Raw genomic sequence first — 144,179 nt, 5'->3', positions numbered from 1 at the left:
TGCGACTATCAGTATTTATACCCATGCCTGCATCTGCAACTGTGTCTGTCTGCATCTGTATGTCTATCTGGAATAAGCTTATTCCCATGTATGCAAACCTGCTATTTTCTATCAGAGGAGTGTCCATCCTGTGTAATGTGTGCTCTGACTGCGGTCTCTTTGTATTCAGGCAGCTTTATACTGTACTTGTAACTACTTGTTAGGACACCACAGTGCCTGGGACCCATCTGCTGATTCAGATGTTGGGATCCACAAAAAGATAGGCTGTGGTTTTGGGAGTGTGGAGCTAGACTGTTATTTATTGAGCCAGAACTCATTCCCATAAAACCTGTTGCTTCTGCTTGCTTAACATTTCATAACCTCCCATGTCAGAACAGCCAGGTTGTTTCTATCTCTGCTTTATAGCCACAGCCCTGTGTTGCACAAGGAGAATTAGACCTTATGGACATGCTGCTCTGTCACTGCTATTTATCTTTGACACACTCCATGCTCCACAATGCCACTCAAGTGTTAATGTCAAATGGAAGAGTGGCCTGCCTCTCTCAGCTAATTAGACACTGCTCCTGTGGGAATTATGGTCACAGTGGGCTAATGGCATGGCCCAGGCTGTCTTAACCACAGGGCTCCGCCTGCTTTAGCCTCTTGGTAGACCCAGTGCAATATGACCTTTTCCAGATATGAGTCTTTTCCAAACCCCTGCACTGGCTTTTTTACAAAGTTGGTTTTGGTGTCTTTTTCGAGAATGACTTCCCTGATCATGTGTCATAAGCACCTGTGTGGACTGCTTGTGATCTTCCAGTAGTGTGAGTATTTGTGCTAGAGCTGCAGCATATGACGAGACTGACAGATTGTCATGTATCGCAGAACCTGATTATTTGCCCTGTTACCCAGCTGGTTTGAAGATGTCAAAGTCATGAGAACTGTAGAGGAGTGTTTTGGAACTAGGGAATCTGGTGGAGAATGGCTGTCAATTTCTAGGTGTGCTAAGCCTCGTCATGCGTAATTCAGAACCTATATATTAGTCTCATTCCAATTCTTTGATGCAATTTGAACTCCCAGGCAGTCCTGGTTTTTGGGGTGTAATACCCACTGTGGCTTAGATGATGTCAACATAAAGCTGGAGTGCATTTGGTAGCAAAGGAGCTTGTTCCTTATGTTGCTTTAATTATCAGGGAAGATCATAGATGTTTGTGGATTCAGTGACTCAGTATGGAGTCCCTCTGATGTCAGACTGGCTCCAATCATTCCTTTCTTTGAATGGCTTATGTTAGTTATAGTCATGTTACCTCTTTTTCCTTACTGCCAATTAGACATGATGTCAACCCTTTAGCATGGCTCATATGGCAGTATATTCCCTCCATAGTAAACTGCACATAATTTTAAATGCAGTATTCTGATTCTTCTGAGACAGATTACTTGGAGGAATGACCCCTAGCTTTAGGTATGATGAGTTGGGGGTGATACGTGTTGTATGCTCTAGCTACAAATGTTGTAATCTCTGTTTGTGACTTGTAGCCTTTGTTTTTTAATGATACAAGTAAAACACGTACTTCTTTATAGACTTCTCATTGGCGAGGACAGGCAATATTCTTGAACCACAGGGCCATTATTGCCGCTGATATTGTTGTTGTGAATTGCAGATGTTACTTTCCGGAGAAGCAAAACGAGTGTTATGTTTGAGAAGCTACAGATAAGCATAGCAACCACAAAGGATTTCTTTAGAAATATTGTTGTAAAGCTATTACGGGAGGAAGAATTAATTATATTTCTTTTTTATTTCTTCATAGCAAACAGGCACTGCAAATTCAAATCAAGTTGTTTTTTTTTCCAGTTAAAGCTGCTTGACCAAACGGCCATTTATCCTTCCATCCATTTTCTAAACCGCTTCCTCCAATTCACAGTCACAAGGGATCCAGAGCCTAGCCTGGCAAGCTACAGACATGGGGCAGGATACACACACTCACACCGAGGTCCTCTTTCCCAGAAGCCAATTAACCTACCAGTATGTTTCTGGACTGTGGGAGGAGACCAGAGCACCTAGAGGAAACCCACGTCAACACAGGGAGAACACATGAACTCCATGCAGATAGCACCCCAGCAGTTGAACCCAGGGCCCCAGCGCTGCACCAGTGCTGCCCCACAGCCATTCATCCTGCAATACAGTACTTACAGTTCTAGGAGTTAACAGGGAACTACAGTATTGCACTGCAACAGATTAGATGTTTTACATCTAACAGACTAAGTATAATGTAGCATTACAGCACGTGTATAAACTTTTATATTTATAGAGACATATAAATCAAGAATCAGAAGTAATTGGCCTTGTACTTGTGCTTTTTTATTTTTGAGTGTTCTTGGAAACAGACTGAATTGCAATTTCTATTTCCAATAAAACACCCCCTGTATATACAGTACAAGAAAGGTAGTTATTAAAGAAGTGAATACTATTTCTAATTAAAAGAATTATAGCTTTATGGGAGTATTTGCCTGAATGCATGAGAGTGTGTGTATTATGACAGCATTTATACAATTTTAAGAATTCCTTTCTTTTTGTGGATTGTTTTAACTGTAAAATTCTCCCACCTATGTTGAAACCACTTTAGATTGATCTGACGTATTAAGTTGGGCTTCAAAATTCACTCCTTGTATTCAAGGGCTGTATTCACCTTTTTCCAATTTTCGTTCTTTGGAAACACTACAGTGGTACTGAAAAAAAAGACAAGCATGCATGAAAAAAACACGTTTTATGCAACTATCGTATTGACACGTTTTTTAAAATAACTTCAGATCTACAACCATTTGGCAGATTGTACATTTTATTACACTATGTTCATGTCTATAAATGTACAGTATGTATATTTGTACTTATTTGAAAAAGTCTGCTTTTTCTCCCTGCAATGCCGAACAAATAAAAACCAACAGCCTAGATGTAAGGGATGCTGAGGAAAAAGCTTTTAAAAGTTCCCTAAGATCATCCTGCTTTGTTTACATATATTCTATCTCCTTAGCAACCTCTATCCTCCCCTTATCTCTATGTCCAGCCCTCCATAAGGAAACTGCTTACTCTGTCCTGGAAGTCTGGCAGCTAACCAAAGTCTGAGGACACCTTCCATTATTTAACTCACATTTTAAGAGAGGCTTCTCACATGGCTGATGTTAGACAGACTGTTGCAGCGTTACAGAATCTTTCAGTCATGTTAAACGATTAATATACATAGATTCGCTTTCCTGTCGTATTGTTTGGGATAATCAGATTTCCTTTCATTTTCTAACTGTAAACAATAAGATGTAAAGGACATTCTAATTTCAGAAATGCTCTCTGTTCCCCTTACCAATTTGCTGGACCATCTGGATGTTCAGGCATAATATATTAATAGCCCTTACATAACATGCATGCACCTCTGTGTGCATGTACAATTACTCCGGCAGTTTTTGTGATGATACTCTTTTAATATTTTATAAAGATGGTGAGTCCTGCAAAGGAAAAAAAAACACTTAGTCTCTATTTTGTATTCAGCATTATTATTTTATTATTCTATGCATTCAACTTTATTATCTTTATTATACAGCATGCACAGCAGCGCATTTTCTCCCTGTGGAACAGAGCTGAGAACACAATTTAATCTGGAGGGTAAGTCACAGGGAGGCTCCGTTGTATTCGATTTAAAATGATTATAATTGTCCGTTTTCTGATGGCAGCACATGAAACCTTTCATTTACAATTCTAATCACTACAGAGGAATCTGTCTCTTTTTAAATGTTTCTTTTTATACCCAGTTTCATGATTAAATAGCATATTGTATTACTGTATAGCAACAAATACAGTATACCACATTTCAATAAAAGGGGACTGATTAATTATTCTCTTTCTTTTACCGATTCTTCTGTGCAGTCTACATTCACGTCGGCCTGTGTCAATCCAGTGAATGTTTTATTCCATCATTATGAAATGTTTCCATTCCCTGTACAAATGATCTGTGTTTATTACAAGAATGACTTACACTAACCTGCCTTCCAAGTGTGCTGTTTCTGGAAATTTTAAAATCTAATTAATCAGACTGTAGCAGTAATCTACCTCATAGAACTTTAGGCAAATTATATTTCCCCTGGGCCTTCAGCAGGTGTCCATTAATGGGATTTCTGCAGTGTTGTTTATGATGCCCATTCTCCACGTGAAAAGCATAGCTTAACAGAGCCAAGAAATTGGTGCTTTGTGGAAAAGCACATTATCGTCAGCAAGGTCAAAAAGAAGACATAAAAATGTGAAATGCATTCCTGTTTTGTTTCTAAACCATCATCTTATTTGTTGTCAGAGCTCATCAGCTCTAAGTGGAAATACTGTTTGCTTGAAGGCCTTGTGGTGTGGGTGGTTTGGTATCGTGCAATGAGATGAGATAAGGGCATGTCAGGAGAGGAGGGGAAGAATGATGTTCTAGACATACAGTATGTGACTTTAGCGTGGGTGAAGCAAGTATGGAAAGAAATCTGAATGTAAAACCTGAAAGCTGAGAAAGGGTATGGCATTTCGAAAATCATAGAAAAAATCTGTTTCAGAGACGTAGGCGATGAGAAGAGCTGAATAAGTGAAGGGAAAGTGAAGCCATCTTTAATAATACTTTCTTGCGTTTATGTATCACCTTTCAATCCAAAGGATCCCAAAGTGTTTGACATATAGGCGGGGATGCCCTACATCCACCACTCAAGTGCAGCACCCATTTAATCGAGTGATGTGCGGCAGCTATTCTCTACCAACAGTCCCACTGTACATCAGAGCAGATGAAGAAGAGAAGCATTACTTCAACAAATGGTAGTTTTAAACAGAAATTCAGGGGGAGTTTAAATTCTAATTTCAGTCACTTACAGTACACTCTCCTACATATAAGTAGCTCACCTCCTGTTGGAATACTTTTTACTGAATGAAAGCAGGATATTTCTGGCAAATAGCAGCCAGTCATCGGAATGTTTTGTGGGTGTGTCTTAGTTTTGACTTAATAGAAACCTAGTTTTTACAGGCCTTCATATTTTGCTTTACTCTGCTTTTTACTTCACCGTCGAATGGGCAATACACAAAGAACAAAACATGTTGTTGAAGATACACATTGAAAATTCTTCATTCTCCTTCACCTATTTAGGCATACATTTTAAAATGTATGTTAGAAAATAACAGACCTATCTATGAAAGGCACACTTGCACAGTGTGCCTGGAAGAAAATTGGCAGAAACTTTTTTCATTGAAATGGGAGTCGTTAGTCTGGACAGCTGAATAAGAGGAAACGTAAATGAAGAATCATTAAGAACTCACAGAATTTAATAGATCAAATGTTATTAAATCAAATGTACATTGCTTATTTGATTATCAGTTACTGTATCATAGAATACAAAGGGGTAATATAAAAATTGAATTTCATGGGTGTCTTTTTGGCTTTTAGGTCGAATAACTGTTGTTGGAAAACAATGACACAGAGCAATTGTCTCTGTGAATGCTCTCTCAGATTATTTCTCTGGATTGCTTTCCAGCAGAAAAAGCATGCCATGTTTATTGTACATTAGGGAACAAGTACTGTAAGTTCATAGAGGTCTTCTGTGTTTACCAGCTCACTAATGGCTCATAGAGTGTATCTCATGGTCTGTGAGGGATGGGCCTTGTATTGAAGTCGCTCCAGAGAGGCTAAATTACTGCCCACAACTGTAGACACCACTAATGGGAGGTACTAATTAAAATATTTCCATTCTGAAAGGAATTAATTAGTACAATCTCCACAGGTTAAACGGCAGACATTTAATGACTGATACCTTGGTTGCTTTTAAAAATATCCTTTGGTTTTCTCCATCCTCCTATTTGTTCCATTTTTATTTCATGTTTCAGCCCCCAGTTTTATGAAGCCTATCCTCAAACAATAGATCTCTTTCAGTTTCTGGCTTGGGAGTAATTTTCAGAATTTAAGTTTTGAAAAGTTTGCTACTTGCCGTGACTTTATCGATCCGACTCCCATCAGATTCTGTCTCGCCGTGACTATATATCCTTTGAAGCTAACGTTTTTAAAGTTTAATCAAATTATTTCCAGTGAAAATAATTCAGGTTTCCAGAATCTCATAGAAGTGTGTTTTAAATAAATGGTAGTGCAGTTTGCATTATCAACAAAGCACCACCACGTCAAGCCATCGGAATAACATTGAGTGGTTCTTTTGTAAATGAAGTGAAAAATGTCCTCTTGTAAATCATCACTAGAAAGTAAAATGTTGAACACAATGATTCAAAGCTTAACATAAAATCCCAGCTTGACCTGATTAAAGAGGCCCTCCCCACCCCTGGAAGAAAATATGTCTTCATCTTTCCAAATTGGAAATGAAACAGATTCAAATATTAAAACTGCCTGAGAGGGAGATGTACCTAGGAAACTAGGGTTAATTGCAAAGGCTGGTAAGTTTCTATAGCTTGTGTCTACTGAGGCTTTTGAGGCCCAGGGCAGGTGAACAGTCTCAAGGACAGATGGCAGTCAGAAGAGCCAGTTTAGGTCTACAGGTGTGCACAGGTGCGCTGCTTTTGAATGCCCGATGTATCTTTCACCAAGGATTAATGTGAAGGCATTTTATATCAAATTGCATGCATCATTTAAACAACCAACATAAATCAGAAAAACACCTGTAGTGGTAGTAACATTTGAACTAGACAGCAGTACTGATTTTGTTAATCTTAACAGTGCCCACTCTTACCTATGACTTTTATATGCAAAATGAACTGGCAAGGGTACCACCACCTGTGAATTCATTGCAATTTGCTGAATAAACTGAACTGTCTCCCCTTCTGACTAAATAATCAAATAGCCACTCCTGTCCAGTTTCTAAAATAGTCTTAAGTAGAAGTCACCTTGTGAATGAGGAATGAGGAAAGAGGGTTCACTGGTACAGCCACAAATGTGCGTGTTTGATTTTCTGGGTTTAAGCAATTTGTGCATGTTTTGTTGCTGTGACCTAGGTTTGCTGAATCACTGGGAAATGCCCAGGCTCTTTATGCACTAAATACATCTGAGCACCAAATATACGCTGTTCTTTTTTCTTCTAACCACTAATATCGTTGGTTATTCTGCCCCTTAAAGGGATTATGGTGCTTTGAAAGGCAATGATTCACTTTGTTACATCTGCTTTACTACTTGATTTACCTTGAGCTGTAACCAGAGTGACAGGTTGTACATTTTAGCAAATCTCTAGCTACTGTATAGTCATGGAAAATGAGCACAGAGATTAGTGTCTATATGTCAAGGAGATAGCTCTTCTCTCTCACTTCAATTTGCTTGGCTCTGTGCCTTTTTATCAAGACTAAAGTTGCCAAATAGACTGCAAAAAATCTTCCCAATTTGTTAACTAATTCTCTAATTTTAGTGTTTCATTCTAACTATGTCTCATACTGTATTCCCTTCATACTATAATAGGCCTATTTGTTTTAGTAGATTTGTTTTTTTAGCTCTTTAAAAGTTGGACAAGGGTAGAAATTAGCATTAAAACAGTACCATCTGCTGGGTTTCAAAATTATCCTAATTTGGATGTTTTTCCCTTAAAGTACCAGGTGTAACCATGTTATGAATACTTATGGGGGAATATCTTAATATAGTGTAAATCCCACTTGTGTCTCTACATCGGTGGTGATGTAGTAAGTTTTTCCTTCTTGGTAGCTAAGCAGCTACAGGGGAGAAACAATTCATTAAGCACACCGATGAGAGACAGAATAGAATTCCATTCACTAATTCTGCTGGCATCTGTGCACCCAAACTCAGGTATTCAAAAGGTAAGACAATTCAGAAAATAGTTAAATTAAGGGTTCAGTAAACCTAAATAATAAAAAGCTCAAATGGAAGACAAATAAGAAGACTCAGGGGTTCTCAAGGAAATAGTGAAGCGCTGTTCTAATTCAAAAGACAAGGCTCTTTTATCTTAGCTCAACACACTATACTCAGCATTTAGACAAAGATTTTGCTTAGTACTTAAAATGATCTAAGTTTTCCAGAAAATGAGTTTGATTCTCCAGAATTACAGTTTAATCCATTCCCAGTGCATTTATAAAAATGTGAGAAGGGAATGTCCATCGGTGTTGTAAAACTATTTGCTTCCATGTGAATGGGAATTAGACCTGAATTGCTACAAGAATTGACCTTACTTGAAATATTTCAGACATTGGAGGCCTTTGTATTGGTTTAATCCACACATTTCGCATGTTCATCTTGATTGTGAAATAGCTCCTAGAAGTTAATTTCCAGACAGAGAGCAAGAGAGAGAGAAGATTGTTAAATGTTAATATGACTTGAAGAAAGGATCCCAGAATCCCTCATAATTAATACATGCCTTGAACAAATGACAAATTCATAAGGTCAAATTATTACACTGTCATTTCAAGTCAAGGTAACAGTCTTTGCATTGAAACAGTCTCTCAGTTGACATTTATCATCTTGATAGCTGAAATGATTGCTGCAAGTCTCAGAGGGAAGTGTCAAGATGTTTTTTATTAGATAAATTTTAGATTGAAGGAAGTTCTGTATTTGTATATAACCATACACTATACTGTATATACTGTACAGTATTGCAATACTATTTTATTATCAATTTACATACAGTATATTGTTGCTCCAAGACTGTAGAATAATCTCATAATCAAAAAAAATATTAAAGAAAAAACTTCACTAACACATGTTCTACTGAAAAATAACATTTAGCATCCACAACTGAGTTTTGGCCTTCATTCATTTACACAGAATCCTTCTACCGAGGGAACTAAATTAACATTCTCTATACAAAATCTATTCTAATTTAATTTAAACTGCAGATGTATCTATACTGACCTAATTTTTTAGGTTAAATGTAAGATCCCATTCAGGTCAATCCTTCCCATTGTACATGTTATTCTTAACAAGCTTGAGAATTTGTTGGGTCTGTTGCACAAAATAATTTTGTAATTATTTTATAATGTGCTGTACAACAGCAGTGCATTTATTCCACTGCTCTTGTCTCATGTTCAGAAATGTTTATTTTGATTTCTGTAAGCCATAAACTGGTAATGAGCAAATGTTGACCTTGGCCAAATACAGTACTGTCACAATGATCTGTGACCTCTGCTGTCCCTGTATGTCTGGCCCTCTGTCTTCTGATTAAACTTTTGTTCTCAAGTCAGCTTGAATTGCATCACGATGACATCAGACAACCAATTCACCAGGTGTTCTTTGCTTTGCCTTCAGCCCCAGATTCAGACTGTAGTGCAATATTTGCAGCAGAACAATTTGTGATTTACAGTGTTAATCAAAAACCTCATATAAGAGACCAAATTGAGGCAACATAGTGTTACATTTGAGCAGGCAGAGTTTTATAGAATGCATTCAGCATTGCTGGGACAATATAGCTGCACTCTTTCACTAACTCCTCCAAATAAGAGATTTTGAAAACATTTGTCAGAAATGCTCTCTCTCAGTGGTAGCTGAATTAGCTGTTACTGTGCTGTAAATTAAATTTATACTCCCCCATGGCTATGTTCCATCTTTAGTTAAGTCATGTGGAAGCCAAGGTGTCAAAAAAACAGGCACAGCTCTGTTTAGATGTGTTTCAGTAATTTTGTAATGTAAATACTGACCTCTGGTTTGCCTTTTTGTCTTTCTTTCCTTGCAGATCTTTTTCTTCTACAAGAGAACAGACATCCTTGCTCATACACGAGCTGTTTTTGCAATGAATATACTGTATTCGTTACACAGGTATGACTATTAAGAGGAAGCCTTGTGATTGGTTTAGAACTTCTGCAAGGCATTAGAGACTAATTAGTTAACAGCTTGCAAAATACTTGATCTCATCAAACTGAAAAAAATCACAACTCCAGCTGTATGAAATATGGTTCATTGCCTCCATGTGACAGAAAAATGTGATTTAAAAATCAAGTGTAAAAGCTAAAACTCTATTTATGTTAATAGTGATTCTTATCGACTTTATGACAAAATTATTTCACAATTTAAGTACTCCTGTTATTTTAGCAGTGGGCAGTACATTGAAGAATTGAAAATGTACCCCAGACTTTAATAAACACAGGAAACTACTGTCGCATAACCTTGTTCTGTCATAACAAGACCCTTGTTGTGAATTGCTGCTTAGGTCAACATTCCTCAAAATGGTGGGACATTATATGTCTCCCAGAAAAAGATATGTTGTATAAAATAATTAAATATATTATCTGGATACACCTGGTTGACGACTTGATGTCAGAATGCTCAAAGCTGAAGAAAAAAATCTACACATTCTAATCTAAAACAAATCTCTGTCATTACAATCAGAAATTTGGGGTCCCAATTTGGTATTTGGTAGTAAATACAGCTGGTGAGCTATTATTGATGTCTGCTGTATGGTACCTGTGAAAAGTATGTGGCTTTGTCTAATTTTACCATGCTGCACTGGGCAAATCTTGGTTAATGATGCCTTAATGTTGGTTTGTGAAGCCTGGTAATGGGTGATATTAACTCAACTCCTCTCTGACAGTGATCATATCAGGTGGTATACTGAGTTACTGAGAATGAAGGTCTATTGCTCTTTGGGGTAAACTCTGATGCATATAAACTCCAGACATGTATCTAAATTTCCAAGGAAGACACTGCTCAGAAGACTGTAGTCTGCCATAGTATTCATCTAACTGTAGCTCTGTCCTGGTTGTCTGTCCTTATTCACTTGAGATTTTTCCTCATGTCTCTCATGACTGCAAGCTTCTCTCTGTCATGTGCGTGAAGTCCCTGGTGAAAATAAAATGTGGCTCTGCAAGGTTTAAGCTGGGTTCAGTAAATGTGATGAGTAATGGACAGGAGCCAAGGAGGGAAAAGGTCACCCGCTGCCCTTGCTTCATGTTTTTTTAATACAAAAACACAAACACATAGTTTGCAAATGCAGATTATTGTGGAATATGGCAGGCTATTTCAGAGTTCACAGTCCAAATAATATTAAAAAAAAACAAATACAAAATGATTATAATAGAACGGTTCATTGGAATAAATAGCTTGTTGCAATAATACAGAAACCTCACAGCAGCACATAATGCTAATCAGTGTGGTAAAACTGAATCTTGAACAGTGAAACAATCAATTAAGAGCTAACATTCATACCTCTCATAATTCATAGAGAACAGTGTCTCTATCTGAACCATATCAAGCCCACTTCACTCATGAAGAGACAGCTATACCACACCGTGGGCAGTACGGTGGCTTTGTGGCTCAGGATCTGCAACTGTGGCTGGAAAGTTGCCGGTTTGTATCCCTTAGCCAGCAGAGGAATCCTACTCCGTTGGGCTCCTGAGCAAGGCCCTTAACCCCAACTGCTCCATGGGCGCCATTTAAATGGCCGACCCTGAGCTCTGACCCCAAGCTTCTCTCCCTGTCTGTGTCTCATGGAGAGCAAGCTGGGGTATGCGAAAAGACAAATTCCTAATACAAGGAATTGTATATGGCCAACAAAGTGATCTTATCTTATCTAATACGCTCTAATAAAGCTAAAACAACTGTCTGTAGTTGCTTGTCTTGACCAACATAGAAGTCACCTGATTGTTCTACTTCCTATCATTATAAAAGATAGATAGTATACATTCATATGCACAACAGATACATGCCAGAAGACTCGCAAGCATCTCATGCACACAAACATAGCCAATAGTTTACTTTGGAAAGTAAATCCAACTGCTTTGACTTTTGGTCCTGTTTTCCTGACGCCTGCTCAGTGGATGCAGAACGAAAATAATTGCTAGGGTGAAATCTCATCCCTGGGGTCTGCCTCTGATTGGCTTTGGAAAGCTGAACGTAAGCATGTAGCTCACGCAGTGCTCTAATTGGGATGGAGAAAGATGGATGTGTGTGCCTGGGCTTCCCTGCCTGTGGCTGTTCAGCAGGTTCTGATTTACAACTTGTGGAGGATCCTTGAGCTCTGAGGTCCTGGCAGTCAGGCAGCCACACTGTGCACACGAGCTTGTAGGGGATGCAGAAAGCGAACTTAATTACAATAAAGGATGAGAGCATCAAGCTTTTCTATATTTATGTTACTGCTCAAATGAATGTGCTACATCAGGTCAAGTTGATGCAACATTACCTGACCTCATTGCATGTATTTTGCAAGGATTTATTTTTACTTATTTTTATTTTCAGCTTCAGTAAAATGCAGAATACGCTCCACACAAAACGCTGTTGGGAAGTCATACAGGAGAAAAAGGCTTTGTACTTTGTCAATAAAACCTTGTGGCAGTAGGGTGAAACCAATATCCCGTGTACTATTTCCACCCTTTGTCTTGAGTTCAAATCCTTGTCTGTTTCCAAGAGAATGAAGCGGTGTTATCACAATATAATTCTGAAACTCTCATAACAGTTAGTCACCCACCTACAGTATAAAAAAGAGGCACCACAGATATTAGGGCGTCAGGTATCAATGACTTATAAAAAGAAGAAGAAGAAGCAGACCCAAAGATCATAGAGGTGCTGAACAGTAAAAAAAGAACTCTCTACTACATAATAATTTATTTATTAAGACTGTTTCAGTGAACACAAGCCTTCATCAAGACAGACATCTCTGGTTGCACAAAAATCTGATACTTTATATACAAGAGTTTGTTCATCGTTGGCATTCCATGTGAGAGGAATCTAAGTTTAAAAGACAAGCATAGAATAAATAGATCCATCTGACCACAGATTAACAATTATTGTTAGACCAATGTAAAGAACTTCTTAGGCCTTTTGAACGATGGGTCATAGAAAAAGTTGATCTCTCCTAAGATCTGAAAGGCAGAAATGTTGCTGCAGGAGTGCTCCACAAAAAGAAATAGTACTGTCACCCTTTATCTTACCTGCTTTTTCAATATTGAGTCTTGTGCTTGTTATTGGGTAGTACAAGCAGTTATTGATCACAGCTACTTCATTGTTTTCTCTCAGCAACAAAAGGCAGGCAGAGATGTGTGTACAATATCTCTCAGTGGGCAACTCTTGAACAGAAAAAAGGATGAATTTCCTGTAATCACCATCCATCTTCCATAATCAGTGTTATTGGAAATAGGCTCAGACCATAGCCATTTGGATCCCTCTGTTTTTCTATGCCCATAGGAATGAATGATTCATAGTCACTCAAGCGCTAAAATAACAGAGCCCTTGAAAACCGAACGAAGATAAACAGCTTCTTTGGGAGGCATGGTGCGTGGTGTACTTGTCAATAAATTCAGTTAGAGTTCACAGATGTGCAAACCGTGGTTCTGTGAGAGGAACCCTTGGGGCTCATTCATTTACCTCCAAAACACAGCATGCCAATGAACACTGTTGTGATAAAGGGCTGTTTGACAGTGCTAGCAGGATTAGGAGGGAATCCCCACCCTAAAACTGCTGTCAAGCTCTATCAGGATCTTGCAGATAAGGGTCCTCGGTTTTTCTCCGTATTCGCCTGCTCTTTTGTTAAGGTCAAGTACCAAGTTGTGATTCTCAGGGAAGTCATGATATGCAGTTTTTTTTCTTCTTACTGATTCTTACTGATTAATCTTACAAATTTATAAAGTTAATCTGCTTCTCGGAATTTAGCTCTGAAGCACAATCCCTTTCATTTTTTGTAGTTCTTGGAGCAATAAACTATAACTTTTTAAATGTGTCTACCACCATTGTATTTAGAACAGATCTAGAGTGAGGAGCAAGGTGGTACTCAGAAAGCAGTTAAATCACAGAACGGTGGGTTCCATGTTAATCCCGATATAAATTGAGGATATATAAATCCTCAGTGTCACTTGAATAACCTCTCAGAAACTCAATCTCAAAGCTGTAAAGAAATGTTAATTGGTTGTTTTTTTTTAATTAACAAAGAACTTTATAGTTTGGGAGATAAAACTTGCATAAGAAAGCAGAGGGTGTAAGAACAATAAATACATGAATGCAAAGTTTAAATGTAGAAATTTATTATTATATTTTCAGGTGATATTTTACAAAAACACGATAATAAAATATGCCCAAGACTTTGCTTTTTACCAAATTTGTAAATGTGAAGATGAATAAACAACAGACTGAGTCTACTTTCCAGTCCAATATATTCCATTTACCGTGTGCATGTACTGTAGTTTAATGCTTGTAGGAATCAATTAATTTTTACCTGATAGAGCACTTTGGACAGAGCTATGATACAATATAAGCATTGTCAAAATGCAGAAAATATAGAAAAATAAAATAAATAGAAAAATAAGAAAGTGCCATTAAATAAACATCAAGATCCCTGTGTTAGAGTGTTGCACTTTAGAATATGTATTCATCTAGTGTTTTCTGAATAACCATCAGAATATATTAGAATGGACTAGCTTTACTGAAATCCTTTTTAACATTATTATTCTTGTATTTCTTTTACTTTGTCTTTATGGACCATAGTTTTGGTGCAAGATGAATGGTTTAGCATGTGGAAGGCCTCTATCACAAAACATTATGAAAAATAGTTTCGGGAACTGAGATGTTATTTTTTGTGCCAAGAAAAGGAAGTTTAGACATTACAGGACTGAAATTAGAACTGAGACTGCAACAAGAAACAGTTCCTTCACACTAAGAAAGTACTTTGCAGCACAATAATATCACAGCTCATCTGACAAAAAAATGGGAAACAGAGAATTGGACAAACTTTATTATTCTCTTCATTATTTCCAAGAGATGTGGCACAGATGTGACAAATATAAAAAATCTATGTTAAATTCGTGTAAATTATTAAGTGAAACAGCTTAACCATCTGTAACTATTCAGCGCCCTCTTGAGATAAATGGCTTATAAATGGCTTATAAAATGATAATGACATTTGCCAATCTTGGCTACTTATACCAGCTACTTATACTATAATCTTCCATTAAGTTTCAATAATAAAGCCTGAGCCATGAATCACAGCTTCTGCTGCATTTTGCCTGTCACAGAAACCCCTTAGACTCTTCACATCAGCTTTACCTTAATCACATCTCCCCCTTCATTGTACTCTTCCTGTACATAACATTCTAAGCAAACCAAAGCATAGACAAATCGCCTGCAAAAGGATGATATTCATATTCTAAAGCTTCAGACTGGATCAACTCATAAGCCATTTGGAAAATTAAAAACCTGCTGCAGTGTAAGCCTTACAGTATATTGGTTTAGATATGTAATGTAATGACGTTTTCAAAGCAAGCCTCTTTTCTAACACCACTCAATTTCAGAGAACGGTAGGTCATTAACTTTCTTTTTGTAATGACTGTAACATTCACCAGTCAAAGATGATTAATTTATGTGTCTTTGTTTTTTTCTGCTTTGAGCCTTTAGGGAAATTAATAATCCAAATTTATATGTAACAACAATACAAGGAATGCCACACTGTCCACAAACCCTTTACAGTTCCTGTATATTTTTGATATTTTTGACCCTGTGTCCTAGACAATGTGTACTGTCTTCCATTACTGTAGAGTTTCCACTGTAGCTATGGTGTCATTTTCTTCCTAAATCATTGTTCCCAAAACAGCTTTCACTGTCCCACACATGAAAGCAGATAACTCAGAAAGGAAAGTCCTTTCAATCTCTTATAACCCAACAAAGCTAATCAGCACAAACTGTCATGTTTTTGGAGACAAGGAGATCTGAGCAAGGTCTGTAGGGAATGTTGTGACTTAATCAGACCAGTCCGAATGTTCCTTCCTTCCAAACTGTGAGCAGGGAGCTTTTTGATCCCTGGAGGTTCAGTCGGAAGCTAACACATTCATTTACCACCATCTCTGTCTTTGAACATTGTTTTTCGATTCATTGTGGATTTGAAATTTTGATGAGAAAATCAGCAGCATTGTACCAGATGTGGAAACCTGGGAGTAAGAAAGTGTTATTCTTGTGAAGTAAGGCAATGCCCTTGTGAAATGGATATAGGTTATACAATCCTATAACAGCGTGTTTGCTGTGCTCTTTGCTTATCATCTCCTTACCGGTAGACAAAGAGGAATAATTCCTTCTAAAATAGTACAGAAAATAACGTTCTTTTGTCATTATTGGCATGTATTCCGTATCCTCTGAGGTCAATTGCAAACCACCTTCTATATGTTTAAAAAAAGCAAGTTCGATAAAGGCCATCACAGGCTCAGAATTTCATTCCTATTTGAAAGAAGCTCATTTCGAGAGTGGCAGAGTGGCATGTTGGTTGAACGGTTGCCTAATAGCTCTTGGGTCCTGGGTTCCACTGCGGATCAAGGAGGGGACTGGATTCGCTCTGTTCTCCCCATGTGCTTTTTCACCAGGTGCTCCGTGTTCCTCTCACCTTCTGGAGACTTACAGTATGGGCGAAGTTAGTTTAGTGTCTCTAACTTGTCAACGTGTGTGTGGGAGATGCTGTAATCTTGGAGGTTACAAGATTTTCCTCTTGAATTTTGCCCACATGCCTGTGATTCCTGTGAGAGTCACACACAAACATACTCTGATGACACGGCAGACGCAGCAGACTTGGTTCAAACAAGGCTCGAGCCGGTAGCTGTGTCAGCATGTGAGAGGCAAAGGCACAGGTAGCGATCAAGCCCACCTCTGAGAATGAAAGATGAAAATAACAGTACAGTATGTTGGCTATGGACTTGTCTTCTGGTATGACACAAAATTTAATCATATCTTTCTGGCTGTTTAATCGAGTTATAGCCTGACTGCATCCGAGTGCATTACTACCTTGAAAAGCAAGAAAATAAATAAACAAAATGTGCTGATTTCTCACAGGTATTAATGAGGTCAGAAAATAGTTGACCTCCAGTTGCTGCAGGCAGCTATCTATTCTACATAACGTAATATCTGTTTAGAACAAAAGAAGAATTACAAATGAAAGGAGGGCATTCGGCCCATCTGACCTGTTTGGAAGTTACTGTAGGTGAGTGTTTAATAATTGATCTGAGGATCTCAAAAAATGGTGTCGTAAAAAAAGGCCAGGGGTTCAGCATAACTTGTGCGATATCCCTGCAGCCATTAAATCTAATATTTGCCTCCTTTTTGCTGTTCTGAAAGCAGTGCCATTATCTTTCATTGGTCAATAACATTTTAATGTTTTCCCCTGTACTTGTACCATTTTATATTACATATTACCATTTTATTGCTTCAGTACTTCTTAGGTAGTGGCCTGAACAATATTCAGTTCTTCGGGTTTCCTTGGCCTTGTTTTGTCACCCCTTGACTTTTTCAGAAATAATATCACTGCCTTTCCAAAAGGAAACAAGGAAACTCTTTTCAAAATTCTCTGATCAGGGGCCTATTTAATCTCTGCTGGGGTTCATCCAGAAATTAACTTCAGAATGGAGGCAGTGTTTCTCGTGTCTGCTTAGGATTTCCTTTGAGATCCTGTAGAAAGTAACTTTAGATATTGTTAAAATGGAATCATAGGTCACAAGTGTTGTTTAGTCTCTTAGGCTTTTGCAATTACTGGACTCAAATCAAAAGGACTAGCTAAATAATGTTTTTTGACACACCACAGACAAAGCTCGTGTTTGTTTGGAAATGCATTCTTTCAAATAAAAAATAATCTGATTAAGAAATGCACTATTTTAAGGTCATACTAATTTGTGTATTTTCTTTGGAGTCAGTAGCAATTTGTAAGAAATGCCATAGTATCCTTTAAATAAATTAACTTCATTTTTAAATAGTTTTGAAATAGAAATAATTCTAATGCAATCTGATGCAATCTTCAGTTTCTTTAGGCTGCATCTTTATTTTTCTTGTAGATGTTTTAAGATTTCTTTTTTTTGATGTGATCACTGAATATGTATACATTTATACCAATATTCCCTGGCTATTCCCAGAAAACAAAGCTCTAGATGTAACATGACAAATGTTACTTTTACTGTTGCTGCATGTGCATCTATGGTCTCCTTTGGTGAATGTAGCAGAAATATTGCTGTTGGGCATTATCTCAATAGTATTCACATAGGACAGTATCAGAGAAACTTTTAAAACACAATTCTAATATTATTTACTGACATTTTGCAATGCATTTTTTCTTGTGAGATCACCAACATAAGGTGTATTCTATTCCACATCTTCTAAGATTACTGTCTTAGTTTACAGCACGAATCCATATTCCCTTGCTTTATTCCAGCATTGTATGTACATGCCAGTGACTGTGATGGTCTTTATTAGAAGTCTGATCTCCACTCTCCCACCCTCTCAATCTGGTTTGTGTTTACACGTTATGGCAGGGCTATTTTCAGCTGCTGTTAGTGTGACCACTAAAGTACATGGTCTGAGCAGGGAGAAAGAGAGGAATGAGCCACAACAGATACATCCCAGAGAACAATCTCATTTTGTTTCTGAACACTTTTCAAGAAACTCTGTGCTTACAACATTATTATACAGAACAAAAAGCAGAGAAGTACAGTGAACAGACTTAGTAAAACCAAGAATAAATTACACATAAAAAGCCTCAGTTAGTACATCTTTTATTGAAGTAATAATAATTATAATAATTGCTTACACTTATATAGCGCTTTTCTGGACACTCCACTCAAAGTCCTTTACAGGTAATGGGGACTCCCCTCCACCACCACCAATGTGCAGCATCCACCTGGATGATTCGAAGGCAGCCATAGTGCGCCAGAACGCTCACCACATATCAGCGATCAGTGGGGAGGAGAGCAGAGTAATGAAGCCAATTTATAGAGGGGGATTGTTAAAACTTATTTAAAGGCTCCACAGCTGAAACTTTCTTTCTTTCTTCTCTTTTCAGCATGGAATAAACCTATGACTTGTTCCTTTGCAGCCTACACACACATGCTGGCGCAGCTCCCCACCTGAACTTATTTAAAGGTATTTAAGTAAGTTTTGAAAACGCTGGCAGTCACAACGTTTCTTATGGACATGGACAACGAGGTCCACAGCTGTGGTGTTGCACATGAAGAGGCGCTATAACCTATTGTTTGAAACCAGATCTTTGACTGAGTAAAAAAGGCTGAGGCAGCACATCTACACTAAGATTAAGAGCTTGACTGTTCTCCTGGAGTAAATCTTTTAGACAATCAGGAGCTAGACCTTTCAGTGCCTTACACAAGCAAGAGAACTCTCAGTTCCATTTTCAATCTCATAGGCAAGCAGTGCAGTTTACACAGGATGGGGTTATGTGCTGAAGCAGAGAACATTTAGACAGCATACAGGGGAAGAGTTTGAGAAGAGCTGGTCTCTGGGGTCGTTCTCATCAGTTGTTTAAATATAACTTTCAATAAAAGCTTTCTTATTGTTAAGATAATAGACAATCTCATTTACTGACCTTTGGATTAGTGGGTCTGCATTTGATTATTTTTTAGGAGTGAATTTAAAATACCAGTATAGCACTGGCTGACCTTAATAATTTATAGCTATCAAAGAAAGATTTCATAAATATTTTAGAAGGATTTTTGTTCTTACTGTATGTCTTGTACAGAACCATTTATTATTACAGAACAATTTAATTTAGAAAGACATTAGGAGCAATAAAAGGCATGTTTTTCTTCATGGTTTTCAAAATGGTTGCTCTTCCTCAAAAGAGCTGTCACATTTCAAAATTGTGTTACTTGAAAGGCAAAGCAGAAACAATAATTAATTTTCATTCAAATGAAATATTTAAAGAGAATATCTTGAAATGGAGATGGCAAGAGAGCTTTCTCTTTTGGAACTCTTGAACCCATTATTTTTATAAACTATTAAGTAAATCCATTTAATGTAATTACCTGCATAAATTCAAATCTCATTGCTACCTATCCTCCAAGCAGAACTATATTCTCATAAGAGACAAATATTTTTATGTGCAACTGAAGAACTAACAAACATAACATATAGAACATTGAACACATACTGTACAGTAGAAAATCTCTATACCACTGTTCAGATAAGGGTATGAATATCTCAAAGTTGTCATTCTCATGAAGAACAAAGTATTCAGACCATGCAGCACTTTAACATAGTGGAAAATGAAATTAAAGAAAAAGAAACAATGATTACATTAAATAGTACAGTATTTCTTAAACTTTCTTTGAGCTGGCAACTGTCACTAATTTTCTTAATTGAATGAAACGTCTCAATTACAGACAAATCAACACACTTGGAGGATTTATTTCTCTCTTGTGGGCTTCTCTTCTTCTGTTTATCTTCTCTTTCTTTCTCTATAAACTATAAACTATAAACTAAGACAGAGTTACAAATATAGAGTTGATATTTTCCTAGCAAAAATTCTGAGAGTCTAAGAAAACCCTTACTGTGAAGATCTCATCAGTTTGTGGGTAATCAGAGACTTGCATAAAAGATAGAACACTTTCATGTGTAAAAAACACATCCTTCATTTTTTATTATTCTGTCCCAAACTCCTAGCAGTGAAAGGGTTGCCTAGACAGGCTTCAGTCATTTCATCAGAGTCAAAATCAAAAGGCATTCTATTTTAGGCTGTACTCATGTATAATTCAATTGACAGTGTTTTACAACTTTGTACTGGGTTGACCTCGGCAATCCACCATTAACAAACCCTTCCAAGTGAGCTGTGCACTTCCCTGGTGCTAATGGCTACTTCAAAATCTTTTAATCCATTAAAGCCTTCTTTAACATCCTGTTTAAGGAGTCTGAGAATCACTTCCTCAACAAAAACATCACCAGCCGGAATCCTGATCAAATTGTGTTGCTTATCTTTTATTTTTTTCCCTGCTACGTTTTATGTCCTCATTTTCTGGCCTTTGATCTGCATTGAATAGATTTACAAGACTGTGATGGGCAGTTACAAGACACATCTCAAAGTTTTTCTTTTTAATCTGGTTTGCTTATTCCAGCAGAATATTTTAAACAACATAGAAACTTTTAAAAATGTAGTTATGCAGTCATGCAAAAAAATAGAGAGAGAGGATGTGACTCTGTATAGCAAGCATCTCTTTCTCTAGTACTGGACAGCCCCAATCCAGCAGGTTTTGCAGATCACCATTAAATCACTAAGATATGGAATAATTCCATATCTGCTATAATTTGCATATTGCAATTGCATATCTTGCTATGAGGCAGCAGTGCTAACAACAGCACCACCATGCCACCTCACTGGAAACATAAGGAACACTAATTATCTTGAAACTAAGAACTTTGGAACCTATCCTAATGAATGCTATTTTCTGACATCATCATGATATCAGCTTTAGATTTTTTAATCTGCCTTTTCCTCTACACACTAGGTGAAACATTGATTTTGTCTGAGTCTTTTTGTAGCAAAATGTATTTTTATTTATATCGTGCACTGCAATCCAGCCTCCTCTGAAGCCTTTCCTGTTTGTACAGAATCAGTTTTCTAGTTGCCTTTTCTCTATAAGGCACGTATCTTCTTACATCATCTATAATTTTACTGGCATGTAAATGTCAGTACAGTTACTTTTCCTTAAAAGAAGTCCAACCACTATTTGCTTGCCAAAAGCCCATCTGAGATCTAAAGTAAGACAGGCGCATGCAAGTGATGTTTTGTTTTTAAGGGTGAGTGAGCACACTATTAAGTTCAATGCTCGGATGCCTAGAAGCTTTCCAACATGATAATTTTGTTCTAGAGATTCAATCAATCTACAATTATGACTTCAAAGTCAACCAAAAATAGAATTTCTTGAAAACCCTTGATAGAAATATATCTACACCAGCTGTTATGTCTATGTATGCCACTTACAGAACATCTGCCCCTTTATTTTACCACTATTGGTGCCAAACACCAATAAAAATAAATGAGCAGCTCAACTGATATATGATGAAAAAGAGATGCTAGCACCATATAGAACAGAGGGTTTACACAGACGACTAAGTGTGTCATTCTGATCCAGTCCAGCTGTGTGGAACACAGAGTATTGCAAGTACATTGTCCTCTAAAGGAAGCACAGCTTGGTGTCTGTCTGATTCTTCAAAGGGAGTACAACATCCTTTGCTGCTGTTTAAACTAGAAAATTAAAGGCTGACAATATGGAAGTGTTCTGGGATGGGAAACAAATAGGAATACTAATGCTGAAGGCTCTGTGTTTAGTAAGAAGTGACTTACTGTGTGTGACTGATAGCAGAATAAGGAACATACAGTAAGACTGTGATATGTGAAACCTGCCAGTCACCCAGGTGAATCACTGAGGGTTGGTCACTTTCCATAGCTAGTTACATAATGTCCTTTGCAAAACTGGTGCTGTGCATTGCACAACTGAAGATTGGTGTACAAGCACTAACAGCAATCAATACATTGATAAGTAAAATCCTAGGTAATCTAACTACATTGATTAAGTCAGTGTTCCCAACTGCAGGACCAGAGCTCAGATCCAATACCACATCATTGATTGGCATCATTTTAACTCTTTAACAGCATAAGAACATGAAATTTCACAAAGAACATGACCGGTTTTCTTGCTCTCATATGGTTGCTAATAGCTGCTTCAAGGAAATGTTCAAACTTTTTTTATATAACACCTCACCCAAGATGTCTACATGCTTCATTCCACAGGTTTTAAGAAAAAAAAAGGCTTCATATTCTGATTATGAGTTTTGATATTGGAGCTCTACACTTTTGTCTCCTCATTCTTGATTCTTTGTTTGGTCATTAAGATGATCTCTCCTACATATGGTCGTCTCCATCTCATAGTAAAAACGCCTGGTTTTGCATTTGAAGTTTCTCTTCAGGGTTTTAAAATTATTAAAGACAACAAAACAGAACCCCTTACTACCGTATGTCTTAATTTTCTCTGGACATGTCTGGAAATACTTTATTAAAGTTACAGTGCCCTTGATTCTTAGTAGGGTCAGCTCATTTTAAATCTTTTCTTAATGCTGCCTTTGGACAGGACATGACACACTAAAATATGATTAATTAATTAAAGCATTAGACATCAACTTCAATTACTTAACCTTGAACTTATAATAATTAACTGCTGGGAATTATGCCACCTCAGCAGTAGATTCTAAGGTTCAAGGATTTCCTTTGTTATATGAAAGCCCAACTTGGGAGAAAGGTTTTGTCAGAGCCTGATTTGGATCAGGCCTACACAGCCTAAAACCGGCTTGCTTCATTAAACAGTTGTTTCATCCTCATCTTTCCATCTGAAGAATATTGATTCATTTCCCAATGGCCTTAAAAGACAATGGCTTTTCAGCTGCTCTAATAAACTGTGGAGTTAAAAGCAGTTCTGGAATGCAACTGACTAAGAATACATTTTAATTAAATGCAGAGGCCATTGCCTTTTATTTACTTGATAGTTTATTTAAGCAGGTGACTAAGCCAAACATCTCTCAGCTATGTTAAAAGCTTGTCTTTCTAAATGTGGTTAAAGTTAGAATGCAATTTTACCCTTTTTATATATTAATGTTATAATGTTGCTGTGGAGCAAAATGTGTACAGTCCGTTTTCTCCAAAGTATGACCTGTTTTTAATTGATTATTTAGAGGTACATCTCTACACTATGTGAAATAAATCATATGTAATTGCTGTATACAGATGAGATTTGGTGACAGACACACCATGCTGTTCTTTAACACTTGGGTTTGGGTTAACTGTACGATATACTGTACTGTATACATGCAGATATTTATATCAGTATACAGTATATGTACATTATGTTTGTCCATGTAAGCTTAACAACCATAAAAAAACATCATTCCATTATAATACCTGGTGACACAATTGTAGGGTCCTTCACTGAAAATGCAGAATTCTGAGGAGCTGCTCTCTCAAAGCTTACTAAGCTATCTCAAACACTAAACCTTCTACTTGCTTTATAGATCATACTCTTAATTCCATTCTGCAGATGGGTTCATCATTTCTGTCTCCAGGTGTCACTCACAATCTAAAATAATTATTTTATTTCATTCTTGTAGGGTACCTTCTGCTTTTTAAATTGTTAAAAAAGCCCAAATTAGTTCCAAGCTTGCCCTTTCCTTGTAGGCCTGTTTCTCATTCACTACTGTATTTCTTTCCCAAGTTTTACAGCAAGCTGTTGCTAATCAGCTACAAGGTCAATTAGTTCATAAGAACCATTCTGCACCTTTCCAGTCAGTTTTAGATGTATGCACTGCATGGTGACCACACTAACGGCAGCTAATGATTTTCTGATGAATGCTGACATGGTTTTTGTTTCCATCCATGTGTATTTGGTGCTGCCTTTGGTTGCAAAATGGTTGCAGTATTTTGCCAAGTACAGCGGAAAAGCTCTGCAGGCTCTGCTCTCTTGGTTTAAATATTATGTAATTCGAAGGTAGCAGTGTCTAAAAGTGGGATTCTTCCAAAGTACTGTATGTAGTCATGTCGGGTGTTCCACAGGGATCTGTTGTAGTGTTTTTTTCCACTGTGGATTTGATTTTTGAAGACCACATTTACAATGTCGCTAAACTATTTTTTACTTGCAGTATATGTTCTTGGACGTTTTCTTGTCACAACTACCATAAAGTGAAGGAGCTTTTTTAAAAAAATGTTCATGGAGTGCTATAATGCCTTCCTCCCTGGTGTTTCAAAATCCAGTTTTAACAAGTTGCACTATGTTCAGAACTGAGTTCCCAATTCTAACTAAAAATAAATCACGTTATGCAATCACATTATTCCAATCTTAGTAACTTTGTGATAGCACTCAGTAGAGTTCAGAGTGAAATTTAACATTTTCCTCCTGAGCTTTAAGGTTCTGTATGGTTCATGCCCAACCACATCAGACAGCCACTTTCGCCATATTCTTCTAAGCACAGCCTTCAATCTCATAGGTGAAATTTATCATTATCCACAACTGAACAACACTTCTCTAGCCACCAAGCCTTCTTTTCTTCAACACTTGGACATAAAAACGATGTCCCAAATGGTATACGTACTTTAGTATTACTGGTCTACTTGCTGTTTTAATCAATTAACTGCTTCTCATGGGATTAAAGCTTCATTTTCTGCTATACAATCTATTAAATGTGGCTCTGGCCATCAATACACTTAATGATTAAACAGCAGTTAACTTGTAATGAAATAGGGGACAGCTGTTCTGTATTGAATACCTGTTTGGTTCTTTTAAGCACGTCTAGGAAAACAGCTGAGATTCATGACACTGTTCAGCCAGATGTGATGCAGAAAAACACACTGGAGATTTATACTCAAGTTTCAGGAGTATTTAACAGGGCTTAGCTTTATGTCTCTGAGAAGGGTATTATATGATACTGTTTTTTTATTGAGTTCATTTTTTTAGTGTTGCCCTTCTGGCTTTCTGATTCTGTTTTTTACAAATTTGCTGAATTATACAGCTCTTTTTTTGTGGGAAAAAGCTGCTGAAATGTTTGTAATATTTGCAGTATGGTCATGTTCAGTTTTTTCAGATACTTTCTGGGATAAACTGTAGGAATTAAGAAAACATGCAAATATACAGAGAGATAGAAATCCGAAACATATCAGAAATACTCTAAGTAGAACAAGATTTATCTATATTTAAACATGCAATGTACTGTGAAGATAACTATTTAAACTTTAAACCAGAAAGGACAGTAATTTTATTTGCAGTGTTTTTATTTTTTTCACAGAAAAGCCACTGGTAAATTGCTCTAACTATCTTAATAGAATCCATTATCTTCAGGTTACAAAATGCAGTTCTCATACAAATTGCTCTATAACTGCAGCTTGGGGGCTGGGGGTTGTTTTTCAGAACAGGGTTGTAACATCTCACAAAACAGGACTACCACAGATGTGTTGTTCGACACAGTTATTATTGCATGAGATTTGAAAACATGCCATCTGTGCTGAACATTAGGGATTTCAAACAAAAGCAAAAGGAAGGAAATTATGCCTAATTTCCCTCTAAAATATGCTTAGTTTCTCTATCACCAGCAGCTTAGGAAACTACTTGTTATGTATCCACTATACAGTATATTTTCTGTCTGACTTAATCATTTCATAAACTGTAAAACACAATCTGCTGTTTTAATGTTTTGGAAGCACCACAACAAAATCTAAAAGTTATAGGCCTCATTAGCTTTCATTTAGGACTTCAGGTACTTCAGGTCCATGGTGGAGAGACGAGTGGTTTGTAAGAGGAAAAGAAGGGTGTTGTACAGTAAGAATAAAAAAATGCAATGAGATAGTCAACACAGGGACCAAGAAGAAATAGTCAGGGAATGTAGGCAGTTTCTTTAAGTCTTCTCTCAGTGTTGCTGAAACAGAAAGGGTAATTATTCCCTGGATGTTGTTACCTTAAAGACCCTTCTTCTAGCTTATGTTTCAGCTGCCTCATGTTTTAAATACAAAGACATTCTACTAGAGGAATGAAAATTCAACCTGTAGCAATTCTGAAGTTCAATGGACTCCCATCATGTACCGGTATGCTTCTTTTGTGCTTTTGTGTTACTCTCAATATAAACAGCTGCATTCTCACAATGCTATATCTCTAAACATCCACCTGGGAGTAGAAATTCTCCGGGGAGTCGTTGCAAACATATGATTCATTTTATCTTTCACTTAAGCTCTGGCCTGATAGGATTTAAAAGAGAATATATACTGTATCCTGATTTTCCACTGTGGAAAAGTGCCAATGTATTTAATTTACAATGGAATTAGCAGTTTGCCTACTCTGCTCTCAACAGAAGAAAAAAAGGAGTTTTGTGTAAAGTCTTCATTGTGAAACATAAGGCATCAAATGTGAATATTATAAGTCTCCTTTGGTTCAATCAGTAATTATTTACATACTATACAACCTTCTGCTCATTGCTTTAAATAGAGCTAGAGAACCATTTTGCAATAGCACATTAAAAAAAACATTTGTGTATATTTTACTCTGGCTTATTGTGCATCAAAAGTGTAACTTCACTTCTTAGGAGACATGAGTACACAGGAGGCAAACCTTAAGTAGCACAAACCTAATATATAGTGAGGTAGTAATCTGTAAGGTTATTGTAAAGTAACCAAGAAATCTGTTTTGGATTTATTACAAAATCTGTATGAAAGTTAACTTTTTACATGAAAAGGACAGAGAGGCTATTCTAAATCCATGATCCTTTCTAGAAGAAAATTATTTTAAATAATGGGGAAGGGGGTTCTTCTTGCCTGAATGCATTAAGAGGATAACACTTTCAGCTTCCAAAAATCCAAAAGAACCTTCCATTAGACAGCTTGGAGCGATTAGCACTATTGTTCTACAGCTGTCTTAGCCTGTCATCCTGTTAGCTGTGCAGATGGGTGTTAATCATACTATAGCCTGTTTCTGCCCTTTTAAGTCAATTAACTCTAGTATAACATTTTTAGAAACTCAGACCCGTGGTTATGTTCCTATCATTGGCTATTTAAAGAGTCGGTGCAAAACATTATGAGGTTGATCAGCTACTGTATGTAATAAAACTTAATGGGTAAAACTGTACCTTAAGCACAACAATATGCTGTTTGCAGTACGTCACTTTGAGTGGGGCATTACGTGTTAAATATTTATTTCAGTGGTACAATGATGGAAGGCACTTCACCTATGGTCACAGCACCTATGAGATTAGATAGTCATTCGAGTTGTTTTGTCTTGGTATTTAAAAGAACTCGTTGGCCTTTCAATAGTCACTTATTTTATGCGTTAATTGCTAAACAGTATACAGCAGGTAACTCCTAACTTTTAACATCTTTTTTTGGATTCAGATCAACATAACAAATGTGTACTGAAAATGCATAGTAGTTTATTATAACTTTACATTTTTATAATGTTATCTCCCTAAACACCCACACTCGTTGGTTTTCTGTTAACACTGAAAAACTGAAGAAAATTACAGTATTAAGTGTTTAAAAATGAGATTCCTGTTTAATAAACAGTTGGGTTTGAATTTAATTTTGACAATCGAGAGCATCAGATCTCACACCTCTTAATGCTAATTTAATTTTACTTCTACTTAGAATGTGTCTTGGTGTTACTGAAGTGACTCGCTAATCAAGAACAATGATCTGTCTCCAGCTTAAAGTGCTCTTGAGCTCATATCTGATCCTCAATATGTAATTATTAATATTAGAAGGGAACACCTACTGGTATTTTCAGAGCAGCAGCTGAAGAATAATGATATTCTGTTTAGGCTTTCAGACATGCCAGAAATTCTCTGGAAACAGACAATTCCAATTGAAGAAAGCCTTCCATCTCACTCCGAGATTGAGGACTTAACTGCTTTTTCTAGCATAATGTAAATGTTAATACCCATCAAGTGAAGGTCACACAGTTCCCTCTGGTTTGCACTTGAGAAGTCCTTAGAGCTGGTGTCCGGTTGATTGAATAAATGTATAAACAAGCAAGCATAACTTGAGAACATTGGAGTTGAAGTAGACTTTGTTTTCCATTTTTTGAAGCTGTTTGAATGAGTGACTTTCCTTTAATACATTTAAGATGAGTGTGTGCAGGAACTAAATAAGAATAGTTTTACTATTTCATCTTCATATTAGCCACTATGTTCTCTTCTTGTCACTTATTGTATATAGTTGAGCATGGCATACACAGTCTTAGTTACCATTTCATGTGTGCCTTTGTCCTTATTTGAGATAAAAATACACCTTTTAAATACCTTTTTTTTACCTTTCAAATGGTCTAAAGGTGGTTCCTTTGCCTGTTATTCTTTCAAAAAGTGAGGAATAGCTGTTACATACAGTATCACATCCATCCATCCATTTTCTATTGGAATATCCATTTCAGGGTCACAGGAGAGCCATTGCCAGTCCCAAGGCAGAATGCACCATAGACAGGACACCAGTCCACACGGGAGACACACAGACACACTCACACCAGGGCCCCTTTTCCCAGAAGGCAGTTAACCTACCAGCATAGTTTTGGGCTGTAGGAGTAAACCAGAGCATGAAGGGAACTAATCCGAACATGGGGAGAACATATTGAACCCAGGACCCCAGTGCTGTGAGGCAACAATACTAACCACTGCACCACTGTGCTGCTCTTACATATTACACGCTTTGCATAAAACTACAATTCCCAGAAAACAACTTTCTGGTCACACATCTTACAACAATCTGCAAATCAGCCAGCATGAGCATGCTAAAGATTACTGGAATTGCATATCATACACAATTTTTATCAGGTGCTTAAATGCCAGCAATCAACAGTGTTATATTCTCTATTTGTGTTCTTGTCAGCGGTCATTACCACACAGCTTTATAGTGATGAACGCGACTTTATTAATACAGTGCTCTTTAACTCTTACAACACTAACTCGGTAACTGCCTCACCAACTGCCCCTCAATCTACTACTCTCTATATATACACTATTTACATATTCATGTACTGCATCATCTGTGTAGTACAGCAACCCGAAGGGATCACACTCTACCAATACCCTTACAAATGGTAAAGATCCCAGCTTGATTCAATTAAAGCCAGCCAGCTACTGTGACTTGTTGATTACTCTGTTTGGCTTAAATGTAAAGTGCTGTGTTAAACTGTGGAAGAGGCTAACTCAAATTCTCGTTGGGATGAATACAGTATATTATGAATACCTTCCACAGAGAGAAAGATACAGGAATTTTGAAGAAAGAGGAAATTTAAAGGATGTCATATTCAGGAACCGGTTTTAATGCCTTAATATGTAAGCCATCACTTTCTCTTGCATAAAATCTGCAACATGACAAGAGCCAATTTACTGCCATAAAAAGCTTTCATTTTGGTTTGCAAAAAACATAAATTGACTTTCATTTTCCTAATGGAGGCATCACAGTTTGTAAAAAGGTGCCAATGCAAGGATTGCTTTAGTTATTTAACATGTTTATAATGCATGCTAAATATTCAGTAATAGTTCACCTACAGTATTCAACAGTTAACTTTATTCCTGGCATATACTACTGGCAGATATCAGCTATCTGTTTCATTGATCAAATCCCTGAATTTCCATTTAAATGTGGTTCTAGACATTTCTTTATTACAAACAATATGTTTCCAATTTTCTAATGAAACATGTGGTTTTGATTTTTTTACATTTTATTTTCTTATCAATATTGCAATCATACTTCTTTTTCTATTATGTCAAAGTTGTCTGAATAACATTACACAATGTCTTATTTTCTACCATTAATCAGAGCAAATCTATCCTTACTGAATATCTGAATAAAAAACATTTTCACTTACATTTGGAAAAGACAGTAGAAAAGTGAGGAGTGGTTTGGAATACCTGAGTTTTGTACAATTTCAGTGTTTATTGTGTTCACAATAAAACAAATTAAACACAATTTCTCAATTCCAATTACAATTAAGTAATACTTAATGTCTATAACAGTGGGCATTTGTGTGTATGCAAATGTAGAAGAGATTATACTCCCATAATTATTTGATCACTAGTGGTCAGTGTTGCTGTTGGCCCGGTGCTGCAGGGTAAAATATTAGCTTGGACAAAACATTAGACTCCCTCCTTCTCTGAATATACATAAGGCAACTTTATTTGACTGCGCTGGCAGCCAGCACTCCCATTATTTAATTCTCATCTTACTGCTTTGCCACAAGAGATCACCATGTTTGCATCACAAACCGAGGACTGCTCACAACAATGGATATGATATGATCTGCTGCCGTACCTAAAGAACAGTTTCAAGTTTTTACCTTACATATTTTGCATGTTATGCATTTCCCGGTAGGGATGATACCTTACAGGCTTATACAGGCTTGTTCATCTAGAGTATGACTCTCACTGTGTGTGTGAGAGTTCCTTTGTTCGAATCCTGGATGAGCCCAACCTTTTGATTAGATGAGATCTTTGGATCAATAAGCTACTAACTACAAAATGGACTAAATGAGCCAAATGACCCCTCCTCATTTGTAAATATTCTTATTTTATTACTTTTCCCCAGAACAATAACATAATGATGTACAACACCCTAGAACGCTCTCTCTTCCCTACATATTAGATCTCGTTAATATTACGTAATTACAATTACATAATGCGTGCTGTTAATGTGGTCTGTGACGTATTACAGGGCAGGTTTATGATTCTGCTTTAGCAATATGAAAACGGCTGAAAGCCAAACAAGCAGGGGGGTTCTGGATTCTACCTCTTGCTTTCACATATGTTCTAAAAAAAGAATTTTAGCAGCTGTCCCCTCTCCCTCTTTCAAAAAGGAAACCCAGAAATAGGCCCCTCAACTGTATAAAACTCTCTTGAGAAAATATTGCTCAAAACGTTGTGAAATTAGCCCTTCCGCTGAGTGTAACCTTTCTAATGAAATGGAGACTGCTTACATCAAGGGCAACATCTAGATGGACACGATGTGCTTGACCTTTAAGGTGAAGTGTCCCAGCTGTACATAGTATTCTCCTTAAGGCATTGGAAGCATACATTAATGAAATTACTAATAGAATTTATGTTTTTTTTTTTCTGATAAGATATACAGTAATTAAAGAATGCGTAATTTGTTAAATACAGTACCAATTACACCATCTTTAGTCATTTCAGTACAATGTTTTCTTGTGTTATATGTTAAATCTTTTGCAAGTTACAAATGTTTTTTCAAAATCTTATATGTTTTGACTTTACACAACTTGATGTAGCAGCACTAGTTTGTTTTGCCCACTAGCAAATGCAATAGTTTTCACAGAAAGGAATCACTCTCCTGATAAATAGCTGGACACTTAATTTTCACCAAAATACCATTGCTTGGAGTAGAAACTACAGTATTATATTAAGGTAATGTATATGTATTGCATGAAGTCCTTGCATTGCCACATTAATAAAAATGGATTTATATTATACTTGCAAAAGAATAAGTGCACTATAGATCTGTAAATTATTTCTGTAGTAATGCCTTTAATCTTCTTATCAAGGTCCCATGTGTAGAAATTCATCTTAAAGTAATCCTTGATTTACTTACAGCATGAATGAAGAAAACTAAAATCAATCCTAGAGACAATGTACATTGAGACATATACTGTATGTTAAAGCTGCAGGACTAGACAGTTAATGTACTGTATAACTTTAGGCACGCATAGTTCTAAAACCATGTCACAAACAAATACAACTACCTAATCACCAATGTATAATCATTCAAAGGATGTGAGGAGGTGTAATGCATTTAGCATCTGTTGTATCATAGTTACCCATGTGGTACTTTGTACAATGATTAACATCTCATGATAGCAGCTTTCAAATAAAGCAAGATACTATAGACACAACAGTGAAGAGTTTAATCTGACACCAAGTCTGTATGAAACCAGTTCTAGTGAGAGAAGAATTATGACAGAACAGCAACACTGTCAAAACAAAACCAATTAAATCCATTGTTAGCAGTTCCATATTAAGAGACAATTCATTACGTGCCCTAAAGCCTGTCCACATTGCCAGTGTTTATCACAATCCAAACAGACTGGAATGTCACAATGGAGGTCCTGGTTGCTGCCAGTATCTCTATTACCCAGTCTCGTGTGGTTGTGTTTTTTTTTTTAAACAAGCCTCTATAATACATTTATTTAATCAAAGTATTGATTCCCTCATCCTCTTGTTTTCTTGTCTCAATGACTCCATACCAGTTTTGGGGCAATCAATATATTGCACATCCACATATACTTACTTCATATGAATCTAATGTTATGCAAAGGCCTTTCCTGCTTTAATCAACATGCTGAAGTGTGGTTTCTTTACACCTGTAAAAGAAGTCACATTCTCCCAGACTCTCTGTTTCACACCATGCATAATTTAAAAAGAGCAGCTCCGTTTTCTGGGCTAAAAATAAGGCCACTCCAAAAACACACATAAAAATACCCAATGATGTGACTTGTGTGTGTCAGAAATAACCCAGTTCATTCCTTTTAGATTCAATTTATCAGCTTATTTATTTATTTCTCATAATTTTTTTACATTTTCAAGTTCACATAAAATGAGCTAGACATGATTAGTAATGTTAATGAAAAGCTGAGAGTGTTTGGCATAATAGTGAGCCTGTATTAACATTGTTTTACTGCTTTCATATTTTTCTTTTAACACCTGCACAACATAAGTGATATTTCCTACCATTCCTCAATAACTGTAATACATTATTGCTTCAGATAAGTCTGATTGAGAAACACTAGCTCAATGACACATATTTTCTGTGCAGACATATTTATACTGTATATCAACAGGAACAGTGCAATGCTACACACTAATAACTGGGACACCTTATCTGTATTTTTCACTCATTAATTTTTAACACTTGAACATTACATACAGGATAAAATCTTATAGATCATTCTGGGACAGGGTGAATGCACTGAGGAAGTTGTGAATTTGTGAAATTGCTATTGTGAAAGCCTTACACTCGCTTTACGTGTTAGAACACAGGAAAATTAAGTAAGGTTATAATCCAGGGCCATTTAACTCATCATGCTTTTTTAGGTGCTAGTAGATGAATAATTCAAGAACTCCATCAAGCTGTTTCATAAAATATCATAGAGTCACATTCTACAATTTGGCTACGAAGTTGTTTACAGCCTCAGAAAACTCTATTTTCTGCTCCAAAATGTAATTTCTATTTGTGTCTCTGGCTTGTTGTGGTGTTTAGACATCTTTAGAAATGTCCACTGATTTACATTACAGGGTTCTGAATACCTGAATCAGTATGAATAATTACAATTCCACTTATTCTTTATTAAGTGGGAAAAGAAAGAACCGGCTAACTTTGTTGGAATCTGCATGACAGATCAGCAAACCACACCTCCTCCTCTACAGCTCCATCCATTCTTCTTACCAGAGGCTCTGTCCTTTCTGTCTAAAGCAGGATCACGGCATCTTAGCCTTCTTGCATGAATATTTCTCTTTTATCACAAGAAAATGAACAAATCCTCTTTACCATCCTCTGAGGTCTAGCAATGTGCAGCACTTCTCCGGCTTTGGAGGAATGAAGAGGAAAGCGCTGTTTGAATGATAAAACCTTGCCTGGCACATGATATTAAGCCGTTAGGTAGAAAAACACACTTAAACAGTGAAAACAATTCAAAAAGGAATTTACAGAAAGACAGATTTAAATCAGTAAAGTACGCACGGTGAATGTAATGGCTTGGGTATTTTTTGGCCAAATATAGATTTGACTTCGACTGATAACATTAATTCTGCCGGAAAAAGGCATGACAAACTCTCTTTGACCACAACAAGTTAATTCTGCATGTAGGTCATTGGCATGACAGAAAATGTAGGTCATGTTTCACAAGAAAGCCCAGTACACGATAACCTGATGCGAGACACCAGATATTCTTCAAACTAATTGGCTGTCTTTACTGTGTTTGAACCATAAGCCCAGTTTTCCACTGTTCTCTAGCTTTCTGGTCTGGTAGGTAAATCGTTTTCCTCTGTACAGTGTGATCAACTTTTTAGCTTAATAAAAAGAGTGCATAAATGAATCAAGGGAAACCCCAAAACACATCAACTACGGTATCAAAACGTGATTTCGTTACAAAATGTCAGCCACTTACTTAAAAGTAAATCTCTAATTTTCTTTGAGATAAGCAAGTCAAATAATCATTAGTCTTAATGGTGTTTGAAGCAGAAATCCGGAAAGAGGCCAAATTTCTCATCTCGCCCTCTTCCGCTCTCCTACGCGTGAATCTCTCTCCCACTGAGCACCCTCCCTCCACCCCAGCTTCACCCTTGTAGCAGCTCCCTTGCTTATTCCTCGTGCAGGGGCGGATCTTGTCAGTCTCGTCCTCACAGGCAAGCTGCCATTCCCCTCAGCCAGGCGAGTGAAGCCAAATAAACGTTCAATACATTTTGTTGCAATATCGAGTTAGGATTTGGCCAAACTATTGAAATGCTGTTTAAATGTTTTTGTGATGTGCCAAAGAGACCAACCTCTTGCACTTTCATAAAACCCTTGGTCACACACCACTTGGTACCTATTTCCATCGGATTTTAACCTTATAAACCAAATATACTTTTTCATGACAAAACTCTACACAGGTGACATTTGCATCAAACTGACATGAATTCTCTCTAGTACTTAGAAAATGAAGATGAGAAAAAATCATCCTAATGCCAAGTAGGATAAAAAACAGGACAGGAGCTTATCTGTGACTATACTCACCTATGCTTAACACCAAAGTAAAATAAATACAAGTTTTTCTCTGGGAGTAGGAGTGTATCAGGTGAAGTAAATCTTCCTTCCTACCATTACAAAAAATAGAATAATTTTCTACTGCAGCAGCAATGTTTTTAATACAAGTTTTCAGTGGCAGCATTAAACCCAATCTGCCTGTCAGAAACCAGGAGTGTACCAATAGTGATGAGGAGATCCTGAGCTCTGAATTAATAGAGCCAAATATTGCAGAGATCTGCATGGAGTAATAATACACAGAAGACATGATGGATGGATGGAATGATTGTTTCCTTTTTTAAATTATATAATGTTAGCATGCCCAAAGGGGTTGGGCAACCATTTAACCTTGGACCCCTAGAGGTTACGTCTCTCCTTACTAAGGAGTTTTTGGTTCCTCTCCTCCATTGTCTTCTGGTCTTTTCTGTTCTGTATTCACAACATGTGCTGTATCGTCAATTGTATTTTTAAGCGCCTTGGGGCAACCTTGCTGTGAAAGGCGTTATATAAAAATAAATTGAATTGAAATATGTATTCACCATACATGTGCAGTCTTCTGAAGCTAAACCTTCAGCATAGACTGTCATATCTCATATTCAACATCAAGCTTTTGTACAACACACAAAATGCTAAATGCCAGGAAGGATCAGATTTCTGTCTTATTTGGTATTGTCTTAAGATGTCTTTTTTTTAATGCTTCTTGGAATCAGTGTTTGACTTTGAGGAAAAAAAGCTAGCAATTTGTGAATCACGGCATCCAAAGGATCCTGATCATTTTTGTCAGTTTTTTTTAAATTTTTAACTTGCTCTTGAAGGATTGAATTATGTATAAGAAAATGTTGGCATTCTGCATCTTATTTATTTTCAAGTTCTTTCAAGTCAACACTCTGGTGATATGAAGGTAATTCTTAGCTTGCTGAAGTGGATTATATAAGAAATTGAAAAGACCTACCTTTTCTGCATTACTTTGTAATCCCTTTGCAATCCCAGACTCTTTCAATTAGTTTCCACCTTAGAAATCTTCAGATCCTGCTCTGGAGTTCCGCTGTGCAGCTAGACACGTCTCTGTCTAAAGAATCTAGCAGCACTGTTGCACTTGTGATACATTATGTATGTTTCACTGTACATTTGATGATGAAAAGATATCAATATCAAACTAGAAAGAGACACGCCAAGTGCATTTTTCATTTGCCCTGAAAATCTTTGTTTCTACGTTTTAGAAGGTATTACTGAAACATAAAACCAAACCTATTCATACTGTATGTTGTGGGCTGCAACAAACTACAGTAAGAAGCTGTCCTTGCCATGTGCCTCCTTACAATGATGTTCATATCCCAAGTTCCTTCATCTCACTAATTAAATAACTGAACGACTCAGAGACTGATTGTATAATATCAGAAAGCAACGAAATCTTTCATACAATAACGTGAGTATTCTGTTCTCATGCTTTTATGCGGTATTAAAATACACTTTTCTTGGGATACATATTTGATCATTTCAGATGGGTATAAACTTTTCCTCAGTTAAATACATGACAAACATAATGTATTATTCCATGTTCTGACTGTGTGCCATTCTCAGTGCATTAACAAAGTGTTAGTGCAAGAGATCTGAATTAATCTGCCCCAACATTCATTTTTAATGTCCAAGAAAGGCTATGGACTCTTACCACCAACCATTCTTGGCTTAGATGATACACATTAAAACTGAAATGAGTGGATAAAATCAAAGATTGTGTTTTGTAACCAAAGATAAGTTTCATGAACATAAAAAAAAGCCTGAAAGCCTCTAAAGGATCCAAAAAAACTTGATCTTGTCTATGTAAAAGAATAACCGAGAGTTTCAGTTAAGGAATACAGTATGTAAAGTAATATATGGCACTGTAACACACACTGCACCCAAAATTGATTTTTCTCTGCAGAAGCAAACTCACTAACGCTCCTGGACATTACTGGACTAGTATTGAGCCACCAGAACTTTTTCCATTCAGTGTGTCCCTGTGCAGAATCCATTCGATTATACTGATCATCAAGTGCCCTCTCTGTAAAGGGATTCAATGGCACATTTCTGCTGCTTCCAAAAACTGCGGCTCATCATTGTGACAGTACAGTACGTGTGCCCATGTGTAAAGGGCTTAGAAAGATTTCCTTTGCCTTTCACAGCAGCGATTCGTTATTTACAATCTTGGATCTGGCTGCAAAAAGCACATTTTCTCCCTTACCTCTATAATTGGTCAAACAAGCAAACTTGTTTATTTTCGTCAATTTCCCTGCAGGATTAATAAAGTATTATCTATCCATCTAAAATGTCCAGTGTGTTTTATTTATTTCCCACATGGCAAAGCCATGGAAAATGTACTGCAAGAGCATGCTATTTACGCTTAATGAAAACACTAAACAGCACTTAGAACCAATCACCATGGGGTTATTTAGCAGGCAGCAAACACACAAACTACAGTTCAACACAGGATAACCCCTCCTGATGGTCTTTGTCATTATACACCAAACGTTCAGAAAATGTTGTCATTGGCGATGTTTGGCTTCGAAAAGATTAGGAGGAAGGAGCAGTCTTCTATCAGTTAAATTTTTTTTAAATCACTTATCGAAAAGGGTTTTGTAGAAAAACCGCAGAATATAAAAGGTCAGTACAGTATTGTACAATTCTTGTACAAGTCACGTTTGAAATGCCTGTGCAATCTGTAAACATGTTATTGGGTCTCTGTCATTAGCTTAAAGGACAGTGCACATACAGTGGGTTTACAGTATGTAGTGAAAGAAAAAGAGCTTGCTGTATAATACTAAGTCACCTTTAGACCCAAAGTACATATTTGTGCTTTTAAGGGACCAGACAGCTAGGATTTAAGAAGAAATCAAGCCAATCAAATCTATGTAAATATTGTATGGCAGCAGAACTTGCAAGCAATTCCTGACAATCATTCTAATTTCTGCTCATTGATGTGGCTTTATTACCCCTTCATGTGCTTTTAGCTGCAAGGGGGGGGGGGTATTCTTGGTGCAAACAACTCAATAATTCATTAGGACGTGTACATGAAACTGTAACTAGTGTATGAAGTGTTTGTTTTACATTGACAGTACCATTTATTACTTTTGTTTTAAAAACAGCTTAATATATGAACATTGTTAGAATTCATTCCTTCTCTCAAATGCGCATCTGTTTGATTGCACTTTTTCTGAAACTGTATAAATCGTTTACATTTTTTTCCATGAATTTAATGTTTAAAACTATTTTTGGTGTACAAGCTGTGAAAAGTAACACACTCCAGGAAGACAAGGCGACTACTTCAAATAACATTTTGTGCATTTTCACAAGGTGTGTGCCACATCTGTAAGCTTTATTTTTATTTTGGTGAGGTTAACAGAAAACATAACACGTTTTCCTCTTTAAAAAATAACAAATATTTTATACACTATGAATTTACTATGTACAACTTAATACTTTAGGGTATTTTTCCTTTTGCACAGCAAAGATATAACATGTTTATAAGACCATTTATGAGGACAACACAATGTACATATACTAACACTCAAGAATTCCACCAACAGTGCAACAAAAAAAAAAATACAAACGGAATGTCCTGAATGGTGAACGTAGTAGTTAACTTCCCCATTAAAGGATCAGTTGAGAATTATATTTAGTAACTGCGAGTTTTTTTTTTCCAAGACAGTTATTTAAGGAATTTGGCATTTGTTCAAGGGAAACAGGTCTAGGTAAACAGATACAGATCAAATACAATCCATCTTGCAACGAACAGAGACCGGAGTAATGTTTACACAATTACCCAGAACAACATGGGTCCGCGCTTCGTGTCATCTGTAAGGTTTAAGCTTCTAAAGTCTCTTACGAGCCCATACTGTATTTCTTTTAATCGGTCTCACGCATTGCTGTAGTGTTTCGTGCAAATCATTACACATACCTTTCGTTTTCAACTATCCTTTCAAGTCGACTGGATGAAGAGGCACAATGCTACAGGTAAACCCCTGTTTGAAGGACAGCACAGAAGCAAAATAAAATATAATGGTCTGTAGTGGAGACACTTCTGTTAGTTAGGAAAAGGAATAAGAGTCAGTCACCCAATCTCCTGCGCTTTGACTTCCTCGAAGCCGTTGGAAATAGAGTTGGGTTCTTGGTTACTTTCTATCGAAGACTCGCTCCCCGTGCTTTCGCCGGAGAGCAACCTAGTCACCCGCAGGTCGGCTTTCAGGGTCTGAACATCGTTTCCGATGCACATTTCCCCAAGGTCGTTGATAATTTGGGAAAGTTCTTGTTTGCCGCTGGCCAAGCAATCGTCGTCCGTGTCGAGAATGTCCTCGCACTCGAAGTGCATGGCTTTCTCCTCTTCTTCCTCCCCCAACAGGTCCTCCGTGATGGACCCCAGCTTCGGTGCGCTCCGACTGCGCTCCACCGGGGGCTTGTAATAACACTGTCCGTTCAAGAGCTTTCTCAGAGGCACCAAAGGAATCGTTTGCTCACCTATGAGCTGCTGCTGCTGGTGTCGCGCATCGTCCCGTCGCTTCAGCCTTTTGAACTCGGCCAGCGCTGTCGCCGAGGTCTGGTACAGCAAAAGCGCCATCGCTTTCGCCTTTTCGGGCTTGGAGACCAGCACTGCGTGGCACCTGAGCATCACCGCTTTGTGTTTCATTTCGTGCCTATAGATCCAAGCGAAAATCTTGGGTAGCCTAGGGTCGGCCACACAGTAGGTTATCCGGTGCAGCAAATACAAGTGTCCCGGTCTCCTTGCCTTGTCGTCCACATGCACCATTCGGATGCCTTGCGAGCTGATGGTGAGCTTCATCTTGGTACCGTTTTTGCCCATCTCGCTTTTGGTCCAGATCTTGCCGACTGCCACATCTGTGCACCCATCTCCTTTCGACTGTATGGTGGTGGCGTTCCCCAAATAAAGCACAGTGTAAGTGGGGTCCTCGCTAGTAATTTTAACTTTTTTCCTCTTTGATTTGAACATGCTCCCAACTCTGTTCAGTGCACTCTCCGGGCAGGATTTGGCGAAGGACGTAAGAGCAGAATAGTTCAGACTCACGGCATAGCCCTTTTGCTTCGACTGCTTATCTTCCTCAATCAGGTCGAATTTGTTCTTCTTCCAAGGCAGCATTATATGGCTGAATCTCGTAAACCGCTACAAAGACAACTGTAAACTCGTTTATTGCACCTAAGATTTATCGTTATCCTGTCTTGTGTCATTTACTTATGAGTTAGTGCCGTGGCAAAAGCTAATTTTTCATCCGTGTTGTTCAGAAAGATCGCAAATAATTGCTCCTCTCTCACTCTTCTGCCCCTCTCTGAGTTATCTGTGTAAGTTCATGCTAATCAGAATGAGATCAGCTGTAAATATACACTGGATTGAACCATTTTTCTTAAAAGTGCAGGGGAGACGAAGGACGGATAAACTACCCAGAGAACTGAAGCACTTTTTCTTAAAGGGGTAGCTGTCTTTGACTAACAACGGTGTTCTTGTTAACATGGATCATACGGCAGTTTTTCAAACAAAGCATTAATTTTATGTTCTATAGCATTTCGATTTGTTTTCATGTAAGGAAAAACGTAGAGAAATTAGACAATTATGTGCAATAACCTAATTCCTTAAAACGTCAGATAAAAATAGGCATAATAAATCAATTAACGGATTGCGAAATATTTTATATTTCCTAACAGACAGAATTAAAAGTAATAAAACTATAGCACATAATATAGGACAACACATGCCATTCTGCATTATAATATGTTAAAATGTGTGAGATTAAGTGTTTGTATTAAATACAGTTTGGGGGTAATGAGTTGATTAAAAAAAAAAACATCACATAGTCGTAAACTGTTTCTTTTTACCAACGATTGTATTACTTTAAATCCTTTACACACGATATCGAATATTTCTGCAAAATTGTTTAATACCGCCATCTGTTGGAAGACTATTGCAAGAAAAGCTGAATGCAAGTTAGGGTTAGCTTAATGGCTTTAAACCGGTGTCACACAAAAACCCATTGATTTAGGAAAAAATGAATTATATCAGAACATTTATTTAAAACAACAACGCACACTTCGAAAGCTTTTAAAATGCAAACTGTAAACGTCTCGGATTCCTTTAATGTGTTATTTGGCTCACATGGTCAAATTGCACTATGGCCTTCTTTAACCCTGATCTGAGGACCGACATTTCTAATGGATCTGTCTCCATTTCTGATTTTACAAAAAAGATTCACTCACACATTAACTAAAAAAAAATACGGAGATCAAGAATGGGAAACATGTTTTACACCAGAAATCAACTTCCCGTGTAGACGCTGACCAAGAAAGCTTTTAAGTTCTGATGACCACATCAGGGCAGTTAACACATGAGTAAACATGCATAAGCATGCATATTTGTTACATGCTTAACATAATCTAATAATTTAATAAATCTCTGACAAGTACAGTATTTCCTTTCAACTCAAAATAGCATTTTGACTTATGTTTTAGAGGGCCCCAGGTACAAACGAACTACACTGTACCTCTGCATGTTTGGGAGATACCTGCCACTATTGTTCTCTGCTTTAATCTTCAGCAAGCACTAGGGAAAGAGATCAAATTTCTTAACAACTGGTATCGCAAGAACTGCAGTCTGAAAGTAACAGCCCAGATAGGCAGCCGTATCATTTTCATAGGAAACACACGTGTGACATAACAAGGGACCTTGCGATTTCTGCTCGGGGCAACTCAGGGAGCTCACCCGTGGCATAAGAAGATTTAATCTAATTGTAGAAGACTTAAACTAGAGCTTGACCTGGGCTGCAGGCTGTTGTCTTCAACCTTCAAGACACATTGTTTAATTTTATAAATGATTCACTCTAAATATTGACAATAAGTCTTATTACAGATAGGTGCATTCAAAATACATACACCTATTGCAAACATGACATTATGCATTGTACGCTAAATAGGATATTTTTAAATGTTTCACTTGTCGAATCTGAAATTCTGGCATTGCAGTGGAACACAGGTATTTTTTACAGTTCACAGAGAAGCCCCATACAGTAAATGTACCATGATTAATGTGTTTGACAAGTGCTTGTCATGGATTCACTGGCAGACACATTGATTTCTGGAAGAGCATTTATGGATTTGAAAAGGATATGCAGATGACGAACAGTGTACTAGCACTGATGCATATCAGTGGATGGGGAATCACAAAACAGAAGCGGAAATTAGACAAACTGCTACTTGTGATACTCATTTCCTTAAAAAAATACATTGTAATAATAACCAGCAGAGATGTTAGTGATTGGCTTGCCCTCAAGGTCTGATTCCATCCTTACAGCCTAAGCAAATAAAATATTAATCAGGTCCAACCTTATTTGTGACTTAATATTTGTATAATATTTGAACCACCCAACCCTTGCTTATTCAGTGTTAAAATCACACAAATGGTGTGACCTGGCTTAGACAAAAAAATCTGAACCCTTTTATTCTGGTGCTGTTATGGGATTCCTCACCATTTCTCATTAAGTAGGCCACAAACACAGGAAAATGTTTTTTCTTTTCTTTTTTTCCATTAAGGTGCATCCTTCCTCTACCGTGCAGACTTGTTTACTAAAAATTGTTTCCGAGCCGGCCTCTAGAAGTGACTGATATGGAAAGTGGGGGAGGGAGTGTGATATATTTTAAACTGACACACTGACAAATATCGGATGTAGGCATTACCTTTTTGTCTAGATTTTACACAGGACTGGCTGCAAAATAAACTATCTGCATGATCTGTGAAATGTGTGACATTCATCTGCCAATGTCAGTTTCAGAAATGAGTCGTTTTGTTTTGCAGTGCCTTTTCCGGGAGTAGGTTTGTCCTTTCAATAAAAGGTTTATCTTTAGCAGGTGTGTAGGATCACAAGTTTCAAATAAAGTGTCAGGCTCTTACAAATGCACAATGAAATTACCGGGAATCTCACATATTTCTTCGCTGCAGTTATTCTGTAAACTCAAATGATACTAAATAAAATGTCATTTGCAATATGTCCTGTATTGTAAGGGATTGCAAGAGATCTACTTGTAAAACATACACACAAAGTATGTGTGCATCCCAGCTTTTTTCGGTCTTAAAGAAAATGCCACACCAAAAAATGGAGCAAAGAGTAGGTTTTACTATTTTGGATGGTAGAGGATAGTACCATATCTTTGTATTTTTCTTTTAGAACTTTAACTTGGATCTAACATTTTTATAGACAGAGAGTCCACACAACAATTTTGTTTTTTAAAAGCATGATAAGGTTTTGGCTATCAGATGTACTTCATTAAACAGCTGCTGTCCTGTAGGTGGCCAGGGTATCAGAATTGATGGGATAACACAAATCCTTACTGCTTTGAACAACCATTGTCTCTCTAAATCAAGAGCCTTTATTTTCGAACAAGACAATCCCAGGCATTAAACTCTTTATTTACATTTTGAAGCATCTTGAGTATGGTGGCGGTAGCAAAAATGTTCATATAGGGCAGAGTGAAACTAAAGAGATCAGGGAAAGTATCTGAAATTATTTACCCTTGTGTTTGCTATTACCTGTGCTTTACCTTTCACAACTTTGTGACCTAATTTTTAATTCACTTGAGTTATCTTTGTAATCTTGTACAACTGGTATTTTCTTCGGTATTTACACAGAGCTCCCTCAAGAAATGGTGTAGACTGTTATACTGGATTGCACAGTAACGTAAGGCCAACTACCTTTTAATTGTTTGATCCAAGAGGTTGAAAATAGTAACTGTCTATTTATACATCCTTGAATACATTTTCAGTAATCAGTAAATCCTATACAGGATTGTGGTGCGCCAGGAGCCTAATTCAGCAGGCAATGGGCACAGTATGTTAGTCCATCACAGGGTGCAAAACAAACAAACGCACATGGAAAAATTTAGTCATGCCGGTTAACCTAGACATCATGTTTTTGAACTGTGGGATGAAACTAGTGAGAGCAATTTACCAAAATCTACAAAACAACAGGGAGAACTTCAGAACCCAAGAGCCCATGGTGCCAGCCATCATAAATTATGCCACAAAAATTGTTTTGCTTTTTAAATATTAATCACTACAAGCAATGGGTTGAAATTGTGGTCTACCTTTTTTCATCTATAAAGGCTAGGCACAGCAAATTTTAACACTATTGTTGAAATTGGGAACCAACTTATATATATCGTGTTTTATTATTCTGTTGCATTCTTTATTGTACCGTAAATATCTGCTTATGTGAGTCCATATCCGCAAAATTACAGCTGAATAAGGTTTCTATGTTATCCTCATAGCCCATTTTTCTGTGAAGATATAATTTCTGTAAAGTCTGTGAAGATAACATCTCTTGGGGAATTAACACTGAGAAGCCTGGTTTGGGAAGAATATAATTACAATTGTCTGTTTCTTTAAGAAATCTAAATTGAAATTTAAAAAACAAAATTTATAATGAAAAAAAACAATCAAATAAATTGCTAAAATACATTTTATTCATGGCTTAACTGACCCACGACGTATCACAAATTTGAGTTTTCCCCGTTCTGTTTTAAATGTTTATTACTAAAATAGAGAATTGTTCCTTTGAAAACAAGTGCTCTTCTTGAAATAACAGAATCGTTGCTTCGTAGCGTGATGAGCAAAAGATTTTCGCTTTAACGAGAAAGATAACTTACAGCCTGGATAATTGTACGACTAAAATTCCAGTATGTCACAACTACTGTATGAGCATTATAACGTGATTTGGGAACTATCACTCGCTGTCGCTGTTTTACACGAGCGTTTATGTGTAGGCTATCTGGAATGTACCAATACACTCAGAAGGCTACATTTGTTTAAATTTTAAATATATTTTGCATATATTATACGTTCTGATAATCCAAATGGTCTTTAAAAATGCGATTTTTAGGTGATAATTTTTATGTTTTCTTTCATTTGTTTTTTCCCCCATAAAGTTATAAGTGTACATTATTGTTCGAGAAAGTAGATTGTTCCAAGCCGTTTCCTTCCTGATGACAACAGTGCTCACATGGTCATTTTGGAAGGTGCTGTTACTGCTGTGCTTGAAGAACTCCGGACTGGATCGTATTCAGAAAGTTGTTGTTTTTTTAAAAAGTTAATGTGAACTCGCGAAAATGGGAAAGAAGAAAACTGGCGGCGGAGGCGCTGGATTAGGCAGGGCTTTAATAAAGGAGAGGCAACTGGCAGGTCGGGGCAACAGAGCAGATTCCTGGGTACTTCACATTTATTAAATAACTCGAAGTGATTAAAAGTCCTTGACGAGTATAACAGTCAGGAAAAAATACAAGTACTGCTTCTAATGGTTCATATAATTTTAGTTTTGTATGTGTACAATAGCATTTTAGAATAATTTTTGTTAATTGTTTTCTGGAAATGGTGTTGGGTTCTGCATTTAAAGTGATTAGCAGGGTGACACTTGAAAAACAAAAAGACGGAGATGGCGATGGTGGAGATTTTCTTCCCTAAAACAGCTGTGTGAGGTGGTTTAGGAGTCTGCAATTGTAACTGGGAGACTGTGGGTTAAAATCAAAGGGGAGACACTGCAGGTGTGTTCCTGCGCAAAGGTACTTCACACACATCGTAAAGTATCGAGCTGTATGAATGGGATGCTTCGGGTAAAAATGTCTAGAGAAAACAAATCATTTCAATTAGAAGAAACTGAAAGGTATCTTAGGGATTCTTGGAGTCTGGGAATTGCATTTGGTAATGTATGTGCACTAGGTATTTTAAAGTAATTCGATGTTCTTGATGTCAAAAAATGTCAACAAAAGGCCCCACTCTGTGACTCAACTTTGATTTCAACTTCAAGAAAGGAGGATGTACAGTACAGCCTCTGTTGTACATTTTTCCTCCTTTTAATGTGCTTCTTGGTTTAATAAAACAGTCAGATTTGTCTGAGCAGTGCGAGTAGCGAGGATCTGCGGTAACTATGCAGTGCATGATGGAAGAAGTGCTGTTTGTGTTAACGTAACAAGATCATATTGTTTCCTTTACAGCTCCACACCAGTGAACTGAATGATGGGTACGACTGGGGCCGTCTGAACCTGCAGTCAGTCACAGAGCAGAGCTCTCTGGATGAATTCTTAGCTACAGCTGAGCTAGCCGGAACAGAGTTTGTTGCAGGTAAAGAACGGTCAATATTTTCTAGGGGGACACAAAACATGGTTTGATTATTTCAAATCCTAAAATCATAGTGAACTTAGTTGGTTTAAGTAGTTCAGGTGGATAGCTGCGTCAGCATGCGTAGGCTGCAAAGGAACAAGTTATAGGTTTATTCCATGCTGAAAAGAGAAGAAGGAAAACACAACGTTTTGGCCGTGGAGCCTTCTTCAGGTGTGAGCCAAAGAAGGCTCCACAGCCGAAATGTTGTGTTTTCTTTCTGTCACTGTCACTTTGTCTCTCTCAATGGGTACAGGTCTGAAATTGGTCTTGTCAAGTCTGGTGTCCCCCAGGGCTCAATACTGGGCCCCTTGCTCTTCAGCATTTACATGTTCCCATTTGGTCAGCTTTTAAGATCACATGGCCTCAGCTTTCATTTTTACGCTGACGATACTCAAATATACATCCATACCAAACCCGACACTGATGTGGCTGTCTCTATTCTATCTAATTGCATCTCTGACATAAAAATTTGGATGACTCAAAACTGCCTTCATCTTAACTGTGACAAGACCGAAGTCATGCTTATTGGTACCCCCCATCAACTTCGTAAAGCCAGTCCTGTAACCCTGTCTGTAGATGGCTCTGTACTTGAGCTTCAATCAAAATTGAAAAACCTTGGGGTTATATTCGATTCTGGCTTAACATTCGACCCACATGTACAGCATACTGTCAAAACATCTTTTTTTCACCTTAGAAATATCGCAAGACTACGCCCTATGCTATCATTAACTGTGGCTGAAAAGCATACATATTTGTATTCTCTCGAATTGACTACTGCAATGCTCTACTCCCTGGGGTATCTAAATCTACTCTGAACAAGCTGCAGTATGTCCAAAACTCAGCAGCCAGAATCCTGACCAGGTCTAGTGCAAGTGTTCACATTACTCCTATCCTGGAGTCCTTGCACTGGCTTCCGGACAAATTACGCATAGACTTTAAAATCCTCATGCTCACCTATAATGCTTTACATGGCTTGGCACCTCAATACCTGTCTGAACTTTTATCGCCCTACTCCCCACCTCGCAACCTCCGCTCTTCAAATTCTGCCCTCCTTACTGTCCCCCAAGCCCGTCTACATTGTATGGGCGACAGGGCCTTCTCCTGCTATGCCCCCAAGCTCTGGAACTCTTTGCCCAAGGATATCAGAGAGTCACCGTCTCTAAACTCCTTCAAATCCAGACTCAAAACCTTCTTCTTCAGAAAAGCCTTTACTTAACTGGTTCCATTCTTCACCCCTCTGCTCTTCTTAATACCACCTTCCACGGTCTCCTCTATTGTTATTGTTGTATTGTTGTAATTATAATTGTGTCCTATCTTGTGAAATTTTCTTATTTATTGTTGTAGTCTTCTTATTTATTGTTATTGTCATCCTGTAAAGCGCTTTGAGAAGACACCTTTAAAGGTGCTATATAAAATAAAGTTTATTATTATTATTATTATTATTATTATTATTACTTGTTCCCTAGTTGGTTTAAGCTGTTTTTTAACAACTCTTATTAACGTGTCACGTCACTTTTGAAAGTGTGAGCAAGCTGGAGTGTACTCCCAAAATTGTAGCCTATTATAGTTTGGTGAGCTCAGAGTAATGGACAGTGATTTTATTGGCAGACTATAAGAGTGTGTTGTTTGCCTTCTGACATAATTGCTGTATCTTGGCTTTTCAGAAAAGCTCAACATCAAGTTTGTTCCTGCTGAAGCCAGAACAGGTTTACTGACACCAGAAGAGAGCAAGAGGATTAAAAAGCTTCATGAAGAGAACAAGCAGTTTCTCAGAATACCTCGCAGGTAAGTCAGCCACACCAGTTGCCTGACACGAATGACTCTAAAGCATTCATTGTCTTTACAAATATATAGTTTTTATGGACTTTGGGAAGTCCTTTTTTGCACCTCATCTAGTGAATTAATTCATTGTCCTGCATTTAGACCAAAAGTGATACAGGTGTCTGTTGTTTTGCCCACTGTCAGATCTCCGACTCATACATGTGAGCATGGTCAAAGAAAACCTTCATATTGAACTATGTTATTCTCCACTGGTAAACTGGTTATAAGCATGCGTTTCTTGTCATAATGATAGAAATACTAAAAATAACACTGTTTTTATTTAGCTTGATACTGAGATCTTCTAGTACTAACCGGTTGTTTCCTTCCTGTTTCAGACCACACTGGGATGAGAATACGACTGCAGAGGCTCTGCAGCAGGCAGAGAGAAACAACTTTCTAGAGTGGAGGCGACAGCTGGCCCAGTGAGCACCTCCACACATCTGTGAATCTCGTCTAATACTGTTTAATGTTCAGTGGTTCCAGCATTCTTGCTTAGTGCTGTTAACTTTGTCTTTCATAAGGCAATTGCTTCAAGTCTACTGAGTCAATTTTTGGAACATTGTATCTGATGATGATTCATGTCACTGTAACACACATATATCATTTTACCTTTTGTTAAAGGACTCTTCTTTTGTTTCTTTCAAAGGTTTTTTTTTCAAGTTTCACAATTCAAAAAAAGAGTGCATAAGAAATTATGAGTAGAGAATGTGTCTTGCTAGTTTTATTTTTAGGTTTCAGAATTACCACTTTTTGTTGATTAGAGGGAGGAATGGATCACTTCATTGTATTTGCCTGTTGGGCTTTGATGATTAGTTTGAACATGTTGTTTCGTTTCTGTCAATACCATGAAATATCTTTAACCCAGTATTACAGAACGCTGACATTTTCTTTTATTGGCTACCTATTTTAAGGCTAGAAGAGGAGCAGAAATTGATTCTTACTCCTTTTGAGCGGAATCTGGACTTCTGGCGCCAGCTATGGAGAGTGATTGAGAGAAGGTACAGTTAGTCTCACGTGGTGTATGTTTGCCCTTTCATCTGGATGGCTCTGGAGTATTAGTGGACCACCTGAGTCTTACCTGCAAAATAAAAGAAAGTGTACTATGCTTTTCCTATGTTATAAAGCATTGCCAGTTAATGTTTGAGGTATTTATTAATACCTAATTTTCAACAGAAAACTGTTTTTGTTTTCAGTAATGGAGAAACCCCAGAATTGTTCTTGTCTGGAAATAATTAAAAACATGTCTCAGTCTTAAAAATGCTCTACATTATGTGTACTGTATGTGTTACGACCCCAAGTGTCTAGGGGTAAAGGGGTGTAACATTTAGGATAATTCTTTTGGAAGCAGGTGGGTTTGGTGAGGGACTAGGAAACAAGATAACACGATAAGTATGTATTTTGGATCTTGGATTTATTTTGCATATCGATCAACCCTTTTATGTACATTTTTCTTTTTTGAAGATGTGTTTCACAAAGCAAATGTGTTTTTTGTATTTTTTTGTGGTTTTCCGAGCTCTGTGTTTTGATGTTTTTACCGATCGGCACGTGGCTTTGTTTTCCAGTGATGTTGTGGTTCAGATTGTTGATGCCCGAAACCCTTTGCTATTCCGATGCCTTGATCTGGTGAGTTCACAGAAATGTTGAATGATTTCATGTTCCCTACAGATCAAAATCATGAATAGAAATCGTGATAAATTGTAGTATTGTATCTTATGTTTTCATAATGTACAACAATTCGATGATTAGACTCGCATAACCAACTCTTCTCTGAAAAGCTGTGACATTAGAATACAGTGAACTAAATGTACTAGATACAGCTGTTCTTTTTAATATTTATCATTTGTAATCTTTTCATAATATGTTTTACAAGCATCCAACTTTTTTTGAAAGATTGCTGCCAGTCTAACCTTCTTTTTCTTTTGTTGATTGATTGTTGATGTTGCTTAGAGGTGACCTCTTTATGCGCTGTCAAGCACAAAGACCGACACCGATTGCTTTGTAAACACTGTTTGTGTGTAGTCGTTATCTCCTGTTAAAGGCTCCAGCCACTGTGTCCCTGACACGGTGAGCAGGCAGGCGCTTCAATGTCACTCCGCCCTTGCAGGAAAGCTATGTGAAGGAGGTGTCGGGGGAGAAGGAGAACATGCTGCTGATTAACAAGGCGGACCTGCTGACTCGAGAGCAGCGCAGCGCCTGGGCCAGATACTTCGAGAGACAGGGAATCAGGGCTGTATTCTGGTCCGCCCTGGCTGAGGGGGCCCGGCTGGACGCCGAAGAGAAGGTACTAGGCTCACAGCGGCTTGGCGTGTTTCTTAGGCCTTTTACCCACAGAGAAACGGTTGAGAGAGAGGGAACTTTCAATACAAGGAGTCTTCCTCTTTTAGCAAAGATCTTGCTACAATTATAATGAAGCAAGTAACTTGCTAAAATATACCCTTTCTTTAATTTCCGAGACTGCCAACAGCGGCGACTGTTTAGTATTTGTTTTTAAGTCCTGTTGAGATTTATGGCAGGTGATAAAAAAATTGTTTTGGTTACACCATGCCCAAATCCCATTTACAGGGGGAACCGAACCAGGAAATCATTAAAGTACGCTAAGCCACAGTGCTTAATGTTGCTCTAATTAAAATAAGGTTAGAAATTCTTTGCTGTAAGTTTTACTCTGAAAAGCCAAAGCACATCTGAGAGGTTTTTATTTTATATGTTAGAATATTATGCACACCCAGTGAGCTATCAATCTAGATTCATGTGCATTCCAAATCAACTGACAACGGACAGCTCAGGTACGAAGGACTTGTGTACAGCGCGCTTGATATTTCCTGTAGGGTGAGGAGCTTGATGGGCTCAAGGAAGAGCCAAGTGATGGCGAGGGAGGAGAGGTGGGTGAGGATGAAGAGGAGGATGGGGAGACATTTGAGGACTGTGTGGAGGAAGGAGACTGGCAGACCTGCTCCGAAGACTCCGACTCCCCTGAGCAGGACAGTGAGACTGTGTCCTCCCACACCGAAGCTTCTCAAAGGAAAGCAATCCAGAACTCCAGCCGTCTGCTGCGCAGAGACCAGCTGCTGGACATCTGTAAATCAACACACACTGGGACCAGCATCAAGGAGGGACAGATTACTGTGGGTTTGGTAAGTGTTTCTTGGAAAACTGCAGTTACATTTGTACAAAAAAAATATGATGGTTCCAAAAAGCCTTCCTAAATATTCTGATTCCTTCAATAAAACATTTGCCAGACTGTTGCCTGTACTTGCAGTGACAGTCAGTAATAAATAGTCTGAGATGACGCATTGAGCATGCTTATCTATGAAAACAGCCCATAGTCAGTCCTCCTCTGGTTTTGGCAAAAGATTTCTAGGCCTGTTCTCTGTTCTTTTCTGTGAAAAAGGTGGGGTATCCTAATGTTGGGAAGAGTTCAACTATCAACACCATTCTCCGAAATAAGAAAGTTTCTGTTTCGGCCACTCCTGGACATACAAAGCACTTTCAGGTAATTACTGTGTTTCAGTTGTTTAAGGGTTTTATCTGGAAGATTAAACACTTTCATTTTGTGCCATTTTCTTGCGTTATTGATTTCTATTTAGCTTTATTATTAAAAATGTTTATTAATGAAGATTAACTTAGGTTTAATAATACATATGGAAACATATAATGAGGTAAAGGCTACCGCTGATGAGGCAGTGATTGCTCTTCTGTTCCAGACTCTCTTTGTGGAGCCTGGCCTGTGTCTATGTGACTGCCCTGGGCTGGTCATGCCTTCTTTTGTGTCCACCAAAGCTGAGATGATATGTGCTGGGATCCTGCCCATTGACCAGATGAGAGACCATGTGCCACCCATCTCTTTGATATCCTTTCTGAGTGAAGCACTGCAGTACAGTGCAGTAATACTGCCGTGGCGGAGATAATGTTAACTTTGTGACAAAACTCTCGGAACTGAATTTCTTGCAGCGATAGCTTTTCCGGGTACCCCATTTTACTGTGGCATTCGGGCAAACGTAGGATACGCTTTAGAAATAAAACTTTGCGGGTTCGAGCCTGGGTCACGTCTCTTGCCGACTGTGTCTGGGACTCCCCAGGTAGCGGCATGTGGGCTGCTAGGGCTTTCATGGCTGCAGGTGAAAGGGAAACCCCTGCTACTTCCTGGGTGCCTGCGGGCTTGTGGTGATGACATGAAAGAGCAAACATCCCACATGTTGCCTGAAGCATGTCAAAAGTCAGTTAGCTTTCTATGTGTGCTTGGGTTGGGGAGTCTGCCTGCACTTCTTCATTCCTGTATGTAAACACAACATGCAAAAAAAAAGAAACTTGCAGTACTAAATTTTTAAAATATGCATCATAATTGCATTTAATATAGCGCTGCTAGTGTTGTTTTAAAAGATGTTACCAAGTCGGCTTCAGTTTGCCCTCGCACTCCTTGCTACGTGTGCTCTTCCAGGAGGTGTTGTTTCTGTGTTCTCAAAGTCAGGAATCAGTCTGACAGGGGCAGTGTGTGTGCTGAAGGACCTTAACTGTTACAAGTGTGTCAGCATGTACCACGCTACGTCCTGGAGGCCACCTATGGGATCAACATCACCCTCCCTCAAGAGGGGGAAGACCCAGACCGCCCACCCACGGCTGAGGAGCTGCTGGTGGCTTATGGCTGTAAAATCCCGATTCTGTTGTATTTTGTAGGCTGGAAATGCTGTAAACTGAGTGCTTTATCAAGGTTTTTCACTCCAAAATGGCTTTTATCAAGTTGACCTTGTCTTTTATGATTGCTTTGTCTTGATTGAGAAGAAATATTGGTCGATATTTTTCGGTGCATAATGTTTCTATGTAATAAAATGGACACTGTGCCTTAAAATTTGTTACTTTGAAAGACTTAGAGATTACTTTGTGTTTCTTTAGTTTAAATGAGCACAAAGACTAGTATTTAAAATATTTTAAGGAGAAAAGTTACAAATACTAATAGTGTCTCTTACAATTAATATTTATTTTCCCTTTTGTGCCTTGTCAGATATGAGGGGGTTTATGACTGCTCATGGACAGCCAGACCAGCCCCGGTCAGCTCGATACATCCTAAAGGATTACGTCAATGTAAGTTACCCTTGTCTTGTAGGACACAAGTTTTACTCTTTATGCATGTATTTGTGTAGGTTGTATGCATTCTGAGCAGCAGAAATCCTGTTGAAGTGTAATGCTATAAAAGAAGCTTTAGCACCAGAAGGCAATATTTTCTCTTCAGCTGCCACATGAACATGTTTTCTTTGTAATTATCAGGGGAAGCTTTTGTATTGTCATCCTCCACCCCACATTGATGCCAGGGACTTTCAGCCTCAACACAACAAGTTTCAAAAGCAGGAAGCAGACAACAGTCAGAGCTCATCAAGGACAGGAAACAGACGGCAGAAAATCAAGCGAATTGAAAACGTGGTGGATAAAAACTTCTTCCATCAGGTGAGGTCTTGTTGTTTGTTCATCATGTTCCTGTCTTTACGAACATTGGAAACGTTCGCCGGAGGCTCTCAGTGGGTGGTGCTCTCGGCCCAGGTGTCACCTGTTCAAGTCTGGGTCATGCCACTGCCCGACTGTGACCAGTATTGTACAGTTGGCAGTGGGCGATTGGCACAGCACAGCTGGAATAGGGTGGGTAATGTTGGCAGCGTGACATAGCAACTCCAGTAACTTTCAGTCTTACAGTAACATCAGCGTTCCTTTGGCAGTCCTAGCTGTCCTTTGAGTCACTGTGCCAAAAGAAGACTGAGTTAAAGGCTCTGACTTATCAAAGGTCCACTCCTGCAGGTCCTGTTTCTCCCTCTGCAGTGAGCTGAAACTTGAAAACAACAATTGTGGTGATTTCAAATTTGGAGGTATATAATAAAATGAAAACCACAAATATATCTGTTTTAAATGAGAGAAGCCTGTTCTGCAGTTCCTTCTTATTCGATTGGTAGCAGCTCCTGGGTCCAAGAGTTTAATCTTCCAGTCTGCACTGGCAGCGATTGGACTGAAGAAGCATCTTTTATTTTCAATTGCACACTTGCAAACTTTTTGCTTTTCTCTTTGGGTCTTTATTTCACTGAAGAACCACTTAGGGGGGGAAAAAAAAGCTTTGTACTTCTGAAAACATCTTCTGGATATTGCAGTGCATCGACTTGAAATTGAGAGAGGTTTGTGACGTCTTGCAGGAGAACGTGCGTGCACTAACGAAAGGTGTCCAGACGGTGATGGGCTACAAACCTGGGAACATCTCGGCTGTGCCGGGATCTGCTGACAGTACAGTGGGGAAACCCTGGAAGAAACACGGCAATAGAAACAAGAAAGAAAAGATTCGCAGACTCAACAAACATCTGGACGCCTGACCTTTCACTTTATCAGCTGTAGAACTGCTGAGCACTGGGAATAGCAACAGGATTGTTATCCAGGGCTCTTAAGTCTGAAGTAATTTGTACAAAATGTTTATAAACTAACATGAATTATCCACCAAATAAAAGCAATAATATTCATCTTAGACCAAGTGCCATTAAATTGTTCTGGGGTGTTGTCAAGGGAAAGACGACCCACGAGCCATTAATGGTTTTAATCATTAATAGTATTTTAAACGGTATTGTATCAGTATGTGACAGAGCATAATCAAAGAATTGACTTTATACTAAGATATTTTTAAAATTTTCATTATAAAATATAATTATACATATTTGGAAATTTTGGAAAGAATCGACCCACCCTTATTTCAATGCATTTTTTTAGGTTTTTAAAGATAATGGACATTTGGTTTTGTCTTTAATCTATTGGTTTGCTATAATTCTTGACTCATATCAAGAGAGTCACCATTACCCTACAGTATTGGAGCCCTGGATCACTTGTGAGTTCTGTTCTCATATCATCTCCGCTGAAAAATGTATTTTTGTAGCTATTTGAAGTACAATTGTATTTTGACTGACACCTAATCATAAAAAAAATGTTAGTAATTAGGTCTTGACGCAGTTAGTTTGGATGCACTTGGAATAACATTTATATGGGATAGCCTTATCATTATTGTAAGGGTAGATTTCAATGTTGCCTTTTTTCAAAACGAGCTACTAGTGACCTCTAGTGGAGATTTTGTGCACAACTTTGAATATAAACATGACCAGTTTATGAATTTTTAAACAATGTTAAAAGAATCCAGTACAATATGATCTTGTGTTTAATTATCTCCATGTAGGTTAAAATGACTGCATGTCACTTTATTATTTATGTGCCTAAAGGCAACATTTTTAAAACATTATCTTCAGTGCTTTGCTTATTGCACAGAATAAAGTTTACAAATACAACTTATAGCTACACAAGGTACAAACTGAACTACTGATAAAAAAAGAGACATTCTGTGTTGTTCGATCTAATGCAAAATTCGGTTACTTCAATTTTGTTTCAAAAGGTCATTTTTAGATCACTTTATAACACCTTGTGTGACATATCATCTCAAGGCACTGCATTAAAATAAAAGGCAAAAAAAACAGAGGCACATATGCACAAATGATAAGATAAGATTTTATTGTCCCCTGAGGGAATTTTTTTATGGGCACCCAGCACTCCTGTACATTTAAATAGAATGCAAACTAAAAGAAAAAAACATTATATTACAAAAAATAAGAAGAACATTCCACATCACTCAATTTCACATGTACAGTATAACACATAACAACATGTAACATTTATAACACATCACAAAACATAGCACTCAAGTAGGTTGTAAGAGTCAAAATTGTGTTTATCCTTGATGTTTGCGTTAACAGCTTTAATGGATAGTGGAACAAAGGAATGTTTGTATCTGGAGTTCTGAATATAAATTAATAGAGTAAACTTTAACAATTAAACTATGGTGACTTTTAACACAGGACTTGAAAGTGTAGATTGACTGGCAGGATCTAGTCTGGGATGAGAAAGCATTCTACAGCCTCACAGAACAGACAAAACAGCTCATAGATGTAGTCAGGAACCAAATCCTTAAAGGTGAGCAGCAGTATTTTTTTTTTAAATAACATCCACAGTGAGCCAGTCAAGGAAGCTGAAAAAGGAGATATGTGATCCTGCACTTGAGTTTATTAGTTAAATTTCAGCACCCGAGTTCTGAAGATATAGCAGCTTGTTAAGAATATGTTTGAGTACACCCGCTAACAGTTCATTATCAAGATCCAACATGGGAAAGGCAAAAGTATACATTAGCTTTTTCAGAATCAGGCTGGGAGAGACCCATGTTTGTTTTGCTTTGAAAGAGGAACTTAATTTTTAAAAATGAAATGTTTTACTATTCCATGTGAACCAGTTGAGAAATTCCCTTGACCTACATTCTGCTGTTTCACTTTTAATTGAAAGTTTCTTTGTGTTGCTCTTAAAGCTGAAAATCAAAATGAAGCAAGGACACATGAGCGTGGAAAAACTCAAGAACAAACAAGCAGTTCCGTCGTGATTCATTTACCATTTATTTTATATATATCAGGAGATTTTTTAGGGTTTTGTAATATAGTTTCCCAGAGTTTTAAAAGATTATGTGGGTAAGTGCAGTTACAGTCGGCCCAAAATTACTAGAACTGCAAACTACTGTACCATGATAAGCTACAGGACATTGTAAAGGAGAAGTAAGAGATACTTGAGGCAGGTAAATAACTTTAGCAAAAATGTCTCAAATTTGGCTACTGTATAGAGGATTTTTAGATTTTCTTAGTTTGGTTCAGAAAAATACATTTAATTAAAATAAATGAGGTGAATCTTGAATCAAGCAGGGGTTGCTTCTAAATGACCTTCTTGACAAGAGTGGGACTATAAGCAACTGTAAATGCATTGTTGGTGAAAATATGTTAGATGCTTAGCCACCTGTGGAATTAATGACCTTTTATTTTGGCAGTACACCAAAAGGTCATATGAAGGAGATGGCTTAGTATAAAGAGTGAATCATGATGTATTTTATATGCCTTATTGCTTCTTGCATATGTAACAGTGCAAATAGCACTCATGGAATAAACCCATGGACATAAACCAGTAACTACACAGCTATATAGGAGTTTGTCTGTGAAAAGAAACTTAAGAAGCTTAATATTGGATTTCACAGGAAAGTGCAGGTTTCTGAAAGTGCATGGGATGCACAGGTGATCAGATTTCAGCCCCGTTGGTGTATTTCTCCTTTAACCAGTAATTAACCAGTAACACATTCCAACCATAGGACTTGGATATGTTGGAATGTGTTACAATGAGTCTGTATTTTTGAAGCAGGTAATGAATAGTTCTGTAGTTGGTCACTGTGGACCATTTAACAATGATGACATTGTTACACCAGAAGGACCCTTGTTTAATTAGCCAGGATTTTGTAGGCTGTGAATAACCTGTTCTTCTTGACTACAGTGTAATGTTGAGAGTATTACATTAAAAAGCTTTTTTTATGCAATACTGCATTCCTTTTTGTCTTTAATTTGAAAGAAGTATTTAAAGTAAAAAAGCTCTTTCTTCCCAATGGATATGTACTGTACACATAGGTTAGTTGCTAGCAACATTTATGCCATCCTTTCAAATGAAAAATGGAACAAAAGTTTTCATTCCATTTAAAATAAAATGTTTCTGGGTGTTAAAGAATGTGCTTTTACAGGCGACCGAGATTCGTGTTATAATGCTATAAAAATAATTATATGAACCCACAATAAAAATTCTGTATTGTCAGCACTGTAGATGTGGAATCCAAAAAGATTGTACTGTAGGTAATGTCCAGCTATAATTGGGGATTAGTCTATAAAAAAGACACTTTTCCACTTGTTTCACATAATCTAAGGACTGAAAACAATCTCCTTCCAGGATTAAGTGTGTGTAAACCAAAAAAGCGATATTTCTGGTATGTAAAAATACATGTATTACGCAAAATAATACAATTGTCTGTGTGCGAATGGTCTTTATAATTAATAGCTGACTATAACAAAAACACAATGAATAATGATGGTGTAGACTGTATGTAAAGCACTGGTTAAAAAGCAGTCACGAAGATTGTCAGATCCCGGTATTTCATCCTGCATTCTTTATCCCGAACCCTCCACCTGTTTCACGGTCAGACCAGAGGAATGTGAGCTGGTTGGTGATAGTGCTTAGCCAAGGGCGGTGCTGTGCCTTGCAGGAACATTCCCAAAAAATCGCCATCGTGATTGGATAACCTCTGTGAACTCGAAGTTGAAGAGAGCAGTGCACTGCAAGGGGAGCCCACAACTTAACTAACTACCGTAAAAACACGTATTTTTTTATCATTATTATTGAGCAGTTCACTTCTTTTTAATGTGGTATATATGTGCTTCCGTTCAGGAAGTATTTATTAGAGATAACTTTGAAACTGCACCCGGACGTTTCTTGTTTCTCGCTATGAAGGTGTTTCTAGCTTAAGGAAAGTGAAACGTGCTACATCAAAGAACGGAGTATTCATTAACGTATTTAACAACAAAGTAAATCACTATTTTGTCTCATGGACATGGAATGCTTCCAGGTTTTAAAGAAACGTTTTATATCAAAATTCGGCACTTTACTCTAAACCCGTCTTATAGTCAGCTGCTGAGTTCAAACCATGAAGGATGAGGAGCCTGCGAACTATCCCTGATGCACAGCTCAATGAAACTCAAGGATACTTCTCAGATTGGATGGGTTCCTGGTGGCGGTCCCATTATTTAACCACATGCTTTGCAAACAAGAATGTTTGTATTTCATTTTGGCTTTGTTTTTCCTCGGCGTTACTATGGGTAATCGCGCATTGTTTGTAAGTATCAAACTTTCCGTATTATTTCCTTATTTACTGTTCTTATAGTACTGTTTTTAAACATTTTAAAAGAGGGAAAAAAAGGTTGGCACGATTTACGTCTGCTCAGAAAATATAACCACTGACTGTGTTTTGCTTGGCAACGTAAAAATTAAGTTTGGTGACTAAACAAATGTTATGAAGTTACAGTTTGCCAAATATTTCTGCCTTTGTTTTTTCTACCGTTATTCAAATATCACAGTAGATAACAACATTGTCTTTGATCGCTGCGTAAATTAGTTACTAGTCTGTTTCTACTTGCACATTTAAGAAGCATCAATTTGTATGTTTAATTACTTAATGAATATGATAACACGCCAAGTTGTTGGGTGTTAGTTTACATTTTGGATTTACACAGAATAAAGAACTTTAATTTCAAACATTTTAATCAAATAAAGCTTTCTTAACTTCTAAACCCTTGTATTTCGTTTTTACCTTTATGATTGTCATGTTTACCGATAGGCTCGGGCTCCACAGTAACCATGCTGGGTGCACTGAGAAACAGTGACAACCTGAAAGTCTGAGCTACAGGATCAGTTCCATTGGCTAATGAAGTGTTTCAAGTTACAAACCCCTTTGCTCCTACCGTATTCTTTTTGTTGTTGTCATTCTGTAAAGTGCTTCGAGAAGCCAGCTTTAAAGGCGCCGTTAAAATAAAGTGTATTATTAGAAATTTTCTTAGATACAGATCTGTATTTCTAGTGGATAGAAGAGCTCCTAAAGTTTTGTTGGTAACATTTTTCTTTTACTAATACACTGTTTCTCCACCCTATACACGTAATTTATTTTTTTCCCAAAGTGCTATGTGAAGAAAACACTGACAGGATCAATAGAACAGATGCATAGTCCGAACTGAGTAAAATACAGAGCCATGCTGGTGGTCCCTACTGGAAAAGTTTCTTAATAGGCTGATGTGATACGGTGTCAGTCTCTCTTTACATGCTGTATGCCAAGTTTTGTTTATACAAAATAGATTAAGGAGACAAAACATCGAGCACAATCATTGTCAGGTACAAACTGACACGGCATGCATAGCCTGTGTGTAGAAATCTATGTGGTCATCCGTGTTTTCTCGTCGCAGGCTGCTGTGTTTTCAGTGCAGAAGGAAAGACCGGAAGTCCGGCGACACCGCCTTCTGTGCATTCTACTGTTTCCTTGGTAACATGAGCGCTGCGCTTGGAGCTTTCCTGTCCCACCAGCTGACCCTACAGGTACTGAAGGCAGAAGCCAGTCCGTTCAAGTGCTTTATTGTCCTGTATAGAGAGATTGAAGTGGAAAAATCATCGGTATATCTTGCAAAGAAATCCTGTATGAAGCTCAGCAAGTGTGAGCCTGGTCAGTACCTGGATGAGACACCTCCTTGGGAAAAACTAAGGTTGCTGCTGGAAGAGGTGTTAGTGGGGCCAGCAGGGGGTGCTCACCCTGCAGTCTGTGTGGGTCCTAATGCCCCAGTATAGTGACGGGGACATTATACTGTAAAAAGGCGCCGTCCTTTGGGTGAGGTGTAAAACAAAGGTCCTGACTCTCTGTGGTCATTAAAAATCCCAGGGAGTTACCCCGATATCCTGGCCAAATTTCACATTGCCCTTTACCAGTCATGGCCTCCTAATAATCTCCAATCTCTTAATTGGCTTCATCACTCTTGTCCTCCTCCCCACTGATAGCTGGTGAGCGTTCTGGCGCACTATGGCTGCCATCGCAAAAAGCAACATTTGGAAATATTATGAGTGACAAAAATAATATTTTATAATATCCGTCCTTCGGATGAGATGTAAAACCGAGGTCCTGACTCTCTGTGGTCATTAAAAATCCCAGGGCATTTCTCAAAAAGAGAAGGGGTGTAACCCTGGCGTCCTGGCCAAATTTCCCGTTGGCCCTTACCAATCATGGCCTCCTAATAATCCCCATCTATGAATTGGCTTCATTACTCTGCTCTCCTCCCCACTGATAGCTGATGTGTGGTGAGTGTTCTGGCGCACTATGGCTGCTGTCGCATCATCCAGGTGGGGCTGCACATTGGTGGTGGTGGAGGGGAGCCCCCATTACCTGTAAAATGCTTTGAGTGGAGTGTCCAGAAAAGCACTATATAAGTGTAAGGAAAAAAAAAGGAAATATCACATGGTCAATATACTTCTAAAAATTCCTCTGTAGCTTGCAGGAAAGAGTGTCCAGAAAAGCACTATATAAGTGTAAGGAAAAAAAAAGGAAATATCACATGGTCAATACACTTCTAAAAATTCCTCTGTAGCTTGCAGGAAAGCTTGTATTACATTTTTCCAAAGAACAAAAAGTATGGGCGATTGTCCCGGCAGATAGGCTCTATGACGGTGGATTCTATTAGATAGAACTAGCAGTGTCTAGATCTCTGGGCTTATAACCAAATGGCTAAGGATTCAAGTCCTTCCTAGAGTTCAGTGTATTTCATCAGATCACTTCAGCATAAAGTCCTGCTGTATAAATAGGTCCACAGGTAATTTGTTTTGGATAAATGCATGAGCTAAATAGATTGAAAACAATAAATCTTTCTGCCCTGGGTTACCTGCCTCTCATTTTTTTAATTGTATATCTCTTTGTCTCACTTCCAGATCTTCATGGGAGTCTACATGGCTGTTCTGGATGTTTTTCATTTCATTCTTGTCATCTTCCCTGTGTGTCCATGGAGCTGGCAGTCAAAATCTAGTATGTGTACACTGGCAAAACGTTGTGTAAGCACTGGTATCTGTTGTACTGTTCTCGATTAGATGAGTTGTATGCAGACACGGTTAATATCTGGCTCAGGTCTACACTGAGAGATTTTGTCAGAGAACAAAGTTTATTACAACCCCAGAAAGAATTGACTATACTGTGTTTTGCAATGGGTGTTCTAAACTATTCCATCTGCATAAATGGAATCCTGTTTTTGAAATGAAATATTGCCTATCTCAGAAATACTTTCTGGTAGATTATACAATGTAATGATTAAAACATGTTACTTTACTGATTACAGGTAGAAAGGTTGAAACTTGTGCAGGCAGAGTCTTCAAGCTGCCTTGAGTTTAACCGTACAGGTTTCACATCAGTCTTACCTTCAATAGTAGGATTGTGTGTTTTTCAGAATTTCTGGCCTTAGGTGTATGTGGTAAGAGAGCTGTATCACCTCATTGTACAGTGGCCACTTTTTAAATTAGTGATGTATGTCTCGGTTTGCATATCAGTGTTTGGGCCAAAGAGAAGCGGATTCCATTTTGCAATACTGTATATCATCACCCACCCAGGTGCTCCACTGTTTGAGCGTGGACAAAAAAAAGCCTAAAGAGGAGAGGGCAGAATCGGTCTGGTATCGCATCTTTAAAAACGATTTAGGAAAAATGCAATTAAAAGGGTTTTATTTTTTTCAACCTAATTACCCAAACGCCCCCGACTTGCCACTTCCTACGACAGAATTCCCCCTGTCCTCTCTAAAATGGCTGCTGCTCTGGGCTCAGTAGTGTTGATACTTCTGTACTGGGGAGTGGCACCATCTGTAGCACACAAAAGATCCTCTGTTAACGCTGTTTGTTCTGCTCATTGACCGAAGCGCCTTGTTTCATTCTTTCTCTGAGCCTCTGCTGGCAATTCTGTTTTCCTATCTCCTTTATAAAAAGGCATGGCATGTGTTGTTGTCATTTTAGAGAACAATATTCAACTGTCAGCAAAAAATTCAAAGAAGTTTGCAAGGGAAAATTCCACTGGGATGAAGAATTTAATTATTTCGTTTTTTTCTGAGTTGTTATATTTGACGTTAAGCATGTCGGGTCTTTTTTAACACAGGCAGAAAGATAAGGCCCATGAGGAGGAGGAGGCAGAAATTCTTCGCTGTGTCAGTACCCCTGGCAGTAGGGGCAGGGTATGTCACCTGGTGCTCTCAGCACCCTCAATATACTGATGAAGTTCACACAGGACGTCACCTCCTCAACACCCTTCTCCAGGTCAGTCATAACATCTTCATTTCCTGAACAATAATGAAGTATTCAGCTAAGGCCATGTTAAAATCAGCAGGTTAACAATTTTCACAATTCTGAATGAGAATGAATGCTTTGTCATATGAAAAGCACTGATCACTGCATGTGTTTAATACAGCTCTTTTGGTGAGTATCACCTAAAATACCTTTACAAATGTACAGTATTAAAGTGGAGTTCAGTAGATTACCGTAGCAGCCTTAGAAAGAAAGTAAACTCAAATATTACACTTTTTTAATGTAGGGCACATACAGGCCTCAGCTGAAAGTGTTTTCAAGTGCTCCAATTGACACGCGTGTCATACAAACGTTTCAAAGACAGCTGATAAAAAAAGGTTAGCTTACAAATGGTTCTGATCATCAGAAAAGGGACAGTTCTAAGAATAAAGCAGTTTGAAAGAAAGCAATTGAGGAGTAAAGCAGAAAGAAAAAACTAAGATTAGAAAAAAGACTCGGGACTTCTCTCCAGCTGTAACTGACAGAGAGTTCATGATGGATGGTGTGAAGGAGAAAACATTTACTGTGTTGGAGCACTGCGCTCTGTAATGTAGTCTGGCACTACTTGTAGAGCTGTCAGCTCCAGAAGAGCAAATTTCTGTACTCTGCTTTATTATACAAAGAGTTAATGTACCAGAATGTACATAATGCAATTTGTGCCATATTCATACCTTTTTGTTTAGTATTTTCTGAACCTTTTAACATTAAATGGTTTGACAAAGATTTACTTTCTTCCCCTTCACAGGATAACACTGAAATCCTAGGGTATGCTCTAGGACTCATGTCTTTTATCATCTGCTTGTCATCCAAGTTCCCTCATATTTCCAGAGCAGTGAGTGCCCTTGTATTTTTTAATATGATTGTTTGCAGTAATTTGTGATATTATACTGATGAAACATTTTATGTAGTCTGTGTAAAAATCCAGAGAGGAAGTAGTACTTCTTAAAACACCTTTACTTTCCACACATATAATGCAGAACTGTGACCCCCTTTCTACAATCCAAAACAGACTAAGATGCTTTTTTGCTTTCCAAATTGAATTTTTTTTGTTTCGTTTTAAAATATAATTATTTACAGTGTTATCAGATCTTACAGGCTGAAGAACATAGGCTGCGTTGTTAATTGTTAAGGTAACTTTATTCACTTAAGTGCTTCTAAGCTACATAAATACCTGTATCCACTTTCAAATTCAACAGTTTATTGTTGAATACATAATTGTAGTTCTGTGATCAGAAATAAAATGTATTGCACCATTTTACACTTGTAGCACAGGTAAATGATATGCTGATATGTCAGTTACTATGTTTTAATTTTTTTCAATTTAGTGTATAATCACCAGAATTATTATTTTTTTTATTTCAATACAAGCATTTCCAGTTTTCTCCTTTCTGGTAGAAATCTTCTTCATGTCTTGAGAGCAAAGTTTGTTTCTGTTGTTTTTGAATATATTTACCTGCTGTACTCTCTTCCAGTACCGAGGGAAGATGACTTCCACAGTACTGATATCTACTAGAGGCGTGTGCATCTTGGCCAGTGTCTCCTATGCTCTAGCCATTGTGTTTCATGATATGCAGCTGAAGTCTGCCCTTAAAGCATTGCCGTGGTTACTGACTTCTGTGGGCTCTGCGGTCTTTGACAGCGTTGTATCCTCCATGGTTATTTTTACTAAAGTTTCCTTGTGGATATTTCTTTTCTAAAAAAAGGACAAACTACATGAAAATCCGCCTTTTGATTACAAAAGCAAATGAAATGAAAGTGAAAGTGTCTGAAACACTTGTTCATCTTCCAGGCTTTAACATATTTCAATTTGGGTTTATACTGTACATGTTTGTGATGTTGCCAGACTGAAAGTCATAGGGCAGTTCTTAGTACTTCTAATTGCAGCACGGGTATTTTTTAAGCACTCCTTTCCTCTTAACCCTGTACTAGTGACCTCTTGGACTTCTGTTTACATGATGTAGTAAGACTCCGAACCCTGGTCCAACATTATACTTTTGAGGATTTGTCAGCATTTATCAAGGCCCTTAACTCTTGCCAGATTATCCTGATATCCTGCTTTAAAAAGCACAAAGAGGCCAAGCTGATCCTGCAACCCCAGCACTTGGACTCACCTGAAACAGAAACACTTCTGGGGTACCCTGCTTCACACCTGACCTACAGCACTAAAGAGAGACCACGCAGGAACAAAACTGTATGTTAGCCTCAATAACCATTCTCACAATTTTCTTCGATTAGCTGGATTAGGTTTGACCTGATTTCTTTATTTGAACCTGTGCCTCTATGATTTATGTAGAGCTTTCTTTCTCCAAAGCTGATTGTATCTAACACATTAAGAGTTAATAATGGCCAATAAAAAATGAAGAAATAAAATCTTGACATACTCCTCTGTAAAACCGTGATGCAGTAGCAACAAAGACACGACTCCACACACCCTTGTTGGTAAAAGGAAAAAGTTACTGAATTGTTCTCCCAGTAATCGGAAAGTTTGTGCTTCCCGGGGCACAGTATCATGTTTGCATGCTGTAGGTACTTCTTCAGAATCTAAAGTCTCTCCATTTGTTATTTTTATATTATATTTAATAGTAATGGAATCAGTAAGGTAAGTGTAGAAATAAAACATTACAGTGAATATTCACATACATTGAACATTATGATAAACCTTGACATTATCTCAAGTTCATTTGTTTTTTCATATGTTTCTTTGTAGCATTCCGACTGGGTTCCTCTCAAAATTCGTCCTACTAACCGAACCCACCATAAGATGGCTGAAATAGGACGGTATATGGATGTGAACATAAAACCTGTGCAAGAGGTATCCCTTGGTTACCGCTGTATTGTTTTGTATCCACGGTAATGTTTTCCTCAATTGTAAAGTTCCTAGTGGTTTTGTGAAAGGCTCCACTGTTACAGATGGTCTTGAGCTATTACCACACTGACCAGTATTCACTGATTGACTGAAGAGATGCTGAGGTGGTTTTAAGGTCAGACAGGTTTTCTTTGATTTTCCACACAACAGCAGCAATTGTGAATTGGGTGACTGCTTACATTGTTCTCTGGGAGAGCTGTGTCAGTCTTTCATTTGACAGCTGATCTCCACTGTGTGCCTTGTGGGTTTTGCAGTATGGAATGACATCAGTGGTCTTATAGTGCATGTTTCAGAGGCTGTTTCTATTTTGTCTTCCTCTCCCCTGTGCTGGTATGAACTTTCCAAAAATAAAATTGGTACAAAGAAATTCTGAAAGTCACTGTTGTCACAGTGTACAGTAAAGCCTTGTCTGTGTTTGCTTTTAGGTGAATTTCAAAGGCCTACCCCTCTCCATAGAGAACCCAACAGAAACTCTCTCGGCAGAGAGCTCCTGTGACACCAATCCCCCAGCTCCCCCTCCTCTGAAAGTCATCTGCGCTGATGTCACATGCTCCTCGGACAGCTCCACGGACACATCCATGAGCTCAAGCCTTGAGGTCAGAACCCCGCGGTGTGTCCTCAGTCTGCCTGGCAGGGCAGCACCACTGTGCCACCTGTGTTCATTTAACTCCCATGTTCCGCTCCCAAAATCATCCGCAAACCTTATTAAGATGGTGTGATGACAAAAGTTTTATCCTGATGTAAACAACACTAGCTTGTTTGTATACATGTTGTACAAGAACATTATTCACTCTGTTTATGACGTAATATTGGAGCAGAGTTTAGTTCTGAGGGATCAGATGAGCTAACTCAACAGAATGAGTAATGATTTTAACTAGCTTTTCCCTGTAATGAGTTGCACTAGACAGGAATCTCGGACACTGTTGTAATCTCTTTTATGTGTAATTCTTAAAATTACATCCATCCACCAGCAGGAACAGCAGGACCCATGAATGGCCAGTCTGTTTGCTGCTGGGACCAACATTTATTTTCTCTCCAGCTATCACAATACATGCAGATTTATTTGAAATATGTTCTCTCTAGTGCTGTCCTTAAAGTCCTTAGGTCCTGAAATTGATAAAACAACTGAATTAAGAATATTAAATAGAGTTTGATATGGAGTTTTTACCCTCTTCATGTCTTCAGGGAAACAAGAAGGAACAACTGTGGAAACAGCAGTGAGAGTCAGACCTGATCTGCTCTATTCCAGTAGGTGGGGCTGTAGCATAATACAACAACTGATGCTTTATGAAGCACTTCAGTGTCAGGGGTTTGCTATCAGTATATACTGTACATGCTGTATATGTTTGACATAAAAAATTGAGGTTATGAAAAAATTCTATTTGGAATAAATGCATTTTAAAATACTTGTAATTTTAATTAACCTTAAACACACAAACACATTTATCATTATACAGGTCACTGTATTGCCATCATTTTAACTTCAGTTGTGGGACTGAGCAGTTCAACCTGCTCGTCTGAACTTGGTTGGCTTCACACTAAAATAATAAAATTGACCAGCCCTCACAAAACCCGCTGCCGGTTTTGAAGGATGTAGTGCAATAAGAGGGGAAAAAACAGATGAAAGCTGCTCTCGAACAGGGATAGAAAAGAGTAGTCTCAGGAATGTCCTGTCTAGGCTGTTGCAATGACATTTTTGTTTGTTCAGGGGTGCACATTGTTTCTCTTTTGACCTCAGAAATGTTCAAACACCTTAATTCCATTTTACTTTTTTACTTGGGTGGCACAAAATTGTAAGATTATTACTACGTCTTCAATGATTTGGTAACATATTCAGTTTTAGGAACATTTGCAATTTAAAAGGAGATAACACTTGCAAATCAGCGACAGCTCTTTTTATACCGAGCAAGTTCTTTTTTTGCATAAAAATGTTCATGGTGCATTCTCAAAAACCTTCTCAGTGCTTACACAAGATATACCTGACATTATTTTCCCTTGTTCCTGCTGCTTGAAGAAAAAATACAGTAGGCTTTTTTTAGACAACTTTGCTGAGCATTAAAAATAATCCTAACTGCAACAGAGCTATCAAGGAAGTGACACATCTTTTAGCAGATGAGCTGAAAGTGCATTGAGCGGTGATTACATTATGCTGATAAATATTTGTCATCAATGGGCACGTTGTATGGTCACCGTTGGAAACAATGCAAACTGCAAATCTATGACTCACGTTTTGCACCAGGTTACAGAAGCTGTTTTGTGTCCTATTCTCCTTCTGGGCCTGAAGAACATGTCTGTATACTGATATCTGAATCCCAAATGCCACATACATACCCACACATCAGTTGGGCTCAAATCTTGCAATTTGAACATCCATGGCATACAGTAACTGTCACATTCACATCTGAGAAAAATGCGTTCAGTAATCAATCTACTTTTCCTAAAACAAACACGAATAGATGCTCAGTTTACATAAGAACATGGTAGTGAATGTTTGCATTTTCATTTACAGAATTCATGTTTTATTTTCCACAGTGGGACTTTGAAGATACGAAGAGGCAGTGGAGCAAAGCCGATAAGCAACAGAAAAACACAGCAGCCTTCCCACTCCAGGACTGGACAGCTCTCCCCATTTCAATGCCTGCCAGCCAATCTGAATCGGACTGCTGGTTCTACGACAGTGACATCACAATGGCCGATGAGGGAGCCCCTACCCTTTTGGCTGACTATGGGAAAGAGAGGCAAGCAATGACCAACTAACACATGACTGTTAATGACACATTCAAATAAAGAACACTCCCACTGGCATGAAGGAAGAGGAAAGTGTACTTCCTGTTTTTACATGTGGTGGTAGGGGTAGCATCTAGCCGGCATTCTAGAATCCAGTTGCAGTCCAGTGATTTTTTTTTCATTTTATTTTATAAGAACATCATGACCGCTATTCTCTTATTATTTGAGAAGTTTTGTTTAAATCCATTATATGAGTATTCCCTCAAGGTTTGTCCTCTGTAATCTTTGAATTTCAGTACAAGTATTGTGGGATGTACTCAGATGTGTTTACATTATATGTGTGTAAATTATTTGTATGGCTGATAACATGAGTCTTTATATGTATTTTTTTTTTCAAAAATTCCCCTGGACTGAAAAGCTTAACAAAAGAAAAAATAGATGATGAATCCAGTTGGAGACATTTTACAATCTCTTACGCTCATGTGGTAAATACAGAAACTGTTCATTTTCTAACTAGTTATGCTAGTGGCAACAGACACTTGCTACCCGAAGTTCATTGTTTTTCCTTGCCAGTAATAGTTTGATTTAATAAAGCTTTGTTTGGTTGCTAAAATATCTGCTCTTCTTTTAAGAAGCAGCTTTGATAAGGGTAAATTAATAAACAGCCAAATATTAAATTTATTTAAGGTAGAGGGTAGTACTGTAGATTGCTCCTACAACAATGCAGGAAATTGAGCCTGAACAGAATAGGTAAAGTAGATTGCCTCTGAATATCACTGTATTGATTTTTATTGTTCATTATGTTGCTGGTATCTGTGAAAGAGATTTAGAACATAAACCCCCCAAAGCAGAACAAGCCACCTCGCCTGTTTTCCAGTGTTTTCAGTTGTAGCTTACTTAAAATGCAATATTTAAGTAATGATATCTGAAATCGAAGAACCGCTTTCCTACCATTGAGTACACCCTGATGTGTCAACAGCCCTGTTATGAACTATGTAAAGTTATTCCTTGCTGCCCATAAAGATGTTTATGTAATTGTCCTGACTGTCAGCTGATAAATGATTCAGGGAATCCCAGCATATTTGTTGGAAACATATATCATTGCTGTGGGATAAAAACCATTTGTGAAATGGCGTTCACAAGATCAGTACAAGATTTGAATATGGCATTTTAGTATTAACTTGTGGATTGGATGTTTGGGTACAAAAAATCGATTGCAGCATTTTGTGTAAAGTGCTGTTTTTCTGTTGTCTAAATTCACAATAAAGATAAACTTAACCTTGAAAAAAAGTATTTGTCCTTCTGTTGGATGTAGATCAGATGGGTGTTTGAGAGCACTTTAAAAGTGAGCCTCACTCTGCAACTCTGCAAAGAACATCAGTTGTTTTTCTCCTTGATTTATAGTGTTAAAAGCAAGTGGACCGTACTTGTATGGGAGATTGGCCTTTAGACTGCGATCTATGATAGAAACAATAAAATGTTTTCCCTCGCAAGGTCCTGTCCATCTCCCTTTAACTTTCGGTTGTTCACTTACCAGTTAACTATTTGGATTCAACAGCAGCCTACTGGTCAGATATATATTTCCAGGTGAATTTTGTTTTTTGAACCAAATCTCAAATTATGCTAAATATTTAAATGTGCGAATTAACCCTTTCTAAAGTGACTCTTACATTATCCACTTTAAATAATGGGTGTTTGGCATTATATATTGTATTAGGAATCCATGGGATTAATTAAAATGTTGTTTGCTGTGTCACTATTAACACATTTGAGCTGCATTGGTCCGGTATTTGTCACATTTAAGTTAACTATGACAATTTTCCTTTTTTTTTGTCAAGATGATGAATTGCCTTATGAATTCACAAAACTGTTTTTATAAATATTCTTTTGTCTTGCACCGCATAAAAAATACATTCTAGACAATGGATATTGCATATAACCGTCACTATCGCAGCAAGCTCCTAACCTATTGTAAAAGAGGGTCACAGGTTTATTTCCTCTATGAAACCAGTAAAGGTGGTTATCAAGCCTACCATATACTTCTCCGAGTCAGAGAAGTACAGTAATGATGTAGATTTGGCAGCACAGAACCCTTTCCATCAATAAATCTCTTTTAAAACAGTATTACTGTTCATGACTGACCTTTGAGCTCAGCTGCTTGTCAGTCATATTCTTGTTTTAACTGATGTACAGTTAATGAACTTCCTTTACTCTGTACTTGCACGATGTGTAGATTAGAAGGACAATGTGAAGGAAACTCTCTTGCCCAACTGTATTTCCGTGGTTGGTTGTGACCCATTTCTAAAAATGTTCATTTTTCATGGTGCCCATCGCGAGTCCGCATTCACCACAATCCTGCTGACTGTGTAAAACATAGAGCAATGTCTTTTCGGAACTAAAAAAGGAGAGCCCTTTATCAGGAGGGCCCTGACAGCAGTCCACTCTTACATTCAAATATGAATTGAGAGAAAAGCCAGACAAGATATGTGTTCACAACTGATGAATCTCAAATCATAGTTGGTCAATGACTGTAGTCTGATTCCATTTGAGAAATGGTGTAGTGCCCTGGTTTCCAAGATGATAAAAGATACTGCTGCTCCTTACAGAAAACAAGGAAAGATAACTACAGTATATTCTACACCTTGTACATTATAGTCTCTTGCCATGAATCTCACCCTACGATGTCCAGGGTGTTTTCTAACTTGCCCACGTTGCTTGCTGGGGTATGCTCCAGCTCCCCTGCAATCCTATATTAAAGTGGTTAGAAAATGGATGGATAAACTCTTAAATCACTTAACTGAATGCAGATAAATTGTCCCAGGCCTTTAAAAACTGATGATTTTAAGGCTACTTATTAAACTTGCTGAACTGGGGCTCTTCAGTTATTTAAAGGTCTCTGCCAAGGAGAATTAGCCAATGGGTACGGCATGGTCTTGCTGTGCAGTGACAGCGGACATGACGTTCTCCTTACCCTGCTTCGTTTTCAGTGGACGGCATTTAATGTCCACTCCGGACAAAACTGCATTGAGAAGAGCAATTCAAAAGGTAACGTGTCCAATGAAGAAAAAATAGCATATGTCCTTGCAAGTTAGTTTTTCAGTCCTGCAATTACATTAACACCGACAACCTGCATAGTGCTGCTTTCACCTAACGTTCTGTATTTAATATACATTACATGTTCTATTTTTTGATGAGACGATGAATATTTTAATTAATTATTTGAACGGTCTCTTACTCAAAACCTCGCCAAGTCAGTCAGGACTTTTCCACGTGGAAAAGTCCTGACTGACTTGGCGAGGTTTTGAGTAAAAGAGACCGTTATACGTTGCTTGCTGCATACACTGTTTCTTCCATAAAAGGACGGGAATAATCAGATCTCCCAACCGTGTATGTCTGACGGGTAAAGAAACTCCGTTTTCAAGTGTATTCGTACAACTTATTTCTTTAATATAAAGGCAGCTTTTAATTAAAGAAGCCCGTTATCGAACCATAGTTGCGACATTTCTCTTCCACAGACAGTACAAGCAACCTCTCAGCAATAACGACTACGTAGAGTTCCACGTTGGCAAAATCAACCTGCTAACGTGTGTGTAGGATGAGCTTCATCGAACAGAAATTTATATTAATTTAAATATACATACAAGATTTTTACAATAAAAAAAATCGAATTCCTGTATAACAAGACAGAACGCACAAACAAGCCACAGCTCGCGCAGAATACGAGCACGGTACTACTCCTCTCCTTCCGAGCTTGCCAGTGACGTCATATCCTGCCGCTCACTTCCTCTTGTGTAGGCAGGCAGGCAGGCGAACCAGAGCTCCGCCAGTGGACTGTCAACACTACACACACGCATCTCTTACAAAGCCTGGCGTGGAGCGGCCACATTTCTCTTAAACTGAAAGAGCCGAGCGCAGGAAAACTTCTTTTCTTCGAAGACGATCTCGGTCGCAGCATGACTTTCAGGTGATACACAGAAAAATAAATCCAGGTGGTGCTTTGGTAAGTTTATGATTTTTTTTCCCCCTTTTTGGTCTGCTTAACACTGCATGTGTGTAAGTGTGTGTTGGTAGTGTTACTGTCATCATCAGCCGGCCATGAGGGGAGAGTGTGATGACTGAATATTCTGAACTGTACGTGTGTATGTCACGAATTTAAAAAAATGAGTTAGTAACCCTCTTGGCCACTGCTAAGGCGAAAAGACGTTTTTATAGGAACTAGCACGGTTACACATTTAATCAGTGTATTATCTACATTTTAAAACAAAAACCTTATGGTGTCGATCTAGGGGTGATGTGACTTCTTCATGGAGACTGAAATCGCAACGGTTCGACAGGGGTTTCGGTCAAGGTTGAATGTCACGACAGCCGATGGCTACAACGCTGATAGACCGCAAAGCTGTGAGTGTGGATGACAGTGTCGGGTATTTCGAGGTTTTAGATCATGTCTGGTGAGCCCATGTGCGGCATTTGTAGTCTGGTAGTCATATTCTGTCCCTCTGAAGCGAACGAAACGTGGTACTACAAGAATGGTGCTAATGGATACTCGGCTTTAAATGCTTGGCATATTCAGGTATTTGCGATCATTATCTAGGTTGTTTTTAAGGTTTGGGTTTGTTTAAATAGATATTTCCTTAATATGCCGTTATATTGCTGGACGCTGATAGTAATACTGTACTATCGACCTACCTGTTCGTACAGCATAAATCGTTCGGCCTAAATTTATGTGCAGTCAGTCTTTGTAATGTTTTTTTTAGACACGACATACGGTAACTATATTTTGTGAGCTTTGAAACCCTAATACCCGTTTTATATTTGAAAGTACAGATACTTAAGAAATGAACATGAACCGCACATGGCAGCCTAGATTAGATTTCAGGTGAAGTGCTGCTGTGTGCTTGCGGTACCGGTTTTCCTTTCCTGTTCAGATGCCATTACTAAAGTAGTAACACGCATTGCCCTGTTGTACAGCAGGCTTGCTGTGGTGCACTTGGGCATCTGGGTATTAAGAAGCACTCGATGGCTTTATTTCTGTTCCAGTGAGCTTGCCTTCAAGTTTCTCGCTGGCGGAAAAAAAAAAGCAATTATGAGAATAGGAATTCGAACACATGATTGAGGCATCAGTTCATGCGAATCCGTAACCTCTCTCCCCAACCAGCCAACATTGCGTTCTGTGAAACTCATGCTTGGTTCTTAGTATACCTGCAGGGCCTCCATTGACAAGGCAGAATAATGTTCTGGTGTGTCCAGCTGCTTCTCTTACAGGATCAGAGCTCTGGGGGGTCACCATTTATAGTAGCTAATCAAGCCTGTTCTGTGTAACTCTTGGAGGTAGGAATGTCTAACTGCTAATTTGGACAGATGTTTTATTTCTTTCCCCCCCACGGTTTAAATGGAAGCCGAAAAGGAGATATCACTTATGTTTCATTGACCTGAAACCATTGTAAAGTGAGGCAAGGGCACTCAGATTAGTTCAGCAGAAGAAAGGGAATTGTGGGAGGGCTGTGGCAGTATGGATGAAGCTATCCAGATGTGTCATTGAAGCTGTTACCCTGCTTTCCTCGAAGAAACGGCTGAAAAAGCTCCCTGGATCAATTAACTACAGATGGGCCAGATAGAGGACCTGTTGTCTCCTCTTATTTGTAGCCATTCTTATGTTCTTAATGGTGTGGTCTGTGCCCCTAGCTCTGTATACATCTTTAGAAAAAAGAAGTCTTTTGCTACAGGAGGTGCAAACTATATACAACTTTTATTGTATTTTATGTCATTGTACAGTATACCCACCCAATTTAGAACTCCTAGTTGCTGCTTTGTGCCTCTTATATGTGATGACTCCTGTACTCTGCTGTTTAAAGGCAGATAAGAAGGCGTTCTCATCTGGCACACTTGTCCAGTAGAGCCGTACATATTTGAAATGCTGTAGGCTCCATAATGCCTTGAGTGAGAGCACAGCTCGGGGAGTGGGTTATTGCTCACTTGGAGCAACGTGACCTATGTTTTAGGGGCAGTGCGGTGGCTTTGTGGCTCAGGATCTGCACCTGTGGCTGGAAGGTTGCCGGTTCGTATCTCGCGGCCGGCAGAGGAATCCTACTCTGTTGGGCTCCTGAGCAAGGCCCTTAACCCCAACTGCTCCAGGGGCGCCGTATAAATGGCTGACACTGTGCTCTGACCCCCAGCTTCTCTCTCTGTCTGTGTGTCTCACGGAGAGCAAGCTGGGGACAGCGAAAAGACAAATTCAGAATACAAGAAATGGTATATGGCCAATAAAGTGATCTTATCTTATGTTATTTCTCATAAGATCACTTACAAACGAGAGAAGGCCCATCTAGCCTGTTGGGTAGTTAGTAGCGAACTGATCCAATGATCCAGATGAAAGAAGCGAGTGTATTGTCTGGGTAGTCTGCTCCATACTCCCATCACCCTTTGGGGCAAGCAGTGCCTCCCGTTCTGAGTTTTAAATGCTCTTCCCATCGTTACTGCTGTCCTCTGGACTGTGTCCCCTGGTTTGTGATTCACTGTTCCTTCCGCAGAAGTCTGCTGGGGTGATTCACGCAGGACAGAGTTACAAAACGAGGGCTCTTGGAATGTAGATAAACTGACTTATGAAATTGTATATGGCCCAAACGATAGAGGAATGACAAAGCAGCTTTTATTCATTGTTAGAGACTCTACAGCTACTGGTTTGAATTGATTTCTGTTATGTCATTGTGATGCAGAGGTTAATGATGCTGCCTCCTAGCTTTCTGAATCCTGGTTCTCTGTGTCCTGCGATATGATCTGTGGGGAGTCTGCAGGTTCTCCCCTCTGCATTTTTGTCTGGTGCTCCGCTTTTCTTCCACAGTCCAAAAACATGCTGTCTAGGTAATTGGCGTCTCCAAATTGTACCCTGTATGCGTGTGAGTGCACGTCCTGCAGTGGACTTGCTTGCCATCTGGGACATTTCAGACTGTGTTTGGCTCTGACTCACAGTGCCCCTGTATTAGAATACCTGGTTATTGAAAATGCAGGAATAAATAATATTATTTTACTGATATCACTGCAAGAGCGGCACCGCATTATTGTGCACTGTAGAAGAGGGGTAGTGCAGAACAACACACAGCATTGTTATCTGGCATCGCTGTCGACTCTTGAACTTGATTGCGCAAGATGCATTTCTTATTGCTCCAGATTTCCTTGTGATCCTCTACCCAGCACTTGTGTAGTCCTTCAAGGTTTCAGCTCAAAAGGTTTTTTGCATGTGATTTCCACAGTCTGAGATCTGATAAAAAAGTAACAAAAGTCACATCAGAGGATGAAGTAGGTGTCATTGGGCATTGTCCTATTCTCGCTATCTTGGAATCGTTAAAAATGCCTGCAGTTGTTAAGCATTGTTAAGGAGGCTGAATTACTGGAGCCTATGGAAGCTTGTTGGTAGAATGTCCCAGTCTGATTAAACAGAAGAGAGGTAGGGTTTCCTGAAGAGAACAGTGGCTTTATGATGTCGCGGTGCAAACTGTTTCGTTCTGGCAACCCTTGGTGGATATAAAGTTCACTTTATTGTATCCCTCATCATAAAACCTCAGGAGATAAGTGTTCTCCCTGGGTACAGGAAGGAGTTTGTGTGAACTAGATCTAAAAAGCCTCTATTAAAAAAATGCTGCATATGTATGGCATTCGGTAATTCGATGTTTTTATGAAAAACATTTGTCTGTTTTATTATTTATTTACAGACAATTTATTTTAGTCCATTGCTTTCCAAACCTGTCTCCTCTGGTTTTCTCTCCAAAGGAGCCTATTGGATACATGGACAAAAACATGTTTTTTTTCTTATTTCTGTAACTAATAATGTGCTTAACACACCCTTTTTATTTTAATTTGTATCTGGTACCAATGAGTTTGAGATTTCAAGCTTTGAATAAAGCATGTATAAGTAACTTCATATGTCTTGCAAATTTCAGATCAGGTTAAAATATAAATGTTCTAATCAAGCAAATTCATTTAAAAATAAACTTAAGGGTATTGCTGGTATGAAAACCCAAGACCAGGTTTGGAAGGCCTTGTGTAATGAATGTGCTTGTTGGAGTGCACAAGAAAAGCACATGTTCATTCATGTGTAGGTGTGATCTCACTCTGCCACTATTGATGTCTGCGATGACTAATTCAGTATATGACCCAATCAGGGGAATGGAATTTCCCATTTTCCAATTGTTGCCAAGTCCAGCAATTTGTTTAGGCTCCTTGGTGATGGCAATTCAGAAAATCCTGGGAGCTCATTCCAACTTCAGAAAATATCCTCCTTTTTTGCAGTTCACATTGTGATTTGAATGCAACAAGCAGGACACACTCTCTCAGTTTTTGACAGTGGTAATAATAATCATCTATATATTTATACAGAACTTTTCATCCTAAAGGATCTCAGTGTTCTGTTCAGTTTCTGTCCTTAAAGTTAACAGCACCTGTCTGGTTGATGGGCTGCAGACGGTCTGTGCCAGAAGTCACACTACTCAGCAGATAGCTGGAGAAGTGAGAAAGTATTTCCCCAATTGCATTAAAAGGAAATTTAGCTAGGTCAGATTGTGCAAGCCCAAAGTGGAATTTAGCCAGGATATTTGGGTTATTGCTACTAATTTGAGAAATGGCTCGAGGAGATCTTAAATTACTAAGTAGTTAGGAGTTTGGTGTAGCATTTCATCTGAGCAGTGCTCCTAAAGCACAATTTTCAGTTACCATACTGGGTCATTGGTTTGGTTAACAAAACTATGTACTATGTATTATGTACTGGATCCATCCATCTTCTAACAGCTTTGTCCAATATAGGGTGCCAGTAAAACCCGAGTCTGTCCCGCAAGCAACTGGCGCAAGGCAGGATACGCTCTGGGACAGGACGCCAGTTCATCACAGAGCACACAAACACTCACAGCAGGGCTAGTTTTCCTTGAACCCAGTTAACCTACAAGTGTGTTTTTGGACTGTGGGAGGAAACTGGGCACCTGGAGAAAAGCGTACTCATTGGATAACATGGGGAGAACACAAGAACTCCATGCGGATAGCACCCCAGGAATTGAAGCCAGGGCCTCAGCGTTATGAGGGAGCAACGCTTAACCACTGGGCCACAATGCTGCTCCTTTGAGATGACAAATAATCTTAATTCAATCTTTCCGTCTAGGCCCATTCTTTCCAGTTTTTAAACTGGAAATTTACTCTCTGCAGTGAACTGTAATCACGTTGCAAAGTATTTCAAATAATTCTAGACTGTTGGAGTTTTCTAGATCTTTGACTTCTATTAGTCATCGTTTGCCTCATTTTAAAAATATGTAGTGTACCACTGTGGTGAGCAAACCAATTAAACCTACTTACTGTAGATGATTATCATCATAATTGATTTTTTTTTCCTTTGGCAAGGCTCTACTTTTCAAGATGGTGGAAGGAAGTCCAGAAGATTCCACCAGAGACTGTGGTATTAACTTGAGCCAGTGATGGGCGGGGGAAAAAAAGCCATTTGCAACGCAATGTGGAAAAGCACAAACTGAGATAACAGAGCAGGGTCCTGAGCCATAGTGTCCTGTGTCTAGTGGCAGCTCTCATGCTGGAGCATGAAAAGCAGCCAGATTCACTGAATGTCCTGTACCTGGGGGGCAGCACATGTGCAGTAACATGCAGTAAATGAACAGAATTACAGAACAATACAGAATTTCTTTTTCCGCCTTGAGGTAATTGGTCTTACTTCAAATGTGAATCAAAATATGTGGTGTAAAACATGAAAACATGAACATTATAGTAAGAAACACCTAATGGAGAAGTCCAAGAAATTACACCTGACATTTTCTTTCACTTTCAGATGATTAAGTCTGATATTGATCTATAATACTCTGTATACACTTTTTTTAAAAAGTCTCAACTTGCAGTACATTTGAAAATTTGTCATACGTCATGTATAAGAGTCTTAATTGCTTTAATATCTACTAAGAATCTGTTAACATTTAAAAAAGGCAAAAAGCACTGTACATTTAGTGTTTTATACTTTGTTTTTTGTAAAGATAATGCAGCTCTGAGATCAACTACTTTTTTAAAATAGACCTTGACATAATTTTAGATTTATCCATTTAATTCATTCCTGCCTGTCTGTGTATTTAGTTTGATGGGAAACAAACAGTGTACTTGGTGATTTCATTGGATAAAAGGATGCATCTCCATTATCACATACCATAGACGGGTGTGGCTTGGTATTTCATCTCCTGTTCTTTTTCATTGCCTTAAGTTACTATTACGGGGTATGACTGCTTTCTGCTAACCCAGTGGCACACAGGTACAGACAAATAACACTTAAAAGACCTTTCGTGCTGCATCCCAGGAGATTTGGTTTGCAGTTTTGTCAATTAAGTACTGCTATTTTAAATGTGTTGGAAATAGTACAGTTAACCTTTGGTTTAACAGACTAATAGGGAAGAAGTTTGTCAATGTTTGTCAATCAATGTTTGACAAATGTCTTTTTTATCTCTGAAACACATTATAATATGAGAAATATGTATATATACACACTATATATTTGCTTCCTTTTACTTTATTTCGTAACACTTGTAATCAACACAGTCAATGAAAAGAAAAATCTTCTGCCTTTTTAATCATAAACATACGTGCTGTTTATTTCATGTCATAGGTATACTTTATAAAATTCGCAAAAGCATACAAAACACATAACACCCATCAAATAATCAAATAGTTCCTGAATTTTAAACCTGTGTAGCACTAATTTTTACCTTATTATTAGTGCATTTCCCTGTTATTGTGGGGAAAGTCGGGTATTTCTGATTTTACAGACAAGATTCCACTGTAGCTGATTCAGTAAAGTCCGTTAAGCTGAGGGTTTATTGTATAGTGTTATTGCACTGTTTTCATTGTTTTAAATGGAATAATTTAACTGTACTGCCATGTGTTTCCGGTCTATGACATGTGGATAAACAGTGGAGAGATGTTATAGCAAAGCTGGGGCAATGTAGATGTCGGGTTTCTTGGAAAGCTAGAATTCCATCAAGGATTCTCCAGGGGTTTTGTGCCATCTCAGTTATACACTGTATTTCACACTGCGGGAAAAATCAGTTCTGCCACGTAGTAACAGTTGCAGTATAATGTCTTGAATAGGAGTAGTAAGTAATGTTTCGTCTCGGTTCTCTAGGAAATAAGGCTGTGGCTAAATCTTTTCAGAAAGAATCAGGCATATTACGAGAATTACCTAATCAGTAACCGGACTCTCCCAAGTTCTTCAACAGATTACTGGCTGGAAAACATCCAAACCAGCCTGCTTTAAAGAGCAGTACTGTATATATGCATGCTTTCCTGTTCTTTTGCACTTCCATTAGTCTGTATAATTTTTGTTCTTGTTAAAGTTGACTTTACCATTCCACCTGTTCCATCAAAACATTCCGTCTTCAAAAACCCACGAGTGAGAGGAAGTTGGAGAGTACGCTTATTGTGCCCCAAGTATGAAATTGAATTGTTTGCCTTGCAAAAGGACCTGACATGCACTTTTGGGATGTCTTTGATCGATATTAAAACAAGTAGTTATTTTGTTTCAGTCGTTAGCACAGTTCATTTTGTTAGAACAGCTAATAAACCATTAGCCCTAGGTGTTAAAGAGAAATAGTGCTGCCTTGGTCTTCTCATAATAATAAAGACTGCAATATTAAAAGTATTTCTATGCGCTGGTCTCAGAGTGTGGTCAGTCTGTGCCATCTGGTGAGAATTACAGTATACACAGAGCCATGCTAATAGCAGATTAGCCTCCTTGTGCCACTTTCTGTGTATTCACTCCTGGTTCTGTGGCCCATATAAGTTCTTGAAGCTGAGGGTAAATTGATCTGTAAAAGCTTCCTGGCAATGTTCATATAATAATAATAAACTGTGTAGGTAAATGACCTGCATAATGAAGACGTTTGTAAATAATCTTTAAAATTGTCACCACAACTTCAAGAATAGCTTGACCTCTTATCCAAAGACGTTTACGGACTCACTAAATGGATTTTAAGAACACAGTGATTTCAGCTTTTTCATGAATGGTTAGGTTAATTCATAATAACTGAAGTTTTTTTTTGGTGTTTCGGTATAAGCCCTTAAGATATCAAATAAATTGCACATTTGGCCTGTCAAATCAGCACCTGAGAGCTACCGGAATGTGAAGCAATGAAGGAGATACTTGAGGGACTGGTCCTTTCATTGCTTATTTGAATTGACAGGTAGCCTGAGTGTTAAAATTAGCAAACTGGCAGTTCTTCAGCAGAGAGTTACATCTGTGTCCTCATTCTGGTAAGCCCAAGCTGACTTATCTTAGCAGTTGTAATGCAATCAAGACCTCGTGTGTGGGTCTTCTAGCCTCGGGTGAAAGTGCTGTGTTTTGGTTTGGAGACGCTTGCGATATCGTCCCGTTTTGAGGGCGAGATGGGCAGGAGGCAGTGAAGAGGTGGTGTGTTGCTGTCAAGTTCACTTAAAAAGGTAAACTCCTTAGTAAATGCTATTACTCCTTTCTTACAGGGGTATGTGTGTGCTTGAGAGGCTGAGACATTTCTGAGATGTTTCTTGTTACTTTCGATGTTTTTTTCGGTCTTTATAGTATGAAACAGCTTCCTCCTTGGCAAACACTGACATATCGGTGGTTATGCAGATGAGATTTTTTTGTATTCAGCTCGTATTTCATGCAAGTCCAGGCTCTGGCAAAAACCAGTCCGTGGAACTGCAGAATAATTCCCGGCTGTCATGTGCCATGAAAACATGACTCTCTAATTGTACGCCACCGCTAAACAAAATAGCGCTAATGGGCTGCCAGGGAGTGTACAACAGAGCCCTTTTCTTCCTGTGTGACCTAAGTAGTATTGTAGTTCTGTGAGTGCTGGTGTTTGCTGCAGTGAGTGTGGGCTTCAGCTGTAGACAGAAGCTTATGTGGTGCCCTGTGTAGCTAATGATGCCTCTTGCTGATACAGGAGCCACTGCCCAGATAGACATGAAGCCATTTGTTTCCTATAGAAAGTGTAAGAAGGGATGGGATATTTGTATCTTTATCCTGGTGAAAGTAAATCATTGCTATTTGTACATACAAATAAAAAAAAAACAGATTATATAATTAGAAGAAATGGGGAAATAATTAAAAGATATTTAGTAGAAAAGATGAAAAATATTAATTCTCCAAGGGAACAATGGATTTATTGTACTTCTTTGTTGAAATATTTTTTTTTCCTTTTCTTTTTCTCTTCCCCTTATCTGCATATTCGGTTTTGTTTCGCTGTTGCAAATTCCCACTGCAGTTGTAGATAGTGTCAGAAATGGAGAGCCTCGCGTCTCTGGGCTGTGAGGAGGTTTGGCAAGGCTAGACCTCACTGATTTGTTCAAAGATGGCACGTTGCAACAGAAAGTCCACCAGTGCTGACGCTGGAGTTGTGGTGAGAAATATCCTGACATGGTGCAAGTCTCTTTGAAGACCAGATACTGTTTGTCCTTGAAGCCCTGGGGCTCCTCTGGCCAAAGAGAAACCATTCTGGTCATTTCTTTGTGGTTTACCTCCTACAAGGCCAGAAGAAACCATCTTTATCCTGGGCTGGAGACATGGTAAAGTGCTGTCGACAGAAGACAAGCAACTGTGAAATGCTGGATGACAGTGCAAATCAGAAAATACAGCTTATGCCAAAAGGGCAGTTTAAATAGTTGTTGGAAAAAGATCAGCAGTGTATAACATTTCTTTGAGCAGTGGTTTCATTTGTAGTGTCACTTCCTTTTTTTAACTTAAGTGACCTTAATCATATTGGGAAAAAAAAAGTAGTTTTCACAGCAAGTAGGCTCTGTTTTAACAATGTCATGAGAGCATGTAGCTACAGTGCTTTTTAGAGTGATTTTGATTTTAAAAAATGTTTCTGTTGCTTCCTATCAACTAGGCACTTAAAATATTGGATTCTAAAGATTTTTTTGTAAGATGCAATGGCCAATTAAAAATCCAATTTAACTAAGACTTCAGCTTTTATTTGCTTGTTGTTTGTGCTCATTCAGTTTAATAACATAATTGACCTTTTTTTTTAGTAAAGCCATTTTTGATTTGCATTTCCAGCTTTTCGTTGCAAAGAAGGTCCAAACTCACAGTTATTATTTAGGCCCACTTAAGAAGCCCATTTTAGAAGCTGAAAAAGTTGAGGAACATCTGATTAAACTACTGGTTTATTGAATGTTTCTGTTGAGTACCCAAAAGCTCAGCTGGAATGCAAAGAGCTGGTATTGGGATAGCTGGGACCAAGATTGGGAAGCTCTGATTTAAGACTTTTAAAACAATGTTCCCTTGAATGGACTCTTCTATTTGAAATCTAGAATATTTTTATACTGTTGCTGAGTGTGGGTGTAAAGAAATTTGAACATCTTCCTATTAGTTACACAGAAAAGTATTTAGCTCATGCTTGCTTGCTGTTTGTAAAGGATCTAGAAATCTTTCTCCAGTGTGCCTTATACAGTATGTGTCATATCTAAACCCTGTAAGTGGGAAACACTGAAATGATTTTGAGTTCGCCAGAGTTGTCTCTGCTTCTTTTCTTTCCGAGTTCCATTCACCTTTCTGTATTACAGTTCTAAAAGTTACATTGATGGTATTTAATGCAATATGATCATTTAGAATAGGAGACACCTGTTAGGCATTGGCCGAGAGATGAATGACACACTTGCAGTTAACACAGCGGACATCCCCTGCAAAATGATTGGTTATTTCGTCAATTATTTTGTCAATAATATCAAACTAATTCGCACCCTTCATGTATCAAGAATAAGGAGTGTTTTTTTTTTTAGCATTTGCTGCTACTTAACAAGCGTTTAGTGATAAAGTTGGGCTACATATTATATAGGTATCATCTGTCCTTTAGTGATCCATGGTGTTCTACAGCTGCTTTAATTTCACTTCCAGTGCTGACCTTCTCGACTTTAGCTGAAGGTTTCCCAGGCCTGAGTGCTGTACTGTTGCTAATCCAAAAGCATGTGGGCCGACTTAGACCTCTGCACTGTTCTATCCAGATTTATTTACTGGTTTCCAGGCAGTGAATATTTGGGATTTTTTTCTACCCATTTTTGAAACTGCTGGAGCTTGGGGACCAGGTGGCTTGGGAACTTCATTCCAGAGAGGTGGCCTGGGATAGACAAGCCATCAAGCTGTAAAAAGAATCTGGCTCTTGTCAACTAAGATGGCACATTGACATACCTTTTTGAAACTCCTGTCCAAATATTCTTTTGAAAACAGATTGAGTTGAAACACTGTAGACTGTGAAAAGCAATGAGATGAGGACAAACATAATCTATACACAATTAAAGCCTAGAGTGACTTTAATTCAGACATGTACATTCAACTAAACAACAATCTTATATCACCTAGCATTCATTAATGGAAAGCAAAACGCATGAAAGGAAGCAATGAAGCCTGATTTGCTATTATTATCCGTTCTTTTTCATGAGCAAGATTTGGGAGACATGTTTTGTGAACGGTAATTCCTCGCATGCGATCATGTAGGCTGCATTCAATTTCATTTTCAGTTCTTTAAAGTCTTTCTTGGCTGTTTTTTTTCACATGGCACAGCCAGGGCTAAAGGTGTCTGCTCTGGGGCACCCTTCGCAATTACACAATCACGAGCTTCAATCAGTATGCTTCTGACTCTCTCCCTGTTTTTTTTTTTTTACTGTTTCTTTTTTGAAATTTAATTTGATTTATTTTTATATAGCGCCTTTCTCTACAAGGTTGCTCCAAGGCGCTTATGATTTGTCCCTTTCAAAAACTCAGGTTTCCCTGCAACTTCCTGACTAGCTTTAGAGCAAAAGTTGCAACACATCATTTGTTTAACTTTGTCATACCTAAGCCAAGCAAATTCCTGAAGTCACGAAATGCCGTTCAGACCTGTTGACGGATGAATCAAACTCTTTTAAAAAAAAGTGTAATTTTATGCTTCCCCATTGTTAGCAGGTCAGCTAGCGTGTGGAGCGTTTGCAGTGGCCTGTGTTCTAGCACGTAGCTTCTTAGCTTGCTACCTTTTAACCAGAAGTCACTGCGGTGCGCTGTGATGAGGACGTAAGGGCTTGCACTCTTAAGATGGAATTGAGTCACGCCTCTTCACCTGATGAAATTTGACCACAGATTAACACAAAATAATGTTTTGGTGTCGATCGCTAATGGCGACGGGATTTGAAATTATTGTTGCAAATTCTTATTTTTTGTGATGAAGGGACGCAAGTCTGGGACTTGGTAAGTAAGGGACATTTCAGTCGAGCCTGGAGCCATGTATAGTCGGACATCTGTTTTGTAACGCAGACTATGTCACGCTCAGCTTGTGGTTTGGACTGATTCCTGTGGGGAAGCACCTAACCTTTTTTGGTGTGTCACAGTCGAGTTAAGATATCCAGCCTTGTTACACTCCAGACCTTACAGCAGTCATACTAATAGCACCAGGATGTATATACATATGGTACCCGAATAAACCAGGATTGCTGGCAGGCCACCATTTCTTTACTCTGTGGCTGATACTTGATCTGGACTTCTGACGCCCTACTGTTTAAAACACCTTGCCCAATTAACTCCAAATCTCCAAATCTGGATCTCTCTAGGGAGGATATCCTGCTACTGTTCCTCCATATATGAAGATGACCCCCAATCTTTTCTCATACTTCAACTTGCCTTTGTCTTGGCAGACCACATGAATGAACAAAACTGTGTCTAACTGCACCCCGTTCATTTCTGTGATCTTTTTCATGCCCGCGGTGGCTCAACCGCTGCTTGGCGAGATGTGGCTGCTTCGCTGTTGAACTCCACACTTGAGGGAGAAGGTCAGCCTGATAATGGCAGGGTTTACACGTGGTGAAATGGTGCTTCTGCATGAACCATGATGATGGCCTAACTGACTGCCATTTTGTTTGCAGAATTTCAAACTGCCATTGTCTTGCAAGCAGACCTATTTCAGAACTACACACCACAAGTGGCACCATTCCTCGATTTGCTTGGTGAAACATGACCCCCAACCCTTACCTCTTCTTCTATAAAAGGTCTGACCCATTAACTCAAAGCTGTGAAAAGTATAATGCTAGTAACGAAGAAGAATGTGTGTGAGAGTGGGGGTACATGCAAAACCAAGATGGTTGCCAGACCTCCATTTCTCTTTCTTCGTTCCTGCTAATTTCTGCTGTTAAAAAAACTAATTAGTTTACTAATATTGTTTAAGTAGGGACTTGTCTTCAAAACTGCTTGCATTTTTTTAGATAATTTTAACTTAACACAGTTAAGTGAAAGGATTTGACTCCTCTTGGCAGAATTATTCTTTGCGACTCTGAACTCCTGAAGGAACAGTTTCTTCTGTTTCCAGAGATAAAATGTTCAGATTATATTGATTAGTTTCCATATTTTATGTCCTGACTTCAGACTTCAGGGTCACCTACCACCAAAATGACTTTCATTAAAATGAGTGCAACAGCAAGCAAGAGCTGGATTATAACCCTTTATCTGGCAAAATAAACTGACAATTACTGGAACTGAGCAACCATATGGCTTTTTTTGTAACCTGACTGGCACTTGTGCTCAAGCTTAATTATCGTCTGTGAGAGAGAAAATCATGTGGTAGGAGGTAAGTTCATATAAGAGGGTATGTGTGTTTAGAACTGACTGAGCTTTATAATGGAACCATTTAAATGCGTGGTAATCCTGAAGTTTTACATCTAGCATTATAGTGTCAACTATAGTTAGAGGATCTTATGAGAGTTTAACAAACTCTCCTAGAGTTTGTTAAAGTCTCCCTGATTCACATTGCCCAATTCAGATTGGTGTTACTTCTTTTGTTTTTGTTTTTTATTCAAGACATCCTGGTCATGTTGCGTTTAAGGTTGTGCTCTGGGATTATAGTACGAAGGTAGGTTTGGGAACATGCTGATCATTACACCATTGCTAACTAGCAAACTGGAGTAAAAAGGAAGATGAAGACACTCAAGGTGTCCCAGGGGTGATCAGCTGTTGACTCACAGTAATTACTACCTTAAGAGAGCACTTACCCAAGCCTGTTTCACCCTTGAACTTTGACCTGGGTCACAGTACTACCCAGATGTGAAGTGGACTCAGTGTGCAGTTTCACCAGTTAGGGTTGACACAGGCTTGAAGGGGGAGGAACCCTGCAAAAATCCTGGACTAAGTTTTCACCTGACCTACCATTTTGAAAGCCGTTTATTACGAAGACTTCCATTAAACTCTGCTTTCATGAATCGCCAGCCCACGTGTAGATAAATCCAAGTGATTCAGCATTGCGCCATTTTGCTTTGCTGAGCTAGAGTTTGGCACATTGTCTTCTCAGGCAATGCTTTAAAGAAAAATGGAGATCACACTCTTTTGGGAAGCTAAACATTTGCCGGGCCTGATTTGGGTATCATGTGGTCCACCAGAATATATCCACTGTACATTCCCCTTACTCGACCCCAATCCCCCATCTCGTCAGGTGGGTTCTTGCTGACCAGCTGGACCTGGGTGGACGAGATGGCGTGTGTGGAAGGGGCAGCAGTGCTTTCATCTGTTGTTAATTGTTAACGTAGTCTAGGATGAACACAGCGATATCCCGTGTACAAAGCATGCTTACATTATGCTTTCATCAAGAAGGGATGACTAAATAATAATAATAATAATAATAATAATAATAATAATAATAATAATAATAATTGCTTAGGAACAAGTAATAGGTTTATTCCATGCTGAAAAAAAAGAAGAAAGAAAACACAACATTTCGGCTGTGGAGCCTTCTTCAGGTGTGAGCTCACTGTAAATTCAAAACTGTAAATTTGAAGTAAAAATGAAGCAGGCCATTTTAAACGTCCGTGCAAATGATGTGGCGTTCATCTGTAATTCTGTAATGAATTCAGATGTTTGGAGTCCCTTTAGTATTTTGCCGAAGAGACAGGCAGTTGTCATGTCAAACCCCACACAGTGAAAACGGTGGCAGACGGCGGCTGCCGCCCTGTCCTCGTCTACATCGTGCGCGGCTCAAGCCGTTTGGTAGCGTCTGGGAGATACCTCGTGTTGGTGGCTGGCGTGGATGCGGCCTGTCGAGCCGTTTTAATAGGAATTTCGATTTGGCCTGACTCGTGTGACCTGTAAGTGGTCTTTTCTGCTGCTGGTTTTTTTTTTTCCCCACGCCACACAAAACCGTAGCGGAGAAAAAAAGGGGCTCTGCTGCAAGAGCAGCCTCCGGGGCCGCGAGGAAACATCCACACCGCTGGGCTAACGGGAAAAGTGAATAAACAGAGGCCCAGATCAACGGCACGGCTGGGGAGGTGACAGTATTTGGTTGAACTGCGGCGAAATGAAATGCCCAGGGTCTCAAGCCAACGCAAATAATAAGAAACAGGGGGGCTAAATGCCCTGAAGTCCTCGACAAGGAAGCAGTTTCTTCTGTTGAGTTCATGGGTTCCACTTTTGTTGTGTTTATGTAAAAGATTCCTCTGTCGTGTGATCGGGGAAGAGTTGCCTACTAGACAGGAATTTTGACTAGCGGCTATATGAATGGTTTGTGGCACCAGTAAGAGGGCAATTTAGGTCCGTGTGCAAGGAATCGGAAAACAAATATGCCGCTGTGTCATGGTGGCACCAGTATTCTCTATGTCTTTAAGAGCCCTCTGTCTGAATAATTGATAAGTCAGCTTTGTTGGTGTGAAGCCAGGCTCTCTCTGGTCAGATGTGTTGTTCTGTATAGTGTATTTAAGAGTAACATAATAATTAACCAAAATGTCCTGGGTTTGTGACTCTTAAGAAATTATTTCAGCGTAAGACTTTGTTCTGTCCTGGCACAGATAAGAATAATATGCAGAATGAATATCTTCAGAGCAAAGTCCAGCACCAAGAAAGAGACTTGTCCTGACAGGACAACATTTCATTACAAGAGGCTTTTGGTTTGCTTACCATGACTGCCTCTCTACTATAGCCTTAAAGCTATCGCATAAGCCTTCTTTTTAGGCAATTTCTAGATTTCCGTGTGCTCTGGACTGTTGACTATTTCTCCCTGTAAAATAAAAAGAATAAGAGATGAATGAGAGGAAATGTGTTAAGGAAAATTATTGACATGTAAATGTTTTGAACCCCGCTGCCAAACCCAGTGCAAAACAATTATAATGCTACAACTCTGACAAAATCTTATTTTTTTTTATGTGGGACAGCTAGGTACCGTAACTTGCTTAGTCTTATCTCATAGCCTAACCTCTTCTATGCTACAGGGTACAAACACACATCGCAACAGCTACACTAAGGCTTCTTATATTGGGAAATTAAGGAGCAGTTCAAATGCATGTATACAGTATTTATTTATATGTGCACAAATAGCCCTTTATTGATTGTGGTGCAATGTTTAGAGGAGTAACAGAGTTGACATTTTCATTTGAAAGAAAATTTACAGTTTATTGCTGATGTACTGATTTTACAAACTGTAAACTTTGTAGCTTATATTGCTGCCATCAATGAAGCCATTCATCTGTTTCTCATGACTCAGGGAACATTCTGATTGGTTGATCAAGGATATGGCAACATTCTGCCTGCAGTGGTTGTCAGCTGATGAGAAATGTGGAGGAGGTGAGGGTTCCTGGTTTGATAGATACCTGTATTCATGGCTGGCCTCGCTGGTTTAGTGTTTTGAATCCAGCATGTATGTGTAAAAGCCACAGAACAAAAGAACTGAGAGGTGGTTCAGATTCATGGCTGGGACTGATGAGAAAAATAAGAAAAGACACTTAACCTTAAAATCTCAATGTGGCAAATTCTGGGCCAAGGTCAGACGATCCGTGTTATACTGGGCATATTGTGTTCTGAGTGTGTCCGGGAACAAAAGCCCTCATTATAATAGATTGCGATTAGGAGAGGAAGTGATAAAGAAAGCGTATTGAGCTGAAAGCATGGATACGGCAAAGTACTTTTCCTCCGAAAGTTTCCATGAATTCTTGCTAATGGCATTATGTCATGCTTATTGTTAACTATGCGGAACATGGCTTTGAAGGGGGTACGATTGTTCTTACACTGTCTTCGAGTAATGCAAGTAACTGAGGTTTGCTTTGGGCTCTTTGAAGGTTTTGGTAGTCTTCCATCTTTTTATAAGGCAAAACACTTTTTGGAGTGCGGCTTTTTGCGTTTTCTGATGTAGGAAGGTTCCAGAAAGGTTGTTTCAGTGAGTGCCGGATCTTGAGGTTGAGCCACTGGATCTGTGCGTCCTCTGCCGGTTGAGTCCTGGGACAATGGGGAGCCACACATGACGAAATTCTAACTGCGCAGTGGGCACGTCCATCCACCACTCTCTTACCACTTCATCCAGTCAAGGGTGGGAACCTTTGCTGGCCAGCTTAACGGGCGCTTGGCGGGGTACACCCTGGGCAGGACACCAGTCTGTCGCTGGGCACAACCAAGTGCATGTGCAAAGTAGAATGTGAATGAAAGAAGTCTTGTTTTACTGGAATAATTTTGATTGAGGAGAAGAAATGACTGGAAATTCACTCAAACCACTTGTTTTTGTTGCTTCCCTTATGACAGCAGAGGCTGTTTAATTTATAAGTCTGGGTTTCGTAAAATATATCCAAATCCTGGATGACACCAGTATGCTAAAATGGGCATATAATTGTCTTCAAAACACTTGATTTTTCATTCTGTTTTTTATATTGTAGGTCTTAAGCCCACTATGGGTTGGCACAGTCAACTAATCCTTTACCAAATCAGACTCTCCATAATATATAGTATTTTCTTCATAAATCAAGAGCATGAATTATAAGCGACCATAAAATGAAAATAGATTTGGGGATGCAAATACCTGCAATATCGATCCACTGAAGTAGTGTATGGCTTAACCATTTTGAGAAATCAGATCTGCTGTATATTTTGTGCATTAATTCTCTGTGGAATAATGACTTCTTTCTCTTTGTAATAAATATGTTCAAATACTGTTTAATTGTACAGTATTGACTATTGTGCTTCAACTGTAACATATTTTTTTTTACCTTTGAGGTTTCAAGCTAGTATCGGGATTTATTGCCAAGTCAGGCGTTTTCCTGGAGGAAGTGAATAATATTTGTATTCACTTCAGTGATATGATAAGGAAGACAATACTAATCAAATGACATGCAACAATAGCAATAGAGAAGTGCAAGAGAGAAAGAACTATTTATAATTCAGACAAGATCATATCAGGGGCTTTGTCTGGGGCCTTTCATTTTCCTGAAGGAGAAAAACTTGCAACATTGAATTCTACTTAGGACTTTGTCCATTTTCTGTGTAACTCCTGATTTATATTTCATTCAAAGGCTTTGGCAAAAAAGAGACCTATAGCTAATACACTTACTGCTGAAAAGTCAAGCTTTTTATTTATTTTTTTTAGACTGGGGAGCAATCCATCCCACTGAAGCTCTTTGACCTGCAAAACTGATTGATCACTCTCCACAAACTACAGTATTTAACAAGTATCTTCTTTTATCTTATACAGGTCCAATATCAGTGTGATGTATTGACCTGCGTCAGGTTAAGAAATGAAATATCCAATATTACAAACCACCCTTTGCTAGTCTTCATCAGGAATGATTTTTTAAAATTGTTTCAGAAGTGCCTTTTTCTTGCATATGTCATAGTAAAAGAACTCATCGAGGTTATGTGAAGCCCTGAGACAGGCGGACGCAAAATTAAAAAAAAAAATCTTTGCAGCCTTATATTCCACTGTGTCCTTTTGTAATAACTGGTAGTTTCACTTTGATCGGAGGACTGGTTTGTGTGCTGTGTTCATGGAAGAGATCATTGGGGTAAAAACCTGTATCTGAGAGCATAGAGGCTTTGGAGTAACATTAGGGTTAGACTAACAATTGCTCAAACCCTTATTGAATTAGTCAAGATGGGGTGTTGTAGTTGTGCTTCCAATTAGCTCACATAATTAGAATGAACGGGCTATTTATATTTTTCGAATTAGAGCATATCATGTGACAAAGATTCAGAGTATGTATGTAACGTGTCTTGTTTTTTCAGCTAAGAAAAAAAAATGGAAGAAATACGATTTTGTTGCCAGATTTTTTTCCCTCAGTTTTTGTTTTCACATTCTAGTTCTCAAAAGGAAAGACAAAGGAACAGACAAAGCTTAGTGAACAAGTTGATAGCAGACATGATATGGTTTGCCAGTATGACCTAACCTCTGTGGTAATTGCATGTGTGACAGGAGTTAAAGAATACTTTTAGAAAACTGAAGCACCTAATTTGGGAATACTATAGAAAGGCAGTTTTGCTAGAATCGGGAAAATATCAGTGTTGGAAGTCACTCAGACACATGGATCATGTGAAAGAAGAATGTACTGAATACCGGTTGTTCTATTTGGCTAGCTACAAAGTAATGATTAATACTGAAAATGTTACTTTTTATTCATCATCTTTTTGTGAAAGTGTCTGACTTGTATACATGGCATCAACAGAAACTATACATCTCCAACAAGTTTTACAGCAACTTAGGACATAGGACTGCTTTTTGTAATAGTAGCACTGACATTTTGTTGAACATGTTTGTTCAACAACAGATTACCATCAATAAGGGGTCATCTGATAATGTCACAAATTAGAATTATCTGTGCCCACAGTTAAAAGCAGTACAAACTGTACACCTGGTGCACCAGGTTGTGTCTAATGGGATTCTTTCCCATTCACCTACTGTAGCTGTTACAGTACGTGAGCAGAAAAAGGGTGTGTGTTGTGTGCTGGATTCATGTTACATTGGGATGAAAATGCAGGAAAGGTTAGTCTTAGGTGTCAATGAGTTCCTTTGGACAGGCTTGACATTTGACAGGTTAAAACCCCTCATCACCTGTGCCCAAACAACACCCTCACTAATGAAGTGATGAGTTCTTATACTTGAACGACTGACTGCTGTATATCACAGTTCGTCATGAATGATCAATTGGTCAAAATGCCACAAAAAGCCTTTACTCACTATTTAAAATCCATGTTCTTTGTTGTTCTAAAAATACACTTTACAGGGCCTGGAAATCAGCGTGGATTTGCGAAAATCTGACATTTTCTGAATTGCTTCCACATTCCTGCAATATTCAGCATGGGAAAGTGCTGTAGATGTTTGAACACTGTAAGTGAACATATTCCTCACTCCCCTTGATAAAGTGATTAATCAACAGCCATTCTGGTGTTAAAGTGCACTGAGTGCTGAAAATGTTGAGGTTTTTCATGCTGACACATGATTTTGTGAGGATTTTGTTCTGTTCAAGCGGACATTTTTTGGCTCAGGAATATTCAATTTAATGTACTTGGAAGACCTGTGCACTGTTGCATCGATCAAAACACCCTATTTATATATAGGTATATCTTGAAAATGCTCTTTTCCAGAAGAAAAGCTACAAATGTTTTATTTGGCAAGGGAGGTCAAGACAATGGGTACCCTGGCCTCTGCAAGCAGAGGGTTTGACTGAGTGTCATGGGTTAAGATGACCGCGAAGTCTGCCGCGGCAGTTTCCATAAGTGAAGGCTTGCCCAGTCGAGCTCGATCTGTAGTGTACCTTACGCAGTGAAGCACAAGTCATGTTTGTTGTTTCTTTTTCTTGAAGTTCGTGGGGAGCAGTTTTGTGTCGGTCAGACTTGAAGGTTTTGTCGTTTTGCCTCATTAATTTCTGAGAATGTGGGGAGTTGTGGCAGATGTACAGCCTCTCCTGTCGGATGTAATGTTTGCGAGTGTCAAGTAATCCCAAGTAACTAATTTTAGGTTTGCTTCCTTTCCTCTCCAGGTTGGCCCCAGTGAGACAGCACTATCTCAGCAGCAGGAGGGACTGTCCTCAGGGCTCTGTGCCCTGGGTCTCTAGGTAAGCTGAACTGAACCTTTCTCTTGTATTGGTACTAACCACTGTCCAGGCCATCTGTAATTAGGTGTTTTTCCAGAACATGTTTTTCACTACTTAAATTTTGTGTTTCTTCTGTTTTTTGTAATTCCATAAAAGGAAAAAGCTCTTTAGTCCAAATGTAGCGTATTCTTTAACTCCATTGAAATCTATAAATAAAACCTATTAATTCAACACAATAGGCTTAAGTGTAGAACTTCTAAATAGTAAAAAATACCATGACTTGCACAACGGTCAGCAATTAGTCTGACATAGTATAGTAATATGTTACATATCCATATATAAAGAACAGTTAAAGTGTCCTAAACCACCTTAAAGTTTAAATAAAATACAATATGAAATGTTAATGTGAAGAGAAAACTGGAGCAGAGAAGAAGCTTCATATGAGAAACTGAAAATATTAACTTACGGAACATCAGGAATCTATAAGAAGCTGGTAAAACTGTCGCTGGATTTCATCCTGCAACAGATTGATTATTCTGTTGCAAGGTCCTGTGCACCACACAATACTTTGCTCTCTGAGTCTTTGCTCTCCGTTAAGTCTCATAAATCTTTGTATGTCACAGGGCGAAAGGCAACAGACGTGAAATCATTTTCCTTTGCTTTTTTTATCTTTAGTTTACAGCAGTGGGAATCCCACCCCGGTTATAAAAAAAAAAGGGACACCCTCGCTTTTTGTTTTGTTTTCTTTTGTTTTTTTTTAAATATATATATACTTAAATTCCACCACAAAAATGCCCGATGCTTTGCCTCCTGCTGTAAATAGAAGGAAGGGTTTGGTCCCAGGGAAAATATCCTATAGAGTTTTTGCCATGCTGATAAGATCAGGGCCAGCGGCGTTGCGCATGGAGCTCAGCGGCCACAGCACACCCCCTCTGCTCCGCTCAGACAGACTGGGCCACATTCACCGCAAGGGAAGACTGCTGGGGGCACATCCTCTGCCTGAGCAGCTCAGCTAACACCCCGCAATTGTTGAAAACCAGCACGCCCTGCCAAAAACTGCCTAACAGTGTGCTAATCCTTCTTTTTTTTTTTTGGGGAAGAAAAGGCAGCGCTCGCAGACCTTTAGATTTTAAGAACGTAAGAGATCAGCGAGTTTGGATCTCCCACTGGGAACACATTCAGCAGGGCCAGGAGAAAGCTACTGTAGAACTTTGCTGAAATTCATTTCTCACGCACAGGTCACAGCTCACAGCATTTACACCCTTGTGGCTCAAGCAAGGTAGAGTATAGAAAACCTTTCAATTCATGTGTTTTCTGTTTTGGATGAGGTCATTGTAGGATACAGTCCTCTCAATATAGTATCTTTATATCCAGGGGATTACAGGTTTGTACAAGCCTATCATATATTTGTTTTATAGTATATGTACATTCATTTTCTTTAGTTTTTTATGTAAAAAATGTCAGCTTTTAGAATATGATGATAAAGTGGATTTGATATTTTTCCGCTTTTTGTCAAACTTAATCTTTGCTGATAATTTCTGTTAGAATTGAATTTGCGATAGTTTCAGACTAGATTTTGTCTGATACACTTGATACACTGATACACTTGATGCCTGTTATTTAATTTAGACACTGATTTAGGGGTGCCTGAATTGATATTTAGAACCGTGATTGTTTCATTACTAATTATTTATCGTGAAGCAAATGGGAGACTAGATTTCCCATTTAAACAACTAGAATGGCGAATGGTGACAGACTTTCTGAAAAAAAGTGTGAGTTAATTGGGTGTTTTTTATTTACAGTTTATCAGATTTTTTACTGGTAGAAAATTAGATTTGCGTTTTAAAGTAATCTTAGATTTACATTGCTAATTAGATAATGCAAATACTGTAAATATGAAAATTATTAGTAGCACTGAATGTCCTTAAGTTATTAATTAATATGTTGTTGAATTCTCACTGGCTGTCAATGATGCTCAGCTTACTGAAAGTTGAACTTCACTAATAACTTCCCTAGCTCATCGTTTGCACTCTGAATGCTAAAATCATAGGTTTTCTAAGTCTTTGCAGATTTGGTTATAAGTAACAATGCTCAAGTGGTAGACACTAAGTTCTCAAATAGGTCTGAACTTCTTATGCATATATATGCAGTGATTGATGCAGTGTTAGGCATTTCACACAAAAAATGTTTGTTTGCTGGGTGTTATAAGAGATATAAATGCAAATACAAATTTTCTGCTGAAGGATCCAGTACCAGTTTCTTTCAGATTGATCCTCACCTGCTAAACAGGCTCATTATGATAATGTTAGTTCCTAGACAAGGTGTGCACATTGGCATTAAACCTTAATTGACTGCAAAGCTAGGAAAAACCTATTGAGGATGATTCTGACAGTTTCCACCTCCTGTGCATCCTTGCTGTTGATATTAACAAGCTACAAAAATCTGCATTGACTGAATTATTGTGCTTGCTGTATCCCACTGCACATATTACAGGTTTCTGAGGAGCACATTTCCGAAAACTATGGCTTATATGGTATAATTTGTTTGTTAGTGTTGTTTATTTTTATGGTCTGTGATTGAAATTAATGGTTAATATAGATGATATATATATGACACTTACTTGGATATTTTAACTTTGTTGACTAACTACAGTGTTATACGTTATATAAACTTAGGATGGATATATAGTTTTTTTATCGTTTATAGTTAAAAACATAATCAAGTAACACTTTCCCAGAAATTGTGTCTCTGAATAGATGTTGAAGTAGGATGTTGAAAATTAGATGGATTGGTCTCTGCATCATGCATATGGAAGGTTAAAGCAGTACCTTCCTCCATAATTGAACTTCATCCTTAGGGCGAACACTACTCATTGAAACATCACTGCATTGTGAAAGTCCTTTTTTTATTTTACCCACTGTGGTGAATGGAAGGAAGTCTAAACTTGCCTGTCATCAATGCTGCCAGAGTCCACATCCTAAAACAAGTGCGGACAAGTTTATGTTCTCTCTTGCCATGACTGAGTGTTCCTTATAATTAAATTCGCTTAATCAGTTAATTAAATAAAGGTGGGGAGAGCATTCCCCTTGGTTACTGTAATTCTCCCTTTATTATTTTGGTATTTCACACATTATATAAATAGATATATGGCAGCAATGGCTTGCAGAGGAAGTCTTTAAGCTCTGCACACACAGTATTTGTTCTTGCTGTGCTCTGGTGCGGCTGTACTACGCGAGGCCTGCCAGCGAGCGATTATTTGATTTGTCAGGGCTAGCTCTTATTTCTTAAGCCCAGCTGGCATCCGGTGTCCAACAGAGTCATTCCGAGGTCACCTGTTCAGGCCCGGACCACCGGACCTGTTTGAGACTGATATTTCTGTGCACGTGTATGGCCATTGTTAGCAGTTTTTAATTAAATATGTGATGCCGGAGAAACTCTGTGGTAACCTGTGTCCTTAAATGTAACTCCAGAACGCAGTTACTAAATAATCAGCTAGTGCACTGGAACTAACTACATTTTTTTGTCTAGGAAGGACATGTTGTGTTGCAGTTTGACGTGATTGTAAAGTCAGTGAACATATTCGAAGGTCAGGATTGTAGTGTTTAAGGCAGCAACAAGCATCTGCCTTCATCATGTCTGGGGAATCAATTTTTTGCTTTATTAGGTTTGGAGGAGAAAAGAAAATGCCCTTTCTCATTTAATTTCATTTAATTTCCTGTGATGTGTATTGATAGAACTCTTTTTATCCTAAATTTATATGTACACGTAAATAAAACACTTTCATTGAAACCCCCACTGTAGCCCACAATGTTTTATACAACAGTTTTTTGTAGCTCTTTGTAGTACTTGAGACTTCCTGAAGTGTATTGTGGTGTTGTCATTTGCTCTCAAACCAAGTCTTTTCTGCCAAGACTTCCCTGCTGTTCAGATATCATGATTTGTTTTCCTTTGATTATTAAAGAAGGAGGTCTGTGAGGGCAGTACACATACTGTTGCACACACATGCTGCTGCACCTTGTCCTTTAGTCTGTGATGGTCATTGCCTCAGGTTTAAATAGTGAATCTGGTCTTGCAGTTGATGTGTAATAGTTCATGAGTGATAGCTGTCGCCTTCTCAAGAGGATGCTCCGTTGTATGATAATAATTCAGCTGTACACAGTCTTGTAAAGATTAACCTAAATGTCGTTTGATGAATAAAGACGCATTCGAAAGAACAGCAGTAGCTGTGTCCTGTACATGGCTGGTAAGACTTGGTATATTTTCTGTCCTTATACTCTTGTACAGTTGTTTCTATGGAAGCTTATTAGCACCACGGAGAAAAAGAAATCTCATTTATATGAGATAGTATCGCATTGATAAGAGAAAATTATTCCATGTAAACGCAACAGTTAATTTGTAAACAGTGTTGCCTACTATATTAATATATCGCATTATAAATGCAATAATATTTTCCTGTGCAAAGTAGCATTGACTTTAACAACAATAGAATATCGTCACACGATATTTTGGGGAAAGAAAACAATCTAAAGAAGCACGTGTTCTGTCTTTTGTATAAATGAAGCACAGCACCATGTCAGTAAGCATTCCCAGGTTAAACACATATTGGTTTTGCTGTTTCTGTGACAAGTAGAAATGACACGACTTTCCAAACATATGTACTTTCCAAACGTACTGTACATAAGTTTTTGCCTGCTCTTTAAAGATTGAACGGAATACAGTAAAGATGACTGATTACTGGGGTCGCCGTCTCACCTGTTACCTTTCAGTGTTCGGTATCTTCCAGAAGTACACTTGGACTTGATTTATACCTGGTCGACATTCTTTCCTGGTATCTTTAATCAGAAATTTAAAGTTGAATACTTGAAACAAGCAGGGTGTGTGTAAAGAGCACATTTTTTTACTTTGTGGCCTTATGTGCAAGTTGAATTTGAAGTTTGCAATGTTGTCTTCTTGTAGTGGAGCCGTGGTGCATAGGTGGGTAACGTCAGGACTGAGCTGGACAATGGAGAAGGAAGACATGAAGATTGTGAACAAGGGCCAGGAGGATGAGATGGTGAGCTGAATATATATGAAGTCCCATGTACACGTTGGGGGGGGTTAGGGGAGTGTGTTCAGAACTTTCTGATTGCTCCCTTGCAGTTCAAAAATCAGTGACACAAAAAGCCAATCAATAGCCTGTAACACAACCCCGCTGAGAAGAATCATAAAAATGTTTTGCTGAGATGTGTAGCTCGTAGGGTCGGACATGGATACTTAATTGTGTAGTGGGGTTGGTAAGAGTTGAGCCTCGGTGTTCCCAGGGTGTGTTATGCACGATGCGTCTCGTCCTACAGGAGATTTCTGGGTACACGCTGTGCCGCTGGAAGCTGGCCCTTGTCGGTGTGGGGGTGGTCTGCACAGGGGGATTCCTGCTGCTTCTCCTCTACTGGATGCCGGAGTGGTTTGTGAAGAGCACCTGCACTAGGACTACCATCAGAGAGGCTAAGATGGTGCTGCTGAGATCCACCGTACGTACAGAAAACTGCAGGCACACTTTTCTCACAGTCCCCACGAGCAAAGGCTAAAGAGCTCCCCAGCCGTGGGGTGACGGCTGGGGTCTCCTGGCTCTGCTCCAGTGGCTGTACTCCACAACAGAGAGGGTGGAGCAGTGAGAAATTGCTCATCCGTTGAGTTAAAGGAGAAATTTAGGTAGGCAAGATTTTAATAGCCTGGAGTGGAAATTTTCTGGGATACTGGGGTTAGCTTCAGTGCCAACGGATCTTTAACAACTGAGCAGTCAGGACTCCAGAATAGCATCTCAGCCATGGATTGGCTTTGTAGAGCACCTGTCACCATAGTATGTCGTTATAATGGGGATGAAAAAATCCTGGTCCCAAGGGAATAGTAGTAGTAGTCTAGAGGTCTACCAAAAATACTTTCAATAGAAACCTGGCTCTCCTTGAACTGACTTGTTCCAACTGCTCTTAGCTTCTGAGACATGTCAAGACCAGGTTAAAGGTGAAAACAGGTGCTCCTTACTTCTCAAACCGATATAAGGACACGTTCCTCAACATGTTCTTAAATGTACTTATTGGCTTTAATTAGTCGAGGTCTTCATCCAAGGTGAATGAAAAGACGTAGCTTGTAAATTATGAATAGAGCAAAGTTCATAGTGTAAAGTGGTAAAACCAAGGAGACAGTTAATAATTACAGTATATCACACAATACAATAACCCAAACACACTGCGGTATTAAAATACAAGGCTGCAAGATTCCAATCTGTAGCAGAATGCAAGCTACAGAAATGAAAATACGCATCATGCAGTCTATGAGTATACTCTCAACGGAGGGGTGTTATTAAGGAGGGAGTCAGAAATGGATCAGCCCTGATGGTCAGAGAGATGAGAGAAGAACTGAGTAAATGACCACCAGGTGGAGGAGGGTGGTTAAGGTTGAGAGAACAAAACCCATCCAGGCTTAGAGGAATGTTAAGACCGGAGTGGTTCTGATTTTCAGGATGAGTTCAGGACGTGGTTTCGAGCGAAGGTGCGAGTCATGCTGGCTCCCGGGAAGTCTCCCTTTGACAGCCTGGATTCCCAAGACAACACAACTCTGGCCAACGGTCACACCCCCCACGCCACAGACAGTCCCTCGAGGGGTTTTGTGAAGAAGTACGCCGAGTACCAGCCTGTGCAGGTAGGAGGTTATATCTGCAGCTCAAGACCGATTTAACAGGCTATGAGTATTGCTTGTGGAACAACATATCCAGCCACGCTGTTGAAGCTGGGTCCCATTGCTCCTTAAACGAAACGCATTGATGAGATCCCTGGGTCAATTAGCGAATGGGTTCCTCTTGTCTGTAACCTTTCTTCTGTTCTTGTTTTAAGTCATAGAAATTAGTGTGTAAAGACTGAAAGGAAAAGGACAGATATAATAAATAACAAATCAGACATCCTTTTCATTCATATTAGCTTCGCCTAAGCTGAGTGTACACTGCAAAAACCGATTTACGATGGCAGGAAAAGAAAATGATTCAAGACGTAGTAAATAGAATAGAAAATAGATGTACTACACGCCAGCTTAGTAAATTTGAGTTTTTCAGTTTATGCTGTTTTTCGGGATGGCAAAGAGCACTAAAAGTACATATGGAACTTTGAATTCAAATGTAGTGTTGTAAAATGCCTGTGATTAAATTGTGCAGCATAAGCAACGAGTTTCATATTTTCATTCAACAGTTAACTTTTCAGGATTGTCTTGTAAAATCACATTGAAAATAGTACAGATGCCTTTTCACAACACGGAAGCACCTATTCCCACAACGGAAATAATCTGTTCTCCAATACCACCACACACTCAAACGGGATCACACAGGAACAGTCTGTCAGCATATTTTAAAAGCAAGCAGTGAATTCAACACTGCAGGCACTGATAGAGGTTCACAGTTGATTTCTTAAGGAGACCCGTTCATTGCAGCATATTTCCTTGACAACAGCCATTCTGTGCCTGATTAGCTTACCGTATTTAAGATGTGAGAATTTCTCTCTTCTTGAGCAGGCTGTTGTATACTGTGGGAGATGAGACCTGTTAATTGTTTTTTCCTGACTTGCTGTAGCACCACACTGCACTAGTTTGGGCACGCAAGTTTTAGCTAGATGTGTGTCATATTTTGTGTGCCGAAGTTTTCATTTTAAAATTGCGTACGATAGTACCTCTGAATGTTTGGTTTAAAGCTCGGCCTTTCCACTTTATATGAAGGAGTTGTTTGTAAACAGCAACATCCTGATGTATAAACTTGAGAGGTAATTGTTTAACTCGCTGTTTTGAATTTCCCTTTCAGGTTCGCTATTTCACACTCCACAGCACAACATATTATTGGAATGATATGGTCCAGAATTTCGAAGTACTCAAGTAAGATCTTCCTCATTATTTTCTCTAGAAATCATTTTCTAGTAATTTTTCCAGAATTGTTCTTGTTGTTCACATAATATCATTTTTGGAATTGTCAAGGATAAAGTGATGTGAAAAATTTAATTTTTCCTTTAATGAAAATACCCAATATCCTCTAACGCATTCTCTCTGTGAAACCATTATCTCATTTTTATTATCTCTGTGTTTCCTAAGTCTTATTAGATTTTTAGTATTTTAGTTTTGTTTAATTGGACTGGCTAGTAAAAAAAGTGCAATCGCAAGGAGGGTGTTGTAGAAATTTAGTTGGATAGATTTAAAGCCCTGCAGCTCTCTATCTGTACTGTTGGACTGCCTTCTGTCCTCTCTCTACCACTCACACTATGCTGTTCTCTTCCAGGGGTCTGGAGGACCTGGAAGTCACCTGCTCCTCCATCCATGATGACCACAGCATGGGGCTGACCAAAGACCAGCAGGAGTACAGGTAAGCTGTGTCCATTGAGATCACCACGTTTATTGCTCACTAGCAGATATAGAGTAAGGGATTTAATAATGTGATTTTGCCTTTTTAAATTTACTTTTCAAATGGGTTAAACTTAATTATAGGCAATTATATTTTGGTATAATGCATTATTACCAGGGCTCTGTATTTTGGACTACATTGTTTTATGTTGCAATAATAATTCTCCATTTAAACCAATCAAAATAATGCATCTAATTGCACTGCTGGATTAGTGCAACTAATTTTCTGGAAAGCATTTTTTTGTGTTCTGGTAGATTTGCTCAGTGATAAAAATGTGGTGCCTTTTATATTGATGTGGAAGCCGTTTATATTGAAGTTTATATTGAACAGGAGAACTGACCTGATTAAACACAAGACCTGCTACAAATGAAGAACTCAGGAAACACCATCTAGAACGTGCAATATCAGTTAATGTTGTGCTCAGGACATTAGACACAAGTCCAACAAGTGGGAGTTATACTGCATTTTAAAGTGTGTGAGGGAGGCAATCAAAAGGACATTGGTATTAAGCTGCTTAAACTTACGCTATCATGTAAGCCACCTATGACACTTAGGGTACTTGGCATTCTGCTGCTGAGTACCATTCCACATGAGTACATCAGTAAATGTCCTGGCCTTCTGGAAAGTAAAATGGACATTCAGTTCACTTCAGATACTTTACTTGTCTAAATGGGGCCAATTTAACATTTCACCGAATACTGAGGTGTTAAAATAGTTAAAGGTGCGATATTTAGAATGTTTGATGTTGGTTGGAACCATAACTAGGGTCTGGTGGAAGTCATGGTCAAAGCCACCACACCAACCACCCAGGCAAACGTGTAATTGTTCTGCAACCTACTTAACAGTCGTGCAAGAAGTGAGCTGCACAGATGCCACAAAACACTATGATAAAACTGTGAAGTTTTGTAAAAAAGATGACTCGTTCCAACAGCCTCGGATCAAACCGAAACGCAGACATTTCCAGCAGCTTCCATCTTTTTGAAGCCAATTTAGTCAACCTGGAACAAGTGTGTAGTTTGGATCGGGTGGCTCTACCGTCAGGTTCCGACTGAAAATCGGTAACGGAAAACTCCCTCCGACATGCATGGGCCGACAGCAGTGGAGTGAGTTTGAGCAAGCTTTGTATTCTAGCAGAAGGATAATGTCTCAGGCGGAACTGGAAAGGTTAAAAGCAATGTGTTAGCATTGGCCAAAGCCAGTTTTAAATATAGTATATACAGTAAGGCCTCTGTGTACAAATTTCACATTCACAATTGGCTTATTTGCGATTCGTTCTGGTCAAATTAGCTGCGCAACGGACTACAATTGTTTGATGAATCTAGCTAGTGAGTTGGCTTCGTTTCTGTCCCCTGCCCAAGTGCCCACTACCCAACATCTGCATCTCAGTGTGCTCTTGTCTTTATATTGTAACGAACACTCCAGGTTCTGTGTCGGCAGTGAGGAGGATGAAAGGCTGCGGATGACTTGACCGGTTCACTGACCTTTCTGGTTACAGTGCAGCTTGATAATCACATAGGCAGAGAGAGAAAGTGCAGGCTGAACACAGAGGAGGGACTGTTGTTTATGTTGTGATTACTGTTGTTTTGTTTACTTGATCATTGTTATTTAAATTAACTTAAAGCAAATGCATTAGTGCATTCATTATCATAAAAGGGAGGGTTACTTATGTCCAAACATACGATATACTATGATACATTATGCGGTGGTATACGGCTATACGGAAATTTGGGATATTCGTGATGGTTCTCTGCAACCAATCCTTAGAATGTTAAGACCCTGCTCTACTGTAAAATGCTGGAAAGGTGGAAAGGAGAATTTTCTTAACAGGAAACAGCTGAAAGCGTTAAAAGAAAAGGCAGTATAGGTATCACCCAGTGGTATGTAGTATCATCCAGGTGGATGCTGCACATGGGTGGTGGAGGGGAGTCCCCATTACCTGTAAAGTGCTTTGAGTGGAGTGTCCAGAAAAGTGCTATATAAATGTAAGCAACTATTAATTATTACAGTCGGACAAAGTTGAATTATTAAATAATTACATCTCTCAGACAGTGTGCCGTTATGTTCAATTTGTAGTAATAGCATGACTATTTGAGACGAGTAAAGTAGTTTTAATGGACTGATTGTTAGTAATTCCTCAGTCAGTGGCTGTTTCAGCATCTTTGGGGTGGAGAACTAAAATACAGGTCGCGACACCAAGTTGTGCAGAACGAAAGACTAATCATCTCAATGCTGATATAATGTTATTAAAGCTAGTTTTCATAAATAAATTATTTTGACGTTTCTGTTGAAAACAAACTTATTTTATTCCCACGTAAAGACTAATTGAGCTTTCAAGACTAGTACACGTTGAGTCTTTTATGTTAATTTACATTAGAAAACATGTAAGCCATTTTGATATCTCCATACTGATGAGATAAAACTAAAGGAAGTACTCTATCTGTTTTTTTTATCAATTTATTTCAGGAGATTGTTTTTTGGAGTGAATGAAATTGCAGTGAAAGTGCCTTCAGTTTTCAAGCTGCTAATTAAAGAGGTAGGCCACTTCATTTTTCCGTAGCAGTGTAAAAATGATTCTGGCGAAGTGTAGGAAGTTGATATTGTCAGATTTCAACTTAAAGCAGTAGCTGTTATAGCCAAACAATTGGTCATAAAACAAACCAGGATGTGCTCATCAAAGTCTGAAAGCCATTAATTTGGTATTAAAATGGTTCATATGTTGTATTAATGGTTTGGATGTAATCGACAGCATGGTGATGGAAACATACAGCAGTTTCAAAAGTGAACATGTTTACTTTAGGAAAAATAGCATGTTTAATAGCTTCGGCATTCTTGTCACATAAAACTAAATGTCAGAGCATTCAAAACATAAAAACAGAGGCACAGCAATCTTTAAAGGATTGATAGACCTAAGGATTAGCATTTCATGAATGTGGACCATCACATCCTCACATGCTTTTATTGTCTGTTTCCCCTGTCTAGGTCCTGAACCCTTTCTACATCTTCCAACTTTTCAGTGTTATTCTTTGGAGTGCCGATGAATATTACTATTACGCTGGAGCCATTGTCTTCATGTCAGTCATTTCAATAGCTACCTCTTTGTACACCATCAAAAAGGTAAGGGCTAGTCTGGTACACTGATCTTCGGTAAGCCAGTCTAGACCTGCTGTTAGCCATGCGGGCCTTTTAATCCTGTCCATTCACAGGAGCTTAATGGCAGATTGATGCATGGTCTGCTGATTTGGAGGCCTGATTCACCAGAGACATGAAAGGTTTTGAAATCGCATGCCATAGGTGGATCTGGACTTTATGGGCAGTGTGTGCACTTGAATGGCTTTCTACCTTCGGAGTCTGTAGTTCTGTTTTTTTACAGTCCTTTGAAGAAAAAGGTAGTGTGAGTTATTCAGTTCATTTAAAAAATAATCAAAGGATTTACCGATTAACCCATTAAAATTACTCTTAAAATGTCTTAATATTAATGGACACCACAAATCAGTATGTGTGATACATTGCTATCAAACATACTGTGAGCCCTTTTTAGAACCTCTCAGCAGTCAAGAAGGTAGTGAGACGAATAACTGTTTAAGGTAAAACAAAAGAGTTGAGTCACAGAATTTGGAGATGCTATAATGTGATCACTCAATCAGGTTACGTTACTCTGACACTAAATACACAGAGTTCAGCAATCTTATAACAGACCTTGAAAATTTGAATTTTTCAGGCAGGCAATTGCCAGTTTGTTTTTCCACAAATACTGTGTTGCATGTGTATACAGGTCTTAACTTCAGATGTATTGGTGCGTTGGTAGTTCTGTTAATATTACAATAACTAGTGATTGGTGGTGAATTGTCAGAAGTCTTGAAAACCGCACACACTGAAGGCAGATCTTCAAGTTCATTGTGCAATTCTATATATAAGAGCTGTGGTACGGAACTTAAAGATTAACATAAATTGTGATTTTTAGACTTGTATGATATATAATTTAATTTATAAAAGAGCACGTCACAAAAGCACTGCACATTTCTGAACATCTTTACCATCTTTAGGCCTGTGTTACAAAACACCAAATTATCTTGTTTCGTGTGTTTCAGTGCTACCCCAATCAATGCGACTCCTGATCATTATTTGTCCAGTTTGAATAATACGGTGAAGCTTCTTGAATTGTAAGAGATTTTTTTTTCTCCCTTCAACTTTTGAACTCTTGTATTTTCAGCAATATGTTATGCTGCACGACATGGTGGCAACTCACAGTATTGTGCGCGTTTCTGTCTGCAGGGCCAATAATGGTAAGTTAAATCTGCAAATAAACGAAAGGAACTGTAGATGTGATTTGTGGTATACTGTACTTTGCTGTTACAACTGGCAAAGTTGTATATTGTTTTGAGCAATTGCAAAAATAATTCATGGGGTATTCTGATTTCCGTAGCAATTTTATTTTCAACAGTCTCAGCATTGAGATGAAGTACTGTATTGCAGTATTTGATCAATTAGTTGCCAAGGCATGTAGAAGCATCCATGCATTATAAGACAGCAGTGAGCCGGACTTGGGGGGAAAAAAAGCTGACGGTAGAGTAATACAATCTGGGCTATCTGGGCCGTGTTTTATCTGCAGTTAAATGCAGAATTTGCTTTTGATATAGACTTTCAGCCTTAGCTGTTGTCTGCTTTTTAGATCTCTTAAGCAAAGGTTCTGAAGTACTGTAGATGGTACTGCTACCAGTGCTGCACAGCAAGATGCATTACAAGGCAGCCAGCAGAACAGACGCGCTCTTCCTCTGCCGTTGTCTTCAGGGCTGAGTTGAACACTGACTTTCTGCCAGGGACACCTGGCCGAGATTCTGATCTGCCTGTACCTGCCCTGCAGGTTTTCACACTATGTTGTACTGCACTAGAAAGTTGTGGCTATCAATACTAGACAGAAGCTTGTATGAGGCGAAATGGCTTTTTTAGCCTGCTGTGACCCTATAAAAACAGATGTGTCGGTTTCACGTCAAACTACATGTGATAAATAAACGAAAGACAATTGCACTAACTGCAGTCTACTCTGCTGTTCAGTGTGTTCGATGCGATTTTTTTAGATCTATGTTGCCTTGCACCCTGTCTTCCGGGATTTGGCTCTGGTTTATTGAAAAAGAATGAGTGCAGGAGAGCAAATATTTCCAATCAGTACAGTAACTGATTGGGTGGAGCGGTGGCTCTGTGGCTAAGGATCTGCGCCTGTGGCTGGAAGGTTGCCGGTTCAAATCCGTTGGGCTCCTGAGCAAGGCCCCTAACCCCAAGTGCTCCAGGGGCGCCGTACAATGGCAGACCCTGCGCTCTGAACCCAGGCTTTCTCCCTATCTGTGTGTCTTATGGAGAGCAAGCTGGGGTATGCGAAACAATAATTCCTAATGCAAGAAATTGTAAAGGGTTAATAAAATGATGTGGTTATTGTTATTATTATTAACAAAAAAATGCAGCCCATCAAACCTATTTGGAACTAGTCCTGTCTGTAGGGGGAACAACTCCACCGCCCTCCCTGCCTTCTGACAAAGGACAGTGCAGAGTATCAAACTGGAGCCAGTCAAGCCTAGGCTGCATAGGAAAACCCATACGAGTCTAGTATAGACTACATATAGACAGCTATCACCAACTAGGAGACAAACCCAACGCCCTGGAGCTGTGACACCAACACTGTTACTCCTCTTAGTGAATTTATATTTATACACGTCCAAGCCAAATGTAATTTGTTTTGCTGTTTTAAAAAAAGATTTAAAATATTGAATATTTACTGTTAAATAATATTTCTTTTAACAGTTTGAATATGAGAGGAAATAAATACGAGTGTTTTGGTGTGTTAAAAATTAGTATGTATTTTAACAAGCTGAGTAGCTCTGAATTCACCATTGTTAAGCATGCCTGTCTGTTGTCAGTTGTGTGTGCTCAGATCTGTACCAGGTCAGTCATTTCTCTTGTGCTGGCTCATGTTGTACAGAGATAGAGGAGGCCCTGTCCACAGACCTGGTTCCTGGCGACATCATGGTGATTCCCTCCAACGGCTCCATCATGCCCTGCGATGCGGTTTTGGTCAGTGGAACGTGTATTGTCAATGAAAGCATGCTCACAGGTACCCCTCGCTGGCTTACATGTTTTTTCTGACTTCTGCCAGGTGACTGTTAATATAAGCTGGACATTCAAAATAGGAATTTTTTGTTAACCTGGAAATCGGATTGCCTCTGTACTGTTGATTTCCATTTCGTTCATGGTATTATTTCATATTGGGAAAAAAAAAGGAGAAGAAGAACATGTACCCAAAAGTTAATGAGATGCTGTATTGTTAAATCTGACACATTTATGATATAGGCAATTCCATAGTTTAGTGAATAATGAAGTTCTGAAAGGGGCAGGAGGTTAATGCAGGTCACAGTGTTTGGACAGTTGCCCTTGTAGATATCCTCAGACCACTCTCTCTGCTCAGAGCCCGGCGCTTGTCTCCATCCTCCGCAGGGGAAAGTGTGCCGGTCACAAAGACCAACCTTCCCAACCCAGGCAAGGGGGTGAAAGGAGCAGAGGATGACAGCATCTACAGCACAGAGGAGCACAAGAGACACACGCTATTCTGCGGGACAAACGTCATCCAGACCCGCTTTTATTCAGGGGAGCTCGTCAAGGCTGTAGTGGTTAGGACTGGTAAGGGCTATGTGTCGCGCCAGCTCTTGCAGCGTTTTGTTCCAGCAGTATTACTTTGCTGCACGTTTTTTTTCAAATTCAGCGCTGCATTGTGACGTTGCCTTCTGTTAAACTGTGTCTTATGTTACAGGTTTATGCTGTGGAGTAAAGGAGTTTTACTGTAAATAAGTATGCTGTTTTAGAGCATTAGAAGTGAAACAGTGGACAGGTGCTGTGGATTTTTATGTTAAGTGCAGTTTGCGATGCAGAGAGTTGCCATCTCTTTGTTTGTTTTCTTTTGGCAAACGTGTGGCGGCAGTTCACAAAGCTACAGTTTAATTGTCCTATAAGTGTGCGTTATTGAAAGGATGAGCTTTGCTTCACCACTCAAGTGCCCTCAGACAAAGCTGGCTTTCAATGGTCAGAAAAAGAACAGTGCACACAAATTGCACGCAAAGCCTTTTTTTTTCTGTGAGTGCTATTTGCTTATTTTTGCCCTGTGATCCCTCAGGCTTTAACACTGCAAAAGGGCAGTTGGTGCGCTCAATCCTGTACCCAAAGCCAACCGATTTTAAGCTGTACCGCGACGCCTACCTCTTCCTGCTGTGCCTGGTTGGTGTGGCTGGAATCGGCTTCATCTACTCCATCGTCCTCAGCATCATGCACAAGGTAGCGAGCACCCTTTTGACTATGGCTGAAGCATGGGGTTTCTAAAACATCTTACAGCCTTGATAGCATTATCATGTTTGTTGGTTTTCTCAAGGATCTTAAAACTCACTAGAATATTTTAATTCAATCCCAAACTAAAACATATTGCTGAGAGTATTTTAACGTGTCTTAATTTGACAGCACGTGTCAAGTTTTAAATTGCACCGTTCTTGTATATGGTGGAGTAGCAGGTGGCACCACTGTTGCAGGTGCAGTTTCACCTGTATAAAGGAAACAATACTCAGTCCTATTTGTTTGTAATTTTTTGCTCTTCCCCTCACAGTTTAATATTGGTCACAATTGTATTAATTGCACATTGCAAAAGAGAAGATGGATCGTAAAGAAAAACTGAAGATCTGGGACCCACATTTACACTCAATTGCGAATATCTGTAATGTCTTCTGTCCTTCAGGTTCCAGCCAAATACATCATCATCGAGTCCCTGGACATCATCACCATCACTGTGCCCCCCGCCCTTCCGGCTGCCATGACTGCTGGGATTGTCTATGCGCAGCGCCGCCTCAAGCACATTGGCATCTTCTGCATCAGCCCCCAGAGGATCAACATCTGTGGGCAGCTGAATCTCGTCTGCTTCGACAAGGTCTGCAGGCACCGCGCTCGCTTGCCCGCCGATCGCCCGCATACTCATGCTGCTGGCCTATAAAGGCCGCCGTACCTCACTCAGGCTGGGGCTGAAGGAACCCAGTAGTGAATGAAGAGGGTCTGCTTCTCTGTTTTAAAGAGCTGTGTTTTTTGGGGGGGACGAAACGCAGTTCTTCCTGATGTAAATATGAATGCAGATATAAAAGTAGTCAGTTATTACTTCTGAGAAAAAACTATGTTTTCCAAAATCCTAAAGATTTGTTGTATTTTATGTTCTGTTAATTAGCCGGGAAGATTTACCTTTTTGATTCTTCTGTTTTGCCCTGAGTTTGTAGACTTTTTGCAGAACTTGAAAGTATGTTTTCCTTCTCTGCACAGACCGGCACACTAACTGAAGATGGATTAGATCTCTGGGGCATCCAAAGGGTGGAGAGTGGAAGGTATAACAGCCTGTGTACACATACAGTTCACTTCTTTGCTGCTTAGTTTATATGATACACACAGATGTGTGTCAGTACATAATGTATGTGTAGCCACAGCTGTGGGCATAATGATAGGAAATCACTTAAGGCACTTAAAAACTTTTGAGGTTTATTACATATCCAGGTCTTCCTAGTGCGTTCTCATTTGGTTTTAATCCTAAATTAAATGCTCTTATTTGGACAATAAAATTACACTTATTTGGGCACTGAGTTTGATTCCTGTGAATCCATTTTGAACGGTAGTAACATAAAGTCTGTTTATGGAGCAGAGAACTGATGGACAAAAAGCATTTTATGTGTTGGGATAGAATAAACTATGGTTCAGTGTGTTCAGTCAGATCTTCTTACTTTTATCAGAAATGCTGCTTTTTGTTTAAAATGATTGTAAACTGTCTCTTACATGTATGACAACCATAAACAGTCTCTGTGCACTGTATCCCCTTGACTAAACTCTCCTCTGTGGCCTCACCTTTAGGTTTCTCTTGTCCGAAGAAAATGCCTACAAGGAAGCCCTGGTCAAGTCTCACTTTGTGGCCTGCATGGCGACCTGTCACTCCCTCACCAAGATCGAGGGAGTGCTCTCCGGAGATCCACTCGACCTCAAGATGTTTGAGGCAACTGGTTGGGTGAGCTGAGATTGTGTTCACAATCTCCACTTTCGATCGGCGAGCATGTCTGTACTGGCTGCATTTGTGTTTTCTTAACCGGTTCTTCAGTTCAAAGAAGCGAGGGAGTGGGAGTCTATCCTGGCAAGCAACAGGCGCAAGGCAGGGTACAGCCTGGATGGGACTCCACTCCACACTGCCACAAACTGATTAACCTGTCAGCATGCCTTTGGACTGTGGGAAGAAACTAGAGCACCCAGAGGAAAGCCAGGAGAGCACAGGGATAAAACATACACACTCCACACAGATAGAACCCCAGGTCCGGAGTTGAACGGGGGTCGGCAATTCTAAGCACTGTCCAACTTACTCTGAATCCTCTCTTCCCAATCCAGATTCTGGAGGAAGCCACAGAAGAGGAGACGGCGCTGCACAACCGCATCATGCCCACTGTCGTTCGGCCACCTAAGCAGCTGCTTCCTGAGCCTCTGGTTTCCACAGAGCAGGATATGGTATGCTTAACACACGCCTGTTCACGAACCACATTCTTGGCAAACATGCCAGAATTCACTGTGCACCAAATTCGCTTTTGCAGCCAAAGTACATTTCACAGATAGCCGTTAAATATGGCCTGAGGTCTTAATTTGCAAAAACTAAGAAAGAGCACCTCCCTGTCTTGAATATTCTACATTTTGCCCTCAGGTTAGTTCACATTGTTTCTTGGCACAGGATTACCAGCTGACATAGCTGTGCTTTTCCTTCACATATTCATGCTGCCCCCTTGTGTATGAAAGACAATTTAGGACGTGATCAAAATACAGTAGACTCATCAGACATAGAAAAAGCACACCGTAATCATATGAGTGTTCCCTTTTTCTTCTCTGTACATCATCTTTTATCCGTCTTTATTTTACTTTTTACTGTTCGCTACAATCCAGAAATTGGATTGACTATTTTGAGCCTTTTCTAACAAGTGTTTTTTTTTTTTTTTTTTTACACTGTACTGTATTTAACCAAATTTTTACTACTTTGTCTTACAGGAACTGTATGAACTTCCAGTAAGTTGTTTTATTATTCCCTTTTTTCTTTTTCCGTAACTTCTTCCCTGAATGAGAATTGCTAAGAGAGCTGCGTCTCGTCTCCCCCTCCTCTTGCAGCCGTCCTATGAAATTGGAATTGTGCGCCAGTTCCCCTTCTCCTCGGCCCTGCAGAGGATGAGCGTGGTGGTCAGGCTCTTGGGCGAGAAACGAATGGACGCCTATCTGAAGGGGGCCCCTGAGGTCATTGCTAGCCTTTGCAAAATGGAAACCGGTACGAGGTCGCGGTCTTTGTTCTCTCTGTGAAGCCTTGAGGCTTGTTTTTGGCTACAAATGCAGGAATATAGAGAAAGATTTCTGTTAAGCAACTCAAGGCTGTACTACGAGTTCTTTTTCTTGTGGTATTGTTGCTCAGTTGATGTGTACAGTTCACATTAGTGGAGTTCAGTTGACAGGTTTTGATTAGTCTTCAGCCTTATGATCAGAAGATTCCACATTGTTTTACCCGTCTTCATGGAACAAGTTAATTCACTTCTTCCAGCATGTACGTTTTATGTATTATTACTTGTTCCTACACACGGAAAAAACAACCCGTGCACATGTGATTACAGTTTTTTTTCGTAAATTCCCTTGCAGTGCCCGAGAACTTTTCTGACGTTCTGGAGGGCTATACCAAGCAGGGGTTCCGTGTGATTGCCCTGGCTCACCGAAAGCTTGAGTCCAAACTCACATGGCACAAAGTGCAGAACATCAACAGGTACAGTACATTAAACCCTTTGTTTGTTGTGAAGCTGCTTGTGTGCATTTAAAATATAGACTCCAACCACTTGTAAGGAAAAGTGTTCAAACATTTGTTTAGAAAACTAAACTATTATTTTTGTTTTCCTTTTACTTGTATTTTCAAGATATAGTTGGATAATTTGATACATTGTTTTTGTGTCACACAATATCACACCCTTTTGCATAGTTCACTTATTCCTCAGTACTAAAGATGTTTTTTTTTTGTATTTCAACCTTAGACTTAACTTCTTCCTGGGAAGCTGGGAACATTTCTGCATGATTTATTTGTTGCCTCTATATTTTCTTTTTTTCACGAGTGTAGATATATATTTTTTTATTCTTCTGCCTTTCTCAGGGATGCCATTGAAGTGAATATGGAGTTCCTGGGGATGATCGTTATGCAGAATAAACTGAAAGCTGAGACTCCAGGCGTTCTAGAAGACCTTCGCAGTGCTAACATACGCACTGTAATGGTCACAGGTGAGGAATCCTTTGCAAAAACTGCTGTACACCCAGTCCTCCTTATTCATGTGGGGAATAGTAACTGAACTGCCCATGGATAATGGGAAAAATCCATACACTGAGATAAAGAGATACCCATTGATATACTAAATAGTTACCCCATATAAATCAACATAAATGCGCCAGCTAACAAAAGGTGAACCTGATGGTGATAATGGGGACGTTGATGATGACATTTTGGAGGTAGTATTTCATGTCAGCAGTTCACAGCTTGCACTGGTCATTTGAAGGTCAAATCTGGACATTTGACTAAATATTGAACAATTAATCACACTTTTTATGTCATTTTATGTAGCCATCTTTAATTGTAGGCAAAACAAATCTGTGTACAAACAAAAATATCAGAAATAAATTGAAAATTAAGAGAAATAAAATTTTCTCTTTGGTTTAGAGATAAATTAAACGTTTTATTGGCAGAGACTGATATCAGATTGCTGTAGAGAGAAGCTTGTTAGATATTGACATTGGATATGTTCTTTCTAAGCGATATAAATGAAGAGATGGGTCTAACTTGTGTAAATGATTTAATTATAAAAATATTGCTAGTTAATTTACTTCATCTTTGAAAATGTAAAATTATGCAAAATATTATCTTTCAAGCCCTATTATACATTTTGTCATTTAAATTGTGTATTGTGTCTTACAGTGCTACCATTTATTATTGGTAACAGGAGTAGTTGAAAGTGGTATTAATTGACAAAACTGGAATAGAGTAGGGAAAGAAACTAGAAATCCTTCAAACTGATTTTTCTCAACCATGCTAACCTTAGCACACTCATCTTCAACTTTAGTTGTTGAAAACACTGCAGTGTATCTCTGGCTTTACTACATTTTTAAAGCCTCAATGTCCTTTCGGGGATTACCGCGGTTGGCAAATTGATTAAAACAGGTTGGTTTCTGTGGAGAACGTCGTCTCTCCCTGTCCCCAAAACAGTCATTTCTAGCTGGCAAATGCAGATCAGCTAATATCGCTGTTAATTATTAATCGACTCCGTTTGTTGGGTGCAGCTGTGTTACAAAATCCTGTTTCCGCAGGTGACAACATGCTGACTGCTATATCAGTGGCACGTGACTGTGGGATGATCCTGCCACAGGACCGCGTCATCATTGCGGATGCACTACCTCCAAAAGATGGCCAGGCGGCCAAGATTAACTGGCACTATGCAGACTTCCCCACCAAGCTTGCCAGTGCACCAGCTGCCCACCCAGATGTGAGTGTCTACTGACTGCCAGTCAGCCTGTTGTACCTTCTTTTGGTGGGGGGCTGGATGACACCAGCATCAGAAATACTTTAATGACAGTTCTCAGTGCATCTCTCTCTGCTCATAATTGAGCAATTGTCACCGACCGCGTAGGAACCAGTGATACACCCAGTGTACGAAAACGTGAATCTTGTATAAAATTTAAATGTACAGTTCTGAATTGTGAAAGTACATAGTACATTAAACTGGAATGCAGAAATTGAAATATTAGCTTTTGAGAACTGTAAATGTAAAGTGTTGCTGAAGATTCTGACATTGAAAGGTAACTTGAAATAGTGAAGAATGGATGTTAGATTGTATATACATAAGCACAGTCTTTCTTCAGTTTCAGATTTACAGGTCCACAGCATTAAAAACATGTATATACAGCTTTTGTCACAAGAGTAGTTATGGCTACTAGTTCCTGCTCAATCTGTACGTGATTGCTGTTGCATAGTTGTGCTTTCGGACCAGATAAACCTGCTTGTGAAACTTGCAGGAAATTCAGATAAAACTGGATGATGGCAGCCCTGAGGACGAGCTCAACCATGTGGAACATTATCACTTTGCCATGAGTGGGAAGTCCTTCGCTGTAATAACAGAGCACTTTCAAGACCTCCTCCAGAAGGTGGGCCTTGTTCACTTTCCCACAGGTCTCCGCTAAGAATACTAGAATATTAGAATACTAATACACCTTTCAAACTTCATTTTATCACCTATACACATTGCCCTACTTCAACATTAACTTGCAGTGACAGTGTTCTAAGTACTTTTGCTTTGGACTTATTTTATGTCGTATTTTTTATTTGAAGAACAAAACTTACATTTCACAGTGAGTTGTGAATTCGATTCAGATTTTTGAAAAGAATGTGGCTGTGGCTCCAGATGTCGGAGCCCGATTCTCTTGTGAAGTCCTGACTTCAGTGAATCCCTGACCTTAAACTTTAGTAAAACATGAACTTGCTGCTAATCCCTATCACCTTGCTTTGAGACAGGCCTCTCTATCCAAAGTATGACCTGACTGGATTTTTGTTTTTCAACAGTTTATCAATAAGAGAAAACACAACTGAAAACGGTATGTCTCTCCCCTGTGTTTTTTTTTTAAGCTGGTACTACATGGCACGGTTTTTGCTAGAATGGCACCCGATCAGAAGACGCAGCTGGTGGAAGCGCTCCAGAGTGTGGAGTGAGTACACTGCCTCAGTACACTCATGTAATTGCCTGTGTGAGTCAGCCTAGTTCCCTCTGCCGAAAGTAATAATCCTCTAACTGCTAGTTCTTCCACTACTAGTGACATATGCTGCTGTTTGGTATTGGTCATTGAAGTAAAGGATATTATGTAGAATAAAGATAGTTATGACTGGTTTCTGCCAGTCATTTAGCTTTAATTGCCACATCCGCTGTACGTTTCACTGCATAAAGGCATTGTTGTGATTCAGTTCTGTGTTTATTTTTCAGTTATTACGTGGGGATGTGCGGAGATGGCGCAAATGACTGTGGCGTAAGTACTTCCCAGAGCTGCTGTGCCATTTCATTGCTGTGCACTGTCAGGTTCAGCAAACACATTAAACAGAATATTGAATAACTGCCTTCTAGTCTTGTTTCCCCTGCCGTTCTATAAATCTCTGGCTAGAAAAACAGCATCAACCTGAGAAAAAAGGCTGGGCGAGTCCATTCTCTCGTGGGGCGGCCCAGCAGTCTGCTGTATTCTAACATCTGTAATAATGTTATACTCCCTGATCCTCAGAGCAACTGTAATCAAGTGTTGCCCTTTCTCCCTCCCAGGCATTGAAGAGAGCTCACAGTGGGATCTCCCTGTCTGAACTCGAGGCCTCAGTGGCCTCCCCTTTCACCTCCAAGACGCCCAACATTTCCTGCGTGCCCAGCCTTATCAGGTAAGTGGGTTCACAGGTTTCACAGCTGCCTTCAGTTTAGCGGGGGGAGATTAAAGATTTGTCACTTTCATACATTTCCTGTGTATGAGTGCTGATGGTACAACATGTCTGATCAAGTCTGCTGTGTGGACACTGTCCTACTAACAATGTCAATGTACCAGGAATCAGAGCAAATAGCATTTCCAAATAAGCTAATTTCCATTCCAATTTCCAATAAGCTACTGGATTTCTGCAAAAGTAATGACTGTTTTGTTGAGTGCCTCTATGTAAATTAGTAACTGATCAGATAACCCTATAGGAATGTATCCCCAAGTACATTTTAATGTTATCATAATTTTCCTCTAGTTTCTGAGACTGTATATTTATCACCAACATTGACAGTTCTGCTGTTGGCCAATAGGGGGCAGTGCTGTTCACCAAATTTGATGTAACCAGAGATGAGCTTCCCTGTTGTCAGTGCGGGTTTGATATGTCCTTTCAGGGAAGGCCGTGCAGCTCTGATTACCTCTTTCTGCGTGTTCAAGTTCATGGCTCTGTACAGCATCATCCAATACATCAGTGTCACCCTGCTTTACTCAGTGAGTACCTCTCCCACTCCTTTTCCAATTGGCCCTTTAATGAGAAGACTGTTCTAAACTGAGGAGCGGGTGTCTGGACCAGCCTGGTATGTGACGTCAGAAATGTAAAGAGTGATTAATTTGCTGTCCACGTGTGTTAGGATATATAGCCCCACTCCCACTCCTGTTCATCTTCTGCCTTCTAGAAATTGCTCAGTTGTGTTTGAATGGACGTCTTTATGGAAGAGGCCTGTACTGACTTCCCGCTGTAAAAACAGGAATGTGGCTGGCAACAGCCATTTTTTTCACCTGATATCTTTATTGAGTAAAAAACATTTTGGATGATTAATTTTGATTTGGATGATTGTGAAGTTAACATTGTGAAGCTACTAAATTTTGCATAAAGTTGTGATCTTATCTTATGTAATATTTAACATCATACTCTCTGCATTATATTCTTTTCACAAATTAGTGTACCATATTTAACAAGCAATAAGGAAACTGATTTATTTTTAGTGTGGTGTGGGTAAAGAATGTTTGGTAGAGGAATATAAAAATATGCACATAGAATTATACTGAATGGCATTGTCTTCCTTTAGATTCTTAGCAACCTTGGAGACTTCCAGTTCCTCTTCATTGATGTAGCAATCATTCTTCTTATTGTGTTCACAAGTAAGTGCTAGAAAATGTATCGCATCCTAGTGCCATAACATTGTTCCAGATCTTTCTTTTCTCACCTCTGTCTCATCTTTATAGCGCTTAGGAGTGGGTGACTTCCTAGAATCTCCTCGTGCCCACTTCTGACTTCCACGAGTTTGTTATAGAATATGAAGAAAATGAATAAAGAACCTCTCCGTTTTTGTTTCTTGTAGGAACAAAATGTATGTTTTTTTATTTTCATAAAGTGCAAAACAAAACGGAATCTCAAATGTTACTATTCATTGCGTATATTGGATATATGAATATAAACTAGACAACTTGAAATGGTGGTAGTTGGACATTTTTTGCCTGTTTCCGAAAGTGTCAGTTTCACCATCGTATTTTCCTGTTTGCTTGCTCACTCACAGGCAGCAGCTGTCGGTAACTGTGGTTCTGTCCGTCTTGTCTTTCATTGCAGTGAGTTTAAACCCAGCCTGGACAGAGCTAGTGGCACGGAGGCCTCCTTCCGGTCTCATTTCCGGACCTCTGCTGTTTTCAGTACTCGCTCAAATCCTCATCTGCCTGGGCTTCCAAACACTGGCGTTCCTGTGGGTGAAAAGCCAGCCTTGGTATGAGACGTGGGCACCAGAGTCGGAGTAAGTTTGCTGAGAGGGCATCCTGAGGGGGAGCTCAGCCTGTTGTAGGCTGGGGTCCTTTTCTGAATATTGTGAAAAGAAGTAATAAGAGAGACAGCAATTCCAAACGTCCCTGTGCCCCTGCAGAGCATAATGAATGAAAAACCACCATGGTAGCATCACAGATTCTTCTCACATTTCTTAAGATTTCTACCACTCCCGTTTATACATGCCAGTCAGGTCTTACAACTAATTAATTCTGATTTTATTGGGACAAACTGTAAAATAATAGTCCAGCACAGATGCATGGTTAGTGGTGTCCTGACTTGATTCTGCAAAAGTGTATTCAAGCTTGGTTTTCCATATCCAGGTGGATATCTCTCTTTTTCTTCTATGCACAGTGCTTGTAATATGTCCATGTTCACAACTGAGAACATCACCCATGGTCATAACAAAACGGACCAGGAGGAGGATGACCACAACATCAAAAACTACGAGAACACTACCCTCTTCTTTGTGTCATCCTTCCAGTACCTCACTGTGGCCATCGTGTTCTCCAAAGGGAAGCCATTTAGGCAGCCAAGCTACAAAAACTGTAAGTGTTAACGTAACTCAAGAGTAATGCTTAAAATAATATTAAAAGGCTCAAATCTCGATTAACTTAATGGTATCCAATTCATAATAACAAATGCATTTGTTTTGATTGTTTCGTATTTCTGCTTTTCATTTCAGGGCCTTTTGTACTGTCAGCATTCAGTCTTTATGCCTTCCTGCTCTTCATACTGTTTTATCCTATACAAGCTATCGATGACTTCCTGGAGGCAAGTGCAATAAACCTCACATTTGATTTTATTTTTTCTAAACAAGGATTACTTTCTGTTTGGTCAAACGGGTGCCAATTTGGACACTTATCAGTGTAGCGCAGAAATATCTCTAGATTTCCAGTATTTGACTGTATTAATTAGTATTAAATACAGTATCACCCCTAACCCTGCTTCGATTCTGAAAGACTGCAGCGACTGTGACTATTTAGATGTTCAGAACTGTAGGAATCGTTCACTTTAGTACAGATTAGTAACATATATGTACCATTCTCAAGCTAATTGTACGTAGCACAATTGGGGGTAAATGTCTATACACTTACCTGTCTTTTCAGTACAAGTACCAAATACCATGAATGCATGATATGTTTAAATGTATAAAACCTGTTTCCATGTAGGTCATGTAGGTTGCACTTATACACAATTATATGATATAACCAGAGTTTGAAGTAAAAAACAAAAAATTCTGTCAGCAGCCTTAGTGATTTTGTCTTGAGTGTTGTCATGCTTTGCGTCATAATCTTAGTTGATAGATATTTTACACAACAGGTGTTTGGCTAGGAGAAAGCAATGGAGAAAAGCACCAGAAAAGGAAGGATAATAATGGAATACAATGTCTGTCTCTGAAGTGCCTTGTGCATGCTTTTAAATGTTTGTTTCTGTATGACTTTTTTCTGCAGATTGTGTGTGTTCCATACAAGTGGCGCATCACAATGCTCTTCATAATTATAGTGAACTCTGCAGTGTCTGCTCTGGTGGAGGTAAGCTGCAGAAGTGTGCACATCTGCCCCTGACTTGATGATTTACTTGATCTCAGTCCTCTTCTAGCAGGAAAGCTGCAGCATATTGACTAAGTCATCTGTGTGAAATGTCAATTTCTACTGGAGCGTTAATGTGACAATATTAAAACGGGGAGGAGGAATTAAGTAACACTACAGTGTAGAGTGCTGTCATTATTCTGAAAATACAATTAGAGCTTTTACAGTAAAAACTCTTTGGCCTACAGCAAATTGGCAATTAAAACCAGACAGCTACTTAATCTTGTATTAGCCTCATACAGGTGTAAAGTCAGATTAAAAACTCATCATAGTAGCCATTCTCTACCCTTTAAGTGATGAAAACAGGTATGAATATTTGTTACAGTTGATAGTTGATCTGATTTAGGTGCTTTCCAAATTGCAGAGTGTGTGTTGGAGCATTGCAGATACTGAACAGTAATTTTAAGATAATATGCAAAGAAATAGTCTTTGACAGTGAACTCTGATGCATCTTAGAGTGTTTTCTTCGAACTAGAGGTTGCAGGAGATGCAGACGCCTCTTATCTGTTTGACGTGGATTTTAAAGAACAAAACAACAAAATACAACAAATATAAAAACGGGAGCTTGCATATAAACTGGAAGAGAAGAAGAAGTTGGGAGGGATTAATTTCTGGAATTTATGGAAGCCTGTTAGCGCCACAGAGAAAACAAAATGTGTTTAAATTTGATAACATTCCATTTAAGCACGATAATCATTGCTTAAATAATACTGCCGCAATGTATTAATATATTGCAATATATGAAATATTTCCCAATGCAAAGTTCCATTTTCATTAACAAAAAAAAAGTCACTTTCCCATTTGTGCACATTAATTAGTATAAAGGAGCACTTACAATGTCTTTTGTATATATCAAGTATAACACCCTGTCGTATAGCATTGCTGGGTTAATTTTCATGTAGATAGGTTTTTGTCTTGTCTTTAAACAACGAACAGAATACATTAACAGTGACTTAACAGTAAAACCTATACCTGCTGTTGGCTTGCAGTCTTTCTATAAACACCAAAAGCTTTCAGCCTATGCTTATTTCGAATACACATGAATTTGGGTTTACACAGCAAACGACACGAAATCTGTCACGTGGAAGGAGTAGAAACTTAAGGTATAACAGTTTGCACAGACATAAATGTAATGGAATAGCGGGATGCATGCCACCCTCAAAATCCCAAAACAATTCCTAGATGCCACACAAGTGGCTGCCATAGCAAACAGCATAATGTGTTTATACTTAGAGTCCCGCTGGTGATGATGTGTTGGCAGCAGTATCTTGTTTAAACACTTTTTTTTCCCTGTGGGCCCTAATAGGCTTCTGTAGCAATGAATCGAAGTAAAAATATTTTATAGCTCCATATTGGTTTTAATATCTGTGTGCCCACAGCTTTCTCCACGTCTAAATGTTCTACTTCAGTAGCATGAGGTTGATATTGTAGCTGGCAGCAGGGGATTCCTTTCACAACCTCCGCGATCGCCAGACCTACAGTAGCTTCCTCTAGTGTCTGGTTCCCTCTGGTGTTTTGAACTAAAGGAGATTGCTTAGGTCAGAGTTAATTCAAGCAGTTTATTTCAGGAACAATTTCGGCTATCCCTATAGACATGAATTAATATAAGTACGATGGAGGTCGTTCTGGATGGTTATTGGTATGCCTTTTTTTACTTGTTTTTTTTTAGTTTGTTGTTCTGTTATTATTTTTTAATGTAACACAAATGTTATGGAATAGTGGTTTGGTAACCCAAAGGTGCATCACTGTGTTTCTGTCTTGGGCGTTTTCCCTTTGCTAATTGGAACTCAAACTTTTTCCTACAGCTCAACAATATTTATTTATTAAATTAGTGTGTAATTGCCTTTTGCTCTGAATAATTTTTAACCAGTATACAACATGCCACATGCATTTGAACCGTGTAACGGGAGCTTTGGAGAGAGTTGTTACTTGTTTTATTCATACAGTTTCTCAGCAAAGCTTCAGCCTTTTAACAAACTGCTTTGTTGTAGTTTAATAAATTCTGCACCGTAGACATCCTAACATAGTTTCTAACAAAATAAAAGCTTGTGCATCTTCCTGAAAGCATTCTTGAATGACTAATGAATTCACTGCAGAACCACGCCAGGAGAAGATACAGCAGTGAGAACAAATCATTCTGCTAATTGACCTTTGTAAAATAATCATACTAAATGTAGTATTTCGCAACTAATCGCTTTAGGGATTTTTTTCTATTTTTCCTTTTTGTTTTTAGTAACTTGAGAATTCTGACGTGAACTGAATTCACGAATCTTTGTTCATAAAAAAATAATCAAACAAACAAAAAAAACATGATTGGTAGCTCTTTTAATTCTTTCCTGCCCACTGCAATATTCCATAGACCTTCATCCTTGACATCGTCTTATGGAAGCTTGTGTTCAGCCGAGACAAGCAAGGCAGCTCTGGCATCACCTCTGCCTCACAGACACCACAGGTTGGGATCTGACGCTTTATTCACTGTCCCTTTCACTTCCTGGTGCCTTCCCCCTTCGCCATAGACTCTTAACATTTGCATGCCAAGCGATTTCTGTGATCTGCCTTCTTTGCATTCCAGCGTGGTGGGTCCCTGACACTCGGAGGGTGGGTGCTAGCAGTGGAATTTTCACTCCCTTCTTTTTAATACTTCATCATTGCACTAGGGTTGCTATGAGTCGCACACAGCTGCACGGGTCTTGAGGCTTTGTTACCTTACTTTTAGAAACTCCCGAAAGGCTTTGCATGCCTTGATTCAGGTATGTATTCTTTATAGCATTTCAGATGCTTACTATGCCGCTTCTGTTTCCAGAGCCAGGCGGTTGATTTTAACTCTTGAATTTTTTGCATGTCCATGAAATGGAGTTAAGCCACGAGTTAGATAAAACCGTATGTTGCAAAGACTCTAGTGATCTTCTAACGAAGCCTAAAGCATCGTTTTAATCAGTCAGAAGATGTCTTTGCAAAACAGTCAGTTCTGGATGCTGTAAGGCTGGCTTACAGTGTATCGCAAAGTGCAGCTCTTGTGGTGCTTTAAGAAAGGCTGACGTTTATGTCAAGAGTTAACTAGACGCATGGTATTTTCAAATCAGGCATTTTTTAGTAAAACAAAGATCGGTGAAAAATCAAGTTATCTGTAATAAGACTTGTTGATTCCTTACTAACCAGGGCCTTGTAGTTATAATTTTAAAAAAAAACGTTTATGGAATGAAACCCTTCTGAAAGTAAAAGTGCCTTGATGGGAGTGATTGTGACACACTTTCTGTATGTACACACACTGCGAAGAGCTCCAGGCTGAAAGAGTTCTGTAGTTAACGATGTGCTGATTGTGCATTACAGTATCAGGGCCTGCGCTAGCTGTACCACGTGTGTAGGGAGTGATGTGCATGTTGCTCCCTGGTTGTGCAGCACTGGTGTGGGCACATCGCCACTGATTAACAACAGGCCTACAGATCCCGTAGCCATGTCCAACACCTTTGATCTTTTTCACACATTAAAGCTGAGAACAAATGGGTCAGTAGATTTCAGCTAGTGCAAAAGTCCAAAGGCTGAACGAACTTCATTCATTTCCCCTGATTCTCTGAAGTGTAGTATGCATCTTGAATAGCTATAGAGGGTCACTCTCATATCATAAGACCATGTTTAGAAACTTGAAGGGGACGGGGGTGGGTGGGCAGGCTGTGAGCAGGAAGCAAAGCATTCTGTCCTCAGAATGGAAAAGAAAAGCAATTTGGCGTCATTTTCTTTTTTTTTTTTTATTTTCTCTGCAGATGGGAGTTGATCTGAGGGGCCCCAAAGTCCTGTCCTGGCTCTGCTGCGGAAAGCGCTGGGAACCGAAGGCCCGCTACATGCACCTCGCCCAGGAGCTGCTGGTTGACCCAGACTGGCCCCCGAAACCTAAGACCACAACAGAAGCCAAGTCTCACCCCAGCCCTGAAAACGGCTCTTGCCCAATCATTTCAGCTTCCTAGCACTTTTCCCCGTTCAGAAAAGGTGACCCAAAACTATATTAAGGGGAAGGTTATGTTTTAGTGGAAAAGGTCTCGATCAATAAAAGGTTGAATACTAGCAACAGGACAACAATCAGGCCCCTCATAACTGACCAGCGTTTTTTTCTGTTGTTTCTTAGGAACGGATCTGGTCTGTTCCTTCTTTCCTTCATTGCTGCTCAGTAACTCATACTGTAAAAATTATAGGAAAGGTTTCTAGACTGGGAACCACAGAATGTTCGCATCCGAAGCTGGTGGTGGTGGGGGGGTTATTTGTATGTCAGTCACCAGAACAATTGCTTATTTTCTTTGCGACGGCACTCTTTTAAGTCGAAACCTGAACAGCAGTTCACTTTAGATACAGCTGGTTTGAGTGAGACTGATTGTCTGCACTGAAAACACAGTGGAAAGTGAGCTTTTGAACATGGGTAATGCAAATAAAATGAAAATAAAATGGAATCCTGTGTGTATTTCATGCAAGGACGTGATCAGGGTGTTCCTGCCTTGCTCTAAAGGTATAGGATGCTGAAGCCTTAGAGTGACCATTAGCTGCTCCCCCCGCAAAGCAGTGAACTTTTTTTTATTCAGCAGTAGTCAGTCGGTCTTGTACAGATGATGCCAGGCTCTGGCATTTTGTTCTCACAATCTTCATTGCCTATTTTTTTAGCATTGCTTCCTGTGGAAGAACAATCAAGTATGATAATCATATAAGGCTAGGCATTATGAAATTCACAGTTGAAATGGACTCTTTTGAAGATCCAGGTTTACTTTTGTCAGATGTAGACAGAATCCCATCATGTTCAGCAAAGCTTCTAGTGGAGGAACTACCATACCTGTAGCCAGCAATAAGGATATAACAAGACCTGGATTGTGTATTTTTCTGATCACAATGAAGAATTAACCTAATTCTAATTAGTCAGCAGATTCCTAGTTTCACTATCTCCTTGAATTTATCTGTAGAGTTCAGTGGATTCTGTGATTGGTAAAGGTCTGCAGCTGACAGAGCACGCTGTTTATTTGTAAGACACTGTCAACAGGTTATAAACAGCTGAATTAGGCAGCCTAAACATATCTAAAATGTTCATTCTTTTTCACTGACTTGATATAACCCTTAATGTTTAAAAAAGAAAGCTTATTACAAATTGTAAAATGTATTTGACTCTTTTCACCTTTAGCTGTTGTGTTAAGCTCTTCAACAGCCTTTAGGTTATTATATATCGTGTCTGAATGGATAAAACAAAGTTCATGCTGCGATCAAAATAAAACTTTGGATCAGTTCTGAAATATAACTTTACCAAATATTGACTTTTGGACAGCATTTAGATTATAGTGTAAAATAAGAGAAAATGTATTATTTCTAAACTTTTGTACCTAATGTTCTCTTATTAAATAACTATTAGCACAAATTGAGCAGTATCACTAGAGGCATGTGCCTGTGAAACTCATGTTTTCAAAGTAGTAATTTAGTAATTCAATAAGATGCATTGAAATATTCCAGTCAAATCAATGTAAAGCCTACTAATTATTTAGTTTCTATGTAAATGCAATCTACTGTATTTTATGCAAGAATTAGTTTAACATAATTTGCATTTTTAATAGCCTGATATGGCTGAAGCCCAATATCTGTATATTTCTTGGATTATTAACTGAAGTTTGAATATTATTTCAAATAGATCTCATTCATGGACATACCATATGTAGCCAATGTGCAATCGATAGTGTGCACACTGTCTTTGGTTATAGTGGGGGGAAAAAAAGGTCAGGGTCCATATTCTTATTTCAAGTCAACAAATACAGGTGTACCACTGTATTGTGTACCACATATGTGGGTACTTGCAGTGATTTTAAAGGCTGTTTTTAGTTTGGGGGAAAAAGACTGCAGTTTGGTATCAAACTACATTTCCACAATATTATTTTTAGAAACAAAATCTGTCTAAGCTTGCCAACAAGCTTGATTACTGTTGTTTGAATTTACAATGCACATGCAGTGCCTGCAATCATAGGAGGAGTTGTTTCATCATTATTTTAACGTACGAAGTAAGGAAACATTTTTTTCTGGCAGTATTTGTGCAACCACACTACAGATCTCCAGAACATACTAAGACCTGATGTATGTGTATATCTGTCTGTCAGTAGATAAACTTCAGATGTGCCTTCAACAGCCAGAGTGGGGAATGCCACATATACAGTATAAATTAGCTCCGAGAGCTGTTTTAAGTATACAGGTCTGTGTATAAGGAATAATGTTCCTTAAAGTTGGACCCCCAAGTCCAATTCTTTGATTTTATCTTATTTGTACATGCATAAGGGACAAGAGTTGTTGTAATTGCTATTAAAATAATTACTGTAACTTTTATTTTCGTCAGTCATGTAGTTGAGTTACCTAATGCTTTTTTTCTGAGCCATTTCTGTAAGATTTGTTGTGACAAGTAATGCATATTTATCTTGTTTTCTTGCTTTTTTAAAAAGACCGTAAACCCTGTAATCTGGTCATTTCATTTTAGGAATCCTCTTGTACATATTTTAAAAAGTGAACAAGACGTATACAGTTAGAATTATACAGAACCCTTAGCTGCTTGCAAATTTTTCAGTCTTTTCTAACCATTGAGATTTCCTTACCTAATCTACTAATGCCCTTTCTTTGTAACAAGGAAAGGTGGAAAAATAAAAGATCTGTGAATTGATTTTCATCCAGTACTTAACCAGAGAGTTACAGGTCCATTGTCTCTCGTGTGGTCCTGCAGAAGGGAAAATTACGCTCTTTTCAGAAGTTTTCAGAAATGGGAAGATGGGGATTGTTCCAGTTTCATTTGTTTGAAAATGGAAATGTAGTCAAGAAACAAAACTTCTTTTTAACAGGGCAGTAGGTCAGTTATGGTAGAAGTGTTTAACCTTACGAATTACTTGAATGGAATATGTTCAATTATTTAACATTTCAACATACAGTTAAGAAATGTGGGCCAACAATTTCACCCCTGTATGTATATATATTATAAAAAGACATATAATATATATATATACATCCTGAAAAGTATTCTAGAATTTATCTTCTTGAGAGTTTTTCTTTTACATTAATGTACTTGTATATTTGTTTGGGAACTGGATGTACATTTATCTTTAAATTAAGTTAAAATCTAAATAATTGTATTACAATGAGTGAAAAAAAAAAGTATATTAAATGTTCCAGAGAGAAGACATTTTGTTTTAAATAAGGGCAAATATTTTGCATTTTTTTCTACTGTTGGTACTGTTTGGTTATATTATAATATAATTTTAGGATTGGGTATCTGCAGGTTTTGTGGTGTATGAATTTATAGAATGTGCTGTTTTTGTTTCTTGTAAATGTGTATGCTAGGAAGGATGTTTTAAATATTTTTGGATCTATAAGTAATGTCTTTTGCGCATATTGGACAGGATCTGGGTTCAAGGTGTACAAAACTGAGGAACAGTGAAACGGTTACGTGTAGCTTGTTAAAGGAGGTCTTATTTAGGAATTATGTATGTAATGTATTATTTAGGAATGCCCTCAAGCACTCCTAAATGTGTTGTGTTAACAAGGGGAAAAGGCTTGGAAGTACGAAGCTCAACATCTATTTCAGCATAGCAGATACAGAGCTATAGTCAAAAACATTTCCCAAATATTTTAAACAATTGCTTTGCATTTATACAAAATTGAAATGGGTCTCCAGATGATGGACACAGCTTCATTTTACATTTACCCTTTCAGTAGCACTGATCAGATATTTACAGTATGTTGTTTTGTGGCAGGAACATGAAACATCCGATTGTTGCTATACGTGGCAAATACTTAATGCCAGTGTCAACTTATCGTATGGATGGAAGTTTGCCTTCCGGCATGTAGGGGCAGAAACATCCTGTTGCTGTTTCTGTAACATTATTTTTTTACGGGACAGGGTTGTTAGCCTTGTGCCGACCTCCAACATGGACATGGGACACGAACCCACTACCTTGAGATTGAGTCTCATGCTGTAACAACACAGCTAGTCTGGGTCCCCCAATTTAGCATACATGTTAGTCTTAATTAATCTCTTTTTTTTTTCAAATTAAGAGTGACATTACTGCCCATTTTTCATTGCAATGATGATTATAGGGCTAGATAAGTGTTCCTATCATTTTTGAGATTATCCAAATTGTTAATTTTATTGCAATAGGGAGAGTATTTCTGAGCTTCGTGTTATGTGAATGTTAAAAGAAAACTGAGAAAAACTGAAAAGGTTAAAGGTTCACCTGATAATCTAGAAATGGATATATCCACGTTGTACCTGCCGTTGTGCAAAATTACTGTAGGTTTAGAAAATATTTTTAATTTCTTTAGCCCCTCTTCATGCAGTAGAACATGTGTAATGTAAATGATCAATTGTGAATCTCACTATTGTTCTATATGCAATGTGCTTCTTTTTGAAGGGATTTGTTGGGCAGCAAACAAAAATACAGAAAATCAGGTATAAATCCTGTCCTACATTGTGTGTTAACAAGGATTTCATTTGAACAGTTATATTTGGCAAGTGACCTGTTTTGCTAATCAAAAAGGATGTGAATTCTCAATAGTAAACAAAAGAAACTGAAAATGCTTAATGCTATAGTATAGACAAACCTTAGATTACATTTACAGATGCTATGCAGTTGTGAAAGTGTAATTCATGGGAAGTTGGATAACATGCAATATTTTTTAGTCTTCACTGCGCAATCATAAATATATACACTGATTAATATAATTCTTTATAAGGTACAGACATTCAAATCTGAGCTGTCAGTGTCTATCCTCTTTAAATGTCATTTTCTAAATAATGAAGATGTGTAAAGAAACATTTTAGGAAGAAATTTGACCAACGCTTAAGTTGTGGGGAATCAGGCCTTTGATGCAGCTTGTGGTTATGCCCTCAGGGAAATTATTGTATTTGTAACAAGACAGAACGGTAATTCACAAAAGTACAAATTTTACTATGTTTTGCCATGTGTGCTTTTTCCTTGTATACATTGTTACCCCCTGTGTTGTGTCATTCAGAAAAATGTACATAAATTCTAGATTTTTTCTACTCCTAATTTATTTGTATTTATTTTTGATTTGTAATACTTTTTTTTTTCCTGAGATGATTTCTAATTTTAAAAGCTTGATTTAATTTTTTTTCTCTTTGTAAATAAAAGTTATTTAAAGACTCCGGGTGTCATCAGATAGTTCATTTCATTTACATTCTTTAAATCGTGACCAGCTGTTCCTGATTGGTTTATTACGTAATGAGCTGTATATAACCATGACCCTGAAAGGGATACGTGTGTATTGGGAAGTGATATGATGTAAATCTGCATACACTTTATGTAAGTATGAAGTTCTGTTTCTGAGGTACAAGCTGGTCCTTAGTTTTCGCCATTATGAGTGTTCTTGCAGTTCGTCTGCTTTTTGACTTAGGGCTGAGTTGTGCAATATAAAAAAACAACATTTAAGGTTTTGCTCACAAAATGAGCGTTTTAAGGACTACCTCTCTGACGCAGAAAAGTGATTCCCTCTTTAGATCATCCAAACTTGTCTGTCCCCTGTTTTCATTATAGACATAACAGGAAGGGATGTATCTGAATCATGCAGGCACAAGAGCACATTGTGCTTAACTCTAATGAACAGCACAAAAGCTCTGCTGCGCTTTATCTCTTAAAACAGCACCACCGGATGAATCATTGATGAATAATGACAGAACAGTCCATCTGGGCAGCTTTCTCATTTGATAAAGGTTATCCAGACATGAGCAGCAGCAGCAGCATTACTAGCTATTCTGGTAAGCACTTCATTGCTCTATATAAAACCCGCCCCACAGCAGTGACTGGGTCAGTGGCGTGGGCTTTGAAAATTACCCTGTTTTTATGATGCAGATTGTCAAAATATAAGAAAAAAATATGAACCGGTCAAAACAAAAGCAACTGGAAGTAATGTCATTCTGTGCTGAGGAAAGCTGGTCGCCTTCACCCTTCATAAATATGGAACACCAGTAGAAGAAAAAAACTTAAAACGAGCAGTAGCTTGAAGCAGTCTGTTGCACAAGTGACCTTATATGGGAAAGTTTCTCTCCCTCAAAAACGTGTCCCTGAGATAAACTGTCATACTAACATGGGCCTCCGTGCGGTCAAAAGCCTAGATAAACTTGACAGCATCAGTGTCACACATGCTTTAAGAAGGGCCTCGCATGTGTAAAGCAGTCTGTCTGAGTCGTCTCTCCTGTGGTGTCCTGTCCTCTTTAATGGTAAGGCTTTTAATTTCACACAGCCAAACTAACCCATCGTGCTCAGCTGTTGAGAACAGTTAACTATCAGAAGAAACGAGTGATAATTTTATACACTAACTTTGAGTATTTTCATCACTTACATGTATTATTTTTTTATTAAACATATTAAGGATGAACTACATTCTAAAGACCAAGAACAATGTCATGTTCATTTCACTTTCTAGTGAACTGTAATCTAGAATACAGGCCACTTTCATGACAATTCTGCTCAGAGTATAGAGTAATTAGCACAATGGGTTATTGAAAGTATGTTTCACAACTTGTTTCACAATTTCCTTTCCCTCCTGTTTCCTTTCCTTGTTGTGACTTATTCACCTCTGTTTAAATTTGAATCGCCAGTACCAGAGGAATGATGAACAAATCACTTGCACTGTGAACATTGCACATCAAGTAACTAGTTAACTAGTTTCATTTTTATGCTGTGGTAAAACGTGATGATGAAATTTGGGTGGATACTGGATAGAGAACAGACAAAAAAATTCTACAGCACAAAAGCAGAAGGATGAGGATGATTTTGTTTGTTGCACTTCCTGTATTACAACTACTTTGTTACTCTATAACAGTACAGATACTGGTGAAGAGAGATTTTCAGAAGAGCAATATTCGCTCTTATGCTATGAAATAGGTAATTATTTCTGTTAATTAGATAATGGAGCTGATACACCTTACGTGCTTGCATATTAAAACCTTATTAGCATTAACATTTTCTCTTTGAAATGATCTCATCTAGTGCTTTCATCAAACCATGTTTCAATTCTAAACTAAAGTTGAATTGCTAGTCACAACATGTCATGTTTTACCATAGAAACTTGTTTTAAAAAATCTTGCAAAATTTGTGGTGTTCTTTTGTCATTGTGTATTTCAGTAATTAATATTAAAATCTAATATTAATCCTAAAATGCAAATCTGCATTGACAATGAGGACGTTAAATATGACGTGTTCCTAAAATGGTAGGGTTATAGAGTTAACATTTAAAATATTTGAAAAAAAGTATAATTGACATCATATATACAGTATCTCATAGGGACTCCATAAGAATAAGTCTAGCAGTAAAGTACAGAGTGAATGGTAAGTATCCCCACAAGAGTGGAGACCTCTATTTGTTAAGTGGTGAGTTTGAAAATCAGTGAAGAAAAATTCATCTTACCTTCATTCCTATGTCCTTTATGTTTATGGGTTTATCAAGTCTTTTTGTAAATATCTGCATTTTTTCCTTTTAAGTGACATGCTGCTGCTGTTGCTTACCTTCGTACTGCTGAGAGACGAGTTCCTTCTTGGACTCAGCTGTCCCGCTGGGTGTATATGCCATGAGAATGGCCTCACACATTGCAAAGGAGAGGAGATCGCTGAAGTGCCACCAGCTTTGCCTTCCGGCACCACCTCATTACAGATTTGGCAAACCCAGCTCAGGGAATTAAAGGCTGAAAGTTTTCATCAGTTGCCTTACTTGCTGCGACTACAGGTGAGCAAGAATCCACTGACGACTGTACGTCTGGGCACATTTAATAACCCACCGAGCCTGTTATCTGTGAAATTGTCATTCAACCAGATCTCTACTCTTCCACGGGGACTTTTTAGCAACCAAACTGGGCTCACACAACTGTTTGTAGACAACAACAGGCTTGCTGCGATAGAGCCAGGCTTGTTTGACCCCCTGGGAAATCTGACTGAACTTGATTTGAGCAACAACAAGCTCAAATGGCTTTCTGAAGAACTATTCCATAGCCTCGGAAACCTGCGTACCCTAAACCTGGGAAAAAACCTCCTCCAAACCCTCCCTGAGCGTATTTTCAGTTCTCTTACCCTCCTCCAAAAACTTTTTCTATATCGCAATGAAATTAGGAGCCTTCCACTTGGAATTTTTAAGAACCTTCATAACCTCAATGAACTGAAACTTTTCAGGAACAACATTCAACAAATCCCACCCAGACTGTTCTGGCCATTATCAAACATAGAAAGCCTTACTCTCTCCTCAAATCAGCTCACCCAGCTGCCTCCTGAAAGTTTCTTCCACTTGCCCAACCTCACCCAGCTGACTCTCTTCGAAAACCCACTGACAGACTTACCCGACAAGCTGTTTGGAGAAATGCCGAGACTAAATGAATTCCTTTTATTTCATACAAACCTTATTACCATCCCAGGCAATTTATTTGTTAACATGACAGGTCTAGAGTTACTGTTTTTGACACGTAATGACAAATTATCAACTTTGCCAAAGGATGCCTTTTCTGGCCTGACGAGCCTGGTCAAGCTTGCTATTCATTCTAACAGTTTATTGCGCTTGGAGCAAGACCTGTTTTCTGACCTAATAAACCTCAAGAGCCTTGCACTTTATTCCAACAAACTCAGCTCCCTTCCAGAAGATATCTTCAAAAACCTTCCAAAACTCAGTAGCGTTGAACTGCACAATAATTTACTGGAAAACCTCCCTAGTGAACTTCTCCATTCAGCAGGTATGCTACAAAACATCAGCTTGGATGGAAATCATTGGAACTGTAACTGCGACATTGTGAACTTTACAGACTGGATAAGGAACAATAAACATAGAATTTCGAACTATGAAAATGTATTGTGCTATACTCCGGCTCATTTAAAAACTCACCATCTTAGTTCAATAACGAATGAAATGCTCCCATGTGGAACAACCTCCGTTCAACCCACTTTTACTGCCTTTTTGACAAAAACTATCAGTATTTCCAGCACTCATGAACGTCCAGGGATAAAAGCAACCCTCTCTTCAACTACTGACAAGTATTTTCTCACCACACTGAGCAGTAGCTGGACCACTCAGCCATTGGTGTCAACTGGCACACTCTCTGTTTCTTCTTCCTTTACCCAAACCTATGACCATGCTATTCCCGAGAACCACACATCGCAGAGGGAGTTGGATAGCTTGTTTCAGATGATACATGACATTGAGGCTCTGCAGAGAGGACCCACAATTGTGCATCACAACAGGGTAAATGGTAAAGTTTATCTTTGGACTGTTCCACTACAGGACCCTGACATGACAATCCATTTACTCATACGTGCTGTGTTAGTAGCTGCAGCACTACTTCTCATTGGTGTTCATGTGTTTGCACTTTACAAACTGAATCAGATCATATCTAGTCTACATGACCTAGTTAATACACCGGGTGTTTTGACTAACAGAACAGAAGGTATAAGGTAAACAATATCAGCCTTATAGTGTTTTTTCTTTATTTTTCTCCCTGACAATTCATATAGTGTTTTTTGAGTGTCGTTTTATGTTGTTTTTTTTGCTGGTGTTACTTTTTTTTAAATTCCTTGATTTACTGATTAATTAGCTTAAACATTCCTCTCAAACCTCTGGCTGGTACTTTTTCACAAATCTAACAGGAATTGTATAAAATTCGAGATTTATGCCAAGTTGAACTGGCTTCTAGCGTACAGTAGAGGAAAGTGTTGGACATGTCAGGAATTGTTTTTCAAAAATATCCTTTCAACAATATTGCAGCATCAGCCAAAATTCAGTTGTCCTCCAAAACAGGAAGTCAAGTCAAACACAGTGTACTTTTTTATCAATTTTATATGTATCACTTCTGATGCCAGGAAAAGTTAATTCAATTTTATAGATTTTGTCCAGCATTTTATCAGACAATAACTGGACTATTGCCCTGCAATGCATTCCAGTGAAAGACGAAGTTCCTTATAGTTTTTTAAAGACATCACTCAATATTATATATTATAATATAACCAACACCCATAGAAAATACAAGTACCATGGTATTACAAGTTTTAAAAACTGCTTTTGCATACAATTGCTAATAAAGTGTAAGTATTTTTCTCAGACTGTTTATGAAATCTCTGTAACAAAATAAATTAATTGACAGTATCACAAAATGTTACAAATTCCAAATTAAGTACAAAATCGTCAACTTTTGTGAAAGTACTGTAGGTTGCTATGGTGAAACTGCTGGTCTTGCCACAAGCAAGAGCGAGAGCTTGCGAGACTTGTGACTTAAACCGGCCCTTAATGCTCACTAGTCACTGTAATAACTAAGGTACTGTGACATGCGAAAGAGTCAGTACAGGTTGGGCAAGCAGATCTTTCACCATAGAAATGTTCCAAAGTGGTCTGCATGAAGAGTTTACAAGTCAGTAGTATCTGTCTGCAAAACAAGCCTGCTGTTTAAAAGATGACAGGGCCGCTTCACCTTATCTGAAGTTTGTTGCCTCATTTTGATGAGTTGCAGAACATGGCACTGCGCATACCTGAAAGTTCAATCTATTTTGTGATGTAAACTGGAGATTTTATATGTTACTGTGTACATTTGACTTTCATTGTGGCTTGAAATGCACTCATCCATGCCGATTCTTTCTACCTACGTTGCACTTCCCCTGTAAATGTATCCACAACATACATTAAGGAACTGTTGTCATATTCCGAATGCTGAGAAATACCTTCAAAAGGGAATTTGTAGGAAATTGTATTAATTTAGCAAACTACTTACAAAATAAAGCAAGATTTTCTTTAAAGTATAATTGTTTTTTTGAGAAAGAACTAAAGAAGAAGGTAAGAAAAGACAAATACTTAATAGTTCTGTAATAACAGAAGCTAAGGAAACAACAGGCTGCTGTGATGAACAAACCTTGTTTTCATAACTCCCACTCGCAGACAGTCAGGAAATAGGCCGAACAGTAAGCTGCTTATACAGTAATTACTCACTATTTTGCTAAATCTTATGTTTTGGTGGTGAATAATCACTGATCACATTGTTCCTTTGTTTTCCCTGAATACCACTGTTAACATATCCTAGGAGATTTGGAATTTACAAATCAGCCTAAGACTACAGGACACAAGTGGCTGAAATTACACAGATTCAGAATGTTGCTAAGACGACCAATTATTTAGTAGATTGGCTAATGACCAATATTTTTAATTAATAAAACTATATTTATCATGTCAAAAAAACATATTTAGTGAATAAATTATGACGCCACCAATAAAATATTCAAAATGGGGTTATTTCTGTTAATTTCTGAGAGCTAACAATCTACAACAATGCAGGCCAGATGGGCAACTGGAAAAATAAAAGGCCTAGTTTGTAGTTTACTGTACTAAAGGAAAAGAGCCTGTGTCTAATAAAAGTAAACCTTACAGTATTAATGACGAAACATCGGGTACCAATTTAAAGTCTTCAGTTACACCTCTGTCACTAATTGGCTATAAACATAACAAAACATGCCGTTTTAATAATTCCAAGAATAAAAACAGTTCATTACTGAAATACCTTCCCAGTTAATAAAAGGATTGTTGAAGAAATAAAAAGGTTGACGAAGATAAGCATTTTAAAAATAAAAAATACTAGTCAAAAGTATATATCAAAAATCACAATTGTTCCCTCTATTATACAAAAGATGGAAACCCCCACCTTTTCAGAAATATCTAAACAGTACAAGGGAAAGAGAAAGGTGAGTGTGTGTCAGGTCGCATTGAAAGGTATGATACTTTTAGAACCATTATATGTATTTATTTTACATGTTCTATCTCTATCTCTATCTCTTTAGCACGATGAACATGTTGTATCATTCCAACTTTCAGAATGTAAATCAAACACAAAAACTCCAATGTTTCGCATACCTCATCACCCTTCACCCCTGCCAGCCTCAAAGTAGATCCCCCTCCCTCAAACGTTTCCTTCCAAAAGACTCCAGAGGTGATACAGGTCACATAGAGTGGAAGACATACACCTCAGCTAGATCTGACAGTCAAGAGCAGAGCTCCAGGCCAGCTCATTCTCTCCCCAACTGGCAGCACGGATCACACGCACTAGAAAATATTTAGAAATGCCAGGATTCACTGATTCCAGGAAGGAATGTGGAAATTCCCAATGAATTACCACAGTGATTTTAGCCATCCAACCAGCTCAATTTCCACCACTGTGAAAGATTGGAATCATAATTCCACAAACTCACCAGGAATACTCTTATTCAAGGAATAGTCTTGTCTAAAATACTGGACGTAACCAATACCAGACACTCTCAAAACATGAAAAAACATGCTTATAGTGCCCCATTATCTGACCACATAAGGAAGGAGGGACAAATGTCATACAATAGCATCTGTGAGGTATCGTGTACAATCATGATCATGTACAATCTGTGGGGAAAAAATAAAATACTTTTTGACTAAGATTTTTAGAAGCTAAATTGATATTATCCTGAACATAGTTCATTTCAAACTTTTGCTCATAATGAGATACTGACTTTTAGTTTACCTTTGAACACAAAGCCCATCACTTTCACTTACACTTTAACAAAACTGTAATTGTAAAAAGTCCTTCAAACCTTAGCATAATAACAATACTTATTTCTGTTGATTCAGGCGGAGGGCATGACAGTTATGATCTTATCAGTTAACAACTGTTCAGAGTTACAGTATCTGTGCATCTCTTGGCAAGCTCTGCTCATGGCCAGAGCAATGTGATAACAGGCCTTCCTCCTGCCTTTCAACTCAGCAGAAAAAAGGTTGCTGTTGGAGGGGACTTGGGCAATATTTCACTGACACTAAAAAACAACGAGATACAGTTTCAGTGAGAAACAAATCCTACTCCTGTTTTGGAAAAGTATAAATCTTTTTGCCTGAAATACTCCAATATTCACCACAGGAGGTGAGGCTTCAAACGAAAACCAATCAATAAGATGACTCTATGAAGCAAATATGCATAAAAAGAGTCACTTATGAGGGAACCACATTTTAGGGTCTGCACACTATTCACGATCATTCATGGTTTTGCTCAGTTTTTACATTCAATTTGTTTATTGGTTTTTCAGGGAAAAGAAAGAACGTTATATGGTACCATATACAATAATGGACAAAAGTGAACAATCATCATGGCATGAAAGACTTGGTACCAAAACAAAGGGTGTAGATCCAACAATAATATAAAAACAGGAATAACCCAGAGATTTGGAAGAGGTAAGCAAAGGAAAAAGAAAAGAAAAGAAAGAAAAAAAGGTAATGAAAGGAAAAGAAAGAAAGAAACAGGTAGTGAAAGGATAGAAGAGGGAAGCAACAGTTGTCAAGGTCTTCTAAAGGTCTGGGTTGCGCTGCAAGTTCTTAAAGAAGTTTGAAAAGAGCTGCCAGGCAGAATACAAACTTGCAGTGGAGGGGAAAGCTCATTTTTACAAGGTGGAGAAAGTACACCACATCCCTTACCCAGTGAGTGACGTTTTTTTTAATGGTGGAAATGTTTTTGTTTCTACTGTGTTGGGGGGCTCTCACATGTCATTATACTTTTCAAAATGTACATATTTGATTCACGTGTAGGCCGTTTTTATTTTTCAAATGCCAATGTCGCAGTTGAACATTCCAATCTGTTGGGTTCATTCTGTATTAATCATTCACATGTCATTTGTCGTATAAAACTATTGGGGTTTCAGAGCTTAATATTTTGGATATATTTTGTTTTCCAAAAGCATACAAAAGACAAATCAAAAGGAATCCTTTTGTTAGTAAACGGGGTCTCACTGTCACCTCTAGCTATTAATTCTGCTATGTTTTAACGAGTGGCAGATTAAGGGTGGGGCTTTGCTGGCATGCAAACCAACCAAAACGTAGTCCAAGAATCTGAGCATCCAAACTAGAGAGAACAGCTCAAGCAGAAAACCAAATCTCTTCTTAAAGTGAACAAAGGACTTCAATAAGCTGTTGCTGTGAACACAGTGTGACAAGTCCCCCCAAAATATTCAGGATTCTCCCTACTGCTGAGTCATTTCTGATGCATAAAAGCAGGGAGGAGACAGGGCAGAGCTACACCACAGTGAAGAGTATAAAGACTTCTGCATGGTCACAAACTCCTCTGTTCATTTCAGCAGCTACAGATCAACTTTAAAAAGGTAAGTTATTCCTATTTAATTGTTTTTCGCAATGGGAAATTACCCATATATTAATCAGAAATACTATCCTTAGAGCTTTTTTTACACTCTACAGACATTTTAAGGTTTGATTATATGTGTTTTTTTCTTCTTGGTAACTCAGAACAAAAATAAATTACTTTCTAAATTATTTAGTGTATTCAAAAGAAAATCATTTGTTGTGGAATGGTAAGATATTCATTGTAAAACTTTCTGATAAGACTACATTACTTTTCTTTTTGACCTTTTCTTGATATTTTGTTTTGAAGTTATACTTTTTTTTCATAGTAGACAAAGTTTGTTATTCATAGAAAGACTTCTACCCATTCTGCCAACATTACATTCAGTATCAAAACATTCTATAAATATATATAGTATTCAGATATTTTAGATGTTTGTATTTTTAAGGAGCCACTTTAATGAAGAAGTAAATGTCTAGAATAGTGGTATATAAGCAGAACAAGAGAGTGGCAGCAGCAGAATGTGTTCATGTTGAGCAGGCAAGGCTTACAGAAATGTAATACTCCAGAAAAATGTAAGTTTCTACAGGAAAGTGCAGTAGCCAAAGCAAGCACTGACCACAGTAAATAAACAAGCAAAGTGCTGGGAAAACAACAAACCATATCTCCATGGGGTTTAAACAAAGGGACATGAAAGATGTTAATGTGGTCGACTCCTGCCCCATTAAGAGATTCTGGCTCTGTCATGTTTGGAGAACTTACAGTATATCTGAGCTGAACAAAAAGATTTTATTCACTCATTATGCATGGTTGCATGTATTAGAGAGGACAAAGAAAAATAAAAAAGGTTATTTCATAATGAAACCAACTGAAGAGAACTGACAATTGTACTGTGATTAGTGCCATAGACCAATTTATGTAAATTACAAATGTATTGTATGTATTTAACTACTTGAAACTGTAACACACAGAAATATGTTATGCAGCTAGTAACATAAGATGGTGGAGGGGTTATACTTTATAATTCCACTAGTGTTATACATTAATTCTAGTTATATTTATGATACTGTTGAAAACTTTGCCTTTGTGTGTGGGACTGCATCTCCTTCAATTCCATAGTTTAGTTTAAAATCTATAAAAGAAAAAATAACCTTTCATTTCTACATAGCACAGTGAATGTAGGTATGAATGAAACTCTACAGTGTGATTCTAATGTGACAAGTATTGATCTGGTACTACCCAATTTTCTCACTGCATCATATGCATTTAACAATTTAGTATTTAATAATATTGCTCTCCTGTTTTTTAATTAATTTATTTTTTGAGAATGCAGAGAAAACACACTTGATAATCTCAGTACATTCTGTTTGATTCTCGCCTTTTTTAACTGACAATGCTGACTGTATTCTGTCTGGAGCTGTTGGGAGGTGATGGAATTTAGGGAGTAAGATGTTTTTGAAAGTAAAACAAATACTGTCAAAAAAAACAAGAAGCTAAGGTCACTGATCTCATTGATCTAGTGCAGCTCAGCTAAACACGGGGCCTTCAGCGTGTCCCTGCAGTTGGATATTTTTCATCAGTTATCAGAAAGCTGCTTAATCCTGATAAGCCCAGCAGCCCAGAGCCTATCCTGGAAGACTGGGACAAGGTGGGACCACTCCCTGGCCAGGATAGCAATCCATCACAGGACACCCACACACACGCACACAGGGACATTTTAGAGACACCGATAAATTTAGCCAGCATGTCTTTGGGAGGGGGGAAGAAACTGGAACAGAAACCCAAGCGAATCTATGATCCAAGACCCAAGAGCTGTGAGGCAGCAGCACCTGTGTGCCAGTGAAATACGTTTCACCTATGGCAACACGCAGATTGACAAAACCTGCATAACTATTCAATTAATACCATTATATTTTTGTTAGAATTGGGTCATGACTCTAAAAACATATAACACCATATAAGGTCTGGTTCTTTTACCAAAAAAAATGTTTCACTCTTACATGACAGCAGAGAATGGTATTTTTCAGTTGAAAAGACGTTTGAGTAATTATTTCTGAGCAGAAGCCATATGGAGCAGAGCTTTTTCCCCAACACGATGGCTAGTTTGCTATTTATTTTAAATGACGTACTCCAGAAAAGGATGAAGCAGCTCATTATCTTGGCAAGACATCTTAAATGAGGTTTCCGGCATCATTACAGTAAAATGAAGCCTAGGGCCCACACAGCTGCTCCTAGTCTGAGTCTCATTCCACACTGGCACTGGGAAACTCTATGCTACACTTACTGTGCTCCTGTGGAAAATTGTCCTATTAATCTGCATAACTTCCAATGATGAGAGAAGTGGTCTAGGGATTACATAACACATAAATGTGCAATTTCAATTTTTATATGAAACTGCTCACTTTCTGGCATTTGACATGGCAATTAAATGGAAAAAAGACTGTACTGGAAAATAAATGACCACAAAGAAAACCATAATTCCAAAAAGTACAAGAAACCATTCACTGTCATTCATTGTAGCTGAAACTAAATAATTGTGGATTATATTATATTAAGGAACAAATTATTCTATATTGAAATACATCTAATTGTTATATTTCCTTTTAGGCACCATGGAATCAGCAGGCTACTTGCATATACTTATCAGCCTTCATGCTATATTGTTCGTTTGTGGGAACTGCCCAGACAAATGCTCATGCCCACAAGATGGATTGGTGCAATGTTCCGGAAAAACTATCACAGAATTCCCAAGCTCCCTACCTCTGGATACCATACGCCTTGACATATTGGACACCAAAATCAATTCTTTTAAACCAAGTGACTTTCAAAGATTACATGACTCTCTGCGTTTTCTTTTTATAAATCGTGCTGAATTAAAAGAGATAGTACCAGGTGCATTTGACAGTGTAACTAGACTTGAGATTCTGGTTTTAACAAGTACTCCACTACAGGAGCTGTCAGATGGATTGTTCAGAAATCTTGTTAATCTTACAAAACTTATTCTGTCCAAAAACAAACTACAAATGATACATCCTGATATGTTCTCCAGTCTTATAAATATGAAAGATCTCAATCTTGAAGAAAATCTGTTGAACTCCATTCCAGATGAAGCTTTCCGCCGACTCACAAAGTTACAAAAGCTTGATTTAGGAGGGAATAATATCACTGCCTTTTCAAAGACCATTTTTCAAAACCTTCATGAGCTTCAGAGCCTCAAGCTTCAGAAGAATGCACTCAGAGAAATCCCAGCAGGCGCCTTTGATCACTTGACAAAACTGAATGATTTGTCATTACACGTCAATCAAATTGAGCATCTGCCAGCTGACTTGTTCTCCAAGCAGCAGAACTTGAAGAAACTGTACCTGTCCAACAACCGCATTTCAGAACTGCCAGAAGGCATTTTCCAGAATATGCCCAACCTCACTGACATATCCCTGCATGAGAACCAGCTGGTAAGTTTATCCAGTGGTATATTTGGCCCTATGCGTCTCCGACAGCTCTGGCTGTATGACAACAATTTAGCTCACATTGGGGACAACGTGTTCAGCAACCTCACCCAGCTGCGGCTCTTGGTCCTGAGCAGGAATAAGATCGGCACTATCTCCAAAGATGCCTTCCGTGGTCTGTCGGAGCTTGGGGAAGTGTCGCTGCACACGAACAGGCTGACCACCTTGGAGGAGGGGGTGTTCAACGGCCTGCTGAAACTCCAGAACGTCTCCTTGGAAAATAATTACTTGCAGTTCTTGCCCAGATACCTATTCCAAAACCTGCCACAACTGAGGAAACTTGAGCTCCATAAGAACTCATTGGAGAACTTGCCACAGGAGCTCCTTGACTCCTTAGACAAAGCAACTGAGGTGACTCTCTTTGACAACCCCTGGAAATGTGACGAGGACATTTTACCTCTAAGAAACTGGATTAATCAGCACCGTTCTAAGGTGTACAACATCAGCCAAGTTGTCTGTCATTCCCCTCTCTCCCTGAAGCTTACACCTCTTACAGACGTCAGAGATGAGGATCTGACTTCTGTTACAGCCAGTAATATTTCCAACAGCTCAGTTACGGTAACGCCGGTCAGTTTGACCACTGCCACTACAATACAACAGCGGTTACTGACTTCCTCATTTCAAACAGAGAACAGTGCTACTACTTCCTCGTCTAAAATAACCCCTTCCAATTCCAGCGAGGACTTCGACAATGGGGAGGGACAGGCTGGGGGGCTTTCAAAGGAGGCTGTCCTCATAATCATTGTGCTTATCTGCACAGTCCTAATTTCCAGTGTCATCATCTGTATTGCTTGTAGGAGGAAAAAAAGACGGTCAAGTGGCAACTTAAACCCTACGCAGAAAAGGAATTCAGCAATTTGAACACCATCAATAATGACACTGGTCAGAAAGCCTTCAGAACTTTAGACAAATAATGTGGAATGTGATGCTAGGGTACCAGAATGAAATAACATTCATTTGTAAATCATTTTGATTGGCTGATGGAAAAAAAGTTAGCTGAAGTTGGATGGTCAGTCACCTGTATATCAAGGAATTGCGGCAGCAACAGTTTTGAGGGCAGGAGGTTTTTAAAAGTTCAGCTGTAATTAATGTCCTGCCTTCATCTTGTTTGCTGAGTGACAACACGTCATCTATGCTTGATGGACAGGTGACACTGTGTGCCAAGCAAACACCTTATTGACAACAAGATACCAGGCCACTACACAGCTTTGTGAAAAAAATCTAATAAAGTACTCAGCATTTGGCACTTTCTTCCTGGTATATACATTTATGTCAATATTCGTTTGTGCGGTTTAACAGAGACAAGATAGACGACTTTAATTAATGTGACTTTCAGAAATCCAAGGGAAACGTGCCAGAAATCAGTCTCAGGATGTCATGCTGTCTGGGTGTCATCTCTTAATGTGTGAAATAAACTCAAATGATTTTGCAGATCGAATGCTTTGCATAATACCATAGTTTTATTGTGTACATTAAAAATGCCTACATAAAGTGTAAAATTGAAATAATGGAGAAGTGCAAATAGTTTTATAAAGTTTCACAAAATTCAATTTACAGTCTTATTTGTAAATGATTGCCTTATTTGTCAGGTGTAGTAATGTATTTGTTAAATGTTATCCCAGATTGGATTTACTATAACACTCATCGAGTATAAGCTCAAAGAAGTTTGAAAACTTTGTGTTTAAGAAATAAGTTGGTCTTGACAAATTGGGGCAAAATGTTATACATCAGATTTGCAGCTGTATGTTTTTCCTAAAGGATTGATCCTATGAATTGCCTGTCATGTTCTAATTGGTCACAGTAGGTTTTCACATTAATTGACATTTTGTTGGCTTATAAACTATTTAAAACTTTCACAATTCATCATAATCACAATTATGAGAAGAGCTGCTGTCACAGGCCAGATACCACTTTTTGGTTGTGTATTAGCTCTTCTTTGACTGAACAAATTACAATGTGCAGCAATTACATTTTCGATTTGTCTTAAAATGTTTATATTAAGACACAATGTTGAAATATTTGAGCCATCTATATCGACTTAAATTGAAATGAGGTTTTTTGTAAACAATCTAAGAGCCTTTCCAATATTTCCTCTGCTGTAAATGTCTTGCAATAGGCAGTACCTTTTCAGTATTATTATATTAACCGTTTAACGAAATACCACAATATTTAGATTGTAGTATGAATTTAGTTCAGCTTTGAAGATTGTTTCTGCTGTAATTATACTTTTTTAATTCAAATGGCATTAGAGTCTCAGTAATGTGTAAATAGATCTATGAATGGATTGTAATAAATATTAATTTTACATATGTGTATTTTACACATCTAAAGGATGGTTTATTAAATTGAATACAAAACAAAAAGGTAAATGTGGATCTGTAGTTGCTAAAAAGCAGGAGTGAAGCCTTGCATTTAAGGGAGTTTTTTATTCAAAATTTGTTTTCAAAATATTGGTCACTGTTTTTATTTGTAAAAAGTTAATCTTTTTTAAAGATTGTGGCATCTGATATCATACAACTACTGAAGTGTTATTTAACTAAAATTTAAATGAAAAAAATCTAATTTCACATTATTTACAGACAAGCTTTGTAATTCTTATGTCAGTAATCAGTATCAGTTTGTTGTGTAGAAGAGTTTATGTGAGGTAACTTCGAGTAAATTTTTAAGGAAAATGTAAAAAAATATGTCAATAAACAAATCATTTTGATTCAGTTGTTTTTCTTGACTGCAGAAGACAATTATTTAATTCCATGATTCCCTGCTATAAGGTTGTTCTGGGATTTTGCTAGATTAGCCCCAACTTTGTCAGATCCTACAAAGCTTTGCAAAAAGGTTTTTTTATCTATAGCCTATAGAGATTCAATTTAATGGATCACAAATTCATCACAGTGCCACTAGCAAAACACCTTTGTTGACACATTTTCATATGACAAAAGAAAACTATTAGATCATTGTTTCCAATTACTGACTTGATCCCAACAGAGCTGTGTAGAACCCAAGACATATCTAAGATACTTGCACTTTAGCAAGCACAACAAACTTGTATGTGTAATTGATAGGAAAAT

General features: G+C 38.5%; 6 protein-coding genes across 11 annotated transcripts; 5 read left to right on the top strand and 1 right to left on the bottom strand.

Moving 5' to 3' along the window:
* Window positions 1–38,287: 38,287 nt before the first annotated feature.
* fam43a (family with sequence similarity 43 member A) lies at window positions 38,288–40,307 on the bottom strand. The gene has a single exon (XM_088616741.1). It carries the CDS (start codon window positions 40,082–40,084, stop codon window positions 39,044–39,046), a length of 1,041 nt encoding a protein of 346 aa, XP_088472867.1. The 5' UTR covers window positions 40,085–40,307; the 3' UTR covers window positions 38,288–39,043.
* A 4,650-nt stretch (window positions 40,308–44,957) lies between these two features.
* lsg1 (large 60S subunit nuclear export GTPase 1) lies at window positions 44,958–54,449 on the top strand. Its single transcript, XM_088616702.1, has 14 exons — window positions 44,958–45,189; window positions 45,973–46,099; window positions 47,803–47,923; window positions 48,295–48,381; window positions 48,871–48,957; window positions 49,522–49,582; window positions 50,064–50,240; window positions 50,785–51,090; window positions 51,348–51,449; window positions 51,661–51,804; window positions 52,477–52,600; window positions 52,956–53,035; window positions 53,219–53,395; window positions 54,127–54,449. Exons 1-14 carry the CDS (start codon window positions 45,091–45,093, stop codon window positions 54,298–54,300), a joined length of 1,866 nt encoding a protein of 621 aa, XP_088472828.1. The 5' UTR covers window positions 44,958–45,090; the 3' UTR covers window positions 54,301–54,449.
* A 3,626-nt stretch (window positions 54,450–58,075) lies between these two features.
* Window positions 58,076–69,599, top strand: tmem44 (transmembrane protein 44). Of its 3 annotated transcripts, XM_088616731.1 has the most exons (11): window positions 58,076–58,703; window positions 59,824–59,953; window positions 61,328–61,425; window positions 62,536–62,689; window positions 63,462–63,548; window positions 64,189–64,359; window positions 64,755–64,907; window positions 65,424–65,528; window positions 66,008–66,178; window positions 66,768–66,830; window positions 68,115–68,248. In XM_088616731.1, the coding sequence occupies exons 1-10, from the start codon at window positions 58,522–58,524 to the stop codon at window positions 66,801–66,803; spliced, it is 1,287 nt and encodes a 428-aa protein (XP_088472857.1). In that variant the 5' UTR covers window positions 58,076–58,521; the 3' UTR covers window positions 66,804–66,830; window positions 68,115–68,248. The 3 variants fall into 3 exon arrangements, with proteins under 3 accessions (XP_088472857.1, XP_088472849.1, XP_088472843.1); XM_088616723.1 differs by lacking the exon at window positions 66,768–66,830 and having other exon boundaries at window positions 58,083–58,703; window positions 61,328–61,421; window positions 62,532–62,689; window positions 68,115–69,599; XM_088616717.1 differs by lacking the exon at window positions 66,768–66,830 and having other exon boundaries at window positions 58,083–58,703; window positions 68,115–69,599.
* A 2,509-nt stretch (window positions 69,600–72,108) lies between these two features.
* atp13a3 (ATPase 13A3) lies at window positions 72,109–128,651 on the top strand. Of its 3 annotated transcripts, XR_015929516.1 has the most exons (35): window positions 72,109–72,309; window positions 93,048–93,122; window positions 98,058–98,154; window positions 98,435–98,608; window positions 99,597–99,776; window positions 100,918–100,988; window positions 101,386–101,469; window positions 103,972–104,041; window positions 104,488–104,622; window positions 105,719–105,791; window positions 107,480–107,611; window positions 107,992–108,174; window positions 108,665–108,822; window positions 109,274–109,462; window positions 109,843–109,904; window positions 110,422–110,572; window positions 110,944–111,060; window positions 111,589–111,606; window positions 111,706–111,859; window positions 112,222–112,342; window positions 112,721–112,845; window positions 113,923–114,098; window positions 114,628–114,756; window positions 115,235–115,314; window positions 115,587–115,629; window positions 115,914–116,023; window positions 116,505–116,601; window positions 117,180–117,252; window positions 117,698–117,875; window positions 118,256–118,449; window positions 118,587–118,675; window positions 119,356–119,436; window positions 121,853–121,945; window positions 123,255–126,953; window positions 127,005–128,651. XR_015929516.1 is itself a non-coding variant. In XM_088616697.1 (34 exons), the coding sequence occupies exons 3-34, from the start codon at window positions 98,104–98,106 to the stop codon at window positions 123,453–123,455; spliced, it is 3,792 nt and encodes a 1,263-aa protein (XP_088472823.1). In that variant the 5' UTR covers window positions 72,109–72,309; window positions 93,048–93,122; window positions 98,058–98,103; the 3' UTR covers window positions 123,456–128,651. The 3 variants fall into 3 exon arrangements, 2 of the variants coding, with proteins under 2 accessions (XP_088472823.1, XP_088472824.1); XM_088616697.1 differs by having other exon boundaries at window positions 123,255–128,651; XM_088616698.1 differs by lacking the exon at window positions 121,853–121,945 and having other exon boundaries at window positions 123,255–128,651.
* A 941-nt stretch (window positions 128,652–129,592) lies between these two features.
* LOC148677020 (uncharacterized) lies at window positions 129,593–134,267 on the top strand. 2 transcript variants are annotated; one of them, XM_088616692.1, is made up of 2 exons: window positions 129,593–129,724; window positions 130,989–134,267. In XM_088616692.1, exon 2 carries the CDS (start codon window positions 130,993–130,995, stop codon window positions 132,937–132,939), a length of 1,947 nt encoding a protein of 648 aa, XP_088472818.1. In that variant the 5' UTR covers window positions 129,593–129,724; window positions 130,989–130,992; the 3' UTR covers window positions 132,940–134,267. The 2 variants fall into 2 exon arrangements, with proteins under 2 accessions (XP_088472818.1, XP_088472819.1); XM_088616693.1 differs by lacking the exon at window positions 129,593–129,724 and adding an exon at window positions 130,056–130,391.
* A 1,912-nt stretch (window positions 134,268–136,179) lies between these two features.
* Window positions 136,180–143,821, top strand: lrrc15 (leucine rich repeat containing 15). The gene is made up of 2 exons (XM_088616694.1): window positions 136,180–137,630; window positions 140,216–143,821. The coding sequence occupies exon 2, from the start codon at window positions 140,221–140,223 to the stop codon at window positions 141,973–141,975; it is 1,755 nt and encodes a 584-aa protein (XP_088472820.1). The 5' UTR covers window positions 136,180–137,630; window positions 140,216–140,220; the 3' UTR covers window positions 141,976–143,821.
* Window positions 143,822–144,179: the final 358 nt, after the last annotated feature.

This window comes from Lepisosteus platostomus, chromosome 2 (assembly GCF_059453375.1).
Source record: "Lepisosteus platostomus isolate fLepPlt1 chromosome 2, fLepPlt1.hap1, whole genome shotgun sequence".
In the NCBI taxonomy this organism is placed as follows: domain Eukaryota; kingdom Metazoa; phylum Chordata; class Actinopteri; order Semionotiformes; family Lepisosteidae; genus Lepisosteus; species Lepisosteus platostomus.
This window is presented reverse-complemented; position numbering and strand designations above follow the sequence as displayed.

Bases quoted from the DNA above. Each gene is read 5' to 3' on its own strand.
- fam43a (XM_088616741.1), bottom strand. From the start codon at position 40,084: ATGCTGCCTTGGAAGAAGAACAAATTCGACCTGATTGAGGAAGATAAG.
- lsg1 (XM_088616702.1), top strand. From the start codon at position 45,091: ATGGGAAAGAAGAAAACTGGCGGCGGAGGCGCTGGATTAGGCAGGGCT. The intron at 51,091-51,347 runs GTAAGTGTTTCT...TCTGTGAAAAAG, and splicing joins GACAGATTACTGTGGGTTTG to GTGGGGTATCCTAATGTTGG. The intron at 52,601-52,955 runs GTAAAATCCCGA...GTGCCTTGTCAG, and splicing joins GCTGCTGGTGGCTTATGGCT to ATATGAGGGGGTTTATGACT.
- tmem44 (XM_088616723.1), top strand. From the start codon at position 58,522: ATGAGGAGCCTGCGAACTATCCCTGATGCACAGCTCAATGAAACTCAA. The intron at 64,908-65,423 runs GTATGTTAGCCT...GTTTCTTTGTAG, and splicing joins GACCACGCAGGAACAAAACT to CATTCCGACTGGGTTCCTCT. The intron at 65,529-66,007 runs GTATCCCTTGGT...GTTTGCTTTTAG, and splicing joins ACATAAAACCTGTGCAAGAG to GTGAATTTCAAAGGCCTACC.
- atp13a3 (XM_088616697.1), top strand. From the start codon at position 98,104: ATGGAGAAGGAAGACATGAAGATTGTGAACAAGGGCCAGGAGGATGAG. The intron at 115,630-115,913 runs GTAAGTACTTCC...TCTCCCTCCCAG, and splicing joins ATGGCGCAAATGACTGTGGC to GCATTGAAGAGAGCTCACAG. The intron at 116,602-117,179 runs GTGAGTACCTCT...GTCTTCCTTTAG, and splicing joins GTGTCACCCTGCTTTACTCA to ATTCTTAGCAACCTTGGAGA.
- LOC148677020 (XM_088616692.1), top strand. From the start codon at position 130,993: ATGCTGCTGCTGTTGCTTACCTTCGTACTGCTGAGAGACGAGTTCCTT.
- lrrc15 (XM_088616694.1), top strand. From the start codon at position 140,221: ATGGAATCAGCAGGCTACTTGCATATACTTATCAGCCTTCATGCTATA.